Below are 144,179 nucleotides of genomic sequence, written 5' to 3'. Positions count from 1 at the left end.
CAAAACTTTGGATAATCTTACTTTTATCAGTATGGTAAGGGTGTGTGTCTTCTCCACAGACACTGAAGAAGTGCTGCGTTGTGAGAGGCTGTAAAGGAGAGAGCAGTCACATATATAGTTTCATAAAAATAAATAGATACAATTCCGGCCTTCAAAGAACATGTGATCTGGTCAGACTGGTGAGATGATGAAAAAATAACACTGATGTAGAAAGACCTGGGTGAGGACCCAAGTTGGACACAAAGTCAAAGAAATTGAGAATAGTGTGATAAATTCTGACATGGCCACTTGACACTGCTAGCTTTATAACATAAGCACCACCTCAGCACTTTTTTATTGCTCCATCTGGCAAAGTACAGGGGGGAGAGAATGAATAATAAGATGTCTGTTTTGCATCTAACGTGATAGAACTTGAAGGCGTATGGCTGTAAAAATAATAGGGCATAGCACTATGACCTTGGGATACTGGTTGAATTGACTATCGTATCTCACGTAAACATTTACAAATATAAAAACCTAAACCAAGTTAAACAGGAAAAACTAAAAAGAAATATTTGCAACATATGCTGTAGATTTTCATTTGCTTGGTTTTTAATTGGTTTGTTTGCCTTGATTTTACACTTGGATACTTATCAATATATCTTCTCTGCATTAATACAATAGCAGTTGATTCAAATTATAACAAAAAGATACACATCGAGAAACTGTTTTTAATCAGTGGCTATCATAAAGACAACTGGAGGCGAGGTGGGATCCTGGAAAAGACAAAGGACATGCACCACAATAAGAAAATAACCAGGGATCCATTCACAGCCACTTGCAAAGCCAGCATCCCACATAAACCCCAGTTATGACCCTAGATACTCCATTTCCCATCCAGCTCCATGGAAGATAACTCAAGTGCTTTAGTTCCTCCCATATATGTGGAAGGACAAGAAGAAGCCCATGTCTTTCGGCTTCAGCATAGCCCAGCCTTGGCTTTATGGCTATCTGTGTGCACTAGCAGATGGAAGCTTCTCTCTCTGCCTGTCTCTTCCTTTCTCTATATGACTGCACGTCAAATAAGTAAATATTTTTTAAAGGAAAGAAAACAGCCCAAGGATATGTGCAGATAATTCAAAAGAAGTAAAAATGGAAATGGTCCATGAAATACAAGATATTCGAACTCGCAATTTATCAAAGAATGGAAAAACTATATAAAGAGATGAAAGTATTTCAACACATTTGTAGAAAATGGATCCAAAATACATGCTTATTTTGGTGTGAAAAATTGAAATCCATGTGTAGTTTCCTCTTAATATTCAGCTTTCATAACTTTTTTGAGATTATTTGTAGTACAAACTGTAGAAATACTATATAGTATATATAACATATTATCTCTTACACATATACACACCACATCTCTTGGATTGGTTCCTTCCCCCACCAAAAAAAAATATAAATCAATGTTATCTACTTCTAATAGTGGCATAAATTGGTGAAAGTATAACATCATCTTCTTCCCTATATTTATCCTTTACCATTCTAGTGCAAACTATTATGACTCACAATTCAGACTATTTTAAATTACTACCATGTATCAATAGGACTGCTACAATAGGTTTCTCATTTGTCTACCACTCTTCATTCTTGCTTCTGCCTACTTTATTAAGGTTATCCATTCAAAACCCAAATGATTCCAAAATCCTGCTAAACCATTGCAAAGAGGGTTGCGATTATTAACTACCACAGTTGTTACAAAAGCAGTGAGATCTGTATCACGTCCTTCAATTCCATCCTTGTTGTGCTTCAGCCTCCTCCTGCACTGTGCTCCCCCCGTTTCCCCTCCAGCCTGGCAATTTCTCCTTCAACTTCCCTTGCAGCTGCCTTTATGCCAGCTGTGTTTGGAGAGCTCTCACCTCGCCTTTCAGAGCAGTTCATGTCTCCTTAAGCTTTGGGACATACTTGAAATGTCACATTCTCCAAGAGGTTATGGTTGAATTCCAGAGTAGGTTAAGTTCTCTGTATGTGTTCTCTCACAATAGTAGATATCTTTGGTTAGTAGCACTTACATCAGATGCCACAAGGACAGAGATTATAGCCAGTGCAGCTCTCTGTTGTACCTAAGTACCTCACTCATGGTTATCACCAATACCATGCTTTCAATAATGATTGTTGAATGAATTGTGAATCTTTCAAGAAGATCAGTTTGACAATATATGGTAAAATTTTAAATAGATCTATTCTTTGACCCAGTCATCTGCAGAAAATTTATTTTTCTGTTACATATGCACATGGATACATTATACTTACATGCACATATTGGAATGTGCCTGGAAATTTCCCATTTAAAAAAATATCTGACTACTTTTTACATAATCAGAAGAAAACAGTAGAGATTCTCCTTCTTGGAAGAAAATGCTAGTTAATTGTCTTTTATGTAGGTTGTATGGGAACAGTTTGTATCAAAGAGGGAATAAAAAGTTATTAGTGTAACAAAAGAGATTGAACCTAATTTCTGTAGCAAAAGGTCATATGAAAAGCCAAAGAAGAATTGTTCCTTCTTGCTTTTGGAAATACACACTATACTACTACTGATAATCACCTCACCTTGTAAGAAAACAGCAGAGCATTTTTCTCCCATTTAACTTAATACTATTGATCAATCTTTCCTCATGTTTCTTTCAGCTTTAGACTTCTGATCTTGACATTATGTTGTCTGTACTTTTCCACGTGTTTCTTTTTGCTTTTCTAGTATCTTTCTTTTTTCTGAAATTACCTTTTTGCATTTTGATTTCTGTTCATATAAACAGAACAGATCCAATGCATGTTCTAGCTACAGTTCCAAGAAGACAGTTATATTTCCCTCCCTCCTCTGCTTCCCGAGGAGTATTCGTCTTCCCATCCCTCCCCTCAGCAATATTTGTGAAGTCATAATTTTAACCCTCTCTATATTCACAGGCCTAATTTGCCACTAACCATAATATTCAGCAAGTAGAAAGACCACAAGTCCATGTGTCCCCTGAAACATAGTATTTGACTTTCAGGTGTCAAACTTCACCACTTTTTTTGTTTTGTAGTTCTTGACTTTTATCATGCTTAGGAAAGCTTTATCTACTCCAATATTATTTAATTGTTTTTTTCAATTTTATCCTAGAACATTGATCATTTAATTTTCATGTTGATGGTCCATCTGGTACATATTTTGGCGTAAAGAGTTAGGAGCAATACAACTTTATTATTTTCCAGATGGCTATCCAATTGTCCCCACACCATGTACTGGATTATAAAAAGTTTCCCCTAATTAAGATATACAATCTTCATCAAATACTAAAGCCTTAAAAATATCAGGATCAGTTTCAGATGTTACTCTGTCTCATGGCCTCCCTACTTATTCATACACAAGTATTCAACCAAATCAATGACCTTGTCATCCTTTCACAGTTGTTTTGGTATCTATTAGGGTTAATTATTTTTTTGCATGGCTTCTTGTCAAGATTTACCATATAATTACCATGTTCATTTTCTTGTGAGAATTCACAACTCAGTTTGTCCAGTTCAGAGAAAAAAATATAAGAAGCTCTGTGGGTGTTTTTATTGTGACTTTCATTATATTTTAGCATTAATTTTTAGAAAATCGGTACCTTTGTAATAAGTTGTGTTTTTGGTCTTTTGATGTGCCAAGTGTATGTGTGTTCCTCACCACTATTTCTGTTTTGCTCATATAGATCTTAGTAATGCAATACTACATGAAGATTAGTTGTTACATAAGACAGGGACTAGACTGGAGAGGGATTGCTCCATTAAGTGAATAGTTCTTAGGCAGAATGCAATAAGCAAGTAAGCTATGCAAAGACAGTAGAAACAAAACAGAAAAATGTGTTTTTAGTTACTGGAAGTAAAGAAAAATGAAGAACTCAAACTTCTCCGAGATTTTGAGCTCAAAGAATGAGAAATTTGGAGATAGTATAGTCAGAAAAGGAAAATAACAAGAAGAAAAAGATTGTGAGCAAAAAGATGGTGCGTTGGGTTTGGGAAACAATGGTTATTACATCTCACTAACATGTTGAGGTAGAAATGGCCATCAAGGGCCCGGAGCAATGACTCAAATTGGTTAATCCTCCATCTTGGAAGCGCCTGGATCCCACACGGGTGCCGGTTCTAATCCTGGCTGCTCTACTTCCCATCCAGTTCCTTGCTTGTGGCCTGGAAAACCAGAGGAGGACGGCCCAGTCCTTGGGACCCTGCAGCAGAAGCTCCTAGCTCCTGGCTTTAGATTGGCTCAGTTCCTGCTGTTGTAGCCATTTGGAACAGTGAACCAGCAGATGCAAAATCTTTCCAATAAAAGCAAATAAATTGTTTAGAAAAATGCCTATTAAGCAAATGGAAATGCATGGCAGGAATATACAGATCTGAACCTGAGAAACAAACTTGTTGAGTGTGGATCAAAACTCTTCAAAGGGGATGGGAGGAAGCTAGAGAGGGGGACAAGGACAGGACCTTGGACATACCCTTATTTGAAGAGAAAGAAAGCCAATACAGGCACTGGGAGTTAACTACATGCACTGAACTTCGGCTTAAACATCTAGAAAATGCAGATAATGATAGTACTTGTATTACAAATCCATTGTGACAAATTAAAAGAGAAACCTCTGCAGTGTCAGAAGGCACCAAGAAATACTTGCTTCCTCCACAGCACACTTAGTTTCTGGCTGGACTATACACCTGAGTTGCCTCATTCTGAAGGATAAAGGAAATTGAGGGTTTGACATTTAGGGTGCTCTAGATGAGCCAGTACAGAAGTTCTTCTTCACAATCCTCGGTATAGAGTCAGATTCCAAGAGGCTGGGAAGCGAGCAGTTCATCCTTCCCATGGACACTGTTCGCCCTGTCCCCTTACCCTCGATGTAACGTATCCTTCCAAAGTTTACTTTGTAAATGCAAGCAAATATTACAAGGACTAAAAAGCAGCATACCGTATACCCTGCTCTGCACCTGACTTTGAGTAATACATGTCTTAGAGCTCTTGTCATTTCTGTAAATAGAAATCATCTTTGTCTTTTTCTACAGCTGCCTCCTAGTGTATGAAGATATTATAATTTTGTTCTCTATTGATGAAGATTTGGATTGTTTCCAATTTTTTAAATAAATAATTCTTGGCTGTCTAACCATGTGCACCTGTTATTTCAATAGCAGTTCTATCTCTTGAATAAATTCCCCAAAGACAATTTGCTGTAGGAGATCATCCTGATCTGACCCAAAAACAGAACTAATTCTTACAAATACAAAAAACACATATAATTCTTCAGCGAGGTGTCCAGTCTAGCACAGTAACAGATGACCAAAAAATATATCTATAGGATATCTGTAGGATATCTACCTCTTACTTCCTTTCTTTGTAAAACTAGAAAAAAAAAATTGAAATATCCAGGATGAATGTGTATTTTACACCCCATTTAGTGTGATTTGCTCCAGATGTTACTGAAATTATCGAGTTTTCTGTACCCTGTGACATTTTTGTTCACAGTACTGTAATAAGTCTTTTCAAGAACATTAGAGAGGTGACTGAGTTTGGCAAGAATTCATGTCCAAGGGCCCGGCGGCGTGGCCTAGCGGCTAAAGTCCTCGCCTTCAACGCCCCGGGATCCCATATGGGCGCCGGTTCTAATCCCGGCAGCTCCACTTCCCATCCAGCTCCCTGCTTGTGGCCTGGGAGAGCAGTTGAGGATGGCCCAATGCATTGGGACCCTGCACCCGCGTGGGAGACCTGGAGGATGTTCCAGGTTCCCGGCTTCAGATCGGCGCGCACCGGCCCGTTGCGGCTCACTTGGGGAGTGAATCATCGGAGGAAGATCTTCCTCTCTGTCTCTCCTCCTCTGTGTATATCTGGCTGTAATAAAATGAACAAATCTTTAAAAAAAAAAGAATTCATGTCCAAAAACTTGAGTTGAAGTTAGTTAGCACGACAATGATAGAGCTATTTTACAATCCTAAAATCTCAGTAATCATATATTTTGAAATCAAGATGCCTAACAAGTATGCAAGTTTAAATTCACGTGATTCTCCATCCCTTTCCTGGCTGTTTCCCTAAAACCAACTGCATAATCATCACTCTAACAAGGAGCCTCTTCATCCTGGAGGCCTGAAACACACAGCCAGCCAGCATGTCCATGGCAGCTGGGACTGGGGATTTGGCACTTGGACTGAGTGGGACAGAAAGGCCAGAAAAGAATCCAGTGCCAGGAGGCACGTTCTCCTTATTCTTCACATCAATCAATTCCCTTCAGATGATGTGGACAGTAGGAGAGCTGAGTTTTTCCAGGGGAGCTCTAGCCCACATCACATCCTTATAAATCAGAGTGAGCTGTCCTGTCACAATCCACTCAAAGGGCAAGCCATGCAGGCTGAGCCAAGGGCCAGCCCAGGCACCCCCAAAAGACAATGCAAGAGCCCCAGGCCCAGGAAGGACTGGAATAAAAGATGAGAAATGGCCAACTCGACAGAAGTCTAAAGCTACTGATACCTTGGGATTGGTAGCATTTGTTATCAACTTGAAAACAACAGTAATAATCCAAAACTACAAAACTCAACCTGTAAATAAGTGGAAGCAGCAGGAAGATAAATCCGGTAAGCTGCAAGCAGCTCAGAAACACTGCACCTCTGAAGATGGTGCCACTTGGAGACCACAGAGGGTTAAAGAAAAGAGCTCCAGAAACTCCAGCAAGCAAGAGGAGCCTGGAAGAAAGGCAGCAGAGAGCAAAGTGCAGCTTCTCTCTCTCTCTCTCTCTCTCTCTCTCTCTCTCTCTCTCTGCTTAAATCATTATATATTAGCTGCAAATGTAGTTTGTTGGCCAACACTCAAGAGTGACATATGGCCAATAAAAGGTTCGGCGGAGTCTTCCATCTGCTGTTCAACTTTACTATGGCTTCCACACAGACGGCTCTGAGTCAAAGCAGGCTGCACTTCAGAGGCCTTCCGTGAGCTGTGTGCCCACTGTTAAATGGGCACTGTTCGGAGCCAGCGTATGCCACCAGCCCAGCAGAATATTGATGTGCATGTTCGCTGAAATCTGTTGTGTTCACAGGTCCAAATGCCTTCCAGGACCCACAGAACTAAAAGTCCCTGAATGGGCAAACCTTCTGGAACGCCACAGGCAGCCGTGCCATCGGTGCTACAGGTGACATTCTCCAGAGATATCACTGAAAGGCACCAAAAAAAAAAAAAAAAAAAAAAAAAAAAAAGAACTTGTGAGGGACAACTACGCTCCGGATGCTCATTAAAGCCCAAGCCAAACGCAATGGAATTGGCAAGGGCCCACGATTCGGTTGGCGAAATTGTCATTAAAACGCAAAGAGGTTTATTTGCTTGGCCCTGGATTGTTCATTTCACCTACCTTGCAAGTAGATTTGCCTGCAATGGAGCAGATGAGACCTAGATGGTCCAGGTTGTGCTAAGCTTTCACACATCCGTCAGCCATTCTCCTCCTGGAAGTGCTGGCCTGTTGCTCCCTACAAGCCACTATTCTGAGACATTTGCACTTTTATAGCCCCATTGAACCAGGGCACAGATTTCAACCAGGAAAACTTGGAATGAGAAATATCTAACTGCTCACAATCATTCTAAACCTATGTTAATGGTTGTGTTCTTAAAAATGGAATTGGAAGATGACTTGCATTCACAGTGAATTCTTTGCTCCAGTAAAAGAACGAAAACTATCCCCCAAGGTGATTTCATTGTAACCCAAAAAGATACTAGCAAGAGACATGATGATTCACAAGCCTATATTTGCTTGCATTCTGTTACGTGCTGTCATTGCTCCTGCCTTCTCTGCGCCTGTCAGAAGTGGGCTGCCAGAGGCAGAGTGAGACTCGGGGCTAGACTGGGAGACAGCCTGTCGCCGACTTCTGTTTGAATCTTGGCAAAGAGATGATAGAAAGGAGGGAGACGGGAGAGGAAAAAAGACTTGCTGAAATACTACATAGGATTTGCTATAAAAAATGAAAAGTCCCTGAGACGGAGAAAAGGTGGCACGGATTCGAACAATGAATCATTTCGGACACGGGCCCTCAGCTCTGACAGATGGTGAGGATTTAGGAAGATGGATTCCTCCTGGGTAAAAAGCAAGAAGTGGCAGCGGGCAGGCCAGTGGCTCTCAGGGTTTGGCAATGCACCCACAAACTCCCTGAGGTGCTGACTCTGCAGAAACTCAGTCCTCAAAGAGCTGTCCTTTCTAGAAACTATTATTTGGTGTATTTGAAGGAAAATTTAATCTTTCTGCCTCTGACTCATTCACACTTAACTCAGCAAGAAGTTGTTTACTGTTAACTCAATGGCCAGTAAGTTAGAGTTTAATTTAGCAACAGTCCTTGGTTCTGGGAAAAAGACCCAAACCAAGACGGAAGATTCAACCCAACTTCTGCTCTGTTGGCAAAGGGTGAGAGGTTATTTCTTCAGACAACACTTCACCAGAACTGATCTCTATGTCTTCACCTTTCTCCTGCCACCCAGGGCCTTTGCACCCAGATGCACTCAGCCTTCACACACTCATTCACGAGCACTCACACTCACTGAACCAAGGCGTGAATCTGGGCAGGATGTGTGAGTGGCTCCGCTAGCCAGGACAAATAGTAGCCCTAACCACACATCATCCTAAGACATGCATTGAGGAGCATGGGTCCTAGAGGCAGACTGTCTTGGATTCAAGTCCTACCTCTGCCCCTTTCCTGCTATATTGTCTGTGTTACTAAGTCTCCCCAGTCAGCTTCAGCTTTCTTACTGTGAGGCATGAATAAGGATAACTGTACCCATTTCATAAATGGTGAAACATCAATGCTTTGATCTGTATATGGCAGTTAGCAGTCACTGAGTAAGTTGAATCATCAGTGCCTATTTGAAATTGATGAGTGTGACTCTAGAAGGAAGACCAGATATTCACTCGACATGTGCACATGCATACTCGGATGCTCTGGGCCTCACCTGGCCTCTGCCCCACAGTCACTGCAGTGCCCAGCTCTTCCTGATTTCTGGGAAACTTTACCTTGGTACCCTGTGAGAACATTCAGCAGTTGTCTCGGTTACACGTAGCCCAGCTCCCTAAACACCTGTCTGTCACCTTAGGTTGTTTCTCCCAGAAGTAGACACTTTGATAAAAATCTGGAGACGAGTTGGAAAATGAGACAAAAAGCCACTAACAGGTGATGTTAATGAGCAGACTGTTGCAGAGAACTGGGTCTTGATCCTGTTAATAACCTCTAGGAGAACCTACAGCACTTGTTTCCTAGTTGGTTTCCCCCAAGGAACAAGGAATCCTGGGATAATAAACCCTTGTTTCCTGGGCCCACTGTGCTTCGGCAACAAAGGGAAGTCTTAAACAGAGAGCTGTAGGTGCTGCCTTGGATAACCTAAGCATGCACACGGAGTCCTGAGGGGCATGGGTACAGTACAAAGCATCCCACCTCTGCCTTTGAGCCCCAGGCTTTTGATGATCCTCGCTTTGGGCATGCACATGCTTTCAGGAAAACACAGGTGAGTTAAGAACCTATTGGCATAAACCTTTTGATTCTTGGTAGGAAAGACAGGAGAACCAGCAAATAAATGCTTTTTTTGCCTCTCAGGCTAGACTGTCCTGAGACCCAGTTTACCCATCTTCTTGGAAACCCAACTTAAGGCAAGAGGGTTAATTTCTTACTAATTCAAATTTCCATTGCTGTGCCACCTTCACAGAGACTATATCATATTTAGGGTGATTAGAAGCTATTGAGGCACATGGACACCTGCTGGGAAGATAAGTTTCCCAAGTCGTTCAGTAGAAAATATGGAGCCCAGTGAATGAGTACCACCCTCAGAAGGGAAAGGCAGCTGCCACAGAGAATGCTCTGCAAATGCAAGGATTCCTGCTTCTCCCAACGAAAGGAAGTAGAAATCACACATCAGGGTTGAAGATGTGCTTTTAACAGCTTCCTGGAATGCAGTATTACCATCTGATTTTGTTCACAGCCACCTCACACAACCCCCATTCCAACCAATGGAAATCAAGGATTGGCGATGGACCAGCTCCTTCACGCAAAGATATGAGTAGCAGACACTTAACCATATGTATTTCAAGACTAATTACAAATTTTGATATTTTTAACATATTTTACAAGAAACCTTAAATGACTTCTTTGACACAAAATCTGTACTTAGGAACAGGAAGTTGTTCTAGAGACACAAAACTGTCCTGGGTGTGGCGAGGAGACACAATTCCTGCGTGCCTACTGCATTCTCCTAGCACAGAGATAACACCTCAACTCCAGGGCTGCCCTGCTGTTTTCATGCTGGGATAGACTACCTGCCATATGAATAATCCATCGCATTGTTTCCATGAGGACACTCACTCATTACTCTCACTTGCCAAAGTGTAGATGTAACAAGTCAGGTCAGTAATGACCCGTGTGATGTGATTTCAGAATGCTCCTCCTGCCCAGAATTTACCCATAGGAAGGAACTTGAAGCTTGCCAAAAGAGAAAGTGGCACTGGTGGCGCATCTGTGCACCACATTCTGTACATTGGACTTCCTATAGGTTAACTTGGGGGCTGGAGCAATTTTCCTGCAGTATTCAGGTAGCCAATGTTTCAGTACTGGTGATTGGAATAGCCTCTGTCATCATTATTCTGTCTTATGAGCAACGCAGCTGCCATAGGTAATGAGTACATGAATGGGCATGGCTGTGTTCCCATGAAAGTTTATTTTCCAAAGCAAGACTTGACCAACAGACCATTGTCTGTGGATAGCTGGAGGAGTTGACCCTTATAAGTACTGATAAACACAGCAAATCCCTCATACTTTTTTAGTATGATTTGCATCTACTCATTTAAAAATGAGAAATAAGGAAGAAGAAAAGACAATTTTGAGCAAATGCAAGGATCAGGAGACAGAGAAAGGAAATCGGGGGAGGGTAGAAGAGCCAAAATGACAAACTGTGATTCGAAGAGTCTACTGGAAGAGTCTAGACTGGGAATAAACAGACAAAAAAAATGACTGTAACATGGAACTGCTCCAAGATCACCCCCTCCCATTGAACCAATATTCCACCAAGTGAAAGCATACACTGAGGATTCAATGGCTTTGCCATGACTGGCTCTGCTACTGACAGGTGTGGTGGGGGGAAACTTTGGATACCTTTTCATTCTGAATGTTAGTTTTCTCATCTGTCAAGTGGGGATTCATAAGCTTGAGGGGAGAATTTAATGAGATAATGCATAGGAAAGGTGTAGCCAAGTGCCTGGCAGAATATGACCACTTGGTGGAGGCTGACAGTCATCATTACTGTTGTGGAATTAGTGCAGCCCATGGGAAAGTATGGGCTTTCAGAATTAGGGTGACAGTAACAAGCGCATAGAGACTCTTACTACATATTCTAGAGCTTCCTTTGCCCTTGCAAGTAAGAAACTTATCAGTGAGTCAACTGAACTATCTAGACTAACGATAAATCGTGAACAACACACATAGACTATCTGTCCCTTTCACACACCTGCAATCCATCCATCCTTGTCCCTGAGAAGTCTCCCTCCGCCAGCTTCACACACCTTAATATATTAGAAAGCAGAACACTCTGGCTGCAAGCACACTGCCATGAGCAAAGCTCAACATTGCAGGCTGTGTCTCCAGTCATTTCTATCGCCCATATTTTCTCAAAAGCTTCCTGAGGCTTGCATAGGGACACAATAAAGAGTACAATTTAGATAAAACACATTGCTCTCGGGACACAGGATAACTTCTTTCTGATTTACTTTGTTTGCATGAAGCCCTAAGGGACCAACATACGGCAAGTGTATCTAAGATAGGGAATTATGTTTCCTAAAGTGTAACAAACCATCAGGAAAACAGAAACATGAGAAATGCAAATTGAATGTTTTCTGGGTTGAAAATGGTCACTTTCTGTGGAGTCCTTCTGGCCTCATCCATCTATCTATCCCTGCCTTGGAAGATCCACAGTTTTCTGCTTCCTCTGGAAAGGAAGCCTGGACTCTCAGCTTCTCCACCTGCACTGGTTCCAGATCCTTCCACTGTTTCCATGGCAAACAGCAGGAACTTGCATTCCCAGGTGAACATTCAGGTAGTCAAGGGTTTGGGGTAAGCATTCAGCGCAGTGATTAAGATGCTTCCTTTGACACCAGCCTTCCATAGAAGAGTTCCTAGATTTGAATTCCAGCTCTACCTCTAACTCTAACTTCATGCTAGTGCGCACTCGGGAGGCTGCAAGTGATTGTGCAAGCAGCTGAGTCTGTACCATCCAGTTGAAGACCTGGTCCTTTTGCTAAGCCCAGCCACTTGGGGAGTGAACCAGCAGATGGAAGATCTTTCTCTGTTTTTTCCTTCTCTCTATAATTTGCCTTGCCAATAAAAATAAATAAATCTTTAAAAAATAACCTGGCGTATTTTTAAAAATGCACAGGGCCTTCCCACATTGTCATAAGTTATTTAGTCTGAGGAGGACCAGCCGTCAGGATAACTATTGATTTTCACTTAACTAAAATACACAGATAGAAAAAAAAAAAACTTCAATACTCAGCTCAATGAGTTTTCACAACAGGACACACCCTTGCAACGAGCACCCAGCTTAGGACATAGAATATTCACAGCAACCCGAGACACCCTCTTGTTCCCTTTCAGACACTAATCCTAACTTCTTCTCATAGCATAAAATCATTTTGCTTGTCCTTGTCTTTGATATTAATGGAATCATATGGTCTGACTTTTTAATACCTAATTAAAACTTTAAATTTTGGAATAGTTCTGTGTTTCCAGAAAGAAATGCAATTAATACAGAGATACCAAAATATGTTGCATCCAGTGTCCCTTATTGTTAACTTATTATTGTGCCACATTCACATGTGGGTCTTTTCTATCTGGTTTCTGTCAATCGACACATTGCTTAAGAGACTTAATCTACATTATCATGTGCAGCTACTGGTCTTTCATTCTAACTGCACATGGTGCTCCACTGTGTGATTATCCCATGATTATCTATCCATACTATGGTTGATGTGCACTTGGAAATTTTCCAATTTGGAACACTTACAAATAGTGCTGCTGTAAATATTCTAGAAGATACCCATGTTTTGAAAAAGCTCTCTATTGATTCTAATGTGCAAGCAGATCTGTGAAAACCAATCATATGAGGCAGACCCTTCGTTCCTTCCACCTTGGAATGCTGTCCTGTGATTTCTCATCCTTTCATTTTTCTTCTTCTGCAGTACTTGTGCTTCCCACAGTGTATGGTACAGTGCTGAAGACAAAACTGGTCTTCCACCTGCTTCTCGACTTACTGACTTGATTATGGTGTCATGTTTCACATCACTCTGTGTTCCACGATTGGGAAAGCCATTTCTTTGCAGCAGCTTCTCTCTTACTGATGGAGCAGGTGTCACAGCACTAACCTTTAACACTGCTGGCCTAATAAAGTCTCAACTCCAATCCTTATAGGCTGACTCCTAGATAGGCATCTTTGGAATGTACATGAAAGAGCAAATCCTGCATACAGCAGCAGGGCAGCATGCACAATGACCCTGCATCAGCCAATGGCTGCCTTACAGTCATTTGTGATTCTTCCTTTGGGTATTGATTACTTCTCGGTTCTGCCCACTTTTTCAATAGACATGTTTATTCTTATTGACTATTTTCAGCAGTTTTTCGTATATAAGAAAATTATCTATCATATATGTTGCAATTATTTTCAGTATATGACTTGCCATTGATTTTGTACATGTTGGCTTCTGAAAACCCCCTATTCAAGGCTGCACTTTTCCTCCCTGGTCCTCTGCAGTACACAGACAATGTTCTGCTTTATGCCTGGTGTCATGAACTTCCCATCCTAACCTCAGAAGCACTTCAGACCTTGATTCCCACTGGGAAGTATGGCTGTGTTACTGCTGGGTTTATGCATACGTTAACTCCCTAGGGATACTCTAACAAATTGCCATCAACTGGCTTAATACAATAGATGTGTATCCACGTACAGTCCAGGAGGCCAAATGGATCCATTTTGAGATTCTGAAACACATTTCATCCCATAGAAATACCAGCCATCAGATTTAGCATCACATAACCTAAGATATGACCAAAGGTTCAATATGACCTATTTTTTTCTTTTTTAAGATTTATTGTCATTGGAAAGGCTCCCAGGGCCTGAAATGCTGCAGTTCTTCGGGCTCCTAGTTTGCACGTCCCTTGCTTTTTCTCATATCACCCTCCTCTTCAAAATCTTGTGGTAATGAAATCCCAAAATCCAGAATACATCATGGCCATTGAGCTTGTCAGCTTGTCAGTGAAGTTGGGTAGTTCCTACCTCTCCTAACACAGCCCCTCTAAACATCCTGCAAGCTGGAGCACTCATCATTCCAAATCACAGCATGCACATTAAGACACTTGACGTTTTTGTTCATTGTCCTCACCTTGCTTAAAAGTTTCATCTTTCCCCTCTAGTTATGTATTATTTCTTCAAGGCCTAGCTCAACTGCTGTCAAACTTCTAATCTCTATTCTTCCCAATCTTCATATGGAAATGTCAATCTCTGTTTCTTCATCAGTTCCGTATCACCTTATACTTATTTAGGACCTATTCTATTCTATTTTATTTTGTACCTATTTGGTTTGGGGTCTGTTTCCACTAAGAAAAGTACTGAGGTCTTACTTCCCCACCCCATCTCTCTGTTGTGTTTTAGGTATGCAATAGGTGATCAGTAAATCTTTGCCTCCAATAAATGGACCATGCAGACCCAAATTCCCACTTCTCTCAAAGGGTAGGCTTAATGTCTACCCTTTCAGTCCTTATATCTATGGGTTATTATTTGTGCAATACTGTCTGAAAAGTTTCTGGTGTGTTATCTTACTATTTCTTCTCACCACATTGTATCACCCACTTACACCCACCAAAGGAACAAACACCTTGTCATTATCATCATTCTAGATAACCTGCTAGACAGGTCAATGTCACACCAGCACAGATCTGAAGGAATGAGTTAGCAACACTGTGGAAATCCAATCTGGGGTCTTGTCATTGCATTTGTGCCTCCACCACTACAAAAACATGTACCCAGCCTATTTAGGAAAAGGCAAAATCTGTACATGGCAGTCTTGACCTATCTACTCAATAGGCGAGCATAACTCTCTCTTAAATGAGTAATGGAAAAAATAGAAACATCTGAGATATGATGGAAAATCCCAAAGGGCCTGAGTTCCAACCCCAAAACATATGGTAATGCACCCAGTAGCCCCAGAAAAACAGTTAGAGGCACATCCTAAGTCTAAAGTGTAAGAAAACAGCTTGCATCTAAATTCATTTTGTATCTATGAGAGGAAATGAAGGATTTGCTTTAATTATGTTCCTGGATTCTTGGTGCAGACACATTTAGGACTTCCAGCTGGTACGCATAGTGGAAACAGACAGTCCTGTCTTCTCTCTTCAAATAAATCTCTTCTCTGTGACAAAAGATGTCATTCTGAGGACCTAGCAAACATAACAGATTAAGCTGTTGCCTGCAAATCCCATGTCCCACATAAGCACCAGTTTGCATCCTGGCTTTTCACTTCCAGTTCAATGCCTTGCTAATGTTACTAGAAAAGCAATGAAAGATGGCCCAATAAATGTTAACTACCCTGTCAGACACATAGGAGTGAAGTTCCAGGCTCCTGGGTTCAGTCTGGCCCATCAATGGCTGTTGTGGCCATTTGGAGAGTGTACCACCAGATGGAATAGCAGATGATTCTCTCTCTCTCTCTCTCTCTCTCTCTCTCTCTTTCCCTTTGCCTTTGCCTGTCAAATAAGTAATAAAAGTAAGTCATTATTAAAATATCGTTTTGAACTATTGGTTCAAATGAGCCCTGTTTCTCCTTTCCTTCAGGTCCCACATTTCCTGAGGGGAAGAGGATCTCCACTCTCCTTATTCAGATCACCACTAGGTTTCTCTGCTGTCCATTGTGCAAGCAAGGGGTCCTGTCCCTCCCCATGCCTTGATCCATGCTATTTGGCTGCTTAGAAAGCCACCTCTTCTCCTGCTAGAAAAGGTGGATATAAATATATATTCACTACACCACACGGCAGTGAATCGGAACTAAAAACAATTACAGACTTTGGGCAGAAGGAGACTGCGTAGGAGCTAGGAGCAAATCACGAGAAATCTGTTTCAAAAATATGCATGGCCTGTGGGTATGGAGAAGCTTCAATGAAAGCTGGGAACTCATCCTACAACAGACTCCTACTTTCACTTGCTCATGCTGCCTTGATTGGTGGGGCAGCCCTGCCCTGCTAGTGATGGAGCTACACCACACATACTGCCTTCGGGGATTACTCATCATCAGAGCTTAGTCATGAACGCCTGTTACATTACTCTAGGCAACAAGATACCCTAATTAGATTCCAGGCTCATCTGATGGCTGTCACTAACACTTTGCTTACATAAAACAAGGCTTTATGAAGCAGCCAATTTGAATTTTTAAAACGGATTTTAAATGTAATCACACAACATACACTCCTGATTCTTATGCTATCTTTCATCCTCAAATGTTTGACTTCCCCTGTCCCTGAGCCTTACAATATTTCTTACTCTCACCTTCGCCCTCATCTCATGATAGCTGATTATCTCCCCTCTAGCAGATGATAAAATGATGAGAAGCAGTGAGCAATAAGGAAGGTGATGCAATGGTGATGTGCAGGGAATGCAATGGTGGTGTTAGATCAAAGTATTACCTGATGCATTTAAAATTTTATTTTCTAAAGATTTGTTCGCTTATTAAAAATGTACAGTTACAAAGACACAGAGGAGGAGGAGGGGAGAGTTGCAGAGAGAGAGAGAGCTCTTCTACCCATTGGTTCACACGCCAAATGGTCACAGGGGCCATAGCTGGCCAAGACTGAAACTAGGACCCTGGAAATCCAGAGTTCTTGTATTTTGTGGCAGGGGTCATAGGATGTTAGACATCATGCACTGCTTTCCAAGGTGCAATAACAGGGAACTGGATGGGAAGTAGAATGGTCAGAACTTAACACCGGTGCTCATATGGGATGCTGATGTTGCAAACAGCAGTTAAACCCATGGTGCCACAACACTGGCCCTTTTATTTTTGAGATATGCTTTTCCATTCCTTATCTCTTAGCATTAAAATGCATATTTATCTTTGTTTTTATTTATTTTACACATAGAGCAGCAGCAGAGAGAAAGATTTAGCCGCTGAATTCACTCCCAAGTGCCTACAGGAGCTGGAGATGGACCAGGTTGAAGCCAAGAGTCCAAAACAGCATTCGATTCTCCCACACAGGTGGCAAGCATCCAAGTACTTGAGTCACCAGAGGCTGACTCACGGGATGCACATTAGCAGAAAGCTGGATCAGAGCAAGAGGTAGCACTTGAACTTAGGCACTCTGGTAGCAAGTGGGAATCGCAAGCAGTGGCTTAACCCACTGGGCAACAGCACTCTCTCCCACACAGGTGCTGGGTCCCAAGGCTTTGGGCCATCCTTTACTGCTTTCCCAGGCCACAAGCAGGGAGCAGGATGGGAAGCAGGGCTGCCGGGATTGGAACAGGCACCCATATGGGATCCCCGCGCATTCAAGGTGAGGACTTTAACTGCTAGGCTATTGTGCTGGGTTCTCTCCTTATAACTTTCTAAAATATGAACATTTGCTGAGTTATTTTTTAAGCAAATCAAAATACTCTAATATCAAATTGCCTGAATCAAGATGTTGCAGTAACAAAAGAAAAGGAAAAATAGCAATGGCTGAGACCAGCATTTGAGGTAGGAGGACCCTTATTTTCAACAAGGATGAATACATTTTGCATTGCATCATGTGTACCTAGCCCCTTTCAGCATGGCATAAATGTTTTTTTCCTGAATGTTGTGTGTATCTTCAGCAGATTCTTTGTCTTATGAAGCATAGTGGACACCAACATTAGGATGGTATAACGCTTAAGTCTGTATGAACTCCAAAGAATTTGGATATAGTTTCTTTGGAGTTAGAGATATAAATGTAAAGGCTTTTTTAGAAGTGTTCTCTTTTTTAGTAATGAGAGTGGGATCTGGGATTGGATATAAACTTGAAAATAACCATTAAAAACACAGGTTCAACTTTACTTCTCTAGGAAGTTGAAGAATTGGGGCATATTTAGAATGCAAGCTCATGCTTCTTTATGGGTAAGTAATTATTACAGTGCGGTAATTCAGGACATGCAACCAGCAGTCAACATCGTAGCTTATTGGCTTATTTATTTTTCAAAAATGATTTCATCAAAATAAAACATGCTGCAGAATGTTTCATTTGCTTTCTTCAGTCAACTCCAGGCAAGTTATTTATGAGAATGTTACTATTACAGGCTGTCAATGGTTTTTCCATCACAAAGCTATTTTAATTCATTACTGATGCTTTTTTAGGTGCCATTGCCTAGCCACAGATGAAGGAAAAGGATAACAGAAAAAATATCGAGAGAAATTGGAGAAATGAATGCTGTGAGTTTAGTCCTTGCTTTGGCTTAATGTAGTTCATTAGTTGTTGTTCTGATGCAAACAAACAAAGCAATGTTTCTATTGCCCGTGAGGCTGTTGAGGGCACTGACAGATATTCTGCATACACATTCTGCTTAGTTCTCCTGCAATCAGTCAGTTGGGTACAAGTATTCAGCACTGTGCATCCAAAATCATACCCTAACTACTAGCAATCTTGGCCAATTTGCTTAACTTTTCTGACAAAGTTTCCTTATTCATGAAATAGGGATAGCAATGGTACCCCTTCCATGTGTAGTGACCTGAGTAAGACTAAGCATTGTAAATACTTGAAAGCTAAAAACACTCAGTAAGTAGCAACCATTGCATTCAGATTGTGGTACAGCAGTACAGCTTGGCAGTATGAGACCTTCTCCATCAGGGTGCCTTCCTGATTTTGCTACAGCCTCATTGAGAACTCCTGTATGGAAGGCACATTTCTATGGATAACTGTGTTTCCCACGTTCTCCGCCTCATAGTTTTCTCATGTTTGATGCTATCTTTGACTGTCCTGTGTATTAGCCAGCTTTTTGTTATCACACCAAAGGCAGCTAACTTTCAAAAAAGAAGAGTGTCATTTAACTCACAGTTTTGTAAGTGCAAATCCAAGATCAGGTGGCCCATTGGTCTAGCCTGTGTGATAATGGTGGCTGACAACAATGGAGCATGCGCAATGGAGAGAGCACAGAGCAACCAGGAAGCAAAGACAGGAACTGAGCCTTTTGGTAAGAACCACTTTCTGTGGGCAAGTCCTCAAGGATCTCCTATTAGACCCAATTCCTAAATACCATAGTTGGATCAAGTGTATACCCACTGGGCCTGGCACAATAGCTAAGTCCTCACTTTACATTCACCAGGATCCCATATGGGCACCAGTTCATATCCTGGCTGCTCTACTTCCCATATAACTCCTTCAGCCGAGGATAGTCCAAACCCTTGGGACCCTGCACTGTGTGGGAGACCCAGAAAGAGTTCCCAGTTTCTATCTTCCGATCAGATGAGCTCCAGCCATTTTGGCCACTTGGGGAGTGAACCAGCAGATGAAAGATCTTTCTCTCTGTATTGCCTTCTCCTTGTAAAACTCTTTCAAAAATATAACTAAATAAATAAATCCAAAAAAAGTGTAGGCCCATTCAGCAGCACTAACATTTGACTGAAAGTTAAGTAAGACCCTGCAGGAATTTGAGGGTTAAATTATATCCAAGCCATAACAGACTGCCAGAACAAAATATGAATGTAGGGTAATTTTTAAAGCAGAGGTGTATTCCTTAAATTTCTGAGAGCTAGTAAATCTAAGATCAAGCTGCTGGCAGATGCAGTGTCTTATAAGTGTTAAAAGTACTTCAAGACTGAGTCTTATTGCTGTATCCTCACAGGGCAGAAGCGATAAAGAACATATTCTCATGTTGCATAAGGAAGAAGGGTGAAAAAGACCTAGTTAGTAACATGAAGTCTTTTCAGACAGTGATAATTCCATTAAGCAGAGCAGAGTCCCCAAATTTAACCAAATCCTAAAGACTCCACATCTTCTTTCCCCCATTTATTATTATTATTATTTTATGATACAGTTCCATGTGTTCTGGGATTTCCCTTATCCCCTCCTCAAATCTCTCCCCCCCCCCACTGATTTCCCCTATATTATTATAATAGTACAGTTTTTCATAAACAGTCATAAATCCAACATTATGGGCATGGACAATGGTACAGTCCAGCATCCTGTTGTCAAGATATAGTAAACAGTTTCATTGGGAGTCCATCTTTGATCTGGAAGTAGAGATGCATGCTGCATTGTACCCTCACATTTGGATATGACAATCTCCATTACACAGTTACTACACATCCCCTTAAATGAAACACCACAAAACAAAATCAACAACCAAAAGAAAAATAGAAATTTACAAGGCCATGAAGATAAATAGCATGCTACCGAATGACTAATGTGTCACTGAAGAAATGAAAAAGAAAATCAAGAACCTTCTTGAAGAAAATGATGCTACTGTATGACCTATGAGTCAGTGAAGAATTTAATGAGAAAAAAAAACTGTTTTGAAGAAATGAAAATAAAACCAAAAACATCAAAATCCATCAGATATAATTTCCATGATCTTAAAGATGTTCTCTTGACAGAGAAAAGAAATAGCACTCACCAAAAACAAAGGCAAATATGAACATCTCAGCCGAATAAAAACAGACTAAATCAAAAAATGAACAACCCATTGTCAAAGTGATAGAACCAAATTACCAGCTATTCAGATTAAACCTGAATGCAAAAAACTTACACCCATCAATTAAACATCATAGATTAGTAGACTGGATTTAAAAAATCCGTCTATTTGTTGCCTACAGAACTCCACATCTTAATACTATGATATTGTATTTCAGGTTCACATACATGTTTTTGAAAGTGACATGCATTAAAATTACAGCAGATAGCCAGGAATGGATATCTCACAGACCTGGGGACACTGACTCTCGACCCACTCTCTCTTCCTCTCAGCATGACACCAACTTTGCTGCTATGTACTGTTAGAATACTGAAGACCAGGATGAAAAAAAGAATGAATGGATCATAATGTGACCTTACTCCACATTACCTCAAGCTGAATCTTAAGATAGGATGAAAGAATATGCCACGACGGATTGCTTGTTGGATAACTTAAAAATCAATTCCCCGGGAATTCATTGTACTCCTCCAAATTCTTCAAATTGTGCCTATCCTACCCATTACTCCATACAAGTCTTTATCCACAGGGGAATATGAGCCTTTGGAAATAAAATGTTCATATGCCTTATAATTTGTTTCTAACTCTTATTAATTCATATCTTATTTTGATATTATAGTTGCCTTTGACTGTTTAGCTTTCCCAGTACCACAGATCTGATGTCATAAACCACGGCTTTCTTGCTTTTCCATAGTTCGTTGACTGTGTACCTTTTCATGCTGTGACATACTCATGACGAGCTTGCACTGATAGCCCAATTTGATGCATAAGCAATAATTACAGACCCTGACTCACAGTTACTTAGGCACAGTGACATTATAGCATCACAACCTCAGAAAGCACGACACAAGCCAAGAAATAAGGTTTGGTGTTTTGGTAGTGCAAATAAAAGTAGATTACCGGCTTCTAACCATAGGAAAACAATTACAGCTGGAACTGCCATAGCAGCAATATATGATGCTTAATAAAGTGATATAAGAAATCTCATGATGCTATAAAAATGGATTGTCTATTCTTAGCTCCAAACTGGATATGACTTTTCCCACACAAAGAGGCTGCAAACCCCATCAATAACCACGGCCCTTGAAATTTCAGCTTCTGGCCCAAAACTTACTAATCCTCACAGAGGGAATGCAGCTGTCCAATCAATCTCCTCTTAGAGCCAGAGAGTCAGAAATCTATATGACCATAAGCGTCGTGTTGAGAGAATATTGATGGGGAACACTCTTCTAAAAAACTGTATCTGATGGACTCAGAGCCAGTGACATCAGAATCAGAAACATTGTTTTCTTTTCATCAACTTGAATCTGTCTCAAATCTCCTAACAGTCAGGGGTGGGCTACCTGGCTTCTCAGACTTTATTGCAGCCTCTGCCCTTTATAGGAACCCGAACAACAAAGCACAAGTCCGTATTTCTGCACTGTGCTGTATGAATAAGCTCAATATTTTATAACATGCTGGAGGATTCTCTTCTCTGCCCTGAAAAGGCATCCAGCCAAAGAAGATGCAATCACCCTTTTTACTCATCTGCATCAAAGAAGGAGGAAAAATAGGAAAGCAGAATAAGTAATATCTCAATTCTTATTCTGCTGTAAGCAAAGACTCTCTGAGAAAGACCTAAGAAGGAAGCAGGTACCTCACTGTAGATAGAGCATTGCAGATGAGAATGACATGGGACATGCACAAAAGAAGGCAATCTGGGCCAGAACTGGACTAATGAAAGTAGATCTCCAATACCCGAGTAAGGGAAAAAAAGTGCAAGATACACTAAACATATTTTCTTTTCTGCTTCAAATATAGGCAAAGGACCTAGGAATCATCCTCACAGGACACCATCTTCATGAATTCCAAGATTCACAACCTTTCTGAAGTGTTAGAATTAAAATTACAACCTTTGGGTGACACCCATTTGTGCATCAAAGTCAAAATATTGGACAAAGCTAGAATATCATCTCTTTTTTAAGGACTGCTTTAACTGCAAATCACTCTATGCATGCAGGAGTAGGAAAGGGAATTCGAGTGTCTGCATGTAACTTCTCCACGGCATACGTGATTTAAGAAGTAGCAGGTGCTGTGACCCAATTTATTGCACCATCCAATTACTAAAACAAATTAGAGTTCTGGAAATTGGCCAATCATTTTAAGCTAAAGACTTGTGCTTTTCAAGAAGAGTGGAGAAAGCCTAGCTTATCTTTCCCATCACAGACACAGCCTACACAAGGCAATTTCCCAACCATAATACGTAGTCCCAAAGCTTGCTATTTCCCTGCTAGTTGTTGTCCAAGTGGTCCTGGATAGGCCTGGTGAACAGTCAGCCAGTCTGTATACAAGTAGCGATATAATACAGCATATCTTTATATTACACAAGTACTCTAGTGATCCATACTTATTGATAAACAAAAATTATCCAGACATTATATAAATAAATAAATAAATAAATAAATAAATAAATAAATAATAGAAATGAAGCTAGCCTATTTATCTGTGGCCACTCTTAATAACTTGCTATTTATTTCTCCAGATCTTTTAAATACAGAAATATAAATAGAATACATCTAATCATTACAAGAATTGGGTCATGCATACATTTCCACATACACAAGTGGACTTCCATTTAGTCATTTAAACATTTACAGAGCACACCACTGTGCTATACTCATTTTATTATAAACTTGTAGTTTATCTTCATTTTTTCTTAGATTATTAACAGTACTGCAATGAATGTACTACCGCTATATCTCTGGCTGTTCTCTTGGGAGAATTTCTTTCAAAAGGAATTTGAGGTCAAAGCTGTTCAGATTTCATAGGCTGTTTGAAATTGTCAAATTGCCCTTCAGAAGAAACGTTCCATTTTATACTCCCACCTGTGTGGTGTGGGTGAGTGTCCAAAGCATTAATCTTAATGCTCTGTAGTAAACTCAGTGACAGACCCAACGTCTTGTGATGGGAAGAGTATGATGCCCTTACAACCTGTGTTTATCATTCTGCACATCCGCACACCTCTGAAGCAAACCGGGTGTGGATCAACATACCTACTCCACTTCAACAAAAAGCCTTCAAGAGATGCTCAATCGACAACAAATCTTAACTCGTATTTCATTTTCTGAAACCTAGTTTAATCAGGTCTGCATCTGAATCTCAGGTTCTTTGTCAACCAGCTATTCTTGAAAGTCCTTTCTCTTCCTAAAATCGATGTCCCACACTACAGAGGGAAAGGAAAAGCCCAGGCCCTTCATCAGGCCCTGTCTCCTCTCTGACCTTCCTTGCTCCATTTCCCTGCAGGTTGTCCTGATTCCCTATGCTGTTTCTAATAGAACATTTCTAAAGTCTGTCTTTGGACGCGCTCTTCTCTGTTTTAGACATTGTTCATCTTTTCTTCCCACTCCCACTCTTGCAATATTCTATTCATCTTGAAAGTTCATATTCCAAAGTACCTCCCTGCGAAGACTTTCCAGACACCCCCATAGCCACTCTCTCTCTTATCTGCCTGGGTTGTTTGTGGCTCTTGACCACTCTGTGACACCACGGCGTCATGTCTGTCTCTTCTGGGAGATTCTGTGCCCTGTCTCCTGAGCTGAGTACACGCAGTTCAGTGAGTGCTTGAGCAAAGCACGCACGAGCATGTGAATGTACATGTCCCAATTTCATGAATCCATTGTGACTTCAGAGATTTACTCAAATCTGTATCAACGTGAAGGTGGGTGTTTTGCACACATAAGAGCCAGGCATTTCTTCTGGGGCTTGTCTTAGAACCAGGCTCTTTTCAATAGCATACACCTTCTCTTGGTTATGAACACAAGCACTCCCCAGTTCTCAACCCTGGATGAAGAAAGAAAGAGATTAAACTGAGTCTGTCCACAGGTGCTGTGGGATCAGCCAGGCACGATCCATCACAGGGCGCCTGGTTACACACAGAAGTGAGCTGGTAGATGAAAACTGGACCAGATCTTTGCATTCCTTTCCAGCAGTAACCAAGGCAGAACAGGAAAATAAACAAGAGGAAATTAAAGGGGAAGGTGTGTTTCCACTGCTGTTAACTTTATTATAGGGGACTTGGGCTAAGGACACAAAGTGAACTGTTCTCAAATAATCTGGACCTTTTGCAAGTTCATCATCAAGCAACGTTTCATGAGTGCTTATCAGTGAACAGCACTGCTCCCTAACTTGCCGCTCTGTCATTATTTTCACACAGCAAAGCATAGCAAAACATTTTCCAGTTGTTTTTTTAATCTCTTCTGATCAAAGACATGCTCTTTCATTTGTCAAGGAATTACATCCTAACCACACCACACTAGCAATATCAAAACTGCAACTGGGCCCAAGCTCTGACTTTGGTGAATCAAATTCCAGGAACTGGGGAACTGCATTGAAATTGCCCTCTAGGTAGCCACATAAGTGTCTCTGAACTCAGAAGCTGCGAAGTCCATTGCTTTAAAATGAACCCTTAGCAAGGTATCTACCCTTTTCTGAGTTTTTGTTATCTCTCACAGAATCTGTGTGTTTGTGTGCGCATGTGTTTGCAATGTTTTCTCCACAAAGAGGTACTTCCAGACTAGTTTGTCTACAGTGGTCCTTTCTGTCACTTTCTATCACCTCCCTGTATAGCTTGACATTCTGCCTGGCATTCATTACCCCCATTATTCTTTTTTTTTTTTTTTAAAGATTTATTATTATTGGAAAGCCGGATATTCAGAGAGGAAGAGAGACAGAGAGGAAGATCTTCCATCTGATGTTTCACTCCCCAAGTGAGCCGCAACGGGCCGGTGCGCGCCGATCCAATACTGGGAACCAGGAACTTCTTCCAGGACTCCCACGTGGGTGCAGGGTCCCAAAGCTGTGGGCCGTCCTCGACTGCTTTCCCAGGCCACAAGCAGGGAGCTGGATGGGAAGTGGAGCTGCCGGGATTAGGACCAGAGCCCATATGGGATCCCAGGGCGTTCAAGGCGAGGACTTTAGCCGCTAGGCCATGCCGCTGGGCCCACCCCCATTATTCTACTGGACTATTTGTTCATTGCCCTGTATTTGTTAATAAAGCACCAAGAAACCAAAATTTCTGTCCCATGGACTCAAGAAGGGTGGCTAGCAATACTATGAATCGTAATAACAAATAAATATTTATTTACTGAGTGAATGAATGTGAATACAAATTGCACCTCCCACCATAATATGATGATTAAATGAGCAATATGCCAACGTATCTATAGAATCATATAATTTAGAACAGCTAATAGTTCTAATAACATTAACAATAAGCATTCCACCAACATGTTAAAATGCTTATTGATGCAGACCCAGCTTCACCCAAGAAAGAACTTGTAGTAACTTGGAAAAATGTGAAGTTACTTCTCCTGACATAACTTACAGTTTTCTAGAATATTTTTACTGTTGTTGGCAAGATTTTAACGTGTTTTATTTGCTTGTTCGTATATTTGATGGAAAACATGATTGACAATATCCTTTTTCTCATGTACAACACTTTACGAGTTTCATGATTAAAGTTTGGAGAGAAACATGCAGTTTTCCACTATCCAGTTACAGGCAGTAGCGCTCGCTTCGGCAGCACGTGTACTAAACTTGGAACGATACAGAGATTAGCAAGGCCCCTGCACAAGGATGACACGCAAATTACAGGCAGTGGTTTGAGCTCGGTCCCACTGGCGCAGACATCTTTGCTAGCTGTACTCATCGACCCTCTTCTATTCTTCCAGATTTCTCATTTGTATCTAATGAAAACAACTCCCAAAAAGTATGGTAGTGTCCACTAGTGTGCCAATCTAAGCTTTTTCACAATGACAGTAACGAATGTACTTACTGTTTTTAATGATTGCAAATATCATGTATTGTAGAACTGACAGTTTTGAATCCTCTGTTTTTCGCCTTCATTTCTTGGATTTCCATTCATTTTCATTCTGCATAGGCCCTGTCTGTATTTGTCTTCTTGATCCATATTTTGTCATAGTGGATTTGCATTTCTTGTGAGAATCCCAAGTCTTTATTCATGATTTGATTCTTTTTTACATTTCACATGCTGTTTGGTTATGCAAATACATGCTCAGAAATTATTTTTAATATTTATTTATTTTTATTGGAAAGGCAGAAATACAGAGAAAAGGCGAAACAGGGAGAAACATCTTCCATCTGCTGGTTCACTGCAAGTGGCTACAACAGCTGGAATTTAGCTGATCTGAGGCCAGAAGCCAGGAACTTCTTCAGGGTATCCCACATGGGTTCCAGGTCCCAAGGTTTTGTGCTGTCTTCTGCTTTCCCAGGCTACAAGCAGGGAGCTGGAAGGGAAGAGAAGCAGCCGGGAAACAAATTGGCACCCATATGGGATCCCAGGTGTGCAAGGCGAGGATTTAGCCACAAGGTTATCATGCCAGATCTGCTTAGAAATTCTTAAAATCCTTTATTAAATAGATGAAAGCCTTGTTTTGATTAATGAGCAATCTCACACACTTGCATTTCCTGTAAACAAATGAGTCCAAAATAGGTGCAAAATTTAACATTATACATTCTCTAAATTCTAAGTTTTAAGAGATTAGCCAAGTAAATGTTCAGAAACATGTACTGCTTATACATGGTCCTAACTGGAATCTTCACTATCATTTTTTGTAAAATAACAGATTTGCTTTTCACATGACTGCCAGGTTCTTGCATCAGCTAAAGTAGCCAAAATAACACATCACCTAGTTAAGCCTTAGCAGTATACACTTTAGTACTCAATTTTTGACAAAAGTTCTAGCATAGGAAAGAAATCAACAAGGAGGAATCTAGCAAGAAGAAATCACCAAGGGAGGGAAATCAAGGACAGCTAACCTGAGGAAAGAAGTACCAACCAGTGCTCTGCAAGAATCTTGCCCTTGACCAGCAGTGACTGCATTGTAAAACCATTCCTAGAAAAACACATAACATACTTCTCCAAATCATTGCCAAAATTGAGCCTGGAACAAAAATTTGATTCCAGCAACAAAGCACAGAAGAAAACGTTTTTATTTATGAGACAAACTACCAGTTCACTTAGGAAAGTCCCAGGTCTTCCTCTCAAGGAAACCCTAGAAAAATGTCCCCCGTGAACCCTAATGCAAAGGAATGCGTGCAATGGAGCAAACGCCTCCTCGGAGATCTCCTCTATTAAATATCAAGGAGGGCTAAACAAGAGTGTTTCCTGTAACATCCCCAGCAGCAGGAAATGCCAGTCCCCAGAAGGCAATTCACAAAAAGTGATTCCTGAAGACTCGGAAGAGTGGGGTCCCTGGGCACAGCTCTCAATTCTGGAATAACTTGCAGTGAGAGCGGACTTGCTTGCTCATTCAGTAAATATTTATTGAGTAACTGTATGGATCAACTGCTGTGCTGGTCACATACACCAACAGCTCCAAAACATGACAGTGCGGGCACAGACACAGGACTTGAATTCCTTAGCATTTTATACCCTGTTGCCTTTTCCTTCACTTCATTACAATTATTCAGGTTTTACTATCTCACAGTCTGTTACTGAAATCAGCATAACCTCCAATATCTGGTTCAGAAAGCTTAGATCTCTGACCCACATCTCTTCTTTTAGTTTCAATTTATAGACACATTTTGGTCTCCCCAAACCACCCAAGACTACTTTGTTACTATCCATAAGGCAACCCTTCTCTTGCTTTTCTTTCTTATTCATTTAGCTCACATACTTTAGTTATTACTATCACCTGCTAGAAAACATCCTCTCCTTTCTGCTCCTCTTGCCTGGAACAAAACCAAGCCTTTCTGAAACCAGTTTCCCCACACCTCACTTGAAAAGCTAAATGTTATTGGGCAAAATACACATGTAATTCTGATTCCACTTTAAAGTCACAAGAAGCATCTGAATGAGACACTCTGCACTTAGGTCACGTTTCCCTAGTTGAGTTCACATTTCAGTCTCAAGGTGACTAGTTTACACCTTCCATTGTCTCTCTTCTTAAGCCTCCTTCAAATGCGAATTAGTTGTGATTTATTCAGTGTTCTTTATCATTAAAAATGCAAACCATCAGACAAAAAAGTTTATGTTTTCTCCCCACCAAATCTGGACATCTCTTCTCTCTCTCTCTCTTCTGCATCCCTCCTGTTTCAGTTAGTGGAGCACTGCTCCTCCAACAGTTTCATGCTCCCTCTGAAGGTCTGGAACATGACCCCTGACACCTCAAGAATTTTCTCCTCTTTGGCAGAGTTTTCATCTCTTTCTCATTATTGCTATCATTCCCATGAATGCATGCGCATGCTTCAGAATTGCTCATGGTACAAGCAAATACAATCAAGCAGAAAAATCAATTCCCTCATTGAACATCCCCCACCAACAGCAGTTTCTCTTTCATATAAAATGTAGGGGGGAAATATTCATCTTTCCAACAGTTTACTCCACTCTTATTGTTATTCGCAAGACTCTACTGAACTGCTGTGTTCAGGACACCCATGAACTTTGCGCTGCAACTATAATTGACTGTTTTGTTTCCCACTTTAACCTCTAGTCATTCCCTCCTATCCATCCACCCACCTTCTGCTGCAGCAACTCCACCTTCCCTTGATCTCCCTCCTACCTCCATGACTCTCCTTAATTTATTCGCTGGCACACCCCTCACCTGCAAGGCTGCACCTCAGAGCTGTTTACTCTTGAATTCACCATCCACACATGGGTATGAGAGAATAGTGGGTTAGTCCGGTAAATTCTACACAGTTCACCCAGCTGACCCTCAGACAAGCACACTCTAGCACTGAAGTCTGGAGAACAATTCTAGGAAAGAAAAAGGATTTCCAGAAAAAATCACAAAGATGAGGAAATCAGGAAATTATAGTTAGCTAAATGAAAAAACAGAAGTATTCCTAGGAACTAAATACTATACCTTTCTGTATATTTACTAATGTTGAGCTTGGAGCACAAACTTGTGTCTGTAATGGGCAAAGCAAAAAAAGAAAATATATTTACATAGGAGACTTCCCAGAAAAGTATCCGGACAAGGAAAGTGACAGGGCACATCATGTAGGTCATTAGAGAACTCTAGGCATTAGGTGGTGGTGGTATTGACTATGGAAAGGCATGAACTAACTCAGGACATGCATAAGAGGTGTTGGTATCTGGATTTGGTTATTGAGAAGGTAATAGATGAGAGAAGTCAAAGTTAAGGGTAACAATCAGCATGGTAGGGAGAAGATGGGCTGTACGTAATACATATTTCAGAATTTTCCAGCAATCTAAATTCTCCCAAATGGGCTCTTGAATTAAAGCAAAAGAGTTTATGTTTATTATTCTAGGGGGAAACACGTGCCGATATCGTCCATGAAGAACTACATGCTCTGATCATCCTTGACTTCCAACAGTTCAAGGATCACGCATGTGTGCTCAGCGCTCTGTCCCCTAGTGTTACACCTGCTCCACAGTAGTTCATCAGTAAGCCAAGAGCACATGTATGTTCTGGGCACTGAACCACAAGGGGTGACACTACCCTACTTCCTCTGCCTCTCTTTCCTCTATGTTAAATGGGACTGTTGGAAGTAAATTTCTCTTAGTTTTCTTTGTAAAGTTGTAAGAATGACTGGCACAAAGAATATGCTCATAAAGGAGCAATTTTGATTCATGAAATGTTTCAGGAAACTTCTACTTCATCATGTCAAAGAGTCAAATGACTTTCATGATGGTTTTTAAAGCAACCCATAGGTCTTACAAAGAATATGAGACTTTCCTGGAACTTCTGAGTTCTGCTTTAGTTCTCCAGATGCTCATCGACCTGGACTCCATCAAACATGCCACAGCATCTCTACCCCTGTGGCATCCCCTATTCACTTGTGGGGTTTTGTGGGTTTTTCTTTTGCGGGGTGACCCTCCCCAACACAGACACACCAAGAAAGCCAAGCCCACTACGTTGTTACAGACTATATACATACTAAACGTCACAGTCAAACTCCATTCTTTCTTGTGATCACTCACTCTTGTGGTCACATCATTTAGAGACATAAGGGCAAGTCCACAAGCAGGACACATTTATGACACTATATTAATTACATTCAAAAAGTAAGCCCCAGGGGCCAATGTTTACTGTGGGGACCAGTATCCCATACAGATATCAGTTTGAGTCCTGGCTGCTCCACTTCTGCTCAAGCTGCCTGCTTATGCCTGGGAAGGCAGCAGAAGATAACTCAAGTCCTTGTGCCCCTGCACCCACATGGGATGTCCGGAAAAAGCTTTTGGCTCCTGCCTGCAGATCAGCTCATCTAAAGCACTGCAGCCAGTTGAGAAATGAACCAGTTGATGGAAGATCTCTCTCTCCCTCTCTGCCTCTCCTTCTCTCTGTAACACTACCTTTCAAAAATAAATAAATAAATAAATAAATAAATAAATAAATAAATAAATAAATAAATAAATAAATAATTTAAAAGTAACCCCAGGGCCCAGAGCAGTAGCCTAGTGGTTAAAGTCCTCACCTGCATGAGCCAGGATCCCATATGGGCACCAGTTCATGCTCCAGCTACTCCACTTCCCATCCAGGCCCCTGCTTGTGGCCTAGGAAAGCAGTTGAGGACGTCCCAAAGCCTTGGGATCCGACACCCACATGAAGGAGACCTGGTGGAAGCTCTTGGCTGCTGGCTTTGGATTGGCTCAGATCCGAACTTTGTGGCCACTTGGAAAATGAACCAGCAGACAGAAAATCTTCCTCTGCAAATCTCCTTCTCTCTGCAAATCTTTCAATGTAAATAAATAAATAGCAAGTAATCCCAACGGCATAGAAAGAAAGGCTCTCCTCTCTTTGTCACCAAGAATAAAATCTGAGCAGCTCAGGACTGGGCCCTGGGGAGGTGCGGAGAAGGGTGTGGTGAGTTCAGAGCTGTGAGTACAAGGAGAGAAAGCAGGGCACCGCAGAGACCAGAGCTGGAATACACAGAGTATAAGTGGGCCAGAGTCATCCCCACCGAGTGCCTACTGCTTTCTTCTCTCTCACATCCCAGCCTCTCAAGGCACCTGCCAGAACAGAGAAGGTCACAAAGACAAGACCAACCCAGCTACTCAGAACACAACACCCAGCCTCTGGCCAACAGTCCACCATTCCTGTCAGTAACAACCAGCCTTTGCCTGGAGCTCTAGTGTTTACAAAACTTCTCCAAGTGGCTACAATGAAGATAATGTTTTCAAAATACTTAACTACTTTTCTCTTTCATTTCCTTTTGCCCTGAGGCTACCAACTGTGAATGGCGGCTTTCACTCCATCAAGTCAAGCACAAATAGCCTAGAGCAAAGAAACCATTCCTCAAGGTCAAGATCGTGAGGAACAAAAGGTTTTGAAAAGCCAGATGTTTTTAAGGGAAAGGGCATTTTAACATGTAAATCTCACTGCGTACTTATCCAAAGTGAAGTCTGCAACTCCACACAGCTCCCAAACACGTGACAACCAAAGGCTGAGATGCAGTGTCCCAAGAGACGGTTCCTCAGAAGCCATCACTCAGGTGGAGGGGAGGCACGAAAGATACTTTCTGGGGCTCAGTGTTTGTGAAAGGAAAGGTGAGGAAGCAGACGGGAAGTGGGAGAAATTGAGCTTCTGGGTGGATCCAACAAAGCTTCAGTGCCTCTAGCAGCAAGCTTCTCAGCGCAGTGCCAAGTGAGATGGCTGTGTTGTGAAGTGCCTGTTGTGATTAGCTGTGGGCTGCCTGTGAACGGTGTGACCTCAGGCCTTCTGCTACTGAGGCATCCATGAAGCAGTGTGAGAGCTGGAGGGTGTCTGTGGCCAGCATCCCCAGCTGTGCAGGCAACTGTCCTTCTTAGATGTCATGTCTATATATACCACAATGCCCTTTCAGTTTGAGGATGAATCAAAAAAATGATGAGAAGGGAAGCAAAGGAGGTTTCTATAGAAAACATCTAGTTCTCCTTCATGAGAAGGAGATTTCTAACTAGCATCAGAAGTCCTGAATGTACACTTTTCACAGGTCAGCTGCAACTGATGCATTCAAGATTCTGACTTAGTAAGAGGAACTCAAGTCCTTGTCCCAGGAACAGCCTCATACTGCAAGGGAATATGGCTCAAAGCTACCCAGTTCATAATGGCTCATTTTCCTGATCAATTCCCTATACTGTGTTATACCCCTAAAACCATCATCAGCGACATCCAGGATATGACAGCCTTGCTGTCTGATTGCTAGGGAAGACCCTCAGAGCCCATGATGGAGTGTGTATAGCCTACTGCAGCAGGGAAAGGATTACAAAGCCTTTCCCTGCCTCTTCCAGGACCGGATTCTCTTTGGCTCAGTCTTTACAAGCTCTACAGTTCTTGAGCCCCCAAGCCTAGGGGAGAACCTCCAAGGCCAGACAATGTTGAAGAATCTTTGATGGATTCCTTTGTCCAGATTACTTAGAGCAAAGGAGGCATCAATCTTCCCACCCGGGATGGCAGCTTTCACACAGCTGACTAAGAAAAAATTATGACGCTAACTCAGACCCCGAAGGAGTTTATTACACTGAAGAAAATAAATCTCCCCACTCTATCACGTTTGAGTCCCCACCCCTCCACCCACCCTCTTGTTCTTACTGGCCACCACCCAAGAACACCCCCATGAAATACAGCCGGAGGGGAAAGCAATAAAGCCAAGCTGGAGGCAGCTTTCTCCAGATCATTCAACCACCAAGTACTGAGGTACACAGGGAAGGCTTTAACTTGAACTCGAGAATGAAGATGGAGTGAGGAGGCCCAAGCGGGAGGAACAAGTCTCAACAACATCAAATTCCATTTTGTGTAAATAGAGCTAATGAAAATCTCCTATATGTTCACTCCGTCCCCAGCTGATGGTCTTCCCAATGCATTTGCTTTCATTGAGAGCTGAGCTGTCTGCCAAGTTCTAATAACACAAACTGTGATCACGTAGAATTACAGTACAGGGGGAAAGGGACCAATATTTACCTTCTAGGTCTTCAATCACACAGCCTTAGAAGTACATGAAATTATCCCCGTCTGCTAAGTAAGGAAGAACAGAGAGCTTCACTCAGATACGGCTAATTCTAAAATCATTTCCTCTCCTAAATGTTTATTTTAAACACTGCTATATCTTTACAACTTAAAGACTCCACATTAATTTGAACTCCATTTCAGGATTCAAAAGATTAGAATAGATCCTCCAGTTCTAATGGGAGGGAAAAATCCACAAACTTTGTGAAGACTCTATGGGCCTCCTAGGAATTTTCACTAAGTTGGACCCACAGAACAGTGAACTAAAATTGATTTGAAATTGGAGACTTCGCTCATGCTCTACATTAGTGCTCATGCCTAATTTTAGTCTCAACCGTTCTGGGTTTGCTGGCAAATTAAGGACAAGGGTCTCCAAAAGCTGGAGGGTACTCTGTGGACATATGAAACACTGAGATGATATTACATAATTTACAACCGCGCAGCGGGTCAAGTAAGTAACGCATGTGTTAATTACAGACAGAAAAACAAAGGCTGCTACACATGCTGATGCCCAGGCTGCTCTCCTAAGCAGCAGCCCAGGGGAAAGCCACCGGAGGTTCTCTAAGACCGTGTGCTGCTCTTATTCAGTCCTCTCCACCTTCTCAGGTGGCTCTCGCCGTGGGAACTACACACACCTCCTTGGAAGCTCCCCATGCGGCTTGAATCTGCCTGCTCTGACTGCAAAATGAAACAGAACACAATGTGTATTTTCTGTAAATGAGAGATTCCAAAAAAGTTTTTAAAAATTGAAGAAGCAATATTGACAAGCTGGTGTCTATATGGGAACGGCTTCCTTTCTCTATCTGCAACATAGCCAGGAATCCAATAAAAGCCATCATTTCAGGAGGAGAGTGCAGATAACACAGGGCAGAGAATGTTCATCAGGCCTAACTTGCATTACATGGAAGAGAGTCTAAATATCTTTTAAAATGGCAGTTTTCACAGCACATTTTCTGTGTTCCCTCCTGCCGGAGAGGGAAAAGCACAACTTGCGTTTGAAGCATCAGCAGGTGGCGCTGAAGAGCTGACTGAGCCGCAGGGTTAAGGCCCTCTCAGCCGAGGGGTTAGAGAGCTGGACAGAGGGCAATAGGGAGGAGACAGAAAGGCAGGCTTACAGAACACCCAGTTCTTTTGTTTGTTTTGTTTTTTGTTTGTTTTGTTTATTTTTATGGAAAAGGCAGATTTACAGGGAGAAGGAGAAACAGAGAGAAAGATCTTCCGTCTGCTGGTTTACTCCCCAAGTGGCTGCAATGACTGGAACTGAGCTGATCCAAAGTCAGGAGCCAAGAGCTTCATCCAGGTCTCCCGCATGGAATCCCAAGGCTTTGGGCCAGGCTCGACTGCTTTCCCAGACCACAGGTAGGGAGCTGGATGGGAAGTGAAGCAGCCGGGATATTAACCAGCGTCCATATGGATTCCCAAGGAGAGGACTTTAGCCACTAGGCCACCATGCCGGGCCCAGACCCAGTGATTTCTTAGAAAGTATTGTGAATGTTTTCAGTGAAAATTCAAGGTGTACTATCTCATTTCATTCATTCATGTCATAGTGTTTATTGGGATAGCAACCATGTACCTGGTATGGCAAATTTATTATGGGAACTGCAGTAAGAAATTCAGTGGACATGATCTTGCTCTCCTAAAACTTGCACTCTGGAGACCAGCATGATGGCTCCACAGGCTAATCCTCCACCTGCAAGCGTTGGCATCCCATGTGGGCACCAGTTCACGTCCCTCTGTTCCACTTCTGACCCAGCTGCATTCTTATGCCTAAGAAAGCAGTAGAGGATGGCCCAAGTTCTTGGGCCCCTGAACCCATGTGGCAGACACAGAAGAGGCTCCTAGCTCCTCACTCCTAGCTCCTGGCTCCTGGCTCCTGGCTCCTGGCTCCAGACTTGCTTAATTCCAGCAGTTGCAGCCATTTGGAGAATGAATGATGGCTAGAAGCTCTTTCTCTCTGTTTCTCTCCTTCTCTCTGTAAATCTACCTTTCAACTAAAACTAAAATAACTTTCTGAGGAACTGTCTCTGCTCTGGTTAGGGATGTTCATACTCTTCGGCATCAGACAGGACTTTGTCTACCTTTTCATTCTGCCGCTAAGGAACTACCCAACCTCAAAGCTTGAGCAATTGACTGTGTATCCTGTGTTTAGCAGGGATAGCAATAGCCACTTCAGCAAATCTCTGCATTCCCCCTTCATCTGAGAGTCTTTATAAAATACCCTGTACTGAAACACCTCTTAGATTTTTTATTCAGTTGGTTTGGGTAACAATCCATCAGTAATTTTCAAAACCACCAACTAGTTGTTTATTCTTTAGAATTTGTGGAGAGTCCCTCCAGCAATGCACACAACCACCCGCTGCTTAGTAAACAGGTGGTGGTTCACTTTGAGTTGCCAGCGTACTAGGTGCCATCTAACACAGCAGAGGTGTAGGTATATGGGAGAAGCTGATCCATGAGCAAGGAGGAGTTGGACATCATCCTGATGATTTTATTCCTTAAGAGATGAAGTGACTACACAGCTGATCACAGCTGAATAACTACTTTGCACTAATTATAATGGGTGAGCTTACTTGTCTGTTTACAGAATTGTGTTGTAAGGCATTGTTTATTCATTTTCTTCCCTGTTTTTAGTTGAAACCAAGCAGGGCTAAAAGATGTTTAATACCAGCATGTGCTAATAAGGAGAAGGGTTAAGAGTGCACCTAGTACAGACTTCATGTTACAAATGAGAACAAGACAGTCCTCTGAACTGAAATGGTTTTCCCAAGCTCAAGTCACCAGTTGGTTCACAGTTTTGTTCTGCTTGGCGTCAGCTTGAACCTATATAGCAATTTAAATATATGGAACTTTAATAAATAGGTAGGTTTCCTATGTATTATATGTAAACAGCATCTTCACAGGGCTGGTGCTATGGCACAGCAAGTTAAACCCTTTCATGTAGTATTGACAACAATATAAACACTGGCTCAAGTTCCAGCTGTGCCACATCTGATCCAGCTCCCTGCAAATGTGCTTGAGAAAGAAACAGAAGATAACCTATATCCTTGGGTCCCTGCGCCCCTGCAGGAGACCCAGCTAAAGCTCCTGGCTCCTGGCTCCTGACTCCTGGCTCCTAGCTCCTGGCTCCTGGCTTTGGTCTGGCCCAATTTTGGCTGTAGCCTGGGAAAGCAGCAGAGGATAACCCAAAAGCTTGGGACCCTGCACCCACGTGGGAGACGCAGAGGAATTCCTGGCTCCTGGTTTCCAATCAGCTAAGTTCCAGCCGTTGTGGCCATTTGGGGAGTGAACCAACAAACTGAAGATCTTTCCCTCTGTCTCTCCTTCTCTCTGTAAACTGCCTTTCAAAAAAAATCTTAATAAATAAATAAATAAAAGGAATAGGAGAATGGAAGAGCACAGGAAGAAAGTTGTAAGTCTTTTTGGTAATTAATTATTGGTGATGGTAGTATTAATGTTGCTATTTTGTGATTATTACATAGATAATATGGCAAGAGCAACTGAATAATTATAAAATATTTAATCTTTTAATTCTATCATTCCCATGTTCTTGAAAATAAGAACACTTAAGAAGGGGCACACAAAATGTTGAAAAAGTTCAGCTTCAAATGAAAAGTAGTACTTCTGAATTTGAATGAGAAGTGGTAACATGAATTTCCTGGTATTTTATAAAGGGGTAGGGGTGTTTCTGTGTTGCAGGGGGTATGTGTGTGAAAAAGAGATATTTAGAAACAGTGATCAATCTAGATCTTTACTAACAGCTCAAATTCTTAGCTCATGTTCCTGAAATGTTTTACAATTGAAAAAAAAACAGAGAAAAAGTCTGATTTCATGCATAAAGTGAACATGGAACATCTATTTATATTAAGGAAACTATAAAACTGTCAAAAATCATTTCAAAGATGCTCAGAAATTCAGAAATTAACCTAAAGCCTTCCACTGGATGGGACGATTTAGGATAAAACAGGTGAGGGGAGACCCACAAGCGACAAGAAAATGTAAACTTTTTTAAGGTAAAACTGAGCAATAATATCTTCAAGATGCACTCAACAAGGAAGGATGACATTCAGAAGAGAAACTACTTTCAGAAGAAGAGAAGGGATGCAATTAAACACATTGGGGGCTTCTAGCATCACTGGCAAAGGTCAGTTGTTCAGCTGGGGTGTTACTGTTGTTGTAGTAATAATGGCAGTAGTAATTTGTACCTGTGTTTTATTTTGCAATGACATTTTGAGGTCCCTTTGTAAATTCAATAAATGTACAGAGCAAACTTTGTAGGCCTTTACATTCTCTTCTCTTGGTAATTCTATATTCAGTTGTCTAATCTGCTTAGTCTAAACACATGCATATTCCTGAAATGGGTAAGAACCATTAGGAAAAGGCCAGCACTGAGGTGCAGTGGCTTTAGCTATCCTTAAGCACTCTGACATCTGTACCAGTTGGATGGCTGTTTGAATCCTGGCTGCTCTTCTTCCTAGACAGCTCTCTGCCAATGCACCTGGGAAGGAAGCAGATGATAGGCTGGAGAGCTTGAGCCCCCACCACTCATGCAGAAAACCAAGACAGGATGCTTGGTGCCTGGCCAAGCCACATGGGGAATGAAACAGCAGATGAAAGACGCTCTCACCCTCCTCTGTCCCCACCATCCCTTCTGCTCTTTCTCTCCCCCTTCAGCTGTCTCTCTGTCACTGTCTTTCAAATAAATAAATAAAACTTTTTAAATGAATCATTTTGACACAACTGGAGGACTTGCTGAGTGAAATAAGTCAGACACAGAAAGACAAATATCAAATGTTTTCCCTAACTTATGGGACCTAAAATTTAAAACAAAGGAAACAAAAGAAGACTGTGGGTCTGTATTGGTGCAAATGCAGTATCAGGAAACTGTTTCATACCTTTGCCAAGCCAATAGCCAAAAATATTATACTACTGTAATTTTAAATTGTGATTTCTTTAAAACTTACTATATATCAGTAAAATGATCATTTTTCCATTTAACTGTTTTGTATAGCCGTTGTCCTTATTCTCACTAAACTGGGGCTGTTTTGTTCTGTTGGTTGGTTTTCTTACTTGTTAAATTATGTGCTGAACCGCAGTACTAGCTGGCAGAGGCTGGCACTTGGAGCTAATTCTGTCAAGTCAAATGCCAGAACTACCTGGAGAGTGCATAATCTGGGAGTGAGTGTGGCCTAGAAGGGAAATAGTGGGCACCTCCTTCGGGGCTACCACTCTCATTGGACAGCACGAACACCAGGACAGGGGCAGGGGTGGCTGTAACAGAAGGGTACCTGCCGGTAGGTGTGTGGGCTGGATAGTAGGTTGGTTGGGTTGAGCTGGGCTTCAATGCCTATCGACACGTGCAAGAGCTAAACAGGATGTGGGACAGACTTGACAAGCCTGCAGTGCATGCTGGCAAGCATGGGAACCAGGGTAGGGGGCAGAACTGGTGGGGTTATGGGGAGTCGCCCCAACTAAGCTGCAGCTCCAACTGATTTGCCTGAGGACCAAATATGAAGTGGGCAGGATCGAGCTGGACTACAACACCCATTGGTTCACGAGGAAGACAGGGCTGGAAACAGAACCGACCCAGCAATCCCAACGACCAGCATGAGCATGAGCTGATTGGTGTGACGGACGGTGTCGGACTCTGTACTAGCAAACTCACACAAGAATCAGGCCTGGGATCATCTCAGATGAAGTTTCTTTGGAGATCCCTCCAACTGAACTGCTGATCTTAGAACCCCAACCATGAAGAGACTGTCAGCCAGTGGATTCTGAATAGGATTCATTGCGTTTGGAACGGCAGGATTGGCAGCAATTCAGACCTGTTGAACTATCAAAACTACTTGAGCAGGACCCTCGGAGCATGCTTCACATCGGAGACCTGGGATAGGAGTGGGAGGTTGGGTGGGGCTTTTCCCTTTGTTTTTTTTCCCTGACCCCAGATACAGGGTAAAATGATATTGCTGTGGAAACAATGGTATTACCCACTTTCACCCTGTAGCCCTTGACACTTTGTTCCATAATCAAATAAGTAAGATTATTAAAAAATAATTTTAAAAAAATTATGTGCTGAAGTATCAGTTCTACTTACTATGAGGTAAATCTAAAATGCTACCTCAAAAACTAGGAAAAAAAAAAACAAAGAAAGGGAGAGGAAAGAAGGGTACAAAAGAGAGGAGGGAGAGAGAAGACATGCTTTTGGAATTGTATCTACAAACTGTATTGAATTTGATATTAAAAAAAAAAACTAGTTAAAATTAAAACAAAAAGAACCATTGTGATGTAATCAATCAACAAATGTTGACTACATACCTACTATATCCAAGAAACTCCTGTTCCATTGCAATCGGCTTGTACCTTTGAAACAGACCCCTTTTCTGGAGTTAGTTGACAACACGCACTGGCAGTTTAACCTCAGGTTTGAGTCTGCTATGTTTAGCATCTTTGTTGTTGTTGTTTACAATGTTATTTTATGGCATCATTGAATGTTTTGAAGAAGGGAGGTTCCTAAGACACTTCCAGTCAGTACAAACCTAAGTGGTCTCTTCTATTTTGGCCACAGTTGGCATCAAGGACACAGCCCAGTGGTCTAGGGAGCTGCTTCCCACAGGATTCAGCAGTGGGGACTTTGGCATGTTGACAAACTGGTGTAACTGGCCTTTACTTAGGTGACTCATCCCAGCTCACAACCACATATGTCTGAATATCTGGTTCTTAGAAATGACCATTTCATGAGAGTTCATAATTGGTTGAAATTCCCAGAAAAAAACTGGGTGAGGGGATGTTGGAAAAATCTCACCATTCCAAGATTACTAACAATTTACTGTTTTCCACCAGATACACTATTTCTTTTCCTCTTCTTTTTGTCTTTTCTTTCCTTTTTTTTTTTTTTTTAAGAAAAAGAGGCATAGGTTTATTTATTTGAAACGCACAGTTACAGAGAGAAAGAGAGCAAGATCCATTCTCTCATCATTCCCCAAGTAGTCACAATGGCCAGGCTGGGCAAGGCCTAAGCCAGGAACCAAGAGCTTCCCTTGGGACCCATAGGCACCCAAGCCATCTTCCGCTGGCTTCCCAGGCACATTAGCAGCAAGCCAGATGGGAATCAGTACAGCTGGATTTCAGCCTGGCAACCATAGGGAATATCAGGATTGCAGGTCCTGGCTTAGCTCAGTAAGCCATAATGCCAGCCACTAAATCTAGCTTCAAAATCTGTAACTTAGCACACATATTTATTTCTGTTTGTGATGTAAAGGCATTGTTGGAGTTCCAAAACTACAAAATTCATTATAAGTAAAAAACATCTTGTCTTGCCATTAAAATTAGAAATAATAACAATAGACAATAACAAGAAAGCATTGAACACACGCCGGAGGCTATTCTAACCATAACAACCATTCATTTAAGTAATCCTAACTGTGCTAGGACTCCTGCTATGTGATCTGACGTGTGGCTGTGACTGACTCTGCCTCAAATTCTTAAAATTTTGGATAATCTCCTAAATGTTAAAGAAGACAACAGAATATATTTGGACACTGCCTGTTTTGTCAAATTTACTTTTCAGAACACACTCTCTGGCAAAAAGCATAGCCAGTCAACAATCAGAGAGCATCCTCCCTAGCTCTGTTATATTTAATGGAGCTACGGACTTTTTTCCATCCCCCATTGCCACTTTGCTAATTCTTTGGCCAAATTATCCCAGTTGCTTCCTAACTGACCTTCTTACCTCAAGCCCTACCTGAAGATAACAAAGCAGAAATAAAAAAGGAATGGCAAAGAATGTGCGGCAAATCCACTTGTAGGAACATTCAGCTGCTAGAAAGTAGATCTGCAGAGAAAGAAAAAGGGAGATGCAAACCGCAAACCCAGGTCTTCACAACTCTAGAGAAAAGTGAACATAGAGCCGGTACGAAGACATTAAATGAAACCATGTGTCTGCATACAGTGCAAGCTGCTTGATCTGCACTTAGAGACTATGGGAAGAACTGTAGACGGGGCTTGTGTGCCCTCCTCCCTAACCTACCAGCTTCCCTGGACTCTCGTCTCTGGATCAGAGAAACTCTGCTGGCTCCAGCCACCCTTTCGTCTTGTGCTGGCTTTGTTAAGAACTGCCCTGGGCAGGGCACTGGGCAGGAAGGAGATTCCTCACATGATTCAGATTAATCCTTCTTTTCTCCCTCCCTGAAGTTGCACACTGTAGTAACAACACGGCTGAAATGCAGACAAGAGGCTCAACATGGGCAAGAAGGGCCCTGCTGCTTGGCATCTTGTGGACTGCTGAACACCTGCCTCTTCCAGGGGCCTCTTTGCCCCCGCGTCTTCCAAGGGCTACAGGTAAGTGGACAGTGGGGTCAGCTAGTGTTGCTGCTGCAGCCACAAGCTGGTGAAGGGACAAAGAGAAGGAGACCTCATTTGATGCAGTTTGGCTTATGTTTCCAGAGCTCTGTTGGCTCTGTTTTTCAGCTTCTAGAAGGGTATCAAAGAGTTGTGATCTCTCAGATAATTTCTTAAAGACAGCTCCAAAAGAATTCACAGAGATTAAGAAGCAGGCGAGGCTCTGGTTTTTATCGCTGGAAACTCCATCATGAAAGGAAAAAGAATTTTTTTTATCCTAGAAATTCTCTCTGTGGATGGTTCTTTGTAGGCTTATGGACAACTTGGTCTCTGAAATAAGACAAGGAAATGTCAGAAATCTTTATTCACCAGACATCTAGTTTCTACTTCAGAAAGCAGTTGAGAATTCCTCTTTAGAAATAAAGCCAACAAACAGAAGTGATTTCATGATTTCATTCTTCTACCACCGCAGCTTATTTCATTTAAGCCTCTCTTTGTGGTGGCAAGCACTCATTTAAGACTTCACAACTACATCATGTTTGTAAGTGCTTTATATATTTTTACTGAGTTCCTACAGTGCTTCCCAGATATGCCACAGTACAGTCTCCTTAAGAAAACACTCTGTGAACTTGAAAAGTGTGACTCCAGCCTTCCTCAAACCTTCTCCTCCTTTTTCTTACCAGAAAACAGCACCCAGTGTGTGACTTCTTCATCATCAGAATTTCCAGAAGGGTTTTTCACGAAGCAAGAACGTCTGGATGGCGGCATCGTGATTTACGTGCTAATCATCCTTTACATGTTCCTGGCTGTGTCTATTGTGTGTGACGAGTACTTCCTGCCCTCCCTGGAGATCATCAGTGAATGTAAGTGGCTGGAAAGCTCCCCCTCTGACCCGCCAGTGCAGACATATAACGGAGGCATGTCTCTCTCCAAAACAGGCTAGCTACAATTCCATCCATCTCCACTGGACACAGGGTATGGATGTAGAAGTATATAAGTGAGAAGCCAATACTTATTATACTGCCTATCTCCAAAAATCTCCTGTTTGTATACCACACTGGTTGGCTGTCAGAACTGTTTCAAGATTTTCAAGTATATAACGGACATAATTGAACTAATACTTGCCATTTTATATTTAAAAACGTGTTTTACTTTAAGACCACTGTATAACTTTTTAAAGAGAGTTATTTGATAAATAGATGCAATGAAGGACCACTCTCCTTCCCCACCTTCCTGGCCTAGCATCCTACCATGAAGTAGATTAGCACCCTGAAGAGACGATAAATGAGTAAGCCTTGTATCCCACGTAAAGTGACCTTGAATATCAGACAAATGTTTAAACTCTTTTATTAAAACTTGAGCCATTGCCCCTCCCTGAGCACTCTGCTTTCAGCCGTGTGCATTTCCCGGAATGCTGCACCTTCATCCTCACTGGTGCGTGAGCCCCTGTCTGGTTGAGACTGTTCAAAGCCATGTCGAAGCCAAGGCTAGAGTTTCCTGTTGTACTTTCCCAAGACAGCCCAGAAATCATAGCATCAGCAACCCCACTGAATATGTGGATGCTCCAACACACACACACACACACACACACACACTCAGCTGTGTGTTACCACCATAACTTCACAAAGACAAAGCATGAATGGAAACTCTTTTTCTAGTGGCCCTTTCCCACTTTTTGTTCACTGCAGTACTGCAATATTCTTAGGACTTAGAATAACGGCTTGCAATTATAAAGTTACTCAGCATCGAGTTGCTTAAAAAGATTCTATGGAACAGGTCAGTGTCTATTTATTGCAAGTATTTTTGGTTAAGTCGATACGATTATTTATCCTGTTATGCTGCTGCTGCTGCTGCTGTTTTCTTTAACGTAGATTGGATTGTTACTTTATTTTTCTTAAATTAGTGAACTATAAGAAAAAAAATGAAGATTGCTTATATGTTCACCACTCAGAGATCTCCAGTTACTATTTTGTGTGATTCCTTTTAGTCCTCCAAAGCTTGCAATATGTAGTTTAGGACATTCTCTTTCTGCATATAATATTGTACACATTTTCTCGTGTTATTGGTATTGAAAAATGTGATTTTTATGATAGAACAAAATGTGTGATTCTTTAAATAGTTTGAACATCTAATATTATTTTTATACCTGGTAGATATTTGGCAAAAACATAATTTCAAAACCATTAATCACATCAAACTAGCATTTCACCTGAAGCTGTGTACACTCTGATCATTCCTGATGAGCCTTACAGCATAAATTGACCAAAAGGCATTCCTAAGGATATATCAATTTGCATCTCCACAAGTTGTTTCCATTACAAAAACTCTGAACAATGTCGCTTTCAATGTTCATTGATCTAATATGCAGTTTCATTTTATAAACTTTGTATTTATCTTGTAATTCATAGGGTGAGCATTTTATATGTTTATCAAATTTTTAGTACTTTTCTTGTACATGGCCTTGTCATTTTCCTAAATATTTTTGAGGCTTTTAAAATATGTGTAAAGATATTAACCCCTTTTATTCTTCAATTTTGTATCAGTTGCCGTTTCATGGCTTATTATTCCCTTGGTGAGTGTATGTGTGTGTGTCTCACATGGAAGCTAGATATTTTATAAACCTCTCCCAACATGATTCATCTTTCTTGTTTTCTTTCAGCACTTTCTTTTACATTTGTTTATTCTTATTCTAACAAGAATTTGGCTTGTTATAGCCTTGATGCTATTTTATCCCAAAATTGATCAATTTTCTCATATAAAGTTCGTATATATGTATATGTTTCTATAGAACAGAGGTTCTACTAATGAATTCATTCTCATAGCAATACTACATGTTTAATTAGAAAATGTGAAAATGAAGAGCATCCAGCCAAGAAAACTAAGAAATTTAAGTTTTAAGATGACATGTCAATCTCCAGTGATTCCACTGCACAAAAGCACAGCTGAAAGAATAAACCTATCAAATGTGTATTGGGAATGGTGAAAAAAGTTAAAAACATGCCCAGCCTTACAGAAGAAACTACTGCATAAAAATTTAGATTATAGTTTAGAAATAATCTTCACGAAGTGGTATGTGTATAATAATGACTTCCCCTGCCACTACTAGAATTGCTATGAAACACCATCAGCAAACAGCACTTCTTAAGTGCTTCACTCTGCCTTGAAATACAACATAGTAGTTGTTAGGGATGTGTGATTGATGTATGCCCCGCCACTGTCAAATCTTCTTTGGCTATTAAGAATTGATCCCCCTGTCCTGCGTATACAAAACACTGGCAACAGAATGAGATAGAAATAGCGCTAGCTCATTTTTAAAAGCCTATATATTAATTCTACCAGTTCTCCTTTCAAGGTCTAGCATGGTCTTCATTTAAATTATGACATCAGCAATAAAAAAGCAATTCCCCTGCAATTTGTTTACATCCTTCGAAACTGGCTTAGAGAGCGCCTGCAAATGCATTGTATCTTCCCATAGACCCTTGATGAACCTTGAGTTGTAACGGTTCTACTCATTTTGTCAGTTAGCAACGACTACATTAATCTTTAAAACAGTTTACTTCAGTGTTATCTGTTTACTTATTAACTATTTATAATGAAATGAATATATAACACCAAGCATAATACTAATATGTATATGTGAAAAAAGGGAAAAAGATATTATGGTTTCAATTAATCTTCACAAAAACCCTATAACTTAGGAAATAATACATTGGTTTTACTGATGATAACTGCCCAGGATAGGTAATTTCTCAAGACCACACAGTCAGTACAAGGTAGATTTCTTGGCTCTCTGAAACCAAACCTAAAGAATAATTTCACTTGCAATGTTTTTATTGTTACACATGCAGATTGGAGAGTGTCTGCCATATGATGTTGTTTCAGAAGACCTGTTCTAATTGAGCAGACAAGGAGTTTTCCTACTAATTGCACCATTGTTTTTGTTTGAATGACAAAGAAGTAAGCAGGGAGATAGGAAAGGCATTGTGAGGTCCATACACAGAGCTTTGCCACCCTCTGGATCACTCTGCAAATGTGCCCACACACCAGGGATGGTGAGAAGCAGACGAGATCCTGGGACTTCGTGCAGATCTCCCTCACTAGTGGTAGGGAATCAGGTATCAGAGTCACAACCTGATGCCTCTCAGTATGCATTCACAGGAGGTTGGAATCAGACCCAAGGACTCAGACATAGGATGCTGGCACCCCAAGTTGTGCCTTAACCACTACGCCAAGTGCCCACCTTCCACCGGAATTTGTTGTCAAATGTATCGAATATCCATCTTCATAAGAGAAGATTCGCTGTAAAGAAGATTGCACTGAATTTTTTTTACCAAAAATCAACTTAGAATTTTGGCAACCTTTGGGGATTTGTGCTTGTTTCAGAAACAGGGTACTAGGCAGGTAAGATAAGAGAGGAATCCAAAGGACAAGGAAAAGCAGAGTTGACTCAGTGGCTTGCAGCCATTTGTGCATGCCTGAATCGCGAGCTTTTTGTAAGATCTAGCTGTAGCTTGTGAAGTTCGTCATACTGCCTCCTAGCTCTCCCCTTTGGCTTGAGATTCTCCTACCTTCTCTGTATCTCTGTGATGTTAGGCTTGCTGAACAGTCCGCACAGTGCTGAGAACCCCCAGGGTCCCCGGGGCAGGTGGGGCGGGGGGGAGCATACACTGCCATTAGCTGCTCTGGGTCTCATTTTAACGCAGTGAGTTTGTTTAGAGTTTGGTCAAGATGCTTAACTTCTCTGCACTTCTCAACTGGGAAACAGGACAATTGTAATCCTTAGTTCATAGATTGGTGTGCCAAAAACATAAAGAAATACAAATGAATTGATTGTACAAGTTCCTTACTGTAGGAAACTTGCACTGAATGTTCATCACTACATATAACAAAGGTTAGAAATCCTTCACTCAGGAAAGATCAAAGTAGAGAAGGCAAAAGATCAAAGTCAATATTAACAAGTAAGAAGCAAATACCAAATCTGCTGTGTATTTGCTAGAGCTTGAAAATCAAGTTCACGGTAAATAAAATGCAATTTCTATTATAGGAAGTAAACTCAGGAAACCCATTCTTTTACTGTATCTAATAATCCATTTGGCAACTTAAACTGTACCTTAAATATGTCTGTAATATTGTTTAAAATTGATTTCACTTCTTTTTTGAAGACTTATTTGGAAGGCAGAGTTACAGATAGAAGAGGGGAAACATACGTACCTCCTTGTTTCACTCTCCAGCTGGGTTTACTGGCCAGGGTAGATCCAGGCACAAACCAGGAGCCTGGAACTCCATCAAGGTCTTTCAAGGGGTGACAAAGTGCTGCTTTTCTCAGGCACATTCGCAGGGCACAGGATCAGAAGTTAAAGTAGAGGGGACTCCAACTGTTTCTCCGCTGAGGTTCCAGCACTGCATCGCAGCTCCATAGGGCTGCTCCACAGGGCTGGCCCTTGGTTTGTTTCCTCCACGTCTGCACCTATGCGTTTTTATTCCAACCTTACCAATTTTTATAGTTTCAAAGATTCCTCCAAGTCACATTTAATGTAAAAAATATATACATGTAAATACAATGTATTTGCATAAAGCCCAAATATGACTATTATCTTTTGTCCATACAAGCAGTTTGCTTTTCGGAGCATAAAACTTCAAGGGTAAATATAACACACAGTATCCTTCTGGTATTTAACAGCAGTTTCAGAAATACTGAACCATTAACTTCAGCAGCATTTTTGACTTCTGTTTTTCAAGTTATTTACATGGAAAACTCTAGAAATCCCTCCCAACTGGTCACTGGATAGGGCCCAAATTCCACAATAAGCTAGCTAGGAAACATTACTTTTTAAGTGTGAAGCAATATATTATTCAGTTCAATCAGAAGTTTTAACTGAGTTTCAACATGTCTTAAGTAAAAACTGTCTCAATATCATTTGAGAACATAATTTTTAAAATATTTACTTTTTTAATTGAGCTAATGTTTGTCCATGCTGTTCTGTATGTTTTGAAAATAGACAGTAGTCAAGACAGTTTGAATTACAGATAGAGTTCTAAACTGATAAAACTGGGAGTCAAGTCATCCTGTGAGCATGGCATTTGGATAGCCTACAGTGGAGGGGATGGTTCGGGGCCTCAATCCTCAGGAAACTTACAGAGGCAAAAGCATTCCCAAAGAACAAAGGTACTGAGCACAGCACTCCCTCTGGGCCTCCTGAGAGCATTCCATCCTCCTTGTTGTTGTTGTTGTTTTCTCCCTCTCATCTAAATTGTGGTCTCCTTGGATTGCATTTAAATCTATCCCAGGCAGATGGATTCAAGTGAGTGCCAAGTACTCTGCGTGTTAAGGAGATGCTATTGCAGAAACCAGCAGCGATAATAACGATGCGACTAACAAAGCTCTGTATTCATTTCTTCACCTTACCCACATGGATGAATACAGCAGTTATTTTGGTGCCAGAATGATTTGGTTCTCCCTCTTCTGCAATTGTTATTTCTATAACCTGGGGCAGGTTACTGATCCAAAACTTGGCATTGTGAGCTTTGGAGGCAATGTGTCTTGTGTGTGATTTACATGCGAAGAGAAGGTGGCATTCCACCATAAAATCATAGCTGTTGTCAGCGGGGGGGCGGGGGGGAACCTTCATTTTCATGGGGACTCAAACCTTTAAAAGCATTAAACATTCGTTCAGAAGTCATTGCTTCATATTTCAGGTAAAATATGGGTGATAAATATAACGAAATCAGTTTGTTTTGATTTACTGCTAAGAAAACCCCACAGTCGGGCCCGGTGCGATAGCATAGTGGTTAAGGACCTTTCCTTGCATGCCCGGGATCCCATATGGGCACCGGTTCTAATCCCGGTGGCTCTGCTTCCCATCCAGCTCCCTGCTTGTGGCCTGGAAAAGCAGCAGAGGACGGCCCAAAGCCTTGAGACTCTGTACCCTCGTAGGAGACCCAGAAGAAGCTCCGGGCTCCTGGCTTTGGGTTGGCTTAGCTCCATCCGTTGCAGCGGCTTGGGGAGTGAACCATCAAATGGAAGATCTTCCTCTCTGTCTCTCCTCCTCTCCGTATATCTGACTTTCAAATAAAAATAAATAAATCTTTAAAAAAAAAGAAAAACACAGTCCTGGGTGTTTAACCTAGCAGTACAAAGCATGTTAAGATGCCCACAGTCACAGGGGAATAACCTGAGTTTGCTGATGATGCCAGCTCCTGAATCTGCTTCCTTGGAGGCACTTGGAGGCAGTAGTGATGGAAAAGGAATTGGGTTCTTACCACTCACGCAGGAGACCTGAATTTCGTCCCTGGCTGCTGGCTTTTGCTTTTCCCCACCGCTAGGATTGTCACCATTTAGGAAGATGACCCACTGATATGAGCACTCTCTGTCTCTTCTGCTCTATTTCACTGTTTCTCTAGCAAATAAATTCTTTTTTTTTTTTTATAAAAGAACAGAACACAGACTGTACATGTACCTAGATATGGCAGAGAGACAATTACATATTGTTGAGAAGCTAAACACTTATTCCCATCATGCTTAATTTACTCAAAATATTTCTAGAATTGTATAACGTTAGTTTCAGGCTTAGTTTGGCAAATCAATTTTATTTAGAAAGAATTGCTTCTCTGGTTGCTCAGCATGAATATTCACCTTAGTTGCTACATATAGTCAAAAGAGGTTTATTGTTTCCAAGACTCTGATCCAAATACAAACAAAAATTCAGACTTTTAAAAATTGTGCCAGAGGAAACCAAACTGCAAGGGCCTATAGTTGAAACTATATCAAAAAGCAAATTGTGAAAAGGATGAGACAAGCTAGAACTCTATTAAAATGATTGCAGTGGCTAAAATACAGTGTGGAAGTATAAATGACTCTTCCTCCCTTCATATATACATTTTCAATGCTATATGATTGCTTTTATAACAGGAATTTAATTAGCAGTGAAAATAGTATAGAATCTGAAGCCATAGAAACCCTACTCTGCCTGTTGAGCAAAGCTTAAAGATGTTGGATAATGATTGTGTAGTCCTAACATCAGTTTTACAGATGACAACTCAGGAGGCTTGCTAAATGACATATCCAAAAACCTCATCCCGAGTTACTGGAAGTGCTAGAATCTAGACCTCAGTTTCAGCTTGACAGTCCTCTTACTAAATATTCTGTTTCCAGAAGGAGCTCTGCTAATCTAGGACAATCTTACAATACAGCATGAAGAGAACGCATTTGAGAAAAGTCTGATAGTAATCAGTTAGTGTCTAGACAATGTGTTCATACTTAAACCTGTAAAGAAAACACATTTCTGCTATATTCTGAATGAAATGTGATTATGACTTCAGCATAATAGAGAGAGAAAAGAATAACAGCTATGGAAGAAAAAATCTGGACAATTTCTCTTTAATAATAAACTACAGCAGAGAGATATGCTACTCAAAGGTCAGAGAAGACAAAGCCAATCTATTCTAAAGTTCAAAGGCATAAACCATTTTACAAAGCATTCTTGGAAGCTTATGTTATAACTTGTTAAATATCTTTGAGATTTTACACATTGATCTCCATATAGAAACATTCCTGCTTTCCAAATTCAGTTGGAGCCCAATGAATAGCAGCAAATGGTAGCTTAATAGTTTTAGAAAGCAAATTGTTCTCAAGGGCACCCACTTCCCTGTCTTGCAATAGCCCGGTAGATCACATCTCTCCTTGGAGTCAGTTTTTTCTAGTGAAGAATTCTTCAAGTAGTGTTATGCAAAGAATAGTTGGTCAGCTACACCCAATATGGATACTTATGTAAAACTAAAGAATTCTGGTTTTTTCAATGTATTCCACATATGATCTAGCCATGATTTCATTTGGGAAGATAATTAATAACAGTGTGGTAACACTAAGTTGATGATTATGTTAGAAACTTACAGAGTATTCTGAAATCTCGGCATCTAGCTTTTACCCTAGGAAAGAATTCGATGAAGTAGTTAGGAAGGCAGCACCACAAGTAGGAAAAAAACAATTCAATCACCCACTGGGTTAGAACTGGCCTGGGTGGCTGTGTAATCATGAGTCTCTGTGGAGAAGCAGAGACCTGGGCTTAGAAGTGTGGCCAAAGCCATGGTTCCCCACATTTAGGTTCTTTACTGTCATGTAATCTCATAAACCTTTTTCCCCCCAAAAAATGAAATACCAGAATTCCTACTGAAGAGAGTTGACAGCATTGTGTACATCCACATGCAGGCAGGATACCCGCATAATTTCTTAAATAAGACAAAGGCTAATCTCAGAGTTGCCTGCTTTAACTTTTCCCCTGTTTTTAATTTTATGGCCAATTGGTCTTACTAATATAATTATATACACATATAATTATACTTACACATATGTAATAAGAAATGTAAGTAAACCAATAAAAGAAATCATTTGAAATGTAAGTTACACAAATCATTACTTCTCTTCTTTTATTAGTCACTGTAGGTAAATGTCCATCAAGTGACAAAATTAAGGAACTAAATTAGTGATTCTAGTTATGCTGATAATTGCAACTATCAGCAGAGAATTTTTCACAATGGAAGTTTATCAGTTGGCGAAACAACTCAGGTTAGAAATGGTTGGGTCTCTAAGAGCAAATAACCCAACAACAGAAAAATTAATGATTGGGGCTAGTAGCATTCATCAGTGAATGACTTTGCAAGGACTTCCCAGGGGGTTCCGAATAAAAGCCAAATCCTTACTGGAGGCCACAAAGCCTTGTATAATCTGCCTATTATTTTTGAGATCACCTACTGCTGTTACCTTCACACTTCTCATTCCAGACACCCAGTTTTCTATTTCTCAAACGCATAGGCTAACTTCCACTTCGGAACCTATGCAGTCATTTATTTTGCCTAGAACCACTTAGCCAGGTATATGAGTAACTAGCGCCTTCACTTCAAGGCCTTGAGTTACTTGATCAATTAACTCCTTCTTGGTTACCAGTAAAGAATTTCAATGCTTCTTCCGTGACATGTTGGACTCACAGCTCCTGTTCCTGCCATTTACAGTAGGATCTCCAGGATGCTATTTCTTTTGCTTGTTCCCCCAGCCCCACCCCACCACTCAAAAGAAAGCTCCTTGACAATAAGGACTTTGTTATAATCATTGCGATATTATCAGCACTAAAAAAAAAAAAAAAAAAAAAAAAAAAAAAAAAAAAAAGAAGAAGAAGAAAAAAAATCTGGCAATGTTTATCCAGTAAGTTGAACAAATCATTCCTCAAACTAATGACTTAAGATTATCATCACTGGGTCTTGCACAATGGCTCCGTGGCTAAACACTCTGCTTGCATGATCTGGGGTCCCATATGGGTGTTGGTTCATGTACCAGCTGTGCCACTTCCCAACCAGCTCCCTGTTTATGGACTGGGAAAGCAACGGAGTATGACCCAAAGCCTTGGGACCATGAGCCTACATGAGACCCAGAGGAAGCTCCTGGCTTCGGATCAGCTAAACTTCATCTGGTGGGGCTTTTGGGGAGTGAACCAGCAAACTGAAGATCCTTCCCTCTGTCAGTCCTTCTGTCTGTAAGCATGCCTTTCCAATAAAATATATATCTTTAAAACAAACTGATAATCATCATTCTCTTACCTTTTCCAATTTCTGCAAGTAGTGTTAAAGGAGGGGGCTGGAATGGTCTGAGCTTTGACTACCTCCTATGTGCCTAAACAGACATTTGAAACTTAGTAACTGAAACTGCACAACTTCCTCAGCCATCTGTATACTTTGATAGACCCATGAGATCTCTCTGTATACAGATTTCAAGGTAGCAAGATTTTTCATGTGGTGGTTTGGGCCTCTAGCAGCAAGTGGCCACGGGCAGAATATTGAAGAAGCCGTGTCATCTGCTGTGTCCTAATCTTGGAAATCCTGTGGCTTGCCACTTGTATACTTCATTAGTGAATGAACTTGAAAACTACTGATTTGCACCTCCTGTCTTTTTTACAAATTGAGTTAGATTGCTCAAATTACCTTAATTTATTTTGTAAAATAGTTCCATTCATGTTACTCCCTTACAAGCTCCACTGCTAGAAAAGGGATTATCTAGATTTGAAATGTTAAATCTTGGCATTCAGGATATATATGCATATAGTTAAAAAAATTTTCATGGAAAATGGAATTAAAGTGTATTTCTTGGGTGCAAAAAAAAATGTTCATGTATATGGGCCTAGAGCAGTATCCCAGTGGCTGAAGTCCATGCCTTATACACGTTGAGATCCCATATGGGCAGCCTTGCTTCCCATCCAGCTCCCTGCTTGTGGCCTGGGAAAGCAGTCGAGGACGGCCCAAGGCCATGGGACCCTGCACCCATGTGGGAGACCTGGAAGACGCTCCTGATTTCCGGCTTCACATCAGTTCAGCTCCAGCCATTGCAGCCACTTTGGGAGTGAGTCAGCAGATGGAAGACTTTCCTCTCTGTCTCTCCTTTTCTCTGTATATCTGACTTTCCAATAAAAATGATAAATCTTAAAAAGAAGTCCATATTAATGAAGGATCTTCAACGAGGTCATGCAAAACTACATGAAAAAGCAGTATACATATTCTAATATACAGAAATTGCATATATCCATAGGTTGCTCTAGGGTGTTTCATTACATTTAGGTATTGTACAATGTCCAATAAGGGTAAATATGTTATCTTTTCAATCATCTCACAGTTATTTAGTTAAGACCTCCATAAATCCTATCTTCTAGGTTTTAAATAGAGAAATATGCATTAATGTCACATTCACCTTACCAGACAGTAGAACTCCACATCATTAACTCCTGTCTAGCTCACACCCATCAACCAACCTTTCCAAACTGTCCATTTACCTCCCCAGCCTCTTGCAATCACAGCTGTAGTTTTAATTTCGATGAGATCACCTATTTTCAAGTCTACCTGTGAGTAAAATCATGATATGCATTTCTATGCTTGGTTTATTTCACTTAACATAATGACATAATGACCTCTTTTCATTAATGTTATTGTAAATGATAAGATTTAAATATTTTTTTAAAGATTTGTTCATTTTATTACAGCCAGATATACACAGAGGAGGAGAGACAGAGAGGAAGATCTTCCGTCCAATGATCCACTCCCCAAGTGAGCCGCAACGGGCCGATGCGCGCCGATCTGAAGCTGGGAACCAGGAACCAGGAACCTCTTCTGGGTCTCCCACGTGGGTGCAGTGTCCCAAAGCTTTGGGCCGTCCTCTACTGCTTTCCCAGGCCACAAGCAGGGAGCTGGATGGGAAGTGGAGCTTCCAGGACCAGAACCGGTGCCCATATGGGATCCCAGGGCGTTGAAGGCGAGGACTTTAGCCGCTAGGCCAAGCCGCCGGGCCCAAGATTTAAATATTTTTAAGAACGAGTGATATTTCCATTGGGCATCTGTACCACATTTCTCCCACCCATTTTTCAGCAGACGGGTTGCTTCCATTGAAATCACTGAGGCAGTTTCTGTTTCGTAGCTATTGTCAATGGTACTGTCATAACATAGGAGATAAGTGTTTTTTCAACAGTTCCTTTCCCTTGGACTCATCAGCACTAACAGGATTGCTGGATCATATGGTGGTAGATTTAGCTTTAGTTTTTGAGGTCCCGCCACTGTTCTTTTCACTGTGGCTGCACTAATATACATTCACCAACGGTGTGCCAAAGTTTCCATTTCTCCACATCCTCACATGCACTAGCCTTCTGTCATTTTGAAAATACTCCTTTTTCCTGGCATTAGGTTCCTGGCATTTACGTTTCCTTGATGATTAGTGATCCTGAGCATTTCTTTATGTGCCAATAAGATGTTTTATGTTTTCCTTCAAGAAATAACTTATTAAGGTTTAGTGCCCATTTTAAAATTTAGTCTTTTGCTATTTAGTTCTCTATGTGTTCTAGATATGAATCCCTTGTCAGATGTAACAGCTTGCAAATATTTTCTCCACATTCCGGAGATTGTCTCTGATTCTGTTCCCTTCTCTGTGCAGAAGTTCTTTAGTTTGCTGAAATCTCATTTGTTTTACTTTTTATTTCCTGGGCTTTTGTAGTCTGAAAAAATCTGCCCGTTTCAATGTCTGGAAGTATTTTCCGTATGGTTTCTTCTAGTAGTCTCAAAGTTTTAAATCCCATTTTAGGTCTTTATTTGAGCAGACATTTGTACTTAGTGAAGATATAGGAGACTAATTTTTCTTCTGTATGTGTATATCCAATTTTCCCAGAACCTTTTATTAAAAAGGCTTGTGTTTCCAATGCACATCCTTAGCACCTTGTGAAAGATCAGCATTTACCTATAGATGTGTGTGTATATTTCTATACTCTGATTTACTCCACTAGTCTGTGAATATTTTATGCCAATACAATGCTATTTTACTGTAGCTTTGTAATATACTTTAAAAATCAGAAAATCGGATGATGTTATGTTTCCTGATCTTTTCTCAGGATTGTTTTGGCTACTTGTCTTTTATAAAGCTTCATTTTACACTTGAAGGGCAGAGTTAGAATAAGTGGAAAGAGTTAAAAATCTCCCTATCTGCTCATAACTCCCCCCAAGTGGTCACAACAGCTGGAGCCAGGCCAGGCTGAAGCCAGGAGCCTATAATCTCATTCAGGTGCCCCACATGGCCACAGAGGCCCAAGCACTTGCACCATCTTCCGATGCCAATGTGCATTAGCAGGGAACTGGATTGGAAGTGGTCAGTTGTCACTTGCTAGCATTGCAGGCAATTGCTTAGCTCATTACATCGCAAAAATGCTGTTTCCTACTTCAGGTGTTTCTAGTTCTGTGAGAAATGCCAAATTTTGATAGGGATTGTATTGAAGCCTTAGATATCACTGGGCAAATTCTGATACTGATTTTTCTAATCCGTGAACATATGATCTTTTTATTTCTCTGTGTCAACTAGTTTTACCAGTGACTTCCAGTGTCATTGTAGTTTTCTCCTGTCTGGTTTCAGTTACTCTCAGGAGTACGTGTGTGTGTGTGTACTCACGTGCTGGAAGCTATTGGAAATGAAATTGGTTTGTCAAACGTTCTTTATTTTCCATGAATTTTTCACATACCCCTATATGTGCTTCTAAAGTCTCTCAGTTTCTTCAGATTTTATGTAGGAACACTAAGTAATGGATTCATAAATAAACCAAGACACTAGATACCTCCGTTTTATAATCTACGTGTTTTTATTTTTCCAGTTTGTCCGTGTTATGTTAACGAGTTGCTTTGAATATATAGTGGATTATGTCACATACATGCTTTCATTTTCTCCTTTATTAGATATAACAATCATTTCATTTCTCTTTAGCGCTTGGATTGTCTCAGGATGTTGCAGGTGCAACTTTCATGGCAGCGGGTAGTTCAGCTCCTGAATTAGTTACAGCTTTCTTAGGTAAGTAGTTCTCTTTGTATGTTTTATGTACATGGTGTGATTTTCTCCAAGTGAAAACTAACTTTTCCACTACTGTTGTGCTCACAGGTGTATTTATTACAAAAGGAGATATTGGCATCAGCACTATTCTTGGATCTGCAATTTATAATCTTCTTGGCATCTGTGCAGCCTGTGGCTTGTTATCTAATGTGGTGAGAAAACTTTACTCAACATGATATATTGCTTTGGTGACGTCTATAAACAATTCTTTGTAGTCTGGGAGTAACAATGAGTCTCTAGTAAATGTGTTCAATCAAATTTATTCATTAGAAAAACAGCCTGTATTCAATTTAAGCGACTAACAACTCTTTGTCAAACATAGGAAAGTCAGTGTAGGTGTGGAAACAATTTTGTTGTCCTCTAAGCAATATGTGAAAGGTAACGTTTAAATACAAACATGCAAATGATTTTAGCACTATTAAGCATTGAGCTTGAACGACTTGCCCTGTGACGGAAACAGTAAATGAACTGTCATCTTACAGGTTTCAACACTCTCTTGTTGGCCCCTATTCAGAGACTGTGCAGCATATGCCATCAGTGTGGCAGCAGTTTTTGGCATAATATTTGATAACCAAGTTTACTGGTAAGCTTGAAATAATTTTTATTCTTATGTAAGACAGAGAGGACTTCATTGATGATTCAGTAATTTTTTCTTCAGACATGTTACTTCATGTCTCACTTACCTGCCACTTCTACACCATATGCCAAGGGGCCTCTGAAGCAGCCTCCTCAATACAATTGCTTGTTAGGTTCTTCTCATTGCTTTATAGAAACTTGTTGGTCTCCTTTTGTCTTTTGCCAGTCACAGAGACTAACATTTTTCCTTCCATATCACCAGTCTATTCAGAATTTGCCAACATTTGTTGTTCATTAAAGCCCCAAGAGTTGGTTTCTTCTTTTACTGGACTATTGATTTACCTTACCCTTCTGAGAAGTGGTCATGTTCACAAAAGACTAGAGAAAGATTATGGAGGAAATAAGAGAATTCTCTCTAAATCCCTTTAAATCACTTCAGCTACCTCTGTTATTAGATTAGCAGGAGGAACGATGGCCTTCTTTTTCCAGGCACCAACAGTGTTTAAGCTTCTCTATTAAAAAGTGTTTGCTTTCCCATGATCTCTCTGTGCCCAGCTTGTCCAAGAAAATCAGAGTGTGACTGAGTGGATAGATACAAACTTTGTCCGTTAATTAGCCGCAGGCATCTAGTAGATATTTATGTCTACATTAAGCTTCATAATCAATGTCAAGGACACAGACATGCAGGCTGTGCACTACACAACTTCCAAGAGGACAGTAGAAAACTGAAAATAATGTAAATAGTGCATGTTGGAGTACAACTTGGCACCATTGCACAATAACTGCTGTCAAGAAATAAAGTACAACACAGAATTTTTAAATTAATTTCTCTGACATGCAGCTTGTCTTCAAAAACAGACTATTGGTGTTGTAGGGATCCTTCTGGAATTCATAAGCTGCAAGGGACTGTCTGAACAGAGTATCAAATTCATGTTACCTCCATTAGGCACATCAGAAATGTTGTTCAACTGTGGCAGAGATATACTGGTAATAAGTAAAAAGTAAATGCAAGTTCAGATCTGCTGCATTAATGAATTATAGTTCTTTAGGTAAGAAACCAGAATACTAGGAAATGGTGCCAAAAGAATAATTTGAGAGAATATTCTTTTTCTCTTGGGAATACTAGCAAATTTACCCACATTAAAATTTTCTGCATTAAATGCACCCAAATTTTCTGCATACAAACCTGAAAGGCCCAAGACAAAACACTCTAGGAATATTTTATACAAAATTCTATGCTGGGAAAATGAGTGAACAGATACTACGTGCACTGATAACTTTCACAGTTTTGTGGACACAGTATGTCAGTGAACTGAGTTAGCAGATGTCCATCACTATTCATTATTTTTACCTTGAAAATTCCCAATTGTTATTTTCAAGGTATTTTTTTGCCAGCCATTTAAAAGCAATCCACAAATGAAGACAATTTTTATTTCATATTGAAAGTATCATACTTTTATTAAGAAATGTGTAATAGCACTATAACAAAGTTTGAACAAATCTACAAAAGTACGTACAAGTGTTCATTCTAATGCTCTTTTTAGAAATTTATTAAACAGATACTTCCTAAAATCTATTCACACTAAAATAAATTTAGCTAACGTAAAAATACAAACTTCTCACCTTCAATTTATAGGTACGAAGGGATTTTACTGCTTTTGATATACGGAGTGTATGTTTTGGTGCTGTCTTATGACATTAAGATTCACCAACACCTAATAAGGAAATGCAGTCCTTGCTGTACCTGTCTTGCCAAAGCTATGGAGGAGACAAGTGAACAGCAGCCACTGATGGGATGGGAAGAGGAGGGTCAACCATTCATTCGTCGACAATCAAGAACTGACAGTGGAATTTTTCATGAAGATTCTGGCTACTCCCAGCTTTCCATAGGTTTACATGGTCTTAGTCAGGCTTGTGAAGGTAATAACTATATCAGACTCACAATTAAGTCTATATGTTTGAAATATAAAAGTCTCATTTTAATTCAGCAAGTACTGCTACTTCCTACAGACACTGCAGATGCAGAGATATTCAAACCCTGCCCTAACGGAGCTTCCAAGCAGGAGAAAACAAAAGCCAAATATTAAGGTCTAAGTATCAAAAAGGGATACCAAAACAATACATAGCTGTGGTTTATAAATGGGACAGATGGTATGAAATTTGAAGAGGATAGAGATCACATACAAAAGATGCTATGAAATGGGGTGATACGTGACCAATGGAACACAGCTACTCATATCTCCATTACATAAATGATGCAAAAGATAGAGTATATTCTATGAATTAGAGCCCAGGAAACAACGTAAACCAAAGGCCTGCACAAGTTCTAGCAGAACTGTAGCAGAGTAGCATTTCCATTATCTGAAATGCTTGGGGCCAGAATTTTTTGGAATCTACCCACCTAAAGAGGTAGCTTAAGGATGGGATCTAGATCTAAACACAAAATCCATTTATGCTTTATTCCAGTGTGCCTGTATTTTGACTCTGACCCATCGCATGAGGTCAGGATGTTTTCCACTTGCGGTATGCCAGTACTTCAACAGCTTCAGAATTTGGAACGCTCAACATGTATGATTATATGCATAGTTAGGGAGCAGAGGAAAGCAGGAAGAGTTTTTAATGCTAATCTAAGAAACTTAGGGGTTTGGGATGGCAAAAAAAAAATTTTAAATAAATCTGTAATGTTTTTGAGGAAGGAAATTATTTTTATTTTAGAAATATTTCCTCAAATGATGCTGACAATATAATGAAACTGAGTCAAGAGATAGGGAACTGCAGGAGACTATTAGTATACCTGACAAGTTGACCAGATGTCTAGATGAAACAAAGTAAGAATGAAATGGAACAGATGTGAGAAAATGGAATGAATCAAACCTTGCTACTGAGGAACACTGGGCAAGAAAAAGAAGCAAATACAATCTCAGTGCAGTCTGAGAAATTGGGAAAAACTTATAAAAGTTAGAAATTTAGGGGCTTGGCAGTGTGGCCTAGTGGCTAAGGTGCTCGCCTTGATCCCATATGGCCGCTGGTTCTAATCCCGGCAGCTCCACTTCCTCTCTCTCTCTCCTCCTCTCAGTATATCTGACTTTGTAATAAAAATAAAATAAATCTTTAAAAAAAAGAAATTTAGGAAAATTGGCTGATTTGAAGGAAAGAATGAAATCGCAAAAATTTAAAAAAGTTCAAAGCAACAGCAAAATATTTATGTATGTTCATTAGAAAATCAAATTCAGCTATGACCAGGAATGCAAATTATGACTTCCATTATTACACAAATTATAATTTCTAGTCCTTCAGGTATGAGTCTCTCAACTTTATAACAAGAAACTCAAAAGAGCTAGTCCAAATATTTTATTACATTAAAAATGTCTATTGTTACTCATGGTGCAGTGGCTGAGACTTGGCAAGCTTTTTATAAAGAGCCTATTGCAATTATCTGTGACTGGATATGAATGATTTTTGCAAATGTTGCACAAGTTTTAAACAATTTTAATGTGTTTTATCCAATATGTTGTTTTCCTGGTCTTCATCTTTCTTAATATGAATTGAATAACGCAATCAAGTATCCTGAATTGGGTCATACATGGTAACTTGGCTGAATTTTTAAGTTCTAAGAATCCAAAGTCTAAAATCAGTAAATGAAATGAATCGATGAAATAGGTCTAAACAATAAATGGAATATATATCTTTGTAAAAAGATATTTTATGTTCTCTATGTATGCATTGCCTGATACACACAGCAGACCAGAGGCACCATCAGTATTGGAAAGTAGGGTGCAACTGCACCAAGTCGGGACAGAAGGCCAGGTTAGCCAAGTTAATCCCACAAGTAGAGGTTACTAAAACCAATCCATAGTGCAAGAAATTTATAAGTGTCACTTCATAAGCACTCTAATATTTAATGTGTGGCTCAAGATAGTATAAGTTCCAAAACCAAGAAATGCTAAGTGTTATTGCTTATATTATCTTCCCTGGAGTTTCAATTAGTTTCTTTTTGCCAACAATATCAGTATTGACTTAATTGAAATGTATTAGACTTTTAAGAACTGATACAACTAATTTATTCAATATAGCTTTCTAAATGGGCAGTTCTAACTTGATCAAAATTGTTTAATTTTTCCAAACAGATCCACCTAGTGTTTTCAATATGCCTGAAGCAGACTTGAAAAGAATTTTCTGGGTATTATCTCTTCCTATTATTACATTACTGTTTCTAACCACACCAGACTGTAGAAGAAAGTTTTGGAAAAACTACTTTATGATAACTTTTTTCATGTCTGCACTATGGATATCTGCATTTACCTATATCCTGGTTTGGATGGTCACAATAACTGGTATGTATTTAAAACACAACAGCTTAATATAAAAATCAAGCAATTTTGTAAGAAAAAAATTCATGTAGTCTTGAAGTGATATAGCTAGGGAGCAAAGTTCTTTCAGCATGATTAATGATTAGCACTATTTACAAAAAGATTAAATATTAATATGACGAGATTTGATTTGCATGCTATGTATCACTATTATACCAACTAGGGAATAATTAAAGGGATTGCTTTATAAATGCACAGGATGTCTTCTTTTATGCTAATCTAACTGACTAAACCCCACTGCAAATAGACAGGTAATCAGTGTTTTGGGAAACAATGTGTTCTCACTCTTTAACTGATGTGTACACACTTTGGCTTTTCAACACAGCAATATAAGTATACTGTAGTATGAGTGAAAATGGTTTAAAGTAAATTTTCACTTTAGGTTTCTACTACATGCATGGCTAAAAATTAACTATTCCTGCTTGGCCATTATCCAATCTATTTCCAAAATAAAAAATGAAATGTTGGCAAAAGATCAGAAATTTCTCCCCAAAAAGTATAACCTAAATTGACTTATATTAGATAAACTACTGCTTATCTGACCGAATCATCTAACCTATTTTTAATTGTGAAGTTTTACTGTACACAGGCCCATTCCTTTACAGGTTATCTATCGCTGCTCTCACACCACATTGGCAGAGCAGAATAATTGCAAAAGAGGCTATGAAGCCACCTAAGCTTAAAATAATTACTATCTAATCATTCTCACACAAAATAAATTTGCTAACCCCTATCTTTTCCTAAATTACTATGTAAGTTTTACAATAATTTGTTACACAAAGAGCAGAGTATCTTCTTTTAATGAGGAAGTGTTGTTTTTTTTTTTTTTTTTTTTTTGGAAAACCAATTAGCTAGCATACTAAATCTACCCAAACTTTCAACTCAAAACACATTTAATATCAGAAAAATATAGACAGCAAATTCAAGCAATAGATCACAGAACAGCCCCCAACATGATAAATTAGTGTTATTTATGTACATATGAACTCTAGCAAAGTAGGTAACAAAATTAACAACCAATTCCAGTATCAACAGAGAAGCATGCAAATAAGTAAGCTATATTCTAATCAAGTTCTTTCAACATTTTAAGAAAAATAGTCTAAACCAAGTATTAAGTTACAACTTTTAAAAAGCAGTTACATGTCCTTTTTTGTTGTTTTTTTAAACTTCCCTTTAAACTTCTATTTCCCAAAATGAACACATTTCTGAAAAATGTTGAACAGACATCAAATTTAACAGAAGTATTAATAAATTGGGATCATATGTTTAAAAAGCTCAAATAGAAAACAAAGTCTTGTTTTTCTCAAAGATTACGGGTTTTGCTGAGGAAACACTAAATTAAAGTACATTACGAAGGTAAGACTTAAAAAAACGTATACATGTGAATACTATTATAGGTTTTAAAATACTATAAGTATTTTAACTCTGACTATCTAAGGTTTAAATGAGATCATCTGTCTCATTAACATGTACTAAGCAACAGCCCTGAAAACAGTAGGAGTTCACAACTCCCCTAAGAATAGCAAAGAGGGAGATTTCACAAGGGTCAAATTTTGGCTGTTAAATATTTGTAAATTTAAAAAACCTATGTTATCTGACTTTCCAAAATTTCCAACCTGATTCAAGTATTTTGTTAAAAATTATGTTTGCTCATACTGGTTCTAAAATTTGTGCCTATTTTATCTTTGCTCAAGGACAAAGAATCTGAAACAGTTGAAGAGAATGTTAACAAGAACTGCAATATTCATAACTTGTAATATCTACATTTGTTGCAGGAGAAACACTAGAAATTCCAGACACAGTCATGGGCCTCACTTTATTAGCAGCAGGAACAAGCATACCAGACACAGTTTCAAGTGTGTTGGTTGCAAGAAAAGGTAAGGTTCAGGTCCCTCAGTCTGCAATGTCCACTGTTCAAGCCTGAGTGAAACATATTATGTAAAGAGCTTTAAAAATATTTACTTCCTCAGTAACACGAACTGAATGAAAAAAATATATAGCTGAAGTGCACTATTAAATAGCACGTTAATTTCACTAAATCTAAATCCCCAAGTACTCAGCTGAAATGTGCATTAATAATTAACCATGGCAAACTAGAATGAAAAGCAATGAGTAAGCTACATACTTATTGAAAAAATGGTTTAATAAATAATTATTAAATAAATGTTAAGACTTTAAATACTAACCCAATAAAAATTCTAAAATACAAATTCAGTAAGACTTTTGTTCTCATAATAACTTTCCAAAACCAAGCAACAACAAAAAGCATCCAGTGTTCTTTTCTTATGAAAATTATTAATAAAATACAGTATTGGTATGCACATTTTGACAACATGCTTCTTTTGCAGGTAAAGGAGACATGGCTATGTCTAACATCGTGGGATCCAATGTGTTTGATATGCTATGTCTTGGTGTCCCTTGGTTTATTAAAACTGCAATTATAAATCCATCAACTCCTGTTGAGGTGAACAGCAGAGGACTAACTTACATAACCATCTCTCTCAGCATTTCAATTATTTTTCTTTTTTTAGCAATTCACTTCAATGGATGGAAGCTAGACAGAAAATTAGGAGCTATCTGCCTAGTATTATACTTTGGGCTTATTACACTGTCAGTTCTATATGAACTTGGAATTATTGGAAACAATAAAATAAAGGGATGTGGAGGCTAATATTTTTAATAGTTATGTGAAAAATCTGAGTAGTTCAAGGGAAAGAGAAGGAAAATTTCATTTTTTCATTCAAGACAAATAAACATGAATTTTAGAATCTAAACCTTACTTACAATAATTCTTTTATCACCAAAGAAAGTAATTTAAAACCAACCAAGATCACATCTTAATTTTGTCTGAGCCTTTTCACTTCACAGACAGTTACATTTATAAAACAAAAATTTTGAAAAAACTATCCACATGTTACCTTACAATAAGTTGATAGAATCTGGGGAAACTGGAACAAATAAACCCCGCTATGTAGTACTAAAAACAATAACAAGAAAATGGCTTATTTCATTAAAAACAGTATAACCATTCATTTAAACTGAATGACCAGACTTCTGTCCTTTTAAAAACCCAAACTTGAGATTAACAAAAAATCACAGTATTTTTAACATTATATTGTTAAAAGCTGGTGCGAATTTTAAAGTTCATTTTTACAGCTTTTGTAAGCATACAGAATTACTTTAAAAATGACTTTTAATAAGAGATTCAGCAAAACAGATGTAGGAATGTTCCAATGCTGGTTTGAAATTATGCATTACGATCCAAGCGAACATCAATTTCTCTGCCACTGATCTTGATGCCATTCATTATTCTGCAAGCTTTCTCAGCTGACTCCGGGGAGTCAAATCTGACTGTTCCACAGCCTTTTGACTTTCCATTTTCCATTTTTATTTCTGCAAACATTACATGACCTGTAAAGTAAGGTAACAGAATTAGTTGTCAGGTTAAAGGAAGATCATTTCACTACACAGAGTTAAAACTTCCTCATACCTAATGAAGTACCAAGATTTTTGGTAAAAGACATAAATATTCATGTTTTAAAAATCAAAATTTCAAATAAGCATTTACTGCCATCACGTCACATCCTAATATGTAATCCAGCTCATTTAAAGTAATGTGTATAAACACATCAGAATGTACAAATTAGAACTGGCCTGAATTTGCTTAGGCTTTAATATTTTATGTTATCCTCCTAATTTTGGAATAAATTTTATAGAAAAAGGGCAAGCTGGCATAAATGCCACTAATTCACCAGACCCCATCACAAATTGAGGCAAATAACAAAAATTACTTTTAGAATAGTTGTTTATGGCCTAATCTATTTAACCTGTTATCTTTCCCTTTCATCATCATTTCACTCCTCTGTTCCCTGCAAATAAGAGCAAGCACCCCAATTTTATTTTCCAGGTTGTCAAGGGACCTACTAGTTCAGCCACAGTGCGAAAGCCATTTAGTGTCTTTCACAATTGGAATTCAAACTCTATAAATGGCAACAAACACTTTCTGGTTCATTATAGGTTTAAAATTAATAAAAACAGTAATAACAGAGAAGAACTTTACAGAAGTTTCTGGGAGGATGAAATCCAAACAACTATTTCTTACACAGTTACTTCCATAGCCAATCCTATAGACTGATATTGGAAGTGAATCAATATCATGTATCAATATTCAATGTGGACATAAAAAACTACCATCTCAAACAAAATACTTTAAAGAGTAAAAAGACAATTATTTATTATTCACATAACAGGTGAGACTATATTCAGCCAAATAGGATCCATGACCCTCCAGAAAAAAAAAATAGGTTCTGATTTAGCATGTGGCTTTTTACCATATTATTTCATTCCCACCCACATGTACATGTCAAAAGAAAATAAACTAGAAGACACCTATCTAACATTACAGTTGCCAGATCAGTGTGGGCTAAAATTAGTACGACAACCAGTCAGATGGTCAGACATGTTAGTTCTATAAACGGAAAAAGACAAGAGGGCCAGCGAGAGCATTACCTAAGCCCTCTCTAGAAGATAAAGTTTTACTCTCATTGCATATGTCAGTTATTTTTCTTTTTTTCAGTTAAAATACAAATATGAATGATCTTTCATCAACAACATCCTGGACTACTTTTCTACCTTCTTTTTTTCATGTTTCACTCTAGTGCATTTATTTTTAAAACCAATTGGGAGTCAACTGCTCACCTATTCAACATTAATTAAATAGTCCACGATATTAAATGCCATAAGGAACCATATTCTTGGAAGTCAGGCCAGGAAGTCCTAAAATATGTTTTGAAAATTATAAAACAGGCGTATCCCCAAATAAATTATAATAAAGTAAACCCAAACACTTAACACACGACTGACAAAAACAAAGGAAAGAAACAAAATATGGCAATCACAAAACAATATAAACATCATTAAATTGAAACTGGAAGAATATTTTTAAAAGGTTTAAATACAGATGCAGAACAATATCCAGGGTTCTCTTAATAGCACCTGAAAAAAAAAAGCAAGTTTATTTGAAGACGCATAGCTTGGCAAACAGCAGGACTTCATAGTGCTGTTAAAAAGCATGTATGGAGAATTTTCAATGGCTTTTGTGTCAAAGTTTCATCCTTATCATAATTTTAAACACAAACTCATGTTTTTCCTAGTTGTAATCATCCCACAATCAGTTTATTAGAAAATACAACAACATTCACACACCAAAAAATATCTTCAAAATGTCAAAGGAAAATATTTTGCGACACTTTTAATCTTGCTAGAGAAAATTTCTTCATTTTTTTTCTTTTGGTCCTTCTTAAATGGCCTCCCTTAGTGTAGGAATCACCATGCAGAGCTCCAGATCCCTGCTGTCATAATGATCTCAAGGTCTTTGCAGCAGGAAATAACCCTCCAACATAGCCCAATTGCTGACAGTCTGGACAGCCGAGACAGAGGACGACCTGCAGCCGCAGCTTTACGGTTAGACCATCCAAACACTCCAACGAGGGCGGAACAGAGTTGTAGGTTTTATAGGTTTCCTCCGAACTGTATGAAATGCCCAACTGAGATATTTTCTTCTTAAAAAATGATTGATAAGGAGGAAAAGTTGGGTTTAGATAACTGGTGAAAATCATACATGCCTTAAAAAAAAATTGTAGGGGTAGGAAAAGCTACAGCATGAGGGACTGACTTGTGGCTTTGGATCCCACAGACCAGAGGACAACCATCAGACCCTTAGTGAGACACAGTGTCATAAGTATGCATAGCTGTGGAATTTATCTGGCCTATATGAATTAAACCACTTCTCTACCATATCAATTTATCAATCTTGGGATTTTGTTTTTCAAGAAAAAGATTTTTTTTTTCAATTTGCCACAAGCCAGTACTGAGCTCTCTGGCAGTAGATACTGTTTTTTTTTTTTTTTTTCTTTCCTGAGTATCCATGATGACAAAAGTGTATCCTCATGGTGTTCCATGCATTTCCCCTAAATAGCACCTGCCTATAAATGATCCCACTGGTAAGATCCCTGCTTATACAAAAATGTCCTTGATAAATCAATTAGAAGGGCTGAGTCAATGTTACATTATAGGTTATATTACCCTCAGTACAGCATTTTCTCCGCATTTATTAATTCAGAAAAAAAGTGTTTTCAGCTATCCCTAGATCTTAATGTTCCCAAACAACCTTCACCGTTTTGCTTTGTTAGATTACCTAGTTAACTTGTTTACAAAACATTTTTATAAAGAATAGTTTCCCTTTGTTGAATTTTAGATAGAAAAATAAAGAGCTATCACAACCCAACTACCAAGAGAAAATTCTGTAGAGTTACAATGCATGTTGAGAGCAGAAGTATCTGACTTTATTCATCTTCACAATTCTAGTGACTAGTGGAATGCCAAAACTACAGTTTTCTTTAGATTTCGTGAATGAAAAAATAATCAAATAAATGAATGCAGATCTGCTCAGAATGCTTAACTTATACATATTTCTTAATCTCTTACTCTCTGTACAGAGGCAAGGAAAGGTGCTAGAATAAAATCATAACATCCTTGCCCTCATGAGCTTCTATCTAGGACAAAAGAAAATGTGAACTAATAATGAAAAACTACCACAGAGAACCTAAAGATTAAATTAGCTGTAATAATTAACACAGGCTATATCTATGGGAAGTCATTAAAATGATCCCTTTCATGACCTTACAAATTTAAAAACAATCCAAATATTCTTAGTTCTCTATTATTCCATGAGGTTGAATTAACCACTTGTATCATCATATATTACTTACATAGCCTACTAATGTGATTACGGTCTCTGGAATTCTGTGCAATGACAGAAAACTACCAGCAGGCAAGTTACTCTATACTACCAACAACGAAAACCACAAGTCCAGCACCATGGTGTAGCAAGTAAAGCCACCACCTATAGTACTGGCATCCCATAAAGGGTGCTAGGTTCTGTCCCAGCTGTTCCACTTCTGATCAAACCACTTGCTAATATGACTGGAAATATTACTGAAGAAGATGGCCCAGCTGCTTGGGCTCCTGCACTCATGTGGGAGACCAGAAAAAGCTGCTGGCTCCTTGCTTCAGGCCAATTCAGTGCCAGGCATTTTAGCCACTTGGGCAGTGAACCATCAATCAATCTCTCTCTCTACCTCTTAAATTTGTGGGGAAAAAACCTACACCAGTTCTCCCATTTCAGGTGAAGAGCAAGAACTTATCAATTAAGATATTCTATAACAAAAATATAGTACATAAAAGGCTCTTTTTCAAATGTAATAAACCTTCTAATCATGTCAAACCTGAACTAAGAAACACGTTAAAGTTTTACAGGGAGTATGATCGCTAAGAACAGTTTATAATTAGAAGAGGCCTCAAGATAACCATGCCCTGAGCATTTCACACAGCATATTCTATGCTACCTGATAAACTTCTTGTGTTGTGTGGACATTACAGAGTGTGCAGCATCAGTCTCACCTATTAACTCCACATCAACTGGATGTCAGCTTGTGGCTGGCAATCCACTGCACTAAGCTATAAACAAGGGAGTAAATATACCATTTATTAAGTGTTTCTCTGAAGAAAAAGCCCTTTCAATGCAAACAACGATGATATATTAATCCTTTAAATCGGGTAACAAAACAAGTGCTTTCTTGATTGATGGGAGACAACACAGGTGGCCCTGTGCTTCATAGTAATATGCACTGTTCAAGGTCCGAATATGGCAAAATCTCTCTTTTGTTTGAAGTGGGAATTAGAACTTGACACTCTCCACACTATGTGGGAACAGGTATCTGAACAGGTCAAAGTCTAAACTTAGTGTAGTTGAAAGTTATTTTTCCTCCATAGTCAATATCAACATCTACAATCATTGGCATACTTACCACACTGACTGAATTTTTCTTTTAGTTTCTGCCAAGTCAAGTCAAAAGGTAGCTAGAATGAAAAGAGGTATTAGTAACATATATACAAGAAATAAAAGAATTTTAAGTAGCCTTTACAATTATGTGCTTACATTTCTGACAAATATCTGGTTGCCTTTGGAGCCTATTCTGTCTCTCATTCCGCTTCCCATTGGACCCGATAAAAATCCTCGATCCATATCGATGCTCCTTTCCAGTATAGCTCCTATACCTGGTCCCATTCTATCAAAGCTGGAACTCATCCGGTCCAGTCCCATCCCCATGCCTCCAGTCACACTGTTCATGCCACCCATTCCACCACCTGGATTTTTCAGAAGGTAAGGATTCAGGAGTTTTGTGTTTTTGTTTTGCAAAAGCAGAAAGAAGAAAAGGAAGAAGAGGAGGGAGAGAATCATGTTGAGAAAGAAGGGGAGAGAAAAATTAATTGATATAATTATATATTAAACAGAATTATTTTCATATAAGCAATATAACAATTTTCCAAGGAACAAAAATCAATAGATTAGCTGAGAAATTTTAATTCTAGGCACTATATAAATATTTATATATTATAAAATACATCATATACAGCTATATATCTATAACATACATGGTATAAAATACATCACATCAATTATATAAACTTGCCTATTAATTTTTGGCAGTTTTCAACCTTACTATTCTCCAAAAACCACCAACCACAAGAACTGCAAGAACAAAGATATGCAGAGCTAAATTCAAATGACTGCGACTCTAACACACATCGCTCTCATTGTGCTGTCCTACATATTTCTTTCCCAGCTTCTCTTTCACCTCAGTTTCATTACTTCTGTTTCCCATAGACTTTCTCCTTACATATAAAATCAATCTTCAGCAATAGCAGAAAAACATGACTTTAAATCGCAATATTATACAGAAGTCTTGGAGGGCAGAAAAACTGGTAAAACTCCTCCTTAGGCAAAACTTGACAGTTTAGCTCCTGGCTCACACCTGAATTCTTATGCAATGCCTCTACTTCTTAGCTCCTTTAACTATTCAATCCTATCCATTCTTAAAATGTGTGTATTTTTTAATCTAACACTCTCAAACATGTGAATTATAAAAATTAACATCACCCTCAAACTGACTTTTTGTGAAATGAAAATATGAAGTAGGGGAAACAGAAATCTAAATACTGAGACAGAAAAGGAAGTTAGGAAACTTATATAACCAGGGAACTTTCAATTCACAGATTAAGAAATAAGGAATAAAGTAGTGAGTAAGGCACAATGAAAGCAGATGTCATCAGCTAACAGGATTTCAGAATTTACTCTTAGAATCATTCAAGTAGGCTGCATTTCCTATTTGTGACATTTCATCAATTAAAGGGAGTCAATGAAGCAAGCAGCAGAGGTCAAAAACTATGGTCTGTGTGAAGGCTTACTATAAGGCCAAAAATGTGGTGGGAACACAAGGGAGAGATGCAGCATTCCCCAGTGTCACCTTTTGCAGGAAAGGAGGAAACAAGCACTTGTTTCATTCTTAACCCTCAACATCAGGAGGTCTCTAAAGTGTTAGTCCGTGTCTACCCAAAGACACAAACTACTCCAGATAAAATAGTCACTATTAGCTGCTGTAGAAATAGCAAGGAAAACAAAGTAGGTGCTACAGCAAGTCATTTCTGACACACTATCAGAGAAATCCTGAGGTTCCTGAGTTGGCAAAACAAAGGTTTTTAGAATAGCAGATAGTTAACACACACTTTGGTGCTAGTTTACAAACACCGATGAAGTAAAATTCGAACAATTACTTCAGAAATTTTTAACACAAAAGCTTAATTCAAAAGTTTCTCAAATTAAAACAAGACACATTTACAAGAACAAAGCATTACTATTCTACAATAACTCCTCTTACACAGTCTTTGCAAGCACTCAAATATTACTGAATAAATTCTAGTAAAATTTAAACCTACTTATTCCAGATCCTACTGGACCCATGTTAGAAGCTCCTATTCTTCCTGCAAACCCTCCAATCATTGCACTGCCTAAACAAAGATGAAAAAATAATATACTAATTAATTTAAATTCCATACTTAAAAATTTCCAAGGCACTATACTCTTCAAAGATGTACATTAACTGAAAATTATACAAATTCTGGAAATAGAATTCAAATACATAAGATACTGAAGAGATAGTACATTAGTATCACTAAAATGTTTTCTTTACATAATAAATGTATAATGTGTCATTAAGAAAAAAATTTTGAAAAATATAACCTGCAAAAACACAAGGAGATGCATGCAGCCAGCCCTACCAAGTCTACCAAAGGAATCTCCAAAGCCTCGATTTATTCCAATATCACCACGTCCAAAATCTCGCTCCATGCTACTAGTCATGGCACCACGGTACAGTTCTGAAACAATTGTGCAACAAATTAACCTTTTCAAGTACATTAATGCATGGTAAGCAGTCCAGGAACATAGCTATACTAAACTGAAGAGACAGTGAAAGTCACACATTCCAAACAGTCTTTGATTTACCCAACTCACCTCACATGTACCATCCCCATTCCCACCCTGCCTGTCCTCATCCCCCAGTATCCACATGACTTCTCTGGACACCCATTCCTAAGTAAAGGGGAAAAAGTTTAATAATAGGGAAAACTAAATGTAACCTACACCTTCCTCTGGTTACATAGACTTACCACCCATTCGACCAACTCCTCCAAATCCTCCCATGCTATTCATTGCTTCCAGACCACCAAACCCAATCCCTATGGAATAAAGATGAATTTCTGAGATTTGCATGTCAGCTATTTAGGTGAACATTTCCAAAATGGACGTTTTACTGTTATGTCTCCATTCACCCAATCTCGTGCAGCTACTTAGCATGCCATCTTCCCTCAGGTACACACCCAGGCTCAATTTCTGGTAGCAGCCGTTAGGGCATGAGCTAACAATAAACTGTGAGTTTCTTCCTCACTGTTCCCAACACAGTTCCTAGTTTATTAGAAGTGGTGATGAGTACATATAAAACAAATGCTTATACATACCTCCTCCAATTCTATTCATTCCTCCAAAACCTGGACCATCCATTCCCATACCTCAAATAAAATATACAGTACGTACTTTCAGTAAATCTTATTTTTATGACTAAAGAATAACGTTACTCACTATGTATCCAGAATGGAACAGTAAAAACAAAACAAAACACACAAACAAAAAACAAGTATAGGAGGGACGGCCGAAAGCACTGTCACTGCAGTTGTCAAAGCATTAGTCTTCCAAGAGGCCTCTGCGAACATTCATTAGACAAGAAAGCAAGATTCACAAGTCACACCTACAATATTCAGTCGAGAGAATATCCATCAGTTAAATCTTTTTTCAGGATAGACAAAGAAACAGCACTACAATGAATTTAAAGTGTAAGATAAAAAGGATGGATTCCTCAAACTCTGACAGCTAAGGACATAGTAAAAAATTTCAATATAAATAGCATGTGTTTCGTAGAGTCAGGGCTATGACATGTAAGGGAGAAAATCTATTGTGACTGTAATGATTACTATATTTAGCCTAATAATCCAAAGGGTGACTAAGACATCTCAACAAAAATAGGAATATGGAATAATTTATTAGCCCACTAATTAAAACTGTGACTCTCAAAGTATGGTCTGAGGATTCTTTAAGGTCCAACAGATCAAAACTAGTTCAGTTTTCGAATACTATTAATAAATTACTTGCCTGTTTCATTCTCATCTCTCTAATGAAGGTAATGTGTGATTTTCTAGGGATTATGCTATATATAATATTATAACAAAAATGCAGATATAACATGGCTATCTTACGTTAAGCCAAATATTAAATTGATACATAAGAAAGAAAAAAATCACCTCACTAATTTTTTGTATTAGAAAATAGTTCATTTTCTAAAAATTTAACACATGTGTTCTTTATTAAATTTTAAAATATTGCTTAACTGCTAAGTTTTTGATAATAATAAATACGGACAAGTTGAACCATACAAACAAAAGAACTTTGAATTCCTTAACAAAATTTAATAAAAGTGTCCTGACAACCAAAGGGTGGAAAATCATTCTATAAAGATAAACCGCTAGTTGGTTCTGTAAGCAGTTGAACACGTCCCTGAAAACTATCTACCTTCCCAACTAGAAACACAAATTGAAGTTGCCTATGACATGGCAGCATTCCGGCCAACCCACAAATGCTATCCATCCCTTACACACAGGCCACTCTGCTGAGCATTCTTCTTTTTCCTCCAAGATATTTCAAAATCCATAGAGGTAAAAGGCTACGTAAAGCATGGCTGGCCTCAGAGGAATATTCCTGATACCTTTCTGTTCCCCTTTTTGTCAGCTGTTCTTAAGGCTTTAAGTTTTTTTCAAGACAGAAGTGACATTCTAAATATCTAATTATAAAAATAGGATTTATGAAATAAGCCAAACATAGGAAGACGGGCATCACCAACATGATCTAAGACACACATGGAGTACAAAAAATATATAATCCCAGAAATTAAAAGGATAATAGTGGTTACCTGAGGCTGAGGTAGGGAGACAATGGTAAAGGAGAAAACTGATTACTGGGCACTAGCATATAGCTAGATTGAAGTAAGAGATTCTGGAGTTCAATTGTACAGAAAGAGAACTATAGAAAATGCTAATCTACAGCACATTTCTCTCTCAAAAAAAGTAGAAAATGAGTGCCTGCATGTTTTCATCATGAAGGAATGTAAACTATTTCAGGTAATAAATATTTTAGCCTAACTGGACATTATACAATATGTACATGTACCAAAACATCACACAGTACAACCAATTATGTATAACTTTGTTTTGAAATCTTGTAAACATTTAAAAATAAAATCACTTAAGCATTAGTATAGAGTAGTGACCATCATTACCTATGAAACAAATAAGTTAAAAAGAAATAATAAAGTTAAAATACTTACCACTTGGACCTAAATTTCCCATGACACCACTTATATTCAACTGGCTGGCACTAATAGGCTGTCCCCCTGGACCAAGTCCCATTCCAATGCCTCCAAGACCACCTAAAACATAAGCAGGAATGTTATTCTCAAGACCCATGCCTGATCAATCATCACGAAAACTTAAAAACAACAAAAACTCTACAACAGTATTTCAAACTTCTCTAATTTGCAAATAGGAGTCGTAGTTCTTGTTTTCCTCTAGAAAGCAGCAAAGTGTGAATATAACATCTTTTAGTAATACGAGTGCCCTTTGAAGCAGGTTTTCATTTTTAAATCCAACTTACAAGCATACTCAAAGAACTAGCAAAAATATCACAAAGATTTTGAATTTCAGCATACAGCACTGTAAAATTGCATGCATATGTGAAAACTGATATCTTGTGCAATTTGTAGAACCACTTAAAATTTTACTATTAATTATAAAATGGCTCAAATCAAACTCAAGACTCAGCAACCATGAAAATAAAAATTCAATAAAACAGATATTACTTTACCTAGTATTATTACTGACATAAGAATTTGTATTTACATGGTACTTGATATTAGGTTTTCACATACTCTATCAACAAATAAGGAAATTTTGAAGATTTTAAGTTATGGGGCACAATACCATTTACATAGTAACTAAGCTAGGACTATAATTTGTCCTCAACATTCTTTTATTATTTCTCTTAAACAAATTAAATTAGTTGGAAATAAACATTAAGAAATTAAGTTGGTGTCTTTAAGACAGTAAAATTAACATCTGAATAGGAATTGTGTTATTTCATTAATCTAAATATGGTTTTAATTATATATATATATTTTAAAGAATTATTTATTTTATTACAAAGTCAGATATACAGAGAGGAGGAGAGACAGAGAGGAAGATCTTCCATCTGATGATTCACTCCCAAGTGAGCTGCAACGGGCTGATGCGCACCTATCCAAAGCCGGGAACCTGGAACCTCTTCCGGGTCTCCCACACAGGTGCAGGATCCCAATGCATTGGGCCGTCCTCTGCTGCTTTACCTGGCCACAGGCAGGGAGCTGGATGGGAAGTGGAGCTGCCGGGATTAGAAACGGTGTCCATATGGGATCCTGGAGTGTTCAAGGCGAGGACTTTAGCTGCTAGGCCAAGCCGCCGGGTCCTAAATATGGTTTTAAAGTTCTTGCTATTCAAAGTAGCAATCAGTAAGTCTTAGGGGCTTTTAAGCAGTCTTACATTCTGACTGCTAAAAACTAGAATTGGGAGTACATTGTATTGAACTGTAATGATCAGCATAAAGAAATAACCTTCTTCCACCTGTCTCTAAACATTCTACCTGGAAGCACTAGTACACAAGAGCATCACCAATGCTTATATTTATACAAGCTGTCATATTTTTCAGGAAGAGGAGGCCAGGGCAGGGGCAAGCAGATTAAACCACCACCTGCAGTGCTGGCATCTCATATGGGTGCCATCTATACTGGATAACTCAGCTCCTAGCTAATTCAGTTGGTAAAGCAGCAGAAGATAGCCCAAGTGTTTGAGCCCCTGCCGCCCATGTGGTAGATGAGAGGATGCTATTAGGTCCTGGCTTAGGCGTAGCCCAGTCCTGGCCATTGTGGCCATTTGGGGAGTGAACCACGGGTGGAAGATTCTCTCTATGCCTCCGTCTCTCAGTAACTCTGCCTTGCAAATCAATAAACAAAAATCTTTTAAAAACAACACTAGCAATATTAAAGAGAAGCTTCATTAAGGAAGGCCCAATCCAACATTTTGAACCCTGAAAAATCAGACTGAATCTTGGAGGTGCTATTTTTATCAAAAGGAATATCAAAGGCATGGGAAATGAATGAGTAGGCTCCTACTTGTCAAGTTTCAATAATCTGAACAAAGGAAAGGAGGAAGAGGTGGAAAGAAGTTAAAGGGTTAAGTTAATAACAATTAGCTTAAATGATTCTGTCAAAGTCTGAATGTATATTATATCTCAATAGATACAATGTAAATCTCTGGAAATAGAGATGTAACACAGAAGTATAAGTATTAACACAACATTTTATTTAAATAAACAAGAGTATGAACAACAGTGGAAAAGAAAACTGAAGCCTTTCCATAAAGCCAGCTTATTAAAAGATGACATCCTGGGTAGGTGAACCTAGGAGGAGAGGACAGCCCTACAATGTTCATAAATATGTGGTTGAGAACTTCCTAAAATGCATTTTTACAAATTGATTTTCAGATTGTGCTAATCCAGTAGTGGTCATCCAAAACTGTAGTAAAATCACACCCCAAAGGCAAAAATACTGAAATAATTCAAAAATATTGAAAACATGAAGAACACAGATTACCTATAAAGGATAGTTCAACAAACAGCTAAACCGAATAGCAACAACAGAATCCAGATGAGTGTAATATTTTCAAAGTGCAGAGAGACAATAACCACTAATTTCCCCCATTAAAATAAGTGAAACTATCTTTGAAGACATTTCCAAATAAACCAAATTGAGAGAAATTCAGAACAAATCCTCACTAACACAGCTCCTAAAATGGATACTTCAGAGGGACAAAATTACTGACAGTGAAAGCAGAGGAATTAACAGACAAGAAAACAGTCATAAAAGTGTCCAATCTGGAGGACTGGAAAAAGGCAATGTAGAATGAAAGCACTGAGCAATAGCAGCATATACTCTAGTATGAAAGTGATTGGAACCACAAAATTCAAAGGTCACACTATTACTTTTATATCTTATATGATATGATGTATATATATATATATAACTATTAATTTTAAGCTTCACCTATACATATTAAAATATCCAAAATAAGCATTAAAAATGAAAGAAATCAGAAAAAATATTTTTGAAACATTCAAAAATGGAACCCAGAGCGATGGCTTAGGGGCTAAATCCTCATCTTACAAGCACCAGGATCCCTAGAGGCACCAGTTCTGTCCTAGTGCTCCACTTTCCATCCAGCTCCCTGCTTGGGGCTTGGGAAAGCAGTCGAGGATGGCTCAAAACCTTGGGACCCTGCACCCTCATAGGAGACCTGGAAGAAGCTCTTGGCTGCTGGCTTCAGATCGGCTCAGCTCTAGCCATTGCAGCCACCTGGGGAGTGAACCAGCAGACAGAAATGCTTTCTCCCTGTCTCATCTTGTCTTTGTAAATCTGTTTTTCCAATAGATACAAAAACAAAACAGAAAATAAGATAATGGAAATTAATTCAAGTGTATCCATACATTAAACTCTTGATTTCCTGGAAAAAAAATTATCAAACTGATTTTCCAAAAATCTAATATTATCTGTAACACTGTTTATGAAGGACTCAAGATAAAATAGGAAAAACAAAACATCAATAAAATAAAGCTGTTGTACTTACATTAATATTAGACAACAGAATAACTCTACAATGTATAGAGGATAGAGCCATCCATAACGCAAGTCCAAGTAAATTCCAAAGAACCATAATCATAGAGCTCATACCCTTGAACTACACTGAAGTTAGAAATTAATAAGAAAAAAAATCCCATACTTGGAAATTCAAAAACTGTATTTTAAAATAATAAATGCCTTGGGCCCGGCGGCATGGCATAGTGGCTAAAGTCCTCGCCTTGAACGCCCCGGGATCCCATATGGGCGCCGGTTCTAATCCCGGCAGCTCCACTTCCCATCCAGCTCCCTGCTTGTGGCCTGGGAAAGCAGTTGAGGATGGTCCAAAGCTTTGGGATCCTGCTCCCGCATGGGAGACCTGGAAGGAGGTTCCTGGTTCCCGGCTTTGGATAGGCACGCACCAGGCGTTGCGGCTCACTTGGGGAGTGAATCATCAGACGGAAGATCTTCCTCTCTGTCTCTCCTCCTCTCTGTATATCTAACTTTGTAATAAAAATAAATAAATCTTTAAAAAAATAAAATAATAAATGCCTCAATAAAATCTTAATGACATCTTTTAAATACTTCTAAAACTAAACAATAAAAATGTTCCATAGAAAAGTCTGTGACAGTGGCTCAGTGTACAGTCACAACTTTTCATATTAGAAAAGCAGCTGTGGGGCCGGGCATGGTGGCCTAGCGGCTAAAGTCCTCGCCTTGAACACTCCAGGATCCCATATGGACACCGTTTCTAATCCCGGCAGCTCCACTTCCCATCCAGCTCCCTGCTTGTGGTCTGGGAAAGCAGTTGAGGACGGCCCAATGCATTGGGACCCTGCACCCATGTGGGAGACCCGGAAGAGGTTCCTGGTTCCTGGCTTCGGATCAGCGCAGCACCGGCCGTTGTGCTCACTTGGGGAGTGAATCATCAGACGGAAGATCTTCCTCTCTGTCTCTCCTCCTCTCTGTATATCTGACTTTGTAATAAAAATAAATAAATCTTTAAAAAAAAAAGAAAAGAAAAGCAGCTGTGACTTACTGAAGTAAACATTTAAAGAGTTAAGACAATAAAACACTAAATTCAAATAAACAGTAAAGAAAGCCAAGAGCAGAAATAAAACATAGGAAACAAATTTCAGGTTTTTTTAAACATTAATAATAATGGTAAATATCAATAAAAATGTTCCAAGAAAAAAAGGAAATAAAAGTCTTTGAAATAAAAAAAAAGAAAAACCACAACCATACACAGAACTAGAGATAGCAGAAATTTGACAGTTGAACCATGTTAAGCCAATAAATATGAAAAAGTCAGCAAAGCAAAATTCTTAGAAAAACTAATATACCAAGCTTACTCAAGAAGTAACACCATAATGCTAAGGGAAATGAGCCAATCCCAAAAGGTTAAATACCACATGTTTGCCTTAATTTAAGATGATATGATGTTATGTATAACATATTATGTTATGTATGTTATATGTTGTATATAAACCAAAATTGAAATGTCAATGAGGTAGTCACAGAAGGTGGTTAAGAACTTGCATTTACTCTTAACATATTGGTTACTCATTACTATGTCAATTAATTCCATGGTGATGGAAATTTTTGCTTATGGTATGTTCGAGCTTTTGATTGACTGGGATGATACTCTGCTGGCTCTGTCTTCAGACCAGAGTGGGTATATCTAAGAAACCGATGAACTTGACTGAACAATAAGATGCTGGACTCTATGTTTGGTATATGCTTGCAATGGGGGATTCTCAACTGAACTTGAACTATGGTTATGCAACAAGGTGGAGGAATCCACCATGGTGGGAAGGTTTGGGGAGGGGTGGGGAGAATCCAAGTACCTATGAAACTGTGTCACGTAATACAATGTAATTAATGAATTAATAAAAAAAAAAAAGAAGTAACAGAAAGTATGCTCAGTAAGTAAACATCCTTCCAAAACTGTGTAAGCTGGATAGTTTCACATATAATTTCTCATAAATATTATAAGTATGGTAATTCTACCATGTAAATAGCAACACTGTTCATAATAGCCAAAATTTGGAATAATCAAGGAATCTATCACCAGATGAATGGATAACGAAAAGATGGTATATATAAATATATATACAATGGAAGATTATTCAGCTATAAAAAACAAAATTCTACCATTTGCAGCAAAATGGACACAACTGGAAGACATCAGGTTGAATGAAATAAGCCGGACCCAGAAAGACAAATACCGCATGGTCTCCCTTATATGTGGGAGCTAAAATTTAAAAAACAAACAAAGGAAAAAGAAAAAAGAAATGTCTGTATCAGTATTGCTGCAAATATAGTTTTGTAAATCTTTTATATCTTTGTCAAACCAATGGTTAAGAATACCATACTACTATAGTTTTAATGGTACATGATTACTTTAAAATTTACTTTATTTGGGTGAAATAATCATTTTTCCATTAAATTATTGTTTACAGACATCACATGTATTTCCACTAATCTAAGGTCTTTCTGCTTTTCACTTGTTAAACTTCTTATTTGGTAAAATACTGTCTTTTTACTGTGATACAAATTCAAAATGATATCTCAAAAAGTAAACAAAACTAAACTAAAATGAAAGGGAGAAGAAGGTAAAAGTAAGCGAACATTGTATCTGCAAATCATATTGAGTCTGTTAAAACTAATTAGAAATTAAAATAAAAGAATAACTCTATGCATATACTTTACTGAATATAAAAACAATCATACCACAACAATAAGAATAGCTTATATAAATTATACCATACGTCTAGCTTGGTTAGAATGATTTATTTGTATTTGTGTACATATTCACCTAAGACCACAGAGAGGAATGTTCATCATGTACTACTCATACCGTATTTAAATGTTTATATAGCACATACACATAGGAACTTCACAACCAAAATCTTTTTCTGATCTACTTTAAAAGCAGTAAAACTACCTTATTACAAATCAGGACAGTAATCATCGACGATGCGTGGGAACAGTAATTGTGAAGGAATACAAGGAAAACTTTTGGTACTGACCGTATTCTATTTCTTTTCAATAAAATGACTGCAGTAACTCTATTTTTGAAAGTTCACTTTGATGGTTAAGTAACATATTAAATAAAATATGCCTTGCACTATTTTTAGCTCAATCTGAGATTACTATTATAGGTCCCAATCAGGTTTTAACACATCCATACCTTCTCTGAATTCTCCAAATAAGACATTTTTATCTCCATGGCAAGAGTAGAATTTTACACTCTGATTCACAATACAAGAATCTTTTCAAATACTGTCTATAATTAACCAATTTAATTAGAAAGAAAAGATAGAAATTACAAGCTGTTATTTTCTCTGTAATACACTGGTATCCAAGGAACTAATTAAGCTTAAATAATGGGACAATTTTGCTTCAATTTTAATTTTTTATTTTATTGAAAATCTGAAGAAGAAAAAAGTGAGATATCTTCAATTTTACAGGTTCACTCCCCAGATTTCCATAGCAGCTATGGCTATGTCAGAATCCCACAACTCCACCTGGGTGTCCCAGGTGGGTCATTATTTGCTGCCTATCAGGCTGCTCCCTACCACAAAGCTGTAATCAGACATGGAATAGCTAAGACTCATAACGTACTCCAATAACAGACAGTAATACCACAAACAACAAATAACTGTACCAAATGTAAATAGTGAGTTGCCAAAATTAAAGTATATATATGCATATATATAGTCACCTTTATGCAGGCTGTATCTTAGGCAGAAAATAAAAGAAAGGATTTATTGACTAATGTTCCTGAAGTTAATAATAATTAGATTCCTATTCCCTAGGAACTATGAAGTGAAAGGAAATAAACCTACAAAAGACAACTCCTTCCCTGGACCCTAAGTCATATCACACACACAAATACAGAAAGAGAGAGAAGCCAGAGAAAATTGGCTTGCTGATAAAGGCAGAAGAGTCCTGTTCATTGTGTGTAACATGATTAATGCTAAAATAATGTATTAGCACAAAACTCCAATATCTAGTCCTTCCTTTGTGGTCTTCTCAAATATCAGCGATGTAACTGTAGAAGATGCAGTCCTTCTGTAGTTATTCACTAAATGTCAGGTTTTCACAGTCTATTCCAAGGATGACCCTCAGACCCAAAAGCTGGGCCAGAGATGACTTAACGCCCACCCACATTGGTGAGATCAACCTTTCTTTCTCAGTCTACCAATTCAATAGCTACTCTTTCGCAAATGCCCTCAAAGAAGCAGTCTCACACCAGCTATCCTTAGTCCAGCCAAGGTGACAAAAAAGTTTAACCTTCAGGCAGCCATGTGCTTGGAGCCAGGTGGGTCAGTTCACCCCAGGGGCGGGGCTTAGGTCTGAAGGCTTGCCAGGTGCTCGGAGCTAGAGGGGCCAGCCTCCTCCAGGGACTGGCTCCTAAGCTGTGGGACTCAGGTTGCAGGCTGGGGTGCCCATCTGCTCAGAACCAGGTGGGTTGGTTTAGCCCGGGGCAGGGTCCCTGGCAGTGGAGCTTGGGACAGGTGGACTGAATGCCAATGGCATTGGGCAAAGCTCTCGGGCCACCCAGCAGTGTGATTTTGAGGGAAGAACGTGAGGACCTTTTAGGTCCTCCAGCCCTTGCGGGAGATCAGAGCTGGCGTAGTTAGGATTGACCAATGCCAAATACCATTCACTGGTGCACACTAAAGCCTGGGCTGGGGGCTTACCTGGCAGCACTAGATCACAGAGCCCACCAGTCAGAGTCAGAACATGAATGGGAAATGTTAGGCTGGGCCATGGCACTGACCAGCATGTAAGAGAACTGGGTCTGGGGACAGATTCTGTGAGCAATGTGTGGAACCATCCCCGTGATCTGCAATTTTAGCTGGTTTTCTTGGAAGCTGGGGGTGCTGATGGGCTTAGCAAGCCATAACCATGGAACCCTCTGACATGTATGGCTACTGGGGTTGGGTACAGGATGGGTTGGCTCACGTTGCAGCACTTGTAAGCACATACAATAACAGAATGTGGGGTGGGCTGGGCCACAACATTCACCACTAATACACAGGCTGGGAAGGAGGGGTAGTCCGTGCCTGGTAAGGACCTAGCACCCGCTAGCACATGTGAGATCTGAGTCTGGGGTTGGGTCTGGTGGGGGAACTTTGGAAACTTCCCTGGTGTGTCACAGCTCCTTCTCGTGAACATGATTCAGGCCTGGGTGTTGGTAAGATGGGATAGGGTAGCTCAAGCCATTGGCAACTATGTGGGTTGGTTTTGGAAGGGGGTAGACCAAACAGAGCCAGACCTCACTGGCAAGTGCAGAAGCCAGGCTGGAATGTCGGGCATGCCATGTTAGGCTATTACACCTATGGGTTTGCATGAGGCAGGGATTGGAATGGACTGGGCAGAGCCAGGTTATCGCATTCACCAGCGAGAGTTGGGACTGAGCGTGGGCCAGCTAAGGCCAGGCTGCAGCATCCACCGGCAAAGGTCAAGACAGGATGAACTATGCTGAGCTGGGTCAGAGCAACCACTGGCATGAGCAAAATCCAGGGCTGGGAACAGGCCTGGTTCAGGAGCTAAGGAGATGCCCCAGCTTGGTTGCAGTTCCCACTGGTGAACACAACAGCTAGAATGGGGGTGCTGGTCTAGGCTGGACGTGGCTGCAGTGTCCCTTGGCATGGATGTGGACTGGGTCTGGGGTGCACCAGACTGAGCTAGACTCTATCACTCACTGATATTCATGAGAATCAAGGTGGGTACTGGACAAACTGGGCTAGGTTCTGGCTCCCACTAAACTACACAAGAGTTATGTCTGGGCATGGACCAGGTGTGGCTGGTCTGTAAGACCCAATAGTAAGAACCAGATTGAGTATGAGCCACTTGGGCAAGGCTACTGTTCCTTCTAGGATGGGAGTGGACTAAGTCAGCCAGGGTATGACTAAGTCAGTCATATCCACCAGTATGTGTGAGTTCTGCCAATGGGAGAAGACCCAATGAGGAGCTTGGGGGAACTCCTTTGTCATGGTGCAGTCCCTGCAGTGGAGCACAAGAACCAAAGCAAGGAGCACCCTAGGGCAGACCAGGTTATAGTACCTGCCAGCACATGTATGGCTCAGGTCTGGGGGTGGGCCAGGCTGGGCCAGTTCATAACAACCAGTGTCAGATCTGAGAATCAGGATGGGGTGCAGGACAGGTTGGGTCTGGCTGCATCACCAGCCAGTTCACATTAGGGCTGGGACTGGGAGCTGACTGCGCTGGGTTGGGTGACAACACTTGCCAGCATAAGCTGGAATGGGGGGCAGACTGGGCCATGCCAGGCTACAGCACCCGCCAGAAAATGCTGAGGTGAGACAGGCCACACCAGACTGGACTGCAGCACCAATCAACACATGCAAGATGAGAAGAGGTATGCAAGTCCAGTAAGGGAGTAGTAGGGATTCCCTGCTGGGCCACAGCTCCTGCTGATGAGCGTGAGAGCTGGAACTGGGGCAGACCAGGTTGAGCGGGGCTACAACACCTGTTGAATGTGAACTGGGTTAGGGGGAGAGTCAGGTTGGGCTAGCTCATTGCATCCACTGGTACAGGCATGGCTGGAATAAGGGCAGGCGTGTTGGGCTTTGCCACAGCAGCAGCTGGCAAGTGCTGGAACTGGAGGCAAATCCTGTTGAGCTAGACTGCAGAAGCTGGAGTGTGAAAGATCCAGGGCAGGGAATGGGTCTATTGTGGAGACTGTGGGCACCTCTCTGGGCTGCAACCCCATGAGAACATGAGAACATGAGTAAATATGAGAACCAGGACTTGGGGGCGGGCCTGGCTGGACAGGTGGTAGCATCTATTGGCACGAGTGTGGGCTAGAGAGTGGAGAGTTTCGGTCGAGTTAGGCTTCAATGCCCAATGACGTGTACAAGAACTAAATGGAATGTGGGACAGACTGGAGCAGTTCGCTGCACATGCTGGCAGGCACAGGAACCAGAGCTGGTGACTGGTCCAGTGAGAGTTACTGGGGGGTCACTCTGACTGGGCTTCACCTCCCCCCTGGTGTACATGAGGGCCTAGTGGTTTGTGGGCAGGGCTGGGCTGGGCTGGGCCAAAGCACCCATTGATTTGCAGAGGAAGGAAGGCAGAACAAACTGATTAACCACCCCAGTGAAACTTGACAGCAAACTTCTGGGTGAATGGGGAATCTGAGGTGAACTGTCAGCCAACTGACCTTGGAAGGATTTCCTCATACTCGGACCATCAATAGCATCTCAGAACTATCTAGACCACTTGAGCAGAACCCTCAGAACATACTCCACAGTGAGACCTTGGGATGATATCAGGTACTGGGAAGACTGGGTGTGGTCTCTCCCATTGTACCCTCCCCTCCCCTCCCCTCCCCCAGATACAGGAAGAAGAAAAAGAAAATGTGTAAACAATGGTCTTGCCCACTTTCCTCAAATCCTCAATCCTTCCCACCGTGATCACCTGTGTAAACATTATCAAAAGTAAAATTTTTTTAAAAAAAGCTTAATCTTCATAGTTATGAATTATGTCCTGCAGGAAAGTTTTATTAAGAAAGATTTACCTATTATTTATTTGAAAGGCAGAGTTAAAGAGAAAGTAAACGAGAGATACAGAGAGAGCTATCTCTCATTAACAGATATCCATTTAAATTCCACACTACCTTCAAACTATATGCAACATAGGATGCAGGCACAAAAACAAAGAGCTTTGCTTAGCATGCAATAAACCTACAAAACAACAGTCTGTGTTGTTTCCAATAGTAACGTTTACTTACGTGGTAATTGTGGTGTTTTACTATCGTGTGAGCGGTAGTCTTCATGAGGGACAGACTTGTCATCCTAATTGCAAAAGAGTTTTTTATATGGTTAATACATTATAAAACAAGATCCATGATGTTGAAAAGAGCTGAAGAAAGGCTTGAAGAAGTTGGAGGGCTGAGTGATTTATGGAACTCACCATTTTCACATGCATGGGTCTATCAAATAAAAATTGCCCATTGAACATAGCTGTTGGTTCAGTCAAGGAAAACCAGTTTAGATAACTATAAAATTATATTTGAACACAAGCTAGAACACAAGCTTTTTATCTTAGAGCCTTACTATCACTAATATTTTAATTAACATCATTAATACTAATTTGTACTAGTTTCTTCCATAAACCTAGACAAAATTATAATCTTCTTTTAATTTAACCACTGAATCAGCATTGACAAGCCTTCATTTAAAGCCACTGCATTGGCTGATATACAGTGGATTATACAACTGTTCAAACCATGTATACATACAATTAGATGTGGCAGAGAAATAATGTAGAAGAGAGAGTTCTTACCAGCCCTATAAAATTCAGCTAATTCAAGTTTTAAGAGTGACTTTAGTATTTGGATACAGTAAAGGTTTTACATACTGGAGACCAAAGTCTAAAATACATAAGCCAGGCAACTTAAATTCCATGAACTTCTTTCTCCAACATCATTGAATAATGCTAAAATGTAAATCAGGATACAAATTGCTTGAACTGCTTCAATTGCTTGCTCAAAAGTGACAGTGCCCATTCCTCTGCTCTTGCCATCTTTGTCTTCTTTAATATCTGCCCGCTTTACAGTTCCAGCTATGCTGAACACTTCCTTTAGCTTCTTCCAACCAACTTTGAAGTCAAGCTTAACATAAAATTACATAAAGTTACACACCTAATATAGCCCTCTGCACGTGGAAATATAATCTTTTCTAAACTCTCAAAAACTATAAAAACTATAATTTTGCCTAATAACATGTCAACAATAATCAAATAGAAGATAGACTGTTTGAAATGAGTTAAGCTACATCTATGTTCATTGACCCTTATCCTTATTTAAATTCTCCAACTCATCTCTCAAGTGACCAGTCCTGTATAAACATTTCAAACTTGTACATCTATTTTTACTAAGAGAAACTCAGATTTTACAAAAGTATTGTTGAGTTCACTGACTTTCAAAAGCTAAGAAAAAAATGACAAACCAACTACAGCATGCAAGTTCACAAACATCAAAACTACAAGAACAAAATCCATTTACTAATAATTACAAAAGCCCACACAATTAAATAATTTCAAGAACTGTTTAAACATTTATAAATCCATAGCTCTCTGCTAAAGAGTCATTAAGTAGCTGTAAGACTTCTTCACATAAAGACTTAAGTTGAATTTGAGCTTACAATAATTTCACAAAATGTTCTTTTATAAACCTATAACCCAATCAACCAATTAAATAATCTAATAATAAATTAAGTATCTAAATGACAAATTTTAGACTAAAGCTTACACTTACATTAGCAACAAAAATTGTGGAACCAAGTCTACCAGCCTGCAAATTACTGATAACCTCAGGAGGAATGTTTGGATTATTGAGAATGGAAGGTGGCAAATTCATCAACCCCGATCCTATGTCAGAGACATGTCCTCCTGGAAAGGATCCTGCTGTTCGTTGCAGTGCCCTACGAGCATTTTCTCCGTCAGGGTCCTATAACACATATCGAATGTTAAATGCCACTAAACACAGCAGTAAATCTACAAAATTAAAAATAACAACTTCAAAGTCTCCAATAGCTATCCCATCTGGCTCATATTATTGACCCTCCTGAAGAGTGAGCATTTTTTCTCATCCAGAGAATTGAGTCCCATAAAAACCTGTGGATAGGACAAACAAAAGATTTCAGTCTCCAGGGCTGTCAGTTAAATACCTACTTCCAATCACTAAAGTCACTTAAGAACTTGAAATTAGTTTAACTTCATGAACAAGTATAGTACATACACATAAATACACCTAGATTCAAAAAGAAGTAAGGTACTTGCTGTGACACTTCTCTGCCTAAAATGCAGTAAAGGAAAATTCTCACCACTGGATGCCCACAAGAATGGCAAATTCAGACTAATTCAATGTTTCTCAACAATGACATAGAATACTATAAACCCAGAATTATTGGGATAGATTGGGGGTTTATTGTAATCTGTAAATTTTACTCCTGGACGACGTACAATTATCTGCCTTCTTATCTTCCTCAACAGTGATTATGATCTGAAAAAGGGGCAGGAGACAGGGAACAGAAGGCTAAGTGTCCACGTGAAGAATGATACTAAACATTGTGGCATTTTGTTAAATTCATTGGTTTTAAAGAAATTCATTGGTTTTAAAGCTTTAAATGAAAGAAGAGAATAAAGAAAGTTCCAACACACTGTTCACACTTCTTCCTAGGCGGAAAACAAAAACCAAAACAAAGAATCAAGCATGTTGGTAGCCTATCATCTGCTATGCCATACAGCCATGCTAAAGGTAACACCAACTCTATTGGCCTCAGTCTAGGAATACCAACAAAAACAAAGATGGGTGACTTCTTACTGTCTCTAGCACAACTGTGAGAATTAAAGGGAAAAGGGCGAACGCCAAGACTGAAAACATTCTGGCTTCCACACATTTCTTCAACGAAACAAAAAGGATGACAAAGTAAAGAAATAAGTTTTATCAAACAATGCTATAAAACATTCAAGTCAATGAACAGTAAATGGTTCAGATCTGAGGATTTAAAAACTTGAGCCAAAATCCAATATTTATCATCACTGCTTACATACCAAAGAAAGAAGATAACTAACACAAGACGGAAGATGCCTCTTGAATTAAGATAAATTGTTTGTGCCCAATATTAATAAATCAGACTGCTATATCTTAATATCTTTTCTATATATGATGAATAAGCACAAATATACAATAGCTATGATACACAAAACAAGTAACTTCTTAAATAACATGGTTTTCATTCTTCTTTTTGCTGCTAGCTTGCAGTCACTTACTGCTGTTACTAGAGAGGCCCATAATCCATTTCTAACTGGTACTAATCCCCATTTAATTGAATGAAAATGTAATTTTAAAGTCTATCAGGGAACATAGGAAATATGCTTTCTTTAGAGTTCTATTCTAGTTCTGAACATTCATTTCAGCTAGCATCAGATAAATATTCCCAGAGAAGAGATTGTCTTTAGTGATATTAATCCAAAAAAATGTAATTGGTTAAATCCCTCATCATTTAGTAAGGCCAAACATGACCATTTCTTACTCTTTAAAGTTAAAAATGGGGCCTGGCACAGCAGCCTAGTGGATAAAATCCTTGACTTGCATATGCCGGGTTCCCATATGGGCGCTGGTTTGTGCCCCTCTGGCCCCGCTTCCCATCCAGTTCCCTGCTTGTCGCCTGGGAAAGCAGTCAAGGACGACCCAAAGCCTTGGGACCCTGCACCCGCATGGAGACCTGGGGGAGGCTCCTGGCTCCAGACTGGCGCAGCTCGAGCCTTTGTGGTCATTTGGTGATAGAACTAGCGGATGGAGAATCTTTCTATCTGTCTCTCCTTCTCTCTTTAAATCTGACTTCCCAATTCAAAATTTTTGAAAAAAAAAATTTTTTTTTAAGATTTATTTATTTTTATTGGAAATAAATATATATAGAGGAGGACAGAGAGGAAGATCTTTCATCTGATGATTCACTCCCCAAGTGGCCGCAACGGCTGGAGCTGAACCAATCTGAAGCCAGGATCCCGAAGCTTCTTCCAGGTGTTCCATGCGGGTGCAGGGTCCCAAAGCTTTGGGTTGTCCTCTACTGCTTTCCCAGGCCACAGGCAGGGAGCTGGATGGGAAGCGGGGCCACCAGGATTAGAACCGGCACCTGTATGAGATCCTGGCATGTTCAAGGTGAGAACTTTAAACACTATGCTACTGCACCGGGCCCAAACAAATCTTAAAAGGGAAAAAAAAAGGTTAAAAATGGAGGCATCCTCTATCAATCTGGACTATATAACTCTATTTTTGGGTCTCAAAAATACTGTCATGATTTAAGATGTGCTAACATTTAACAGAACACAGTGTGATAGCCTTGCCCTTCAGCATCTAATAAACTTTTCTTTCAAATTAAAAATAAGACAATGAGAAGCTATAAAACTTTCTCTTGAAGAGAAATAGAAACAATAAATGGCAAAATTATCATGCTTAAACTAAGTATTTTAGAGAATTATGATTTTAAGAAAATTATTTAGGATATCAACATACATATGAAGCACTTGTCCTGGCTTATGCATAAAAGCCACCAAATAAATGGCTAGTACAAACCAGGAAAGTCTAATCTTTCTCCACCAATTCTTCACATCCCTTAAAATTAAAAAAAAAAAATCAAATAACACCCAGGATCAAGTCGAATTAGAGGAATTTAGAAGCCAACTCCAATAAAAAGAGGATACAAGTATATGACTCCTAATCTCAAGCTATTACCTAATGACTACTGGATAGGCAGAAGAATCATAATTATTATTACAACTACCATTTACTACATAATTATAATATTTTGAGCACTGTGCTAAGTAGACTTCAAATAAAATTTAAAAAATAAAAGGCTATTAAATGGTTTAAGTAGATTTATTCCTTGAGTTCTTAAGACACTATCTGGTGGGTTATAGTATTATCTTCCTTTGAGTAATAAAATAAAAAAACCCAAGCAGGTTAAGTCATTTTTGTTAGGTCACACAGTTTCTCTGATGCCAGAGCCTCAGTTCCATATATCTAACTTATTTAATCTTGATTTAAAAACCCTAACAAGTAAACCTTATCAGCAGAATATAAAATATTTACTGAGGTTTAGAGAAATTAACTAACATTCCAAGTCACACAGCTAGAAAGTAATGCAGTCAGACTCATTCTCATTCTTTTAGTATTAAATGTCAAGGCTGACTGACATTACTACTCTATAACCAACGACTACCATCAATGTTAGCAAATAATCTTCAAGTTCCCAAAGTTATACTAACAACACAAATTTTCATAAGGATATGAACACAACTGGTGTGCAATCAAACTAAGGTTAACAATATAAATAAAGGAATCCTTAAGAATAATTGCTAATGATCAAAAAAAGCAGTTATAATTGATCAGCTATAACCTTGAAGACCAATGGGTTTTCAAAAACTTCACCAAAGGGAACAAAATAGTGTTCAGCAGATAAAATGCATGCATACCACAGGGGAAAATGGGGATTCAACTCCTGGCTCCAGTGCCTGATATCAGCCTCCTTCTAATGCAGATCCTGGGAGGCAGTGGTGAGGACTCAACTGGGTTACTGCCACCCAGGATGGAGGCCTGGGTTAGGGTCTGGCCTTGGCCCTTACTCAGCTGAGCTGCAGGCAAGGGACACATTTAGCGAGTGACAAATGGACAGGAGGTTTCTTTCTCCCCTGCCTTCTTTCTATCTGTCTCCATTTCAGATAAACACATACAATTATTTCAGAGTACATGCAAAATTAGTATTATTAAAAAAAAACCCACAGAATTCAAAAGCACTATGCACCAAAATAAACTTATTTTTAATTTTCCCACAAACTCTTTGAAGTTCCTGCCTATCTTGTGATCAGTCTTTTGTCAACCAATTTTCACTGCTACAATTCCACATGAAGAGAATATTTACAATTTGTTTTCAAGTATCAGTTGCAGATTTCATTAATACTAATCATTTTGTCTCAAATTTTAATCTGGTACTTTTTACAGGCTAATTTCATTTAAATGAGTGTTTTATTCAAACCCATATGGTATTTGCATAAAGAAACCTTTCACCATCAACTACAGGGAGTCTCTGCTATATTTCTCAAATTAACACAATCTAAAATGTAAACATCTCTATAACAAATAGAGCCAGCAACTGATGCTTGCCATCTTTAAATTCCTGCATACCATTTTTTTTAAAAAACATGCAACTGTTTTTCCAATTTAAAATAAATCAGACAATGATAACTACTTAACAGCAAATAGAACATTATATGCAAGTAAAACCTAGGATCAATATGCAATGCTTTAACAAACATCTATTCAAAGTAAGTTGTAGTCAAACAAATAAATTTGCAAAATGAAAATCCAAATTATGTCCTAATGGTCAAATGTTTAAGTTCCAAATATAAGGAATCTTACCTCTTTAATATTCAGAGGCCTTCCACTAAGATCATATTTGTTCATTGTTTCTAGTGCTTTCTTTACAAACTCTTCATCTTTGAATTCAACCACACTTAATGAAAGAAAAATGTACAGAGAACATTTATGTACTAATTATTTTAGAATCAGAGGTTTAATTTTACTTAAGAAAGTTTAAAAAAATTTTCTTACCCACAACCCTACATCCAAGTAGATTTGTCAATATATGCAAAAGAAAAGAAGCTTTAATCAGTAGATGAAGTTAATGTATACTCTAACATTTGTCATTAAAAGTAATCAGGTATTTGACCAAAATATTTCTGTAAATTCTTAAGTCCATTGTTTTAAGATAGTAGAATCTAGAATATAACAGCTTGGAGCACATTTAGACGACTTTTCATTAAGTTACAACTAATGTACAAATTCACCCAACAGTAATTCAAGGAAATAACTGAAAAGATCTTTACATAGACACAAATAAATTCAGAAGATGTATTGTGTACCATATATTTTGACTCTTAAAAATCAAAATAACAAACATTAATTTTATTTTAAATAAAGTTTCCCATCAGATTAAAACTGGCTGCACACAACTGAACAGCATCTAGTTCCAAACATGTTTTTAAAAAAACCAAAAGTATGCCAAAAAATTGTAGAATCATTTCATTATTATTATTATTATTAAATAATAATCATTTAAGTCCTTGTGATTACTGTTCAAAGCGCCATTTTAATGAGATAACAAATTTTGTAATTTCTCATGTACCCAACTGGTTTTTGCTCATTTAATAAAACACTGTTCAGAGTTCTCCATTGTGTTCTTCAGTATGCTGCACTCACATTGCTAAAAATTAAAGAAAAATCTACTATCAATCAATTCTTTTTACGCCAATTTAATCATCAATGTCACTCATACCATTTAGACAGAACACTGCCTCTTATACAGTCCTGCAGGAACCAATTACACTTTTCAGTAAAAGTTTAAAAAATGCATTGCAAATCAACACCTTAAAGCTATAGGCCTTCTTAAAACTCTTAGGGAATGTTATCTATTCAATAACTATTTAATAAATATCCTTGAAAACATCAAAAAACAACCAAAAATCATACATTAATATCTTATTGGCTAAGAAGAAGCATTACCTTAGAGCGTTAGAAACATGAATGCCCTCTATGAATATTTACAAACCCATCCCTTCCAGGCAGCTAGTTTGGTTTGTACAAAGTGTCAGACTTGCTGGTATGAAACCTCAAATCTTGCAAAATAAATTAAAACAAAAAAATGAAACTTAAATTTCCAAAAACTGGTACAAGTATTATACAAAAAGTAAACTGCTGAGGAACTTTTACACCTCAAGCAGATTATTGCCCACAGCACTTACCCTTGATTTTCCTTCCGCATCCTTAAAGAGCTCCACGTATGTAACCTCACCAACTACATAAGACATACAAAAGGAAGATACCAAGAAACAATACATTTAAACACCAGTATCTTGCTTTACTGCACACCTGTGCACAACTCTACAGAAAAGCACCTATTATTCACCAACGATCAAAACCAAACCAACATACCTCCTGTCAAAGGCTCTGTAAATTTAATTTTCAGAAGTGTACATCATCCACATTCTCTAAGAAAGCTAACAACCATATTAACCCAATTCATACTACAGATCATATTTTGGCCAGCATGATATTGTTGGTGAACAAATACACATATACATACAAATGGTCCCTTAGCCTATCATATTAAAAAAACATCAACATTAACACTTTTCAAGTAACTTTGGTCAGCCTACACGCAACAGCTGTTTTAAGGTGACTTTCTACCTGAATGTCTTCAATCATGTTTGCCATCAATAAACAAAATTTACAAGTCATGCTTCACAGCAAGCCACACACTTTCTAATAAATTCAATGAGTAAAACCAATCAAATAGTTGTCACCTTACAACAGATACACCAATGCAATTTGGTTTTAGTTCTTCAAAGAGATCAGCCTCAAAGCCAAGGACATAGTGTGCAGGACTGTTGAAACTCAATTTTTCAAGAGATAACAAACTAACTTTTACAAGATCAAGTGTTAAGATTATTTTTCCCCAAAGCCAACCATATATATAAGATGAAGGCTTTAAGATTATTCTGAAAGCAAAACTGCAACAGCAGTAACACAATTTTCATATAGAACTGCAAAGACAGCTTCATGGCAGTAATGACAATGCAAGCAAAATGAATTCCACAGCCAGAGTCCAGACTCTACCAGATAAGAACAAAACAGCTTTTGGATAAAAAAATAATCAACCTTATTATTCATACTTTTAACACACTACATGTATTGCTTAACTAACGCAATAGTCCTTTTAGAATCAATAAAAGCTTCAACTAGACAAGCAATCACTTTAGCAAAATTCTTGGTGACATGCATATGGCTAGCTCACTACTATCCTACTAAAATGGCAAAAAGAAAAGTGCTTCATTTATCCATGCTACTTTGTAATGAAATTGTGTCAAACAAAAAAAGAGCAAAACGTTAGTTCATACACATGTCAAGAAATAGAAATTGGGTTTTTTAGTCTGTGTGGCTAAAAGGAACAAAACTTATGCTTGGTCCTCTCCCCTTTCTATATGAAGATTATCCAACAGTAGGTTATGTCAAAGATACTTACCTTTTTCTCTCATTAAATCTTTAATCGCTTGCCATTTCATGTCATACGGTATGTTGCTAATGAAAACTCTGTTACGATTTGGACCCTTCTTTTCCCCAGTGCTGGAATTCTTGTCTTTTGAATAAGGATGAAATCTATTGGCCTTCTTATTGCCTGTAGATTTTTCTTTTAAGTCAGACTTATCTTCTTTCACTGACTCATCATTCTCCCTACGAATTTAAAAAGAAACATGACAAAAAAGGTTTAGCTGTGCTTTCAAGAACATTAATCTCTATTCAATAATTCATACCTATCACTTCATTTCACAAAATCCCCAGTAAGCTATTCAGCAAAGCAGCTGGAGAGTCAGCCTGAGAGCTCTAAAATGGCCCAATGCTATTTAAAACCATTTCTTCGGACATGTGAGCAAACTGCTCAATAACTTTTCTTCATTTTTCCCCATGTTAAGTGTAAATAGCTGAAAATGCAAACAGCATCCCAGGATCACCACACTACTTAACAAATGTCATTAGATCCAAACTGAGGTCCCAAAAAGGCAGTGACTTTGTTTCTACAGTATTCAAAATTGCTTCCTTGACCACACAACATTCTGGGCTTTATTCAAAACCCTAAACATGAATAATACCCTGAAAATGGCCATCTCTTTATGGCTAATGTTTTTTTCTTAGGACTTACTCCCATATTTCTTAAAAACATTATTAACACATAAAATACATATAGCTATGTCATTGATTTACATTTATATACCAGGGGTCTTCAAAAAGTTCACAGAACTGTTCTGTAAGTTCCACTGTCTATAAACATTTGGAAATGCACTGATACAAATACACTCAAAATTCTCACTTCTTTTCCCAATTTTGATCAAAATGGAAATTTTGAAAAGGCATACTAATATTTCCATGCTGAATATTTTCTCGTTTAACCAGTAAACTGGGGCAAAGTAATTCACAGAAACAAGTTATTTTTGTTAGTTAATATTGCCTACAATACAAGGATGAATTTGGAAGACAGAAGAGTAATTAAATGCAACACAAGCCAGAATTTTACAAATGTGCTTTTGAATGAAACCTTAATGGGAGAAAAATTTATTTATAAGTCTATGATCCAACTATATGATACTATGTATTAACCAAATGATGTAAGTATAAAGAAGATACATCTATGTGCTTAAGGTAAATGATATTGATAAAAATTGAATTTCTGTTTAAAGACCTGATTTACTCTTCAGGAGGAATCTTTTTACAGAAATAGCAATAAAATGAAGGAAAAGGCATTTTGATGAAACTTGCTCTGCTATCTTTCCAACCCTTAAAAGTACTGTTCGTAGGGTCAAACTCCCTCACTAACTATCCAACTCTAGAAAGCATCTGCCTGTCTGAACACAGTGGCATTTCTGAAAACAGCAGCAAGCTTTCAAGCACAGAGGCCTTCCCTGTGGTTTCTAGGTGCAGCAGATATAACAAACCCTACTTTTTCACCTCCCAAAGAATCCGTTTACACAACAATCTGAAGGTGAATTCAATGAATGTCTGTAAAGCAAGGCTCTGTTCAGCTGAGCAGATATCTTTACGACCTCTAGACAAATGCTCTTTTCCCTGCCTTTTTTCTGGATGAATCCAACTGTGAAACTAAAGTTCTGAAATGTTGGCACTGTTTTCTTATTCTTGACATACGCAGTTACATGGATCTTAAATATTTGCTTACAAAAATCTGATAAATCCATTAAAAACCAGTAATATATCTTCTTTAAAACATTTATTCAAAAAGTTGACCAGAAATAGTAATTTATTCGAGTCTTTTTCAGTTAAGAGCACCTTTAAATTATTGTTAAAATTGCTCACTTACAATGCATAACATTATCTATATAAAGCAAATCACTCTACTGGCTAGAAGGATGATCTGATTATTAAAAAAAACTAAGCCATAATGACAATTCCTGAATTTTCTGCCATAAATACAGCCTGCAACAGAAAGTAAAAATATATGTAAAAATATTGGGACTATATCCAGAATTTCACGCACTAATTCCCAGACTAATCATTTTGGTAACCCCTCTCTTTCACGTTCTCAAAATAAAGATTCTATAGTAGGAACATAATTTTTTATAACACAAATTTCCTTTAAAAAATCAATTTTCAACATCAAATCAAGAATGCACATAGTATGAGGTCAGAAATTAATCCCAGTCCCAGAAGGAAGTTAAAAGTGACAAACGTCTGCATGAAGATTGCAAACAACCCAATTCCAGGAAAAATTAAAAAAACAATTAGTAACAGAGACCCAGATGGAGTTTGAGGCTCCTGTCTTCAGAATGGCCCTGTCCCACTGAGGCAGGCATTTGGCATGTAAATCAACAGATGAAGATCTCTGATTTTTGAAACTCAGCCTTTCAAGTAATAATTTTAAAAGAAAAGGACAAAAGAACAAAATAAGTCCCAAAATAGTAAAAGGAAGTAAAGAACAAAGATCTTAGTGTAAATAAAATACACTAAAAGATCAACAGAATTAAATTGATTTTTAATAGGATTAAAAAATTGACAAATACCCATATTAAGGTAGACACTAAGAAAAGAGAACAGACTCAAAATCCGAATGAAAGAAATTAAAAATATACTACAGAAATATAAGGGATCATTAAGTGACTCCTATCAACAACTATATGCTAATAGACTGAATAACTTAGAAGAAATGGGTAAACCCCTAGAAACACACTAATTCATAAAGAAATAGAAAATCTTAACTAACATAAAGCAGATTAAACTAGGTAGTTAAAAATTTCCTAACAAACAAAAGGCCAGAACATGAAAACTACTGATGAATTATACAAATATTTATGAATACCAATCCTTTTCCAATCCTTCCAAAACACTGAACAGGAATGAATTCTTCGAGATCATTTTGTGAGGCCATTATTAATCTGGTACAAAATTAAAATAACATTAGTAAAAGAAAACAGAATTACAGGCCAACAATGATGATGAGCCCATATGCAAAAATACTCACCGAAATCCTACTGAACCAAATTCAACAGCACATCAAAAGAATCAAATACCATCAGCAAGTGTAATTTATTCCAAAAATGCAAGGATGGATTAACAGAAACAAACCTACAAATGTGATATACCACATCCAGAGAATGGAGACTAAAAAAATCAAGCAAGTATCTCAGAATTCTAAAAAAAAAAAAAAACCAATTCTGATAAAATCCAACATTTCATGATTTAAAACTCTCAACAAATTAAACATAGAAGAAAACATCTTAATGTAATAAGGGTCACACAGCTAAAATCACAGAAAACAGTAAAAAGTTGAAACTGTTTCCTCTAAGAACAAAAGAAAGACAAAGATGCCTACTCACACCAATTTAAGTCCTAGAGAATTGTCAAGAAACAAAAGGCAGAAGTAAAATTGTTTACAGATGATGTGATCTTATATAGAAAAAACATTAATGACAAAATACTATCAGAACTAACAAAAACTCAGCAAAACCACAGGCCATAAAAATCAACATATAGAGACATTTGCTATAGTATAGTGGGTTAAGCAGCCCCCTCTGATGCAAGTATCTCTCACATGGGCGCCACTTCTAGTCTCAACTGCTCTACTTCTGATCCAGCTCTCTGCCAACATGCCTAGGAAAGCAGTGGAAGGTGGTCCAAGTTTTTGGGCCCTTGCACCCCTGCGGGAGAACCAGACCAAACTTTTGCATCCTGGCCTAGCTAGCCAAATACTAGGTATTGTGGTCATTTGAGGAGTGAATCAATAGATGGAAATTTCTCTATCTCCTTCTTTATAATTGACTTTCAAGTAAATAATTTTTAAAATCAAAACACAAAAATGAGTTGTATGTCTATACAGTAAACTACTAAAAAAAGGCCATAATCTCATAATCCCATTTACAGTAACACCAAAAAGAATTAACTAGATCATTAAATTTAACTAAGGAGGAGTGCACTGAACACTATCGAGCATTAATGAGTTAATGAGTAGCTGTCACTGTAGTGTAGTGGGCCAAGTCACCTCTGGAATCCCATATGGGTGTCAGGCTGTCCTTGCTGCTCCACTTTTGATCCAGCCCCCTGCTGATGTGGCTGGAAAAGCAGGAGGGAAGCCCAAGTGCTTGAGTCCCCACACCCATGCACAAGCACCAGATGAAGTTCATGGCACCTGACCTCAGCCTAGCCCAGCCCCTTGTCATTGCAGCCATTTGGTGAGTGACATAAACAAATAATTTGTTTTAATTAAGGAGAAGTTTAAGATGACATTATATCCATAGTTCAGAAGCATCAATATTATCAAAATTACACCAAATAGCTAAAACAATCTTGAACAAAGATGGGGGCATCACATATTTTTCCAAAGGGGCAATCATAATAGAAATGAAATTCAAAACCACAATACCATTTTATGTATGTTAGCATTGCTATTATCAGAAAGTCAGAAGATAACAAGTATTGCCAAGGACATAGAAAAAAAAATCTTACAAACTACTGGTAGAAATACCTGCATACATTGCAATAGCCATTACAGAAAAAAGAACGAAGGTTCCTCAAAAAATTAAAAGCTGGGCAGGTATTTGGTGTAGTGATTATGGTACTGCTTGGGACACCACCCTCATTCCACATCAGGTGTGCCCAGGTTCAAGTCCTGGCTCTACTTCCATCTTCAGTTTCCTTGAATGAACCAGGGCCCAAGGAAGCAACAGTTAATGGCTCACTTAATTGGGGTACCTGTCACACATGTGAGAGCCAAGATGGGCTGCTGGTTCCTGGCTTCAGCATGGCCTGGGACTGGCATGTGCAGGAATTTGGGGTGTGAAGCAATGTATGGGAGTGCTTGCTTGCTCTCCCTCCCTTTCTCTACCTCTCAAGATCTTTTTTAAAGATTTATCTATTATTTTCATTGGAAAGTCAGATATACAAAGAGGAGGAGAGACACAGAGGAAGATCTTCTGTCCGATGGTTCACTCCCCAAGTGACCACAACGGCTGGAGCTGAGCCAATCTGAAGCCAGGAGCCCGGAGCCTCTTCCAGGTCTCCCACACCGGTGCAGGGTCCCAAGGCTTTGGGCCGTCCTTGACTGCTTTCCCAGGCCACAAGCAGGGATCTGGATGGGAAGTGCGGCCGCCGGGATTAGAACCGGCGCCCATATGGGATCCTGGCCCGTTCAAGGCGAGGGGACCTTAACTGTTACGCTATCGCACTGGGCCCTGTCTCTCAAGATTTTAAAATTAAATACAGAAATATCATAGGATCCAGCTATCCCATTTCTAGATACATACTCAAAGGAAGTAAAATCACTGTATCAAGCAGTTATCTTCACTCTCATTTCCTGCAGTATTCATAATAACCGAAATACGGAAAAAACACAAATGTTACTTTGATGATGTATGGACGGATTAAAAAAAAACTGATCTCATAAACTTAACAAACACAATGAACTATGTACTAAAAAAAAAAAAAATCAAGAAAATCTTGCCATTTGCCACAATCTGGATGAACCTGAAAGACACTATGCTAAGTGCCATAAGCCACAGAAGGCCAAATACCGTCAGATATGTACTTACACACTCCTATAAGCAGGAAGCAGAATGACTGCCAGAGGGTGAGAGGTGGGGAAAGTGGTTCAGAAATATCAACCAAAGGGTACAAACCTTCAGTTTTTAAGTGAATTAAGATCCTGGAGACTCACTGTAGGCTACAGTAGCTATAGTTACAGTAAATGTCTATACATGGCCCTTGGCAGAGCTGGCATACCACTTTGGCATAAAGGAAAAGGCTGGGATCTAGAGAAACACAGCCTTAATTTCTTGTCTAAAGATGTGAACACTGCAACCAAATTCTCTGTTGACAAGTTTCATGGTCAAAAACGTTCAGTTGTAAATTGCTTCAGCAAATATTTACTTCCAGGCCTTGAAGATCTGCAGCCGAGGAGGACACAGTAAGCCTCTACTCTCAGGAAATGTGGTTAAACTCAGCTAGTCATCTCAGCCTAGATAACAAGCTCTGCTCACTTGGTGATGGAAATCTTAACACACTGCATTTGGCACTTATTAGCAATAACGAATTCTGGCAATTAAAAAAACGCTGTATCAACCCAAAGTTTATGTGTGGGAGTTGTCTATATTACTATTGCCTCATAAAAACCACAAAGGTCTGGACCCCTGATCATCCACTGTTTGTAACCCATGGTGGACCAACATAAGTTGTCATGGAATAGACAGAACAGAAGGTCCCTGAGGGCAAACTGGTCTCTCTTCAACTTTGTGAGAAAGAGGTAGTGAGAGAAATGGATTATAAGCAATGTAGAAAGAATCTGCATGTTTTAGTAGTATTTGTTACTACTTTCCTCATGTTACATTTTTCACTTTCTAAATTAGATAAGGAATTTTTTTTCTCACATCTCCCTTTTTTCCAGTATCCTTCATGAGATTTCAAAAAGGATTAGAGACATTTAGATCCAATAAAGGTTTAAGTAGCAGCTTCTAAAAATAAATAAATCTTTTTAAAAGAGTGGGTGGTATCACATCACAGCACATTAAGCCTTCATCCGCAACATCAGCATCCCATATGGGCAATGGTTCAAGTCTCAGCTGTTCTACTTCTGATCCAGCTCCCTGCTAATGTGCCTGGGGAAGCAGTGGACACTGGCCCAAGTCCTTGGCCCCCTGCACCATATGGAAGGTCCGGAAACACTCCAGGAGCCTGGCTTCCAATCAGCTGAGCTCCAGCCACTGCAGCCATTTGGGGAGTGAGCCAGCAAATGGAAGACCTCTCTCTGTAACTCTGCATTTCAAATAAAAATAAGTACATTTTTAATACAATACTTCATCTATACAAACTCTACTATGCTATTCTTACCCAAATGTAGTAACACTTCTCTCTGGAATTTAAGGCTGCACTTTTTGTTGACACATTGGTGGTGTGGGGGGTACACTTACACCTAGATATAAACAAATAGCACATTCCAGTCCTCATTCAGCATCCTCAGGGGATCCTGATTGATTCTAGGCCCCACATTCCACTCCCATGATAGAAAAGTCTGAGCATGATCAAGTCCCTGGTGTTACACGGCACAGTAGTTGAACATAACTCCTGCACATTCTCCTTTACTTTAAAGCAACTCCAGATTTCTTACACTACACACATTCTTTCTACACTATGTTGTAATTGCTTCACTAGAAAGTCAGTATTTGTGCAGTATACATTTTTTTTTTCTATTCCAGGATGGTTCAAGCCACAGGTGTGGAATCTGCCACTAGGAGACCAGAGGGTCAACTGTAATTCTACATTTGGGATTTCACCGTGTTTGCAATTCCTATTTTTAATGCCAAATGACTTAAAGCCAATATGTAGCCAAAAACGTTTCACTTACTTTCTGGTTTCTCCATTACTGATGTACCACTTCCCATCCAGGAACAAACTCCTCTGAATTCTAGTCTCTGACCTCCCGTCACTACTCTGCTGCTCAAAATCACGCCCATGTCATCTGCTATCACCCCTGCAAGGGACTGACTGCTTCAGGCCTTTCCATTCCCTCCCACGCACTCTCACATCACAGGAGTCTGAGAAAGACTTGTTTCCTAGTTTAGTGTGACACAGACTCACTGCTCTCTACTCTGAACGTAACTGAGAGAGGCAAAGAGTGTTTTCACTGAATTATTAGCAAACTTTCACCTTCAGGCTCCAAGAGGGAGGCACGTGAAAATAAATACCTGGCCTCATATACCCGCTCCCACAGGACAGGAACAAAGAAGAATATAACATTTCCTCACAACCAGAAATGATTGTGGATTTCAGCCAAATCCTTTGCAGGCATTATTGATAGCCACAATCTTAAAATGTTTAAAAAGCTTATTTTACATTATACTTAAATGAAGACCATCACTCCCTGGGTTTTTAAAAAATAGCCCAGCACAGTTCACAAACATCACCTGGTGGGTGGGAAAGCAATCGCACATTAACCCCCTTTTAAAGTAGCCAGGGAAAATTCAGGGGAACACAATGGATTCATGTTAAAGGCGTATTATTATTAAACTTCTTCTCGGGTGTTAGCACTTCAGAAGAATATTGGTTTCAGAAAGTGATAACAGAACGCTGCAACTGTAAAGCTCTGAATCGGGCCGAGGAGACGGATGTCCCTTTCAAATACCAGCTCAAAGTACGATGATGTCATCCCTGGATACTCCCTAGTGATGAACACGAACTACTCGTCTTTAAAAAGGGGATCGTTTTCCTGCACACGGGTGGCAGTCACTAAGCTTTGCTCAAAGGTGTCCCCAGCTTAAGTCAGGGAACAAGGGGTGTCCCGTGGTCGGCCCGGAGCGCCGGGCCCCTGCTCCCCTCCACCGGCTCCGGCGGGCGGGGAAGGCCTGGGAGCGTCCCGGCTGCACCTGCTCCTCGCACCGCCGACGGCCCGCACACCGACCGGGGGGCTCAGGGGCCGGGATCCTCCGTCCGAGGCCCGCTGCCCGCCTCCCCGCCCCTCTCCGCGCCCGGTTCCCGTAGGAAAAGACAATACATTTTAACGCCATTGGAGCTGCTGCCGTGCTGCGACGCCTGCTTCTCCGGCTCCGGGGGGTGCGGTTCTCGCCGCGGCTCGCCCGGCGGCTCCGCGGGCTGCTGGGGTAGGCTGTCGTCGCCCACGGCCCCGGCCACCTCGGCCTTGTCGGCATCCGCCATCCCGCCGCCGCTGCCTCCGCCTCGGCCGCCTGCGCTGAGGGGCTCCGAGCACGACAATGGCGGCGGCCGGCGAAGCGGTAACGGATCCCGATTTGAAAAGGCCCGAGCGCTCAGTTCCCCGGATCTCGCGAGAACCGGTCGAGGCCGGGCGACTGGGAGCTGGTGCGCGCCGGGTGCGGCGGGTGGGAGTGCGGCGGGGGAGGGGAGCGGAGGGGACGAGGCGGGGACATGGATGTCCGGGATGGGCCCGGGGACGGGGCCGGGGACGGGGCCAGGGACGAGGACAGGGATGGGACAGGGATGGGGACGGGGCTGGGGCCGGGGTAGGGACGGGGACGGGGCCAGGGCTAGGGATGGGGATGGGGACCCTGGGCCCCACAGCTGGCCGGGACCGGACGCGAGCAGTCTCGAAGCACCCGGGGGTGCCAGCTTCGGACCACCAGTGTGGGGCTCTTCGCCTGCGAAGCACGGTTGAACAACTCTGGAGCCTAGAAACCCAGAGGATGCAACTCGTTCCGGATAGGGAAAGTTTGTTAGAGAACCATGCACTTGAATCTCTAAAGAGCCGTGCATATCTTCAGAGTCCTGCTTAGAGATCCTTTGAAGGATGCAGATAGAGCACTTGGGCCATTTCAATGCCTAAGCACCCCGTGGGCATTCAATAAACTGTAATTGATGACTGCAACTCACCAAATTGAATGACTTTGAATTTCTTTGAGGAATGGTTGCTCTTGAAAGTGAAAATTTCTTTGGAAGTCAGCTATAAATTTAGAAAAATAAGATTAAAGATTTAAGAAAAATTTTTTTTCAGCGCAACAATCAGTCGGGGGAATCTCTAGTGTTCATGAGACAGCTCCCAGGATGCCTAACAGTAGGCATATTGGTTTGGAGTCATGTGTTTATTATACTGCCTTTGCAAATTATATGGGAAGCAGGTATAGGCCCTCAAACAAATTTCATTAGCATATGGAGTTTTTAAATCGTCTTAAAATTCTTCCCGTTTAAGTATGAAAAAGAAACACTTTCAACGTAACCATCTCCTTGAGCAATAAAATAATATTTCACATTGGGATGACATTTTGGGCTGAAAAATTCAAAATCTTTCCAGGATGTCTCTTTTCATGAAGGTGGTGAGGATGCAGTTTACCTGCTATGCATAATAGAATGCACACAATACCGAGAAAGCCGTGACTAGCAACTAACGGAAAATAGCACATACTAGCCTCAATTTCCTCCCTGTTCTCTGGAATTTCCATGCGGGGATTCCTGACCCCCACCAAAACAAGCAAAAAAAAAAAAAGGATTAATTTTAAAAAATCCTAAGACATTTCATCTTGTGCCTGAGAAGTGAATCTACTTTTTTTACAAGCCCACGGGCAGATTATACTCATGATGAGGGATGCGTGGGAATTCCACCTGTGTTGTTTCAGGAACACAGTGAACACTGTGATAGTCGCTGCCCAGATGTTTGCTCCTCAGTACTCCTGAGGCCTAGAGTCTGCAGAAGCAGAAATAGCATTTGATGTTGACACAGAAAATCTGCAGGAGCATCCTAATCCTGCTGCCCTCTATCTGTAACCCTAAGCAAGTCACTTCATCCGTCTACGCCACAAAGAGAATTACAGCAGCTACCTTACAGGACTGAGGTGAGGATTGAAAGAGAACAGTGTATGGAGGGCAAAGTACTGTGCAAATACAAAACAGTCCAAAACACTGCGTCAGGAGGCTCAAGCAGGTTGTTAGTGAAAGAGAAGTCAGGTGGCTTTCCGAGGGTGCTACTGTATAAATACTTCCATATATTCCTCATTCTATGTTACCCTTTTGACTGTAACAGAATTTAGCAATGAAAGCTTAATTCCACGGTCCTTAGTACAGTATCTTCTTGCCAAAAAAAAAACTTTAAAAAGTACTATTTTTAAAAGACATTATTATTTCAAAGGCAAAATTACAGTGAGAAGAGAAGGTGAGAGAGAGACACCTTCCACCCCCAAAGGTTGCTGACAGCTGGAGCTGGCCTGGTCAGAAGGCAGGAGGAGGGAGCTTTTTCTGGGTCTTGTAAGTGGGTCCAGAGGCCCAAGGACTTAGACCCTCCTCCACTGCCTTCCTAGGCCATAATCAGGGGCAGGATCAGAAGAAGAGCTGCCTGTGCTTGAACTGGTGCCTCAAGCAGAAGCTGAGCCTACTATGCCATGGCACTGACCCCTAAAAGGCCCAATGCCTTGGGACCCTGCACCCGCGTGGGAGACCCGGAGGAGGTTCCTGGTTCCCGGCTTCGGATTGGCGCAGCACCGGCCGTTGCGGCTCACTTGGGGAGTGAGTCATCGGACGGGAGATCTTCCTCTCTGTCTCTCCTCTCTGTATATCTGACTTTGTAATAAAATAAATAAAAATCTAAAAAAAAAAAAAGAGTAGAAGGCACATGCAGAATACAAAATTTTTGTACAGTCTTGTTGAGAGAATACATTCATTAAAAAGCACCGAGTACTATAGCTGAGATAAAAGCAAAATCTAATTAAAAATTGTTGACAAACACAAGAGAATGGTCCACATGTTATAGTGTATCAAAGTATTCCATTAAAATATTTACCTTCATTACTGAGCTTTTGGGTACTGCCTTCAAATTTTATGCCTATGACAAATGCCTCACTCATTGTATTCTGGTTTTGATTTGATAAATACATCATCAAGAGCTTTTAATTCCTACAGGAGATCAGCAAGAGCTTCATAGGAGAGCTGGGTCTTAGGATAGGGAGAGAGTTGGGGCAGCTTCTGAAGACAAGAGCATGATCACCCCTTACACTGAACGCTCTGCGGATTGATCCTTGGTCTCTCCTGTGTCACACTATTAATACAGTGCTGAGCATAGATAAATCTGCAAGAGGTAACAGTGGCTATTAACAACATATTGATGAATTCCATCTCTATGGTTTCCTTTCTTCCTCATTACTGGTTTTCTTTTAATTCATTTATGTGCATTAAAAAAAAACCCTCTTTAGTAATGCTCAAGTTTACTCATTACAAAGGTGTGGTCCTTTCTGGCTGCACACATTACTGCTACAACTTCATGTAACAACTTAATTTATCTTATAAATTGATGTATGTGTATGTAAACGCAGATAAGATAGAAACCATTGTACGTATCTAAAAGTTTAAATCAAAAATTCCAAGATATTTACAATTTTGTGCGTATCATTTAGGAGTTGTGGTCTCCTGCTAATAACGGCAACTGAGAGTCATAGCATCTTAAGTAAGAGCCATGTTATTATCCTCCCAAGTTAAAGAAACGTAGGGGGAGATAGCAGAGATAGTATAGTAGCTACACAGTCATGATGGACCCAGATGCCCACAGCATGAATATCAACATCCCAGTGTGAGCCTTCCATCACCAAAGTTTACCCATGACCCAAGATGGTTATTGAGGAACTGGATATTATGTCTACAATAGAGGTCACTACAGATCCAGAAAGAAAAGCTTCTATCCAGAACTCATATACAGTACTTCTACAAACTTGGTCACACGTCAAACTCAGCTGTAGATGAAACTGACAAATAATTTGGGGACCAGGATCACTGTTCAGGATCCTGTCATCAAGGAGGATTGTGGAATGGCCCCTGAGTGAATCATCAGCTTTTCTATTTGTCTTGCCCTCCCTCGCAGTGACCATCGGGATCGCTCCGAAAACCTCTCACAGCAAACAGACAATCATACAAACTAAAAAAAAAAAACTAAAATAAATAGACAAACAACAGAAAGTAGAGCTTGAAATCTGACAGGAAAGAGCTGGCGTGGATTGGCTCATGCCTTGCTGGGTGGGACACAAAGATTAGTCACTCCTCACCATGGTGTTGAGGATTTTCCTGCACACCCTCCCCCCAAAAAAATGTTCTGCACCTTAAATGTCGACAAATATCTTGTTAGAGTTACAAGCCAGTGTAGATTATCCTAAAATCTGCCAAGATCAGCAAAATTATACTTCAGCACAACAAATGGCTAAATACTAAAATGAAATAGACACGAGACAGCTGAATGGTACCTTATAGCCATTTTAAGGTATATAGCAGCCGGTCCGGTCCTGTATATAAACTAAAATTGAGATGTCAATGAGCTAATCATAGCTTGTGGTTAGGACTTGCTTTTTTTGTTTTTTTTTTAACATACTGGTTACTCAAAACCATGTCAATTCCATAATGTTGCAAATTGCTGTTGATGTTATATTGGGACTCTTAATTGACTGTGATGATATTCTACCAGCTCTGACTTCGGACCAGAAATGGTCTCCCCAAGAAACTGTTCAACCCATCTGGACAATAAGTAGCTGGACTCTATGCTTGGTATATGTTTGCAAGGAAAGAATCTTGATTGAATTTGAACTGTAATACTGCATCAAGGTGGAGGAATCCACCAGGGGGGAGGGGAGGGGTAGGGGTGAGGGGATTACCAGAGCCTATGAAACTGTCACATAATGCAAAATATTAATAAAAATCTAAAAAAAAAAAAGGCAGGGGTTGACATGGTGGCATAACAGGTTAAGCTGCTGCCTACAACGCCAGCATCCGCTATGGATGTCAGTGCATGACCTGGTTGCTCCACTTCCAATCCATCCCCTTGATAATGCACCTGGGAAAGCAGAAGAATATGGCACAAATCTCTTTGCCTCTGTACTCATGTTGGAGACCTAGTTAAAACCCCTAATTCCTGGCCCTCAGCCTTGCCCAGCTCTGGCTACTGCATTTCTGACCAGATGGACAGTAAGCCAGAGAATGGAAGATTTCCACCCCCACCCCTGTAACTCTGACTCTGTAACTGGAATCTTTTCTTTAAAAGTGAGATCAATAATATAAAGTGAAACAAAAATCACAGTCTAACTCTTTAGTAAGTTTGCCTGACTATAAAATTATGGTTTGATATAGAGTAGTATATCTTTAAATGTTAGAAGGTAAGAAATTTCTTTTTTAAACCTTAGAAATGAATTTGGAAATTTGAAAATACTGTGGGTTGTAATTCAAGTCCTAATATGTCTCCCTTTTTCCTAAATTCACTCCATGATGATAATCTAGCTGTTGGTTATCACCAGTAGGAGGATATTTAATCTTAGTCTAGTGACTGACTGTTTCTCTCTCTTAAGTCCATACATGTTTCCGTTTTTCCTAAATTCATTCCATGATGATAATCTAGCTGTTCGTTATCAAAAGTAGAAAGATATGTTTAATCTTAATCCTACAATTGATTCTGTTTCTCTCTCTCCTCTTGTACCACTCTGTTTAAGAAATCTGTTTTGCAAAAACTGAATATTCCAAAAAATTCATCCTATAGAAAAACTCCCACAAACCAAGGAAAGTTTAGAATTAAGACAATTATCTGAGCCAGGAACCTCCTCTGGGTTTCCCACATGGGTGCAGGATCTCAAGGCTTTGAGCCGTCCTCAACTACTTTCCCAGGCCACAAGCAGGGAGCTGGATGGGAAGCGGGGCTGCTGGGATTGGAACCGGCATCTATATGGGATTCCAGTGCTTTCAAGGCGGGGACTTTAGCTGCTAGGCCACAGCACCAGGCCCTAAATATACTTTCGCTTTTTATAAACAATATTGAGACATTTCTTTTTTCCTAAATGTCTAAAGATTCCTACAATTTCTATATATTTACTTGAATCCTAATTTTTTTTTCTTTTTAATTTTATTTTAAATTCATTAATTACATTGTATTATGTGACACAGTTTCATAGGTACTGGGATTCTCCCCACCCCTCCCCAAACCCTCCCACCATGGTGGATTCCTCCACCTTGTTGCATAACCACAGTTCAAGTTCAGTTGAGATTCCCCCATTGCAAGCATATACCAAACATAGAGTCCAGTATCTTATTGTCCAGTCAAGTTCAACAGCTTCTTAGGTATACCCTCTCTGGTCTGAAGACAGAGCCAGCAGACTATCATCCCGATCAATTAAAAGCTCCAACATACCATCAGCAAAAATTTACATCACCATGGAATTAATTGACATAGTAATGAGTAACCAATATGTTAAAAGTAAATGCGAGTTCCCAGCCACCTTCTGTGACCACCTCATTGACATTTCAATTTTAGTTTATACACAACCTATAACATTCAAAACATAACATGTTATACATAAGATCATATCATCTTAAATTAAGGCAAACATGTGGTATTTAACCTTTTGGGATTGGCTCATTTCCCTTAGCATTATGGTTTCCAGTTTGGCCCATTTGGCCACAAAGAACTGCATTTTGTTTTTTTTAATAGCTGAGTAGTATTCCATGGAGTAGATGAACCATAGCTTTCTTATCCAATCCTCTGTTGATGGGCATTTTGGCTGCTTCCATGTTTTTGCAATTACTGATTGTGCTGCTATGAACATAGGAGTGCATGTTGGTTTCTCATAAAACAAGTGTTCTGGATATATTCCTAGGAGTGCTATTACCGGGTCGTACGGTATGTTGTATTTGAGTTGTTTGAATGTTCTCCATACTGATTTCCATAGAGGCTGTACCAGCCTGCAGCCCCACCAGCAGTGGAGTAGGGTTCCCTTTTCTCCGCAACCTCGCCAACAAGTGTTGTTGGTGCTTTTATTCATGTGGGCCAGTCTTACTGGCGTTAGGTGGTACCTCATTGATGTTTTAATTTGGATTTCCCTTATTGCCAGGGAACTTGAGCATTTTTTCATATGTTTATTTGCCATTTGGGTTTGTTCCTTTGTGAAGTGTCTGCCCATTTCCCATGCCCATTTCTTGAGTGGCTTGTTTGTTTTGACATTTTGGTTGTTTTGTAGCTCTTTGTATATTCTGGAGATCAGCCCTCTATCACCTAAGTCGTGTGCGAAGATCTTCTCCCATTCTGTGGGTTGCCTTTTTACTTTGTTGATTGTTTCTCTAGCTGTACAGAAGCTTCTTAGTTTGATGAGGTCCCAATTGTTTATTTTGGTCTTGATTTCTACTGCATTTGGAGTCTTTTTTAGGAAGTGAGGGCCTACCCCTAAGTGTTGCAGTGTGTTTCCAACATTTTCTTCCAAAAGTTTGAAGGTTTCTGGATGTAGGTTTAAATATTTTATCCATTTGGATTTGATCTTAGTATATGGTGAAAGATGTGGGTCTATCTTTTTGTTTCTGCAGGCTATCAACCAGTTGTCCCAACAGCATTTATTGAACAGACCTTCCCATTTGCCTGGGTTGTCATTTGTCTTTTTGTCAAAGATTATTTGGCTGTATTTCTGTGGGTTCCCATCTGGTGTTTCTATTCTGCTCCATTGATCTTCTTCTCTATTTTTTTGCCAGTACCAGGCTGGTTTGATAACCACTGCCCTATAGTATGTCCAGAGGTCCAGAACTGTGATTCCCCCTGCTAACTTCCTGTTCTTGAGAATGGTTCTAGCTATTCGTGGTTTTTTGTGTTTCCAGATGAACCTTTGAATCATTGTTTCCAGATCTGTGAAGAATGTTTTGGGCAATTTGATTGGGATTGCGTTGAATGTATATATTGCTTTTGGCAGTATAGACATTTTAATGATATTGATTTTACCTATCCAGGAGCATGGGATGTTACTCCATCTTTCTAGATCTTGTTCAATTTCTTTTTTAAGTAGTTTGTAGTTTTCTTCAAATAGGTCTCCTACATTTTTGGTTAGGTTAATTCCCAGATACTTCATGCTTTCCTTTGTTACTTTGAATGGTATCTTGCTGGTTAGATCTTTTTCCAACTTGGGGCTGTTAGCATACACTATGGCTGTTGATTTTTGTTCATTAATTTTGTACCCTGCCACTCTACCGAACTCTCGTATAAGTTCTAGTAGTCTCTGTGTTGAGCCTTTTGGCTCTTCCATATAAAGAATCATGTCATCTGCATATAGTGAAAGCTTGACTTCTTCATTTCCCATTTGGATTCCTTTGATTTCTTTTTCTTGTCTTATGGCCTCAGCGAGTACCTCTAGAACTATGTTGAATAGCAGCGGAGAAAGCGGACATCCCTGTCTTGTTCCAGATCTCAGTGGGAAGGGTTCCAGTTTTTCTCCATTCAGTATGATGCTGGCATTGGGTTTTTCATATATTGCTTTGATTATGTTGTGGATTTTTCCATCTATGCCTACCTTGGTTAGAGTCTTTAGCAGGAAGTTGTGCTGAATTTTGTCGAAAGCTTTTTCTACATCTATTGATACTATCATGTGATTCTTGCTTTTCAGTTTTTGGATGTGGTGTATCACATTTATGGATTTCCGAATGTTGAACCATCCCTGCATTCCACTTGATCTGGATGAATGATCTGTCTGATGTGTTTTTGAATTCTGTTGGCTAGGATTTTGTTGAGAATCTTAGCATCAATGTTCATCAAAGAGATAGGTCTGTAGTTTTCTTTCTCTGTAGGATCTCTGCCCGGTTTTGGGATTAAGGTAATGTTGGCTTCATAGAATGAGTTTGGAAGGGTTGCTTCCTTTTCTATTGTTTTGAAGAGTTTGTAGAGGATTGGGGTTAGTTCTGTTCGGAATGTTTTGTAGAATTCTGGAGTGAAGCCGTCTGGGCCTGGGCTTTTCTTTGTTGGGAGGTCTTTAATCACTGATTCAATCTCTACTTCAGTTATGGGTTTGTTCAGGTTGATTGTTGCCTCTGGGCTAAGTTTTGGCAGGTTGTGTGAGTCTAAGAACTTTTCCATTTCTTGGTGGTCTTCTGATTTGTTGGAGTACAGTGCTTTGTAGTAATTTCTGATTATGTTCTTAATGGTTGTAATGTCTGTTGTTATGTTGCCTTTTTCATCTTTGATGCTGTTAATTCTTGCTTTCTCTTGTTTTTTCTTTGTCAGACGGGCCAGCGGGGTGTCTATTTTGTTTATCTTTTCAAAAAACCAGCTTTTTGATTCGTTGATTTTGTGTATGGTTTTTTTTATTTCTATCTGGTTGATTTCCTCCCTTGTTTTGATGATTTCTTGTTTCCTGTTGTGTGTGGGGCTCATCTGTTGCTGCTTTTCCAATTCCTGGAGGTGTGTGGTTAGTTCCTGTATTTGGCGACTTTCTTGGGCCTTGACATGAGCTCCAATTGCGATGAGTTTACCCCGTAGCACTGCTTTGGCAGTGTCCCACAAGTTTTGGAATGTTGTATCAGAGTTTTCATTGGTTTCCATAAATTTTTTGATCTCATCTTTAATTTCTTCCCTGACCCATTGTTCGTTTAATAGCATATTGTTCAACCTCCAAGAGTTTCTGTATTTCCTTGGGCATTTTGAATTGCTGATTTCCAGTTTCATTCCGTGGTGGTCTGAGAGGGTACATGGTATGATTCCTATCTTTTTGAAGTTATTTAGATTTGCTTTGTGTCCTATCATGTGGTTGATCCTGGAGAAGGTGCCATGCACTGCTGAAAAAAATGTATAATCTGTGGTCTTAGGATAAAAAATTCTATAAATGTCTACCAAGTCTAGTTGTTCTAATGTTTGTACGAGCTCTGTTGTTTCTTTGTTGAGTTTTTGTTTTGTTGATCTGTCTATAGTTGTTAGCGGGGTGTTAAGATCGCCCACTATTATTGTGTGTGTATCTATGTCTCCCCTTAAGTCTGTAAGTAGTTGCTTCACGAAGCTAGGCGCATTGGAATTAGGTGCATATATGTTCACGATTGTAATTACTTCTTGATGGATCAGTCCCTTCACCAATATATAATGTCCTTCTCTGTCCTTTTTGATGTCTGTCAGCTTGAAGTCTAGGTCATCTGAGATTAGAACAGCTACACCAGCCTTTTTTTCTCGTCCATTGGCATGAAATGTCTTTTTCCATCCTTTCACTTTAAATTTCTTACAGGATTTTCTGGTTAGATGTGTCTCTTGTAGGCAACATATAGTTGGGTGCTGTTTGATGATCCAGTCCGTTAATCTATGCCTTTTGATTGGTGAGTTTAAGCCATTTGTGTTTAGAGATAATATTGAGAGGAATTGGTTTTGGGTTGCCATGAGTGTAAGTGTGCAAGTGTGTATTTGCGACTATTAGAGTTTCTGATTGGTTGACTTTTCTTGTATGGATTTTAGTGGGGAGGTCTTCCCATTTGCCATCTTTGATTTTGGTTTGTATTTTTTCTCTCTGGGTTTAGCACCTTCCTGAGGAGATTTTCCAGAGCTGGTTTTGTGTTGATGTATTCTTCGAGTTTCTCTTTACTGTTGAAGTATTTGATTTCATTCTCAAATATAAATGAGAGCTTTGCTGGGTACATTATTCTTGGTTGGCAGTTGTTTTGTTTCAGGATTTGATAGGTTTTACCCCATTCTCTCCTTGCTTGGAGCGTTTCTTCTGATAGGTCGGCTGTGATCCTGATTTCCCTTCCCCTGAAAGTAATCTTATCCTTTTTTCTTACTTGTCTTAGAATGGTTTCCTTGTATTCACTTGAAGGTAGCTTGAGGACCACATGTCTGGGAGACAATTTGTTTGGGTCGTATCTACTGGGGGTTCTTTGTCCTTCCTGGATTTGTGCTGGATTTATATTTCCAGTATTCTGGAAGTTCTCCTGTATTATCTCATTGAGCACCCGTTGCAAGCCTGTCTCCTTTTCCACTCCTTCGGGAAGGCCTATTAGTCTAATATTTGATTTTTTGAGGTTGTCTTTCGTTTCCTGTATGGACCTATTGGCTTTCTCTAGATTTGTCTCCAACTGTTTGATGAGCTGCTGCCTTTCATTCTGATTGTCTTCCAATTCTGATATTCTGTCCTCTGCTGTGTTCATTCTGTTGGTTAGGCTTTCAATTTTGTGCTCTATATCGAGGATTCCCTTTTTGACTTGATTTATTTCTGCAGTGATATGGTTTTCGAATGCCTTAGACTCTTCCCAGCGCTTTTCACTCTCTCTGACGAATTTCATCATTAGCTTCTTAAAGTCCTTATCTGATAGTTCCTCTATGTCTTCGTCTTGCATCTCAGATATTGAGATTAGTTTTTGGTTGTATTGGGAGGGAGTGCTTGATCTTTCCTCTGGGTCATTGCTTTTTCTGATACTTCTCCTCATTGTGTTTTTGCTTCTTGTTGTTTTGAGATTTTAGGGATGATTCAGCTGAGCCGGCTCTGGTTTGGGGTCTCCGGCTGAGCCCAGCAGGGCTTACTGCCTGAGTCACCAGCTGCTTTCAGGGTCTGTAGATCACAGCCCCGAGCTGGGTCAGGAGGCTTTGTGGGCCAGCCCTAGTGCCAGGCCCCTTCCCCTGTGGCTCCCTCTCAAAGGCAGTGCCCTACAGATTCACTCTGCTGAGCCACACCTGGGCTTTGGGTCACAAGGCTAATACAGCGGGGGTCTCTGCCTCAGTGCTGAGCCGAGACTCTCCTTCAGGGCTTGAGGTTAGCACAGCAAGGGCTCCTGCTGCTCGGAGCCTAAAATCCCCAACCCCGGCCTGTGCTGGGCTGGAGATCTCCGCGGCCCCATTGCCAAACTCGGAAGCGCTGCTCCGCCGAGGGCTGCAACACCGCAGGCAGGTCTTTCGGAGCGGGCTCCTGCTGGGAAAACCTGTCCGGCCAGTTCAGCTGAGCCCGCTCCGGTCTGGCCTCTCTAGCTGAGCCCAGCTGGGGACTCCGCCCTGAAGAAGCCACTTCCTCAGCTGCACTCTCTCAAGGGTGGAAGCGGATCTCTGAGAGGCACAGAGCCCTTGAGGTGAGACGTGCCCCCACTAGTCTGCTCCTCTGCCCAGGACGTGAGGCCCTGTCGAGCGTTGCCCAGCCTCTGGGGCTCCGGGCGAGTCCAGCAACAAGATCCACGGACTCTCCCGCAGCCAGTCCACAGCTCGGAGCCCATACGGGGATCTCTGAGCCCCAGTCCCACAGCGCCGCTCCTGTTCCCTCTGCACTCTCCCACAGCCGCTGAGCAGCGGGTAGGCAAGCCTCTGGGAAATCTCCCCTGCTTTTCCTCCACTTCTGTAGGGATAATGCACCCAATGATCAGTCCAGTAGCCTCCTCTGGGGGCTCCTGCCTTCCAGGGGACTGGTGCCCCTGTCGGTGTGGGCGCCTATCTTTCCAGCCGCCTCTGTTTTCCCTGGGGCGGTTGAGCCTCTGCCGCCTTCCCCCTGCCTGGGATCGTGACTCACCAGGTTTCTCGCAGCGTGCTGTATTTTCTTTCCTACTTTTTGCGGCTGTTCCTTCACGCTGTGTAGATCTTCTTGCTTTAGTGAACTCCAGTGACCTTCTTGCTCTTCTCCCTACAGTTTCGCGCCTCCTGGCCTGTTTCTCTGCTGGATCGGCTCCCCTCCTTCCCTACTCTACCCTACACCAGCTCTCTGCAGTCGGCCATCTTTTTTCGGAAAGTCAAATCCTAATTTTTTAAAACATTCTACTGATTTCTTAACCAGTTTAACTGATACTAACCTGCCTGTTCCATAATCTCACCCTTAAAAGATCAGAAGAGCAAATTTCCAAGAAATCTATCCTACAGACAAAACTATAGACATAACTTCCTCTAGACATAACTACTCCTTTCTCCATGAATCGGGGCCTGCACTATGGTACGGTGAGTTAAGCCTTGGTCTGCAGTACCAGCATCTCAAGTCCCTGGTTCAAGTCCCTGCTGCTCCACTACCAATTCAGCTCCCTGCTGATGCACCCGGAAAAGCAATGGAAGATGGCCCAAGTACCTAAGCGCCTGTACCAACTTGGGAATCTCAAAAGAAGTTCCTGGGTCCTGGCTTCAGCTTTGCCAGGCTCTGGCCATTATGAACATCTAGGGAATTACCTAGTGGATAGAAAATGTCTCTCACTTGCTCTTGTTCTCTATGTCTCTCATTTTCTCTAACTCTGCCTTTCAAAGATAAGTTAATCTTTTTAAAAAATTCCATGAACTGAGCTTCCTCTGTCCAAAATCATGGATATCACATGGCAAGGTTTTAACTATCCTCAGTCCAGTATCCTAAATCAGAGTATCGGTGAAAAGAATTGCTTTGTTTTGAATATTATTTTAACTAATTATCCTTTTTAGCATCATTCTCGATTTTTAATTACAACACTTAAAGAGAAAGTATCTTTATTTTAGTGATAAGTTGTGAAATTCAGTCCACATGCTATTCTTCCTATAGGAAGATAACCCTATAAATGGTGATGACAGAAAAAATATACTTGACATAATCCATCTTCTCTTCTTATTTGCTCATAGAAAATCAAATGGTAGCTATGACTATTACTAGAAACCATGTTTTCTAGCCTCCCTTGCAGTTACATGTACCCCTGAGACTATGTCTGGACAATAAGATATCTGCATAAATTTCATGGGTACTGTGTGGGTACTTTCTTAGAAAAAGCTGACTTAGCTGTATAAACAGTCCTCTGGTCTTCTGTTGCCTCTTCCTGCTTTGGGGTAAAGAAATGATGTCTGTAAGCAAAAGCAACCGAGTTGGGCCAAGAATGATCTTGTTATTGAAAGTTCAGAGCTGAGTATAGTGAAATACACTTTGGATCTATAATGGCACCATGAAACTATGATAATAATACAGACATGTTTACCGTCAGACTTGTTTTCAAGAGGAGAAAAGAAATTATCTTGATTAAATTCCTGCTTTGAGGGAGTAGGGACTTTCCATTGCATATAGCTGAACTAAATCCTGATAGCCATTATTTTTAGTTGAGATGACTGATTTGCTTCATAGTTTTCACTACGCTGTGGTCAGTTACAAGCAGTGGTTTTTTGAAGCCATTATTTCCATTGATTCTTATTTGCTCCTTTGCTTTACACTGCACAACACTGAGGTTTTTCCATGGAATATCCATTTTCCCTTTCTGCACGAAAGATCACAATTTTTTTTAGGATAGCAATGTGAGCAGCTAACCCATTAGGAATGGCCATAGCACACCACTCTATTTAACGTGTTGCCAATAGTAATATTCACATACTAGATTCTGGGAGAGTGTTTACTTTTCCAATAATCTCTTTGCCTGTCTGCCTGCCTGCCTTCCTGCCTTCCTGTGAGGCCAGAGGGAAGGGAGTATAAAACTTAAAGCTGTGAGTCAATAGGTATGAAGATAAGCACCACAAACTAAAGAAGACAAATCAGAAAGTTAGGAAATTCATAAACAAGTGACCTCATAGAGTCCTTGAGCAAGCCATGGGATGCCTATTTCCAAACTTCTTAGGGATATAAATAACTTCTGTTGCCTTTAAGTATTACCATTGAATTCCTGCTATCTCAATTTTGACCCACTGGGTGCCTGTAGTCAGGCAGCCCGGGGAACCAAAGATGCTGGGCAAAGCCTCTCGGGCCACCCACGGGTGCACACTCATGATCAGAGAGAGGGTCTTTATTTATAGGGGGATGATGGAATCACAGAAGTGGCAGTGGGAGATGACCTGTGGTTTTTGATGCCCAGGTTAGGAATTATAGCTGAGGGACTTCCATTTGTAAGTCCATGATACGTGTATGTATGTAGGGGACTGACACCAAAGTGGTTTGGAAGGGAGAATAAGGGTGAGAGAAGTGGGTCCGATAGCAAAATTTGTGGGGACAATATGGGCCTGGTCCACCCCTGTGGAACAGCAATCTCTGCTGGCTCGCCCAAGAACTGCAGATGGGGTCAGGCCTTGCTTGGGAGCTAAAGGGGGGGGGCAGCTGAGATGGGGTTCCCACTGTTGAGAACAAGAGTAGGATTGAGGGCAGCAGGCATGGCTGTACATGGCTACAGACTGCACTGGTGCAGGTGTGCACTGAGACAATGGAGTGACAAATCCCCACTGGTATTTGTGAGAGCCAGGTTGGATGTACAACAGGCCAGACTAGGTCTTGGCTTCCACTGAATCACGTGAAAGCTGTGTCTGGGCGCGGAACAAAGCCTCTCGGACCACCCACAACAACCAACAAAAACCAGAATGGGTGTGGTCGGTTGAGCAAGGCCACTGTTCTTTCCAGGAGAGAAGGTGGACAAAGTCAATCTGGGTCAACAACCCACTGGTATGTGCAAGAACTGCCACAGGGAGGAGACTCGATGGAGGAGCTTAGGAAATACCTTCATTGGAATGCAAACCCTGCAGGTGAGCACAAGAAGCAAGGCAAGGAGCAGCCCAGACCATGTCAGGTTACAGTACATGTGGGTCAGGTCTGGGGACAGATTAGTCTGGGCCAGCACATAACACCCAGTGGCAGATCTAAGAACCAGGGCAGGGGGCAGGAGGAGCCAGGTTGGGCTGCAACACCAGCCAGTTCACATTAGAACCAGGACAGCAATCAGGCTGGGCTGGGATAGGCTGCAGCATCCACCAACAGGAGCTGGAACCGGGGGCAGACTAAACTAGGTCAGGCTGCATATAATACTGCAGATGCTGAGGTGAGGCGAGTTGTCAGCCTGGGCCCAACAGGGGGCCGAGTACATGAGTCCCAGGGACAGAGGATCTGACAGTGATTTGGTATCTTGGCTCAGGTCATGGGTACCACCTTTGTGGTGGCATATGGGTTCCTGAGCCCCTGGAACAGGGGAACCGGTGGGATATGGGTCACTTGGCCCAGATTTTGGGTCCCACCTCCTAGGTGGGTGTTGATTTCATGAACCCTGGGGGTGGGGGATCTGGCATGGCTTGGGTCTCTTAGCCCAGGTCCCAGGGCCTACTTACTAAGTGGGTGTGGGAATCATGAACCCCAAGGGTGGAAGATCAGCAGCATTTCAGAACTACCTAAACCAATTGGACAGAAACCTCAGAATATGCATACATTGAGACTCTGGGTTGATATGAGATGGCAGTTCCTCATCCTTGGATACTGGGACGTGTATAAAGTCATGAGTGGTTTCCCCCTTTGTCTCTCCCCTTCCCCCAGTAACAACAAGAAGAAATAGCACATTTGGAAGCAATGAATTCACCCAATTTTCACTAAATCTTGATCCTACCTACCCTGACCAACCATGTAATCATTATTTTGCAAAAAATTTTTAAAAAAGAAATAGATGTTTTGACTCATTCAAATACTGTGGATATGCCAGGCAGAAAGAGATTCAGTCTTACGCAACCATCGATAGAGTTTGGAGAGCAAAGTCTGGAAGTTATTGCTAGAATTTGAAAACTCAGGAAGGATGAGAATCATAGGCAAGCACCACCAGTGATCTCTGACCTGGAGCAGCAAGTAAGTCTCAGGACTCCTCATGTCCAATGCAGGAGCTGCTGACATAATTTGCCACCTGCCACTTACTGATACCAACAAAGTTACCCTCAACTGTCACTGAGAACAATCATTTCTTCTCTTCTTCCTCCAAAATTTTGCAACAACATCTCTCACTGGTTGGATTTTGGTTGGAATATTGCTGACCACAGAATTTGAGAACTATCTCATGGGAGGAGAGCTTAGAAAAATGAGAATGATGCTGAATATTATCAGGCAATGTTCAGCGCCATTTCCATGCATTTGGTATGCTCTGGGAGGAGCACACACACAAAGGAGAGGACTACTCTACTCATGTGTTCACTGATCCCATCAAACATGGAATAAGAGCAAATTCAGGATTTTAACATTTATTATGCACACAGCTAGACAATTTACAAATGGAGAGACCTTGAACTGAAAGTGATCAGAAGCAACACAGAGGCATGGAATTTCAGGTTGGCTTATACAGAGAAAAATGAGGAGGCTGATTCATCTTTATAATGATTGGCTGGCTGTTACCATGGGGCTTTTTTCATACAGCAGAGGAGTGGTTAAAGTAATTCTATGCTACCATGGTTTGAAAGGCAATTTAAATTCCATTTATAATTATCAGAAGTCATCTAACTTTTTGTCTGCTTAGGAAATCTGGTCTTTATTTTGTGTAACAATACAGTAATTCACTGTACCTAGTAGATTTATAAATCCAGTCCTTCTAAAGGTGATAAAGTATGCAAAAACACTGTGACATAGTATTCCTATTACTCCTTTAACAAGTTTCAATTTCTCTGTAATATCCTGCAGGTTACTAAGGAGCCTACAATGGTATTCTTAATTGAGGGGTGGATGTTCTGACTGTCCCAAAGTCACAAAGCAAATGTAGGCATCCCTAAGTGTCCATGAACATCAAACTACAATTCTGCATCTACATCTCTAATATTTCTGTCAACTAGTGTCAACATATTTTCTGAAAAAAAAAAAAAACAGAGCTTATTTTTCCATCTGCCTATTGTTTGAGCACCATTTGATGTCCTAGGAACAGTCACAGAAGAATAGCTTATTAGGGGTTAATGCAACGGCGGCATAGTGGGTGATCTGTGGTGACAACAGCCCACTTGGGCACCAGTTTGTGTCCCAGCTGCTCCACTTCCCATCCAGCTCCCTGCTTATGACGTGGGAAAACAGTTGAAGACAGTCCAAAGCTTTGGGACCTTGCACCCAAATGAGAGACCTGGAAGAAGCTCCTGGCTCCCAATTTCAGACCAACTCAGCTTTGGCAGTTACAGCTATTTACAGAGTCAACCTGAGGATGGAAAATCTGTCTCTCCTTCTCTTACTATAGCTCTGCCTGTTAAATTAAAAAAAAAAATCCTTTTTGAAGATGCTATGTGAATTTATAATGTTATATAAGGATTATGTAAATTAGTCCTCAAAACGCTCACTCTAACCTATTTTTAAGTACTCCTTTAAACAATAACCAGTAATTTAGGCTTATTGTCCAGAGCCAGTGCCATGCCATAACTAGATAATCCTCCGCCTGCATACCTGCAGTGCCAGTATCTCATATGCGTGCGAGACCTCGGTGCTTCTCTGCCTATCAAGCTCCCTGGCATGGCCTGGAAAAGCATGAGAGTATGGATGGTCTTCAGGTCTCTGCACGCATGCAGGAGATGCAGAAACAGCTCCTGGCTCCCAGCTTTGGGCCAGCCCCGCTTCTTGTGGTCATTTGGGGAGTAAACTCGCACATGAAAGATACCTCCTTTTCTTTCTGTAACTTTCGTTTCCTTGCAAAGAAATAATAACTATTTCTAAGATTTATTTTTCCACTGCATTCAGGTGATGTTGGAAGATAAGACCTCTTGTTAGGCATTAGCAGTTGTCTTTAAGAGTTTCCAAAAAATGACTTCTTATCTTACCAGCTGAACATTCATTCTATAGCTTTGTTTAAAATATGATAGTTGTGAATTTATTTGGTTTGTGTTTTACTAATGTTATTTCAAGTTTACAGATTTTTTTTCTTTAAAAGTGTACACATGTCTGGAAAAGAAAATTTCAGTTCTACAAAATCATGTACTTAAAATAAACGACAACTTAAGAAAATAAAAGATGACTCCGAAACTAGGATAAATTCTTTTTTTTAAGATTTATTTATTTTTATTACAAAGAGAGGAGGAGAGACAGAGAGGAAGATCTTCCGTCCAATGATTCACTCCCCAAGTGACCACAACGGCTGGTGCTGTGCCGATCCGAAGCCGGGAACCAGCAATCTCTTCTGGGTCTCCCACGTGGGAGCTGCTTCCGGGTCTCCCACATGGGTACAGGGTCTCAAGGCTTTGGGCTGTCCTTGACTGCTTTCCCAGGCCACAAGTAGGGAGCTGGATGGGAAGCGAAGCTGCCAGGACTAGAACTGGTGCCCATATGGGATCCTGGAGTGTTCAAGGCGAGGACTTTAGCCGCTAGGTCATGCCACTTGGCCCAGAATAAATTCTTAACAAAACACATATCCAATACAGTATTTGTATCAAAAATTTGCAAAGAACTTTTTGATTCAACAATTAAAAAAACACATACACTAATTAAAAAGTAGGAAAAGATTAGGACAAATACCAGAAGAGATATAAAGGTGAAAATAAACTTATGAAATACCATCTAAATCACGACTCTTTAGAAAATTGGAATTGCCAATTGCAGCATAAGTTATTTACTGCTACAAACCTATCACAATGTCTGAAATTCAATATACAACCCCAAATACTGACAAGGACATGGAGTAACAAGGACATTTATTGCTGGGAGGCATGAGCAAGTTAAACCACTTTGGAAACTTCTTATAAAGCCAAACAAGATCCTACCATGCAATGCCTCTGCTCTTACTTATTCACCAAAGAGTCAGACTTGTCCCACACAAAAGCCTGCACATGAACGTTCATAGCATCTTTGTTTGTAATTCCGCAATAACATCACTCCATGGGTCAATGGATAAATAAATTTTGGCATAACAATAAAGTGAAATATTGAGTGAAATGTGACAGGAAAGAGCTGGCGTGGATTGGCTCATGCCTTGCTGGGTGGGACACAAAGATTAGTCACTCCTCACCATGGTGTTGAGGATTTTCCTGCACACCCCCCCCCAGAAAATGTTCTGCACCTTAAATGTCGACAAATATCTTGTTAGAGTTACAAGCCAGTCTAGATTATCCTAAAATCTGCCAAGATCAGCAAAATTATACTTCAGCACAACAAATGGCTAAATACTAAAATGAAATAGACACAAGACAGCTGAATGGTACCTTATAGCCATTTTAAGGTATATAGCAGCCGGTCCGGTCCTGTATATAAACTAAAATTGAGATGTCAATGAGCTAATCATAGGTTGTGGTTAGGACTTGCTTTTTTTTTTTTTTTAACATACTGGTTACTCAAAACCATGTCAATTCCATAATATTGCAAATTGCTGTTGATGTTATATTGGGACTCTTAATTGACTGTGATGATATTCTACCAGCTCTGACTTCGGACCAGAAATGGTCTCCCCAAGAAACTGTTCAACCCATCTGGACAATAAGTAGCTGGACTCCATGCTTGGTATATGTTTGCAAGGAAAGAATCTTGATTGAATTTGAACTGTAATACTGCATCAAGGTGGAGGAATCCACCAGGGGGGAGGGGAGGGGTAGGGGTGGGGGGATTCCCAGAGCCTATGAAACTGTCACATAATGCAAAATAATTAATAAAAAAATTAGTTATCAAGAAATGAAAATTCACTTCAATGTGCATTATGCAGAAAGAAGGGCCAGTCTGAAAAAACAGCAGTGTCTATACCACTCTACCAGCTACAACACAACATCGACCCCTTGACTTTCTTTTAAAAAAAACATTCATTTATTAATTTTTAAAAACAGAGATGAAAAGATCTTCCATCTGCTGGTTCACTCCCTAAACGACTGCAATCCTCAGGGCTGTGCCAAGACAAATCCAGAAGTCAGAACCTCTGTTCATATGATCTGGATGGCTGGCAATGACTCAAGTCCTTGAGCTGTAATCTGATGCATTTCTGGGTGCATACAAACAGGAAGCTGAATTGGAAGCAGAGGGGAGACTTGAATCCAGGCACTCTGATAGCAGAGGTGGACATTCCAAGCAGGAGCTTAACCTATCATGCAACAACACCCATCCCTGGGCGCAGTGCAGTGCCTCAGTGGCTAAATCTTCACTTTGCAACATGCCAGGATCCCATTTGGGCACTGTTTTGTATCCCAGCTGCTCCACTTCCCATCCAGCTCCCTGCTTATGGTCTGGGAAAAGCAACAGATGCCGGCCCAATTCCTTGGGACCCTGAACTCACATGAAAGACTGCAAGGCTCCTGGCTACTAACCTCAGATTAGCTCAGTTCTGGCCAGTGTGGCCATGTGGAGAATGTAGCAGTGGATGGGAAGGCCTTTTTATTTCTCCTTCTCTCTCTGAAAAACATTCTGCTTTTCAAATAAAAATAAACAAGTTTTTTTAAAATACAAATAAATATAAGTTAAAATAAGTAGTTCAATTTTATTTTAAGCTTTACAAGTTTATGTAATTATGGAAAAATGTAAGACTAAGTTCTGTCCAAGCAGAAAATGAAAACCAGGGACAATTGTGCAGGGAGTATTTTCAAGATAGAGTGATATGGATCAGTTAAGACAGACAATAGTGATTGGACCAACCACGAACTCTGCAAAAGTGTGAGTTCAGGTGAGGCTCTTGGAACACTAAGAGCCTCTGGCCTGATTAAGGTTATTGTCTATTTTAGGTCATGCTGACCTTGGTAACTTTCGCTTTGTCTGCCAAGATATTATTGCTTTTTAAATTAACAGGCTGCTACCAGTGACCACCCTGCTGTTGTGCACATAGCATGATTTTTTTATATATTCATTTTTTTTTTTACTATAAAAACCCTGCTTTCCTTCCCCATGGTGTGCTATCCTGTGGGATAGTTGCCACCCTGCTTCACAATAAATTCGTTTTCCTTGAAAGGCTGAAGACTCTGTGTTCTGATTTACAACAAGAGAGCATGTGGTCAACCTGAGACAAGATCAGAAAAGGAAAGTGAAGGAGTGTTGTGGGTAGCAGCATTTTCCTCCACAGCTTACTTCACTCAGCTGTTAGTGGACTTAGAGCTCAATCGTTTTATTTGGTAGTCAAAACATTAATGGATTAGGGAAAATCATAAATAAAGCAATTGATTTCCACATCCTATTGACATCCCTATTTGCCAATTTGGTATTCACTGATTCACACTATGGAAGCAACATAATGTAGCAGCAAAATAAAATACTACTGTCTTTGTTTATTTCTTTAGCCTTATAAGATAATTTAAGCAAATTCCTATTCATAGTGCGGTGATGACGGTTCTCGCAATCCTGTGCCCTGTGCCCAATGTACCCTGTCCTACTCATTAGATCCAACAAGAAATAGAGGGCTGGACGCACACTTTAAACGAAACAGGCTTATAGAAAGTAAAGTTAAAATGATCTAAATTTATTTAAATAGATCACTCTGAACTAAAACCCTTGATGCATTATTTTTTGCAGACAAGTTTACCAGAAAAACATAAAACCTCATTTTCCATGGGACTCATCAAATAGATGAGCATTAGGTCATTATCTACACTGAAGTGTCATCATGTTCAATTCACTTAAGTCCACTCACTTAGATAATTCCTTCACTGTTGATAAAATCCCACACAGTCATTTTCTAATCAAATCTAATCATCCTATTACTATACTTGCTAATTCTATTTCAGCACATTCAGCATTAGCTGCTGCTCTCGAGATGTTAGGTAGCAAAATGACCTAGAGGAAGAATTCCAAGGAAAAAAATAAAAGAGCAAAGTGATAAAGTGGCTTTCAACCACTCAGGACCTAGTCACAAAGCTTTAAACAAGATCATGCAAATAAACAAACCTTAAACAAAGGGGTGAGGGCAGCATTGTGGCATAGCAAGTTAATCAAGCCCTTGTGATTCCAGCCCCCCACATCAAAGTGCCAATTCCAGCCCCAGACATTTTGCTTCATGTTCAGCTCCCTGCTAACACACTTGGGAAAGCAGCTAAAGATGGCCCAAGTGCTTGCCTTCCACCCCTGTAGGAGACCAGGATGGTATTCCTGGTTCCTGGCTCCTGGCTTTGACCTAACCCAGACTTGGTTGATGAAACCATTAGGGGAGTGAATTCAGTGCATAAAACACACACACACACTCTCTCTCTCTCTCTCTCTCTCTCTCTCTCTCTCCTTCTCTCTCTCTTCTTTCCATTCTCCCTTCTCCTTGCTTCCCCCTCCCCAATAATAAATCTTTGAATGAGATCACAAATCATTGATTTATAGCAGATATTTTATGTTGAGCTCCTTGAAGTCCAAAAACATCTGTTTTGAATAAAAAGATGAATTTGTAGAAAGACAGCACATGCTTCTTACTGAACTTGCAAAATCTTTAAGATTTCCTACCAAAAAAATAAATAAATAAATAAAACCACTTACATAAGAAAAGAAAAGTATAGGACCCGGCGGCTTGGCCTAGCAGCTAAAGTCCTCACCTTGAACGCCCCGGGATCCCATATGGGCGCCGGTTCTAATCCTGGAAGCTCCACTTCCCATCCAGCTCCCTATTTGTGGCCTGGGAAAGCAGTTGAGGACGGTCCAAAGATTTGGGACACTGCACCCATGTGGGAGACCCGGAAGAGGTTCCAGGTTCCCGGCTTTGGATAGGCGCAGCACCAGCCATTGCGGCTCACTTGGGGAGTAAATCATTGGACGAAAGATCTTCCTCTCTGTCTCTCCTCCCTTAAAAAAAAAAAAAAGTATGGGTAACTACAAATGACACTCAAAATGGGGAGGAGTTCATTTTTTCAAAAACAAGCGGTGAACTGCTGAATAGTTAAGTTAATTATGTATCATCAGCTAAAACCATCATCAGCATCTTCTCTCTCTCTCTCCCTCTCTCTCTCTCTCTCTCACTCTGCCTTGAAATAAGACAAACAAACTATATCTTTTGAAAAAAACCTAAGGGTAATATGTGTGTCTGAAAAGTTCAAGAGGAGATTCTACTAAAAGAAACTTAGGGCCAAATTAACAACTAGAGACAAAAATAGCAAAAATTCCAAGACAGCAAATTTTCCTCTGAAAGGAATTCTTTCCAGATCTATTGGAGGAAATTTTTGCTTTCAATGTCTTTGTATCAATTTTTTCTAGATTGTTCTTATTAGAGTAGGGCTTTCATGCTTTTTAAATTGTTATCATGTCTGTCTTCTAAAAAATGGATAATTAACACACCTAATTTCTAAAATGATGAAGCTTCTAATCATACAAGGTACACTATTTGGAGTACAAATGAAAAGTAAGAAGTGTTTGGTTAACCTGATCTTTATTGCAGAAATCAAAACATGTTTTCTGCTGATTTAACATTTAACCCTGATTTTTATGTTCAAGGTCCACTAGCTGACATATTTTTGGTACTTTAGTATCTTATTAAAATAAGTTTCTGGGACCCCGGCACAATAGCTTACTGGTTAAAGTCCTCACCTTGAACGCACCAGTTCTAATCCCAGCAGCCCCACTTCCCATCCAGCTCCCTGCCTGTGGCCTGGGAAATAAGTCAAGAATGGCCCAAAGCCTTGGGACCCTGCACCTGCATGGGAGACCCGGAAGAAGCTCCTGGCTCCTGGCTTCGGATTGGCTCAGCTCTGGCCATTGCTGTCACTACGGTAGTGAATCATCAGACACAAACAACCAGGAATACTCACTCCACAGTCAATATTTTTAAATCAAAAATTAGAGAAATTTGTATAACAGCAAATATTAATAAAGATGATTCTTGTAAAAATAATATATGCTTTTGATAACAAAATTATAGTAACCAAATCAATAAAGAGGGAATGTAGGTATAGAAACGTTAAGGTCTCAAATATAGTTAATAAATGTTGACTGCTCCTTTGACTCTGATGCTACTAGTAACTAAGGAAATGATAAATGTGATTGATTACATGATTTTGTTTGTATCTAACATCAGGACACATCACTTACCCTTGGCTGGTTTAAATGAGGAGGAAGAACACAGTTTATGCAATTGGTATTAAAAGGAAATGTTTTTGAGGAGATGTTTAAAGGATCCACACTCCTTAGACATTTTTGTGGAAGGAATGGAATGTGAGGGGTTGATCAAGACTTTGGTAATAACCCTATCATAGGTTTAGAATAGATTACATCTGGCAAGAATTATATCAGGGAGAATATGTGTACACAGGCTTCAAACACAACTTCAAAGCACCATAAATGCAATTCTGTCTAAGGATATATGAACAATGCTACACACACATTTAACTTTAAATCATTTGGACTGGTCTGAAAATAAATCCTACACTTGCTAGAGTTACCCACATAAAAGGTATATTTCACATCTTCCAATAATTTCTTTTATAGAATTTTAGCAAAGACAAAACACAAGCATTCTGTGTTTTACATTTTTTATTCCTTCCCCTCTTTGACAATGGAGAATAAAACATAAATAGCTTATTACTCTCTGTGCTTCTACAGAGTGTTGGAGAACTCGCCTTGTTGTTTTGTAATGTTATCTCTTCAAGGGCAAAGACAAAAATCTCATTTATCTTTGTATCCCAGCATCTAACAAAGGAAGTGGAACATAATGGATTTTCTAATCCATTATGCCTTCTGAATGAGCTACTACAGACTTTTGAGAGCATCACCACCTTTCCTAAAGCTCAGAAAAGGTCAAAGTCATGCACAAGGCAACATCACAGAACCTAATTCATGGCATCAGTTCAAAAGCATTAAGTAGAAGCTCCTAGCTCCTGGCTTCGGATTGGCTCAGCTGTATCAAATGAAAATCACCCACAGCAACAAGGAAAATCTATGCATGTATATGTATGTAAATGACATGACAGATCCACGTTTAAACAAAGAGTATCCCCTGTTCCACTTATTAAACTGGAAGGGGATTACATCTGTAACATCCAGGTTTTAAAGAGCAGCTTTGTGATCATTTGCCATGGAGCCATATTTGTAGTCATAAAATCACAAATCAAATCGCCAGCTGTGCAATCAAATTCTTAGAGACAGATCCACACATCAGGAGCAAAACTGTGTTAATAGTTCTACTCCCTTAAGCAAGGTGTACATTGAGAGTAGATGACTGAGGTTCATAATAGGAAAATGCAGCATGCAGCTAGTTGTAACATGGGTTAAAACAATGGCAAAATAAAATCGAATGTATCACATTCGTAAGCAGGTTGTTAATAGGAAATGTTTACATGATCATTTTCTGTACTAATTTGAATAATTATACCTGCAACACTCTAGAAATATACACAGAATAATGGCTGCAATAATCTCCTTTCTCACACAGTATGGGTGCACTGCCAGAACACAATTATCTCTAGCACCTGCTATTTGAAGTGTGGTCTTGAAACTAGCAACCCATGTCAGCACCAGGGCTGTTGCTGGAAATGCAGAACCTAAGACTTGACCTCATATCTATGAAATCTGAGTCTGTAGTTTGGCAAGATCACTAGGAAATTATCGATCACGTTCAATTTCAAGAAACATTGTTCCAGCACAGACTGCTATTAAAGAATGTGAGGGAGACCAGCATTGTAATGCAGAGAGTTAATTTGCCACTTGCAGTGTAGACATCCCATCGCAGAGTGTTGGTTCAAGCCCCAGTTACTCTGCTTCTTACCCAGCTTACTCATAGCATCACTGGGAAGGTAGAAGGAGATGATCCTAGTACTCATGTAAGGAGCCATGGTTGGAATTCTTGGCTCCTGCCTTCCAACTGGCCCAAGGCCAGCTTTCTCTCTCTCTCTCTCTTTGTCATTCTCTGACTTTCAAGTAAATGAATGAGTAAATCTTTCTAAAATAAAAACATTTCCTTAGAAAAATTTAAACAAATCAATAAAATCATAGCTATGGAAACATCAGAGAAGATTTACCTTTCACTTTCTTCCATAGTAATTAGCTAGCTCATCTCCATTGTGGGTGGTTTAATCACTTTAAGTGAAAAAAAATAATAAAACCAATTTTGGAGAGTGTTTTTATATGAATACCCAGTTATACCTTGTCATTTTGTACAGGACTGTTAAGTGTCCTAAGTTAGTAAATATTTTGCATATTTAAACCTTATTCTCACTTCAGTATTAAGGCTGATTACACTTAGATTGTTTTCCTCTTTTTACTTGAATAATGTCCGAATTCTTTATCAATATTTTCCCTAAACTCATAATATGAATAAAGTTTTTAGAGAATATACAGGTGCTTGGAACTTGCAGGCTTTGGATACAAAACCAAAACCTAGACAATATTGCCTTAGAAGTTTCTCACAATAAAATGGTAAAACAAAATTGTCTCATAATTTTAATATCCTATAACTTCCTGGCTGATATATTTGGGTGGGGAAGAAAAACACCTTTATGACTGGTGTAGTTATTCTACAATCAGTGCAGTATGCTAGATAACATTGAGTTCTTATCCATTTTCCTTAGCTATCTCTTCCTCCATCTACTCATCTATAGAAAACTGTGTCTTTCACACAATATGAACAAAAAATTGTTGGAACCTGAATATATTTATCACACCTCTTTGATTTAGGCCTGAATTGGTTTAATGTATTGTTTCATTTCCATCTTTGTATCTCCACTAAAAGCCGATGCCTTGATTATTTCTGAAAAACTGGGTTTTAGAATCATTTTTTTCACAGTAAGAATCTCTCTCAATTGCTTCTTTATGCATAAATAAAATATTTTGTCTAACTCTTAATGCAAAAAAAAAAAAAATGCCCATATGGATTTCGGGACCTTGCAACTACATTTGGAGAAAGGATCAGACATCTAAAATAAAGATGAAGAATGGGGAAGTGGTTGTTTTTGCTTTGTTTTGCTTTACTTTCGACGCTTTTACTTGAAGTCTACATATACAACATGTTTAGCAAACATGCCTCCCAGCTGCCTAGGAGCTCCATCCCAGCGTTCCTCGCTACTGTTTTGATGCCTTTTAGCTACCCTTTAGCGAGGCAACACTTCAGCACTATGGATAGCGCCCGGGCGCGGACTCCCAGCATTGGGAGGGGATTCAACTGCGTTTTGGGGAAGAGTAGGTGAAAGAATTTCCAATGACGCACTTAGCCCCCAGTACACCTTTCATTCTCTTATCTGTTGAGAAGAAATCTAACATAAGCATTTGGTGCCCAGTGTTCAGCTGAGACTGCTGTCGCTGAGCCCAGCAAAACGCCCGCGGTACAGCTGGGGATGCAGCAGGAGGAAGGGGCGGGGGCTATATATTAATTAAATCCTCACTGTCTGAGGAAACAAGGAGTGATAGTCTCCGGAGAGGAGCGAAAACGAGCGTCCATTTCTTCTTGCTTGTTTTTTAGCCGAACTGAAAAAGAGATGGTGCCTGTTGCTGCTGTAACACACAGCTTCCCTTCTCCGGCTCGCTTCCCAGCTCCTTTCAGTCTCGCATACACAGAAGATCAGACCCACGCACATACACACCCGATCGCCCGCGAAAGTGTACACACTGCACACCAAACAAAGCAGTGTACATTTTCCTGCAAACACACACGTGGGCGTGCACACAGGCGCGCCCCGGCGGGCGCCCACATCTTCTAGCTCTCATCCACAAACACACAGTGACACGTAGGCCAGGAGAGCGCTGGCCGCGGTCCTGTGTCTCCACGCAGGTGCTTACAACACACGCCTTTCACGTTGTCCCTGAGCCGATCCGAGAACACAGACAAATCTGTCAACACTTAAGTCTACTCGCTGGATTTCATTTCCATGGCAACAAACATGGAAGGTGAGACATTGCTGCCTGCGAAACTTTCTCCCCTTTCCCTCCGCATTAACTGAAAGGGATCCAGTGCAGGTCCAGATGAGATGTATGTCTTCATTATCTTGCCTTTCTGGAGCTGGGGACGGAGAGGTGGGAGGCGAGGGGAGCCTGCAGGTCTGCTGAGTTCAAATTCTGAAGGGGAAACAGCCCTGATGTTTCTGCAGCTGCTGATGCTGATGCAAAAACCAAAGCCAGAAAAAGATGTGGTGTGTGTGTGTGTGTGTGTGTGTGTGTGAGTGTGTGAGTACGCAGATTGCTAATGCTTCTCCCCTAATGCTTTGTAGGAAGTTTCCATGATTCTTCCATTTAATATGTGGAGAGAGAATTGGAGACAGACGACGCAGAATAATAACGATGGTCTAGGGTTCTCTACTGAGATGTTTTGAGGATTTTCAGAACAGTGCTTTGGAAGCAATGAGTATCACCCAAAGATTCTCTTAAGGCTGAAATCTGAAAGGTTTGGGGATGGATTCTGGAAGATCCCAAGATTTTGGGTCTCTGGGACCCCTTGAAATCTGTGCACTTCACTATCATGAAGACATCTGGGTTTGTAATTCAGATTTTGCCTTGATTTCAACATGTATAATTGCTAATCATTAACTAGCTATGCAGGTGTGGATTCAGTAATGCTGCTTTTCCCCATCTACTTATTAGTAACCTCTGTATTTGGTGTGGGTTTGTGTCTGAGTATGTATGGGAAAATACAGTATTTTCTAAAATAGGTTTTCCTGCACATTTCATGAAATTATGAATACCATGAATTAGCATTAGGAATTATTGAATAATAACCAATACTCAGTACTTTTCACCCAGAATGTCATGTTCCAATCCTAATAGTAGTGATTTCAGATTTGCTGTTTGGAATGCCATTACTAAGTAAATAAACAACAAGGAAAAAACCTGTTGATCCAAATGAAATACAAGAGGTTCTTTAAGAAAAATGAGAACATATTTTTTTAACATTGCCTTCTGTAATTATACATTGTTCTATACAACTAAATGACTCTAGACTTCTGAAAAGTGAATTTTTTATGTCTCCTCATCAGCAAATGTTTCACAGAAGAAATAAACTCCACATCCAACATTCATGAATATGAGTAGTTATAAAAACATTATCTTTCCTTGACTACTTACAGTGGTATGATATGGGTAACTGATCACAGAAACATTGCTTATTCACTCACTGATTGCTAACGACAAAATGACTCTGAGATTTGGGCCTTTTGGTGTCTACAGGTACACATTTGGCCCAATCCTATGACTCATCAGAAGTTAAAATTCTCAGTGCCTGACAATTACCATATAGGAAATGATGTACTATCTCCTCCCTGACTGTTTATTTCTGGAGAACATAAATATTCACAAGAGTCACTTATAGCTCAAGGAAGCTTTTTATCACTTGTAATAGTGTCACAATATATACTTAAATATTTTACGCATAGCATATTTAAACCTTGATATTTAAACTGTACCAACTGCATTGGTAATGCTATCTATGTTGTGGTGTAGCAGACTGAAAATAGCTTTCACCAGTACTCAATTTTGCAATCTACTCTTTTTGTTGAAAATTCATTTTTCTGTTATTTTTTTGATGTCTCATTTATGTTTTGTAGCTCCATGATCTAAATTTTTCTGAGTTCTGAGGTAGGCATTACAGTGTTATGCAGAACCTAATGATTACTTTCTCATCTCTTACTGTAACTAGAGAAAATAAAAAAGTATCCTTCATCCTTATAGCTGTTGAATATGCTTGACACCCTCAGTACAGGAACTACAGATTTTGTTTTTTGAAATTATTTTGTGTTACTATATTCTTATGAAATATCAAGGTCTATATCAATAGAAAGGCATCACTCTTCACATGAAATGCAAAAAAAAATTATGTAAAGTTCGGACACTGCTTGAAGAATTTAAGCCTGAGATACTGGTATTTGAAGGAATAAACATATAACTTACACAGCCAAGATCATATATTTGCTAAACATACTGCTATACACTTGCTTAACTTCTTCCTTTTTTCATATAATTGACACAACTTGTGGTTATATGGGTTTTTTGTTTGTTTATTTTCAAACTTTGAATTTTGCCCTTTCAGTAGTTTTCCTTAACCTATATTTTGTTTTCATGTTTATTGGAAGGTAGAATTTTAAGATTCATATGAAAGCCTAGCTTTTATTTGAAGATTGCATTAACAAATCTGAATCCCTCAAACCCAGCTTTTTTTTGGGGGGGGGGGTTTAAAAACGTAAACCACAGAGTTCTCTGAAGCCAGCTGCATTTACCTGACTTTCTATGTGCTGAGTACTCAAAATGATTCGTCTAATTACTTAACCTCTGATGCCTTTAACTTCTGCACCAGAATTTTTTCGTTAAGTTTACTTGTAAGCAATGGTTATATTTTCCCATTACCCATCTCTCCTAAATCTCATTGTATACAGTGCTCTCCTGGACACAATTTAAATTTGTTTATCTATGAAATATTCCTGAATACCAAACTCAAGGCTCTGTTTCACAGTGCCTACTTTCCATTGCCCATATGCTGTTTGACACTACCACCAATGCTTCCTTCTGTAACTCTAGGCTCCGCTATTTCAAGTGAAATTCCTATACATATTTCCTAATGCCATGATTTTTCCAGTAGACCATTCCATTTTCCCTTTGAAGAGGAGGCATTCCTTGAGGCTCAAGGACGGTTAACGCCATTTTCATTACTACAGTAACATCAAATAAAACCTTGATGAAACTAAAAAGTTTCTCTGTATCAATCTAGTGCAAGTCTATCTGTTTTCCTATAAGATAAACATGTAAGTTTTTGAATGTACTTATTGTATTCTTTGGTCTTCTCTTTCCTAATCAATAATTCCAATTCATTCCTTAAATTTTCCATCTGCAAATACTTCTCTGCACTAAGCCTTCTCCATCCTGAATAAATTTTTCTGCAAAAAGCTTTTTATAACACCCTTAAAATGTTCTTCTCACTAAGAATTTTATGCTACACAAATGATCTGATAAGTTATTTATGAAATGTCTACTATCTGCAAGCATGAGCACCATCAATTCCCTAAGACCAAAAATAAACTCTGGATTTACTTTCTAAGCCTGTCTTTTGCTTTGCTACTTTCTTTGTGTGGGTGAATAAGCACACTATGGTACACTGTCTAGACTTGCTGCAGTAGAGCTATTGTGGTCCATATTCTCTCTTTTGCTAAACCCATCCCTTCTCTCTTTATATACCTCTCTGAAACCCATATCCTCTTCCAGTTCCTGATTTCATTTCTTCTCAGCTAAACATTTCTTTCCCGTGATGCTCTCTACCTCAAATTTATATCTACTTTAGCCTCATAATCAGCTTTATGGCAGCAGACTCCAAATCTTAGCCTGTGAATTAAAAACCATTTGTGTCCAATCTACCTTTCTAATGCTTTATGTCCCATAATGCCTTCTGCTAGGGACTACGTTGTTGACTAATCAGGCTTTTTCCTTCCCCTCAAAATATAAATTCTCCTGTCTTTCAAGAATCAGTTCAAATCCAATCTGTCACCAGAAACACTCCTGATTCTCAGGTAGGTGATCTCTAATCCTTCTAAGTTTATGTATCTTTTTGAGTCTCTTCAGTGCTTTCGTCAAGACACTGAAGATAAACTACTAATCTCACAGTTACTGAGAACTTGAAAGCACTTCAACAGAGAAATAGATTTTCAATAAACCTGAATATTAAGAGAAAAAATGTATCTGAAAATGCATATCTGTATGCATGATGTGTGTAAGAGATAGTATAAAAGTAAATCCTCCTCTCCCTTGGTAAGCTTTTACAGCTCTGGGGAGTTACTAAATATTTGTTATTGAAAAAATACAATACATGTTCAATAAAAATAACTGTAGTGAATAAATTAGAGTAAGAAATACTAGGAAACATCTAGTATGAATTTTCCTCAAAAAAAATTTTACCTAATTCTATATTAAAACATGTGGGAAAGGATGTACTATGGACACTTACATTGATATTAAATCAATCATGTGCATTTGATAATCTAATAAACGAAATAGTCCTATGTATTTTCCCTAGAGGTAACCTAGAAAATTGATATTATTACTTGTAATTCACTTAAATAGAAATTATAAACATTAACCTCAATTTTCTTGTCTTGTTCAGATATTCTAATTCCCTCTTTTTTGAAGAAATTCTTTATCTTTCTTTAAAAATAAAGACACTGAAGATAATAATATCAATTATGTGATGACAAAATTAAATATGTAATACATTATTTGATACACAGCCAACATGAAATACAATTTTTTCCTCTTGTCTTTGTAAAAGTCCACATTGTTTTGCCCTTTTCTGAGAACAGATATTTCCATATCTATTTAAAATCTTTTTAAGTAGTGGGATCTGTATTTATTAAAATATCCTAGCCAAAAAATATAAACTTGCAATTCAATAAATCTATTTAAGTGTACCGACTAGTCTCACAAATGCCTAATTGATGCATATTGATATTATTCCTTTGTGTAAATTAGTATTTTTTTCAATTTAAAACAATATTCTTACTATCAAGTAGCCACCACACAACTTTGGCCAATTTTAACTGTCGACTAATTGCAATCTGCGTATTTATTTTACATAAATACCCAAGCTACGTCTTTTCTCCCTTTTGAGGATGGTACAATTCCTTCCTCTTGATTTAACACAGGATTTCAAACTGTTTCTACTAAATTTTATGTTCCTTTCAGAATTATTTTGAATATTATTGATTCTATGAGTTACTATGGAGTTTTGGGCAAAATTTAACGGTCATAATTTTGCTATTTTCAAATCAGACAGCATTCAAAATTGCTGAAGATTAGGTAGGTAAAGCTAAGTCTTTGTAATACTGTGTTGGAGACCTGTCTCCATTTTTATATAACACCATATTTATCAGGGCAAAGCAGTGAATTAATGAATCTATATAAAAATACTATTGTCCAGACATATCTCACATCTTTCCCACAAAGATATCATAAAGAGTTGCTGGATGTAATGATAAAATTGCTATTTCCATGATTTTTCACATCAATAGCAAACTTTCAAAAATGAACTGAATTTGGAATTAATCATCCAACTCATGTATGTTTTTAGTTAGCAGAATTATCTGTTAAATAATTAACTATGGATTTACTGCAAAGATTAAATGTAAGCCATAAACACATGTTTTTCATAATTCTTCCTAACTAGTCCTTTTGAAAGTTGGGACATTAATCTGTTTATGTATATAACTCTGCAACTCATCATTAGTAATTTCTAAAAGCTCTTGAAAGTGTATTTGTAAATTATAAATCTTTGTAGTAGAAATGTAGAAACTTATTTCTTTTTTGCTTAACATCTACATTGCATCCTTGTCTCCGACATATAACAATTCTGCTGTCATTTCTAAAGACCACTCTAGATTTCTTAAAATTAAAAAAAAAAGATTAAGTAGTTCTACTTTTTCTTTAATCATTTGATACCATTAAATCATCCTGCATTCTTAGAATATCATCCATGAAATCTCTCCTAGGTCAAAGTCTTTGCAATGACTTTTCCCTCCAATTTGAAAGTTCTTCCTCTAGATATGTTAATGGCTTCTTCCTTAACATCACACAGGCTTCAAGTCAAATGACTTATCCCTAGAGAAACTTCAGCTAATCTCTTAAACTGAAGGAGTCCCTCTCATCCATCATCATTCTTGTTCTTACATTACTTTGCTTTCTTTTGTAAATTTATAACTATCACTACCTGGAACATTAAATACGTTTATAAATACAGATCTATACAGTCAGATATTTTAAAGTAAGTTCAGCCATCTCCTCCACTGGGATATAACTCACTTGTCTCTTTCACCACTATCTAACATCAAAAACAATGCTGACACGTAACAGATATTGAGTAGATATTTGTTAGATAAGCAAAAAGAAATAATGAAATAGATTACTTTAAGTCTATTCAGCTCTCTAGACTTCTTAATGGCAGTCTTAAAGTTTGTAGTGACTTTTCAGTGTTTATCCTAGTTACACTGCATTTTTTAAATATCTTTCAATGACTAATCTACAAAGATTATGTTTAAAGTAGTTTACTCTCCACTCAATAAATCAGGTTTATTACTCATTTCATCTATATATCCCCTAACTACCTAAAAGGCAGGCTTGAAAATGTTGTGATCTAGTTAAAAAAAGGAAGGAAGGAAGGAAGGAAGGAAGGAAGGAAGGAAGGAAGGAAGGAAGGAAGGAAGGAAGAAAGAAAAGAAAAGAAAAGAAAAACACAAAGACAGCCTAATTCAGACCACTTATTTACCTAACTAAAAGCTTGGCCTAGCATCTTCAAGTAGACATATTCTGCCTTTCAGCTTTTCCATTCACTAAATAGATGAATCAGAGAGTACACTAATCTCACTTGATCTTTTTTAAATTAATTAATTAATTTTAAAAAATGATCTTACTGAGTTGATTAGGGTACAAAGGGTCAAGGGCTACAGAAAAGTGGGTAATACCATTGTTTCCACACTAATATCATTTTTTTCCCCTGTATCTGGGGTCAGGAGAGAAACAAAGGGAAAAGTCCCACCCAGCCTCCCACTCCTATCCCAGGTCTCCGATGTGAAGCACGCTCCGAGGGTCCTGCTCAAGTAGTTTTGATAGTTCAACACTTCTGAATTGCTGCCAATCCTGCCGTTCCAATCGCGACGAAACCTATTCAGAATCCACTGGCTGACATAGTCTCTTCATGGTTGGGGTTCTGAGATGAGCAGTTGAGTTGGAGGGATCTCCAAAGAAACTTCATCTGAGATGATCCCAAACCTGATTCTTGTGTGAATTGGCCAGTACAGGGTCTGGCACAGTCTGTCTCCCCAATCAGCTTATGCATATGCTGGTCATTGCAATTGCTAGGTCGGTTCTGTTTCCAGCCCTGTCATCCACTTGATCCAATGGGTGTTGTAGTCCAGCTTGATCCTGTCCACTTCATACTCGGTCCTCACGCAAACCAGTGGGAGCTGCAGCCTAGTTGGGGGAGACTCCCCATAACCCCCACCAGGCCTGCTCCCTACACTGGTCCTATGCATGCCAGTATGTACTGCAGGCATGTTCAGTCTGTCCCACATCCCATTTAGCTCTGGTACTTGTCGATGGGCATTGAAGCCTAGTTCAACCCAACCAACCTACTATCCAGCCCGCACATACTGGCGGGTGCCTTTCTGTCTAGCCACCCCTGCCCCGTCCTGGTTTTCTCCAGAGGAAGTGGTTACCCACAAGGGAGGTGCCCACTATCTCCCTACTAGGCCACTCCAACTTCTGGATTGTGCACCCTCCAGGTGGTTTTGGCATTTAACTTAACAGAATGGGCCTCAGTGCCAGCCTCTGTCATCTGATGATGTGGCAAGATCCAACCAACCCTCACCCACTCTAATTTTTGCTTGCACCAGTCAGAACATTCAGCCCAATCTGGCCCTTCCCCAATCTAGCTCACATGAGGCCCACAGGTGTTGTAGCCCTGCCTGGTCTGGTCTGCCCTCTTCCCAACTCATGCTCTCCAATGGGAGTGGCTGTCCAGCAGGGGAGCCCACATTCCCCTGCCTGCTTTGCCTCTCCCCAATACCCCCGGTTCTCACGTGTGCTGTTTGGGTGCTGCAACCACATCTGGTACGGCTCACCTCACCATGGCATTCCTTAATTTGCACTGGTAATCTCACCTGATCTTATCCAAAAGACCAAGAAGTGATGGTGTACTGATCTCAAAAAATGACCTTTATCTAACAAAAGTAAGAGAATCTGAGTTTTAGTAAAAATTTTTCAAAATCTGGTTAAGTCTCAGTATCATTAGATATTCAGCCCAGTCTTTTGTGCTCTTTCAGGATAAATAATATAAAAACTCTGTTTTCATAATGATCACTCTGAGCCAAATGACATTCTAAATAGAAGGAAAAATAGAGTTCACTAGACAGTATATATTAAAGTAAAAACAGGATTTCATGGAAAAACTTCAATAGAGGAAAAGTAAACAGTGTTTATTTCCCCTTAAAAAAATAAAGCAGTCAAACCACTGGTATAAATCACAATATTTTGCGTATTTTTGCCATTCAGGATTTAAAGAAAGTGCTCTTTCATAACCCAAATCTTTATAAAATATTGACTGGTCCTAATATTAATTGGTTGTATTACCTGCTGGGTAATTTAGACAACTAAAAGACTTGTTCTTATTAACTTTTGTCTTTCCCCATCGCTTAGTCTGTCTCAGTTTCTGAAAACTGAGTTCAAACCAAGTCATAAGAGTCAGTCATTTAGACAGACAACATCTAAAAATCATCACATGTAATCAGGATGGAAAGAAAACACTCAGTGTATCATTCTGTTATTGAATGACAAGCTATTTGGTGACCCTCTCAAGGAAGTTAGCAGCATATTAAGAAAATCACTTGAGTTAATCAGCCAAACACTTCCAAGTGATTTACTTGTCTTTTTGAAATTAAAAATATCACATATTCTTTCTGATATAAGGCAGCTTTCATGCAAATTGTAAGATCAGCACTGTTTTTGCTGGATTCCATGGGCTTTGATATTTTTGTTTTCATTTTCATTTCTTCCAATTAGTTTCTTTTCTCTTGTTGAATTCATTGCTGGCTCATAGATGGCATGGTGGCATCATTTTATCCAAGAGGCTTTTGTGTTTTTTTTTTTCACCCATGTGTTGGCAATTCAGTGACGTGTTTTTGACTCCATGGTGCTATAATTTTTTTGTTTTAACTTCATCCCTATTGTTGACTTTGTTTCATGACTTCTCATTTAAGGGAGTATATAGTGATGACATAATAGAGGCTATCATATTCAGATGTGAAGATATAATGCAGTATTCATCTCTACTTCCAAATCAAAGATGGACTCCCAATAAAACTGTTGGACACATCTAGACAATGGGATGCTGGACTGTGTGACATTGTCTGTACCAGCAATGTCGGGACACACTTAAATAATAGACTGATGAACATATGACTACTTATGAAAGATTATGCTATTGTAATAAAATGGGGAAAATCAGTTAGGTGTGGGAACTTGGGGGCGGGGAAAATCCCAGACCCTATGGAATTGTACCATAAAATTTCAAAATTAAGAAAAGAAGGATAAATAAATCTTTTAAAAAGGATGTTTACTTTAGTACAATTTTGAAATCCATGCATACAAAAGAGTTTCAAAATGATCACAAAAAATGCACAGTATAAAAAATGCATGCCTAGTCTTCATATATGAACCCAACATCAGAGTACCTAAATATATGAGTACAAAACAAACACTAAGAATTTTAGGGGAGACACAGACTGCAGCATAGCAGTGGTTGGGGACGTTCATCAATGAGCCAATCCTCAAGGCAGAAAATCTACGAAGAAGTTTTGGATTTAAGTTGTATCCCGGTTCAAATGGACAGACAGAATCTACATAGCATTCTATCCACCAGCTGCAGAATACAAAACTGCATAGAATGGGCACAGAACATTCTGCAGAACACAACACACTCTAGGGAACAAAACAAGTTTGAACAAATGCCAACCAAGAAACTCAAAGTCATACAAAGCAATATCTCTGACCATAATAGAATAGAACAGGAAATCAACCACAGGAGAATTCTGGAAATACATGAAAAATTAAACATATTCCTGAACATGATTGCTTAGAAATTGCAAGAAGAAAAAAAGAAATTACAAGGGAAATTAGTCTCTTATTTTTAACACATACAACTTGTTTTACTTACATAAAGTGAACAAATTTCACAATACAGACTTAAGATCTTAGTAAAACTTCTCAACTTCCCCTCCCCTCCTGCTTCCAAGTGATTTGTTTAATTATCTTCAGACATGAAAGAGCAAAAACAGTTTTGTGCACTTTCTAAACAGATTTAGAAATTCAATTTAATAGGAGCTTAGATGTAGAAATGTGGTTAGGAGGGAGACTGAGGAGTTTGTCTTGAAGCTGAATTTTCAGAGAAAACATGCTGTTTAACTTGGATTTTATATTTATTTAGGGTGTTCTGGAAGCTAATGAACATGGCAGAGAGGTAATTAATGGTTCACAATTATTGTTGCCTATCCCTTGGAAGCTGCATATGTTAACATAATCTTAAAAATACAACACTCTAAGAAATTCACATTTTGTGTGTGAGTGGGAGTAGAAAATAAATGCAAGCACATAAAATTTAAAAGCTAAGGTGATTTTAAAAAGGCACTACATGCATTTACAAGATCAGAATGTGGATCAGACAAAATGGCACTGGAGACAGACGCTGAAGTACGCACTTCAAGTAGTTTGAACATGTTAAACTCTATGATTGCTTAGGGTGTTTTCTACACATGCGAAAAAAAAAAAGTGAAAATCATGTCAATTCCAAGTTAAGAAACAGTGACTCAATTATCTACTAAGGAATCAAAAGCCCTAGGGTTAAGTATTTGAATTATCACCCTCATAGTTGATTTTATATCTAAAGCTTATGGTAATCATTTTATATGGCCACAATGGTGTTCTGTAATTACGGCAGTAGGAGTAGCATCTCCAGTGCTAATTTGATTCTAGTCCATATCTGAAGATGTTTTCGAGTGTCGTTTGTTAACAATTTCACACCCAGTACCAAATAAGGATAAAACTAAACCGAGTCTAACTTTGTACCTAGGCCAAGAGTTGATTCCAGCAGGAATTCTCGAGAGCCACAGCGATGTGCCAGTGAATAATGAGTAGCATCTACTGTGACAACTCTTCAGCTAAGATGAGTGTCAGCGAAGTTTCAGCTTTCTCACTGACCTTGGAGCAAAAAACTGGCTTTGCTTTTGTCGGGATTTTGTGTATCTTCTTGGGACTCCTTATCATCAGATGCTTCAAAATTCTTTTAGACCCTTACAGTAGCATGCCTTCTTCCACGTGGGAAGATGAAGTTGAAGAGTTTGACAAAGGGACATTTGAATATGCACTTGCATGAGTTCCAGCCTTACAGTTTTTACAGTTATGCCATTGGGATCCATGGTGAATTCATTTGTAATTATGTTGAGAGTGCTGCAGAGGGCAGATTTCATCCACTAAATTTAATAAACATATGTGACTTATTTATCCATCAGGCTGTGTAAATGATAAACCACTTTTAGAATTGTTCACTTGCCTCTCTCCTGTATTGATGTCAACCCCACATAGAAGCCACTTCTAATTTATCTCAAACAAATATTTGCCTTTCATCTATGCTTCATTTTTTTCAGATTTTATTTGTTCATTTGAGAGCCGGGAAAACAAACACACACACACATACACAAAGAATAAGAGAGAGAGAGAGAGAGAGAGAGAGAGAGAGAGAGAGAGAGAGAGAGAGAGAGAGAGATGCTACCCTCTGGTTTTCTCTTGTAAACACCCATGATAGCTGGAACGGCCTGGTTCAAGGCTAAAGCCCATAGGTGAAAGCTCAACCCAGGTATTCCACACATGGTAGCAGATATTCAATAACTTGTACTATTACTACTGCCTACTGATGTCTATGTTAGCAAGAAGCTGGAATCAGGAGCTGGAGCTGGTATCAAAACTGTGTACTCTGATATTGGACAAGGTACCTAAATCAGTGTCTTGACCACTAAGTTAAATGCCACCCCTTTGGTTCCTTTCTTTTCCTAATGAGTTATGCCAGAAGTTTCCAGATTGTCCTCATCAATGTCCACGTACCCTTCCTATATTCCAGACACAGGCCCCTTTAGCTGTAATAATTCATGTCTTACCATGAGAGACTCAATTTTTCCATCCAAAGAATAAACAGAATATGACTTTCTTAATAATACGCAAAATTCAAAAAGATTGGCAGATAAAACAAACTCAAAACTAACATACAAACCCTGAAAGTAACCACATATTCTCTCTTACATTTCAAAATTATCAAAAACATTAAAATGAGAGTTTCCAGCACTCTCCAGAGATGGCAAGTCCAGTCCCAGTTTTGCCATTAATAGAGCTACACAAATTTGGGCAAGTCATCTAGTTTCTATTGACTTCAGTGAGGGAACTAACCAGAGGATTGGTTAATTTTTTTAAATTTTTACATCTTTTAATTCTAGTGTAGCTATGAATACTACAAACATACCTGGAAACTCTGAGATCTGGGATGAATGAGGATTTAAGAGAACATTAAAAAGCTCTCAGATTAAGGAGCTTATATTCAGAAATTTGAGTCTCATGTTGGCCCACCCCCCAAAAAAATATTTATGGTTTACATAGTTTCCATATTTTCCACATACAGAAACTCAGATAAGGAAACCCATCCTGTACAGGGTGTTGGGAGGATAGATGAGATAAAATAAATATTAAAGCACTTTGAAAATTATAAAGCACTGTTTAAATGGACCCTGTTTTCTTAACTTATTCACTTCATTAGAATAGTAACAGAGATTCTCAAGCTCTAAGAAGTGATGTAATGCATGTTATTCAGTCTCTTAAATCTTCATCATCTTCATTTAAAAATAATACAAAATCCTGTAATTCTGAAACTATAAAATTTGAACTTCAAATTATAAAACTATGTAATCCTGACTATCTATGATAACAGAAATGAGCAATATAACAAGAGATAAATACAAAAATACATATGTCAGGACCACAGAAATATCAAAACATATTAAGAAGAAATACACTAGTGTTTACTGAAAGCACTACACTGCATATTTTTCACTTATTTGATACTTTTTTATTCCTTTAGGTTTGAGATTACTATTTCTGCTTTATTTATTGTTTACTATTTATTTTATATTTGTTGGAAGGCAGAAAAACAGAGATGTACCATGTGCTCATTTACTTTCCCAATATCCTAAAGAGACAGAGATGGACCAGTGCATGCCCAGAAGTTAGAAATACAATGTAGGTCTGTTACGCGGATGCAATGGACCCAAGTATTTGACACATCACCTGCTGTCTCCCAGGGTTTACATTCCAGAAGGAGGCATCATGGTGAGATTCCCAGATACTTTCCATCTCTTGTACCTCAGTAAGAGAGCTCTGGAATTACCTCAGTTGGTAGTTTATCCCAAGATACATTACTGTTCCGAATCCCACTGGACTTGATGAGAGTTGGATATGCCAGGACAACAGGCATCTCCTTGTGAACCAAACTTCACTGCATTTGTCTGCTTGAGAAAACACTTATACACAGATCCTCAGTTTTGTTTAGAAAATAATAATACCAAGTCTTTACTTCGAAATGAAAAGAGGAATAAAAAAAGAAAGCAAAAGCAAAAAATTGAATGAAATGTGAGCATTTTTTTCCAAGAGTTCAACTCCAACAAACATTTTAGATGTTAATGCTATTGAAATATTATTTCCAATGCTGCTAAAGAGAAACTGGTATCTTCATTCATGCTTTCCACTCATGAT

At 39.4% G+C, this 144,179-nt stretch overlaps 3 protein-coding genes and 1 pseudogene across 5 annotated transcripts; 3 read left to right on the top strand and 1 right to left on the bottom strand.

Moving 5' to 3' along the window:
- Window positions 1-26,263: 26,263 nt before the first annotated feature.
- LOC118759302 (U6 spliceosomal RNA) lies at window positions 26,264-26,360 on the top strand (annotated as a pseudogene).
- Window positions 26,361-41,863: 15,503 nt separating this feature from the next.
- SLC24A5 (solute carrier family 24 member 5) lies at window positions 41,864-64,233 on the top strand. The gene is made up of 9 exons (XM_004578100.3): window positions 41,864-42,003; window positions 42,687-42,866; window positions 56,273-56,356; window positions 56,444-56,547; window positions 56,878-56,978; window positions 58,608-58,891; window positions 61,099-61,305; window positions 63,117-63,218; window positions 63,690-64,233. The coding sequence occupies exons 1-9, from the start codon at window positions 41,886-41,888 to the stop codon at window positions 64,010-64,012; spliced, it is 1,503 nt and encodes a 500-aa protein (XP_004578157.2). The 5' UTR covers window positions 41,864-41,885; the 3' UTR covers window positions 64,013-64,233.
- Window positions 64,234-64,516: 283 nt separating this feature from the next.
- Window positions 64,517-103,001, bottom strand: MYEF2 (myelin expression factor 2). 2 transcript variants are annotated; one of them, XM_004578097.3, is made up of 17 exons: window positions 102,689-103,000; window positions 94,169-94,377; window positions 92,889-92,941; window positions 91,699-91,706; window positions 91,507-91,600; window positions 86,842-87,033; window positions 86,043-86,196; window positions 85,497-85,546; window positions 85,315-85,378; window positions 74,175-74,276; window positions 72,259-72,309; window positions 71,911-71,979; window positions 71,521-71,619; window positions 71,179-71,250; window positions 69,341-69,549; window positions 69,210-69,261; window positions 64,517-64,752 (listed from the first exon to the last, which is right to left on the bottom strand). In XM_004578097.3, exons 1-17 carry the CDS (start codon window positions 102,847-102,849, stop codon window positions 64,589-64,591), a joined length of 1,803 nt encoding a protein of 600 aa, XP_004578154.1. In that variant the 5' UTR covers window positions 102,850-103,000; the 3' UTR covers window positions 64,517-64,588. The 2 variants fall into 2 exon arrangements, with proteins under 2 accessions (XP_004578154.1, XP_012784753.1); XM_012929299.2 differs by lacking the exon at window positions 71,179-71,250 and having other exon boundaries at window positions 102,689-103,001.
- A 1,450-nt stretch (window positions 103,002-104,451) lies between these two features.
- CTXN2 (cortexin 2) lies at window positions 104,452-141,889 on the top strand. Of its 2 annotated transcripts, none has more exons than XM_058665892.1 (2): window positions 104,452-104,495; window positions 141,457-141,889. In XM_058665892.1, the coding sequence occupies exon 2, from the start codon at window positions 141,514-141,516 to the stop codon at window positions 141,757-141,759; it is 246 nt and encodes an 81-aa protein (XP_058521875.1). In that variant the 5' UTR covers window positions 104,452-104,495; window positions 141,457-141,513; the 3' UTR covers window positions 141,760-141,889. The 2 variants fall into 2 exon arrangements, with proteins under 2 accessions (XP_058521875.1, XP_058521874.1); XM_058665891.1 differs by lacking the exon at window positions 104,452-104,495 and adding an exon at window positions 130,196-130,757.
- Window positions 141,890-144,179: the final 2,290 nt, after the last annotated feature.

The sequence above is a fragment of the Ochotona princeps genome, chromosome 6, assembly GCF_030435755.1.
Source record: "Ochotona princeps isolate mOchPri1 chromosome 6, mOchPri1.hap1, whole genome shotgun sequence".
Classification (NCBI taxonomy): Eukaryota; Metazoa; Chordata; class Mammalia; order Lagomorpha; family Ochotonidae; genus Ochotona; species Ochotona princeps.
This window is presented reverse-complemented; position numbering and strand designations above follow the sequence as displayed.

What these genes read in the sequence shown, in the direction of transcription:
- SLC24A5 (XM_004578100.3), top strand. Translation starts at nt 41,886, where the DNA reads ATGCAGACAAGAGGCTCAACATGGGCAAGAAGGGCCCTGCTGCTTGGC. An exon ending in GCGTCTTCCAAGGGCTACAG is followed by an intron (nt 42,004 to 42,686) that starts GTAAGTGGACAG and finishes TTTTCTTACCAG; the next exon opens with AAAACAGCACCCAGTGTGTG. An exon ending in TTGGATGGTCACAATAACTG is followed by an intron (nt 61,306 to 63,116) that starts GTATGTATTTAA and finishes CATTTGTTGCAG; the next exon opens with GAGAAACACTAGAAATTCCA.
- MYEF2 (XM_004578097.3), bottom strand. Translation starts at nt 102,849, where the DNA reads ATGGCGGATGCCGACAAGGCCGAGGTGGCCGGGGCCGTGGGCGACGAC. An exon ending in TGAAGCAGTTCAAGCAATTT is followed by an intron (nt 85,547 to 86,042) that starts GTATCCTGATTT and finishes CTGAACCAACAG; the next exon opens with CTATGTTCAATGGGCAATTT. An exon ending in AGATTCCTTTGGTAGACTTG is followed by an intron (nt 71,251 to 71,520) that starts GTAGGGCTGGCT and finishes ATCTTTGTTTAG; the next exon opens with GCAGTGCAATGATTGGAGGG.
- CTXN2 (XM_058665892.1), top strand. Translation starts at nt 141,514, where the DNA reads ATGAGTAGCATCTACTGTGACAACTCTTCAGCTAAGATGAGTGTCAGC.